Source organism: Salvia splendens, chromosome 18 (assembly GCF_004379255.2).
Source record: "Salvia splendens isolate huo1 chromosome 18, SspV2, whole genome shotgun sequence".
Classification (NCBI taxonomy): Eukaryota; Viridiplantae; Streptophyta; class Magnoliopsida; order Lamiales; family Lamiaceae; genus Salvia; species Salvia splendens.
The window spans coordinates 689,356-814,840 of NC_056049.1; the positions used below are offsets into that span (position 1 = coordinate 689,356).

Below are 125,485 nucleotides of genomic sequence, written 5' to 3' on the forward strand. Positions count from 1 at the left end.
ATTGACTAATTTAATGATATAGATAACTAAAAAAAATAACATTCAATTTTATATTAAATATGCAAATTATATATTGAATTTTTATTAATATTATAATTGATAAATAAATTAAACACTGAAAAAAGATTTTCTAAAACATGGATTAAAATTTCACGAAATATCTCAAATATTAGTATTTCATCATGTTTATGATTGAGTTTAAGCATATATCTCAAATTTATTATAATTTATTTTATAAATATAACTAATTTTCATAATGATTTATTGGATTGTTCATATCTTAATCTTATCGGTAGAAACCCGATTAACCCGCTGGGCTAGCCCAAAACCCGAACTTTTAGGGTTAGGGTTGAACTTTTACAACCCGAAAGAAATCACAACCCGGTTAGCCCGCACCCGATTGACCCGCAACCCGAGTAGCGTTGGCCTGAAACCCGATGGACTGGCCCGATTGACATCCCTAGTCCCTATCCATATCTAGTATAACAAGTTAACACTAGAATATCTAGATAACTTCATATCAAAGTCGATTTTTACATTATTGAAATTAAATTAATTGTTAATATTTGATTTCCAACATCCATTTTGCACATATATACTTAGTATATTAACTCACAATACAAAAAATAACGAACGGTGGGTGGGATGTGTTTGTCATTTTGATTCTTCCCAACCTGAAAATGATATATATCAGTTTTATTATAAAACGCTTCTTCAATATTATGGGACGTGATTTATGCTGGTACGCCCCTTTGTCGATTGATGCTACAATTATATATACATATACAATATGATGGATGGAGGATAAAAGAAACATATCAATTCGTGTGGTCGGATACAGTAAAAAAGGTCGCATCTGCTCCGGAAGGCACATGTGGTGTGATAGCTTCGTTCATATGGATGACAGACAAAGAACATAAGCGAAATTCAACCTGGGCAGACCCATATGCAAAAAATTGTTTTGGTCGAAGCTATATACTCTATACTTTGAGTTTGGATTTTGAGACCGCAATTTTCCTATATATCGTTGTTAAGATATAGACTTTTGCTTAACAGTTTACACGAAATTTAAAAAGCGGACGATTATATATGAATAAAAAATTATTTTATCACTCTGGTAGGTGCTTAAGCCCTTCAATTCGTACATATGTGCGTCCGCCATTGCTCGAAAGGTTGGGTCACATATGCCGCAGTGTGGTCAATGGCAACTCCAGATGCCAAATTTAATAGAGTTTTTCAGCCCTCATGGGTCCGAGACAATAAACTTTCTATGTTTGTTGCAACTATAGTGACTCTAGCATTTGTATTCACACGAAATATTAAAAATTAAACGATAGTATACGAAACTGAAAAAAAAATAAATTTTAAAAAACTTGGCGGGTGCTTAAGCCCCTTATTTTTTACATCGTGTGCGCTCTATTATTAGAAGAGACGGGGCGGATTTGCCGCACCGTGGAGTAAAAGGAATCTCAGACGCCGAATTTAGTGGAGTTTTCCGACCCTCATGAGCTGGCGGTGGGGCCGTCAATCGACCCCAATCCGCCCTAATATATATACATATGTTATATGCATGTGTGTTTGGTTGTATAAAATAATTGAAGTGCTAAAGAACAAAAGCGACGAAGCTACATGGAAACTGTGTTGTTCGAACTTATTTGAGAATAATATCAGATTGGCAAATCATTTCGATGCCCTACGAAATTAAGTTTCCTATATTTGCCCTTTCTCCCTTTCAAACGCATCACTTGTATCACAGCAAATCAAGAAAGATTGGCCTTCTTCATAGATTTCGACAAACTAAATTATCGGATAAGGAAGAGGATAAATTACTATATTGCGGCTATGATTCCACATATATTAATTTTGATTGATTTATAAGATCATTAATTAATAAATTTCATGGGAAATTCATGTGAGGCATATAAAGGAACACAAGATATACGAACATCTATTAACCCTTGAATTGCGAAGATCTACAATAGATATGTTTGAAGAATTAATTTACAAAATCTCAAAACTTCATATTGAAATACGAATAGAGATTTATGAGAAACGAGACAACTCAACGAGAATTCTTTAAATTCGAAAGTGAAGGCGCAAGTGGTACATTTATATTTATAGATCGAGTACAATTTAAAAAACATTTAATGGTGTCACACATTAATAATTAAAATTATCCTTCTTGACTTGAATTTTTGTGTACAACTAGTATATCTCACTATTACAGCAGATGAAATCCAATGTCCCATAATTTTAGTGCAACACTAAAATATTTATTATTAATAATTATAAAATTACAAACTCCCAGCTTTAAAAATAATTACATCATAAGATTATACTAACGCATAGAAATCGTTCAAACTGAGAAAAAAGATGAAAGATAAGTTAAATTGGAACCCAAAATGTGTTACACTATAACTCAAGAATGATATCACATGGCACTATGCATCTACACATGATGATGTTTGATTGCTCAAGATGAACTTGTACATATATTGCTTGAATTACTCGAGAATATCCTAGATTAAATATCAATTTTTAGAACAACATTTATACATAAACTCAATCATGTATGTATCAATCTGAACACAAATAAAAATGTTCAATTAGACTAAAACATCTTTTAATTTATTATAGTAACACCTAACTCAACCTATGTACAATTAAAAGAAAATGGACATATTACTTTCCTACTGTCAGATTTCCAAAAAACATAAGTAGCAAGTAAATACAAACGTCACATACATCATACATCAATTTTGACACAACTAAATTTAAAAAAAAAATACTATTATTATAAGAATATCCTCCACCATAAAATAAAACCTCAACCTGAAAAAAAACAAAACACCAAATAACTCCAAAACAAAGCCGTGAAATCGACGTATAACCACAGGGCCATTTCCGTAATTCCACACCCATCTCCTCCTTCCCATATCTGCAATCAAAATTCCTTCATCTCAGCCTTCACCAACCTCGTATTCCCCCCTCTCCCCACCAGATTCAAAATCCAATCCCTAATTCACCACCAATAAACTGAATCAACCATGCCGAATCGCCAAGAGCAGCAAGGCCTCGGCTACAATTACGCCACCAGCTCCGATTCCGACGATCCAGAAGAATTGGAAGAAGAGGAAGCTATCAATTCGGAAATCTGCAGCGGCAATTGTGGATTCCTCCGCCTCGAGCGGCGGCTCTGGGGGCGAGTCCTCGACCCCAGGGCCGCGTGGGTGCAGGAGTGGAACCGCCTCTTCCTCCTCGTGTGCGCGGTGGGGCTGTTTGTGGACCCGCTATTCTTCTACACGCTGTCGATAAGCGAGAGCTGCATGTGCCTCTTCGTCGACGGGTGGTTCGCCGTCACCGTCACCGTCCTGCGCTGCATGATCGACGCGCTGCACCTCTGGAACGTGTGGCTGCAGTTCAACATGAACCGCAGCCCGGACGACCGGAGAGTGCATGACCGCGCCTCGGTCGCCTTCAAGTACCTCAAGTCGCGCAAGGGCTTCTCGTTCGACCTCTTCGTCATCCTCCCCTTGCCCCAGGTCAGTCATTCGATCGCAAAGATTTACGATATTTTACTAAAGGAAATGTGGACTGAAAATTGTCATAGCCGCATATCGTATCGAAAATGTCGTCATGAGTAAATATGATACTGTTGCCTTATCCAACTTTTTCAGTGTACGGAAATTTTGGTATGGTCAACTTTTTTTATATTGATATCGATTTTAGAGCACCCACAACAGTGAGCACTCACCATCCGTCCGTCCTTGTCGCTGGCAAGGACACTCCTATCCGCCGCTGCGCTCTTGCCGCTGGCACGGACGTGCTCTTAGCATAGAGCACGGCCGTGCCAGCGAGCAGGGCGACGTGACGTGTTTCTATTGGCAGTTGACATTTTTTTTTAAATCGAAAATAATACAAAAAAAAAATTCGAATTCTAAAAAATATAGCCGTTTTATTACCATTTTTTTGAATTTTTTTTAAATTTAAAAAAAATTAATCTCAAAATCATCTATAAATACACACATTCATCATCCATTTGGACGAAATTCGGCCACTTATGAATTTAATTATGTAATTTTTATTTTTTAGGAGTTTAATTGTGTAATTTTTAATTTTTATGATTTTAATTATGTAATTTTTAATTTTTATGATTTTAATTATGTAATTTTTATTTTTTTTATAATTTGTAATATTATTCCGGGTATTTTTAATGCATTTTACTTTTGCGGAAATATTTTTATTTAAATTGAATAATAGAATGGTGGGACCCTTGTGCTCGTACTTGCGGAAGAGAAAGCTATGGGTGTTGTGCTCTTGCCTAAGAGCAAGCAGAAAAAAGTGGGGTCGGGTCCACAACCGTGCTAGTTGGCAAGAGCACGGTTGTGGATGCTCTTAGTGCGCGTACTGAAATACCGTTAAAACTACATTAGCTTATACATTCAAAACAGTAAATTGTACACGTTGTGCGTAATTTAATTTCGTGGGGTGGGGCCGGCCGGCACCCCATCAATTTTGAAACTTTGTAGGGATATTTTAGTAATTCTATGTTAAAATTATAGTTACTGAAAATATTACTACTACTATTATTTAATTAAATTTGAAATTTTTATTTGGATTTCAAAATAATTTTTGCTTAGAACCTAGAAAATGTCTTCTTAGGTCCAACGTGAAAAATTTTACTCCTATAATATTTGGCTTATGTCATTAATCGAGTAGCACAATTTATTGCACTGAACGTATAAAGTCACAGTATATTGTTCTTATTTGAACTAGACCGCATATTGTGCAATGTAGTTTTTATGAAGCAACAAGACAAAATATGATGTTGAAATTGTGTTTGTGTATTAATATGATAGCTTCACACCGATTGTTTCTCACAAGCTCATATGATTGTTTATGTCCTCTTGTGTTTGTTTGTGTTGACTCGTGTCACAACATCGTCTCCTCACCATGCAATAAGTTACTCTATTTATCTAGTTTTATTTTTAATATTACAACTATAGTCCTCACCATTTTTCCACAACGGTTAACGTAGTAGTATATTTCAATAGTGGGGTGGAGATATATGTGATGCATGCATAGTATTAAAATCTTAAAATAACTAATAATATAATTATTTACCTCAGATTACCAAATCATTTTATCAGAAGAGTTAGTAAAAAAATGGTTTTAGTTCGTATGAAATTGATGTCTAGAAATCATAAAAATAGTTGAGCCACAGAACATAATTTAAGCGTGTGATGAAAGTGATAAAATTGTTATATGTTTGATGAATTTGTAAGATTGTACTAGAATTGATATGAGATATATTTGGTGCAGATAGTAATCTGGGTGATCATCCCGAAGCTTCTAGAAAGAGGATGGACGACGGTGGTGATGACGGTGTTGTTGGTAATGTTCGTGTTCCAATACTTGCCCAAAATCTACCACTCGGTGTGCCTGCTCCGCCGCATGCAAAATTTCTCCGGCACCTACATTTTCAGCTCCGTTTGGTGGGGCATTGCTCTCAACATGATCGCCTACTTTGTGGCGTCCCACGTAAGTACTCTGACAACGTTCCTTTGTTCTAGCTAAACGAATAACTGCAACTTAATTGGTAAGATGTTTTTTGTTTTCTCGTTCGTTCACTCCATGCTGCAAACCAGGCTGTAGGGGCGTGCTGGTACTTGCTAGGCATCCAGCGAGGTGCGAGATGCTTGAGGGATCAATGCACGACGACCAAAGGCTGCGACATAAAAATGATGGCATGTCAACATTCAATTTACTATGGGAATAAAGATCTCATTAGTGATAGAACGAGATTCATATGGGGAGAGAATAGGCATGCGAGGTCTTCATGCCTTCAAAATTACGACAATTTTGACTATGGCGTTTATAAGTGGACCGTGCAGCTCGTCACCAATAATAACCGTCTCGAGAAAGTACTGTTTCCCATATTTTGGGGACTGATGACTCTCAGGTATGACATACCATTATTTTGGTCCTCAGATAGCCGTTATAGATAGTGAAAATTTAAAATATTGCATCTTGTTAACAAGTTGTGGTGTGCAACATCCTAGTACAACCGGTACAATTCGTACTGGGTGTAATAGGATGAATGGGCAAGTCATGGCGCGCAACTTGAACGGTAACATTTGGTTTCTACTATCCGATTTGCATATCTTGCACCATTAACTATTTTTGATTTAGGAAATGATGATATTGTAAATGGAACAGTACTTTTGGGAACCTAGAGAGCACGACTGACTGGTTAGAAGTGGTGTTCATTATTATTGTCCTCACCACCGGACTGTTGCTCGTCACAATGTTAATCGGTAACATCAAGGTACGTAAATTAAATCTTTCGAGTAGTTGAAATCAATTCAATGAAATATTTAGGGGGACGACCAGACTGCCATGAGCACCTAATTTTTCTTTAGGGTCGACCAGACACGAATTGCCCGCCCCCCCTTGTTACAATTTTACCTCTTAAAAAGACATGTGTCGTTGTTGTACATGACTAGGTTTTCTTGCACGCGACTACGTCGAAGAAGCAAGCGATGCAGTTGAAGATGCGGAATATAGAATGGTGGATGAGAAAGAGGCGGCTGCCGCAGGCATTCAAGCAGAGGGTGCGCAACTACGAGAGGCAACGGTGGGCGGCGATGCGCGGGGTCGATGAATGTGAGATGACTCGGAATCTTCCAGAAGGCCTCAGGAGAGACATCAAGTATCATCTGTGTTTGGACTTGGTGAGACAGGTGCCATTGTTCCAGCACATGGACAATCTCGTGCTCGAGAACATATGTGACCGAGTCAAATCTCTCATTTTCACAAAGGGAGAAACGGTACGTCAAAATTCACTTGCTTTTATTCATTTATTTGAAGCTCAACAAATCAAACTTTGAATTCTAAGTACTACTATATAGAATTAACGACGTCAATAATAGTAACTCCTAAGGTATTGGAAATTGGAATAAGAATAAACATATAAAACAAAACAAATAACAATAGTACATAATTAAAACAAAAGTTATGATAATAACGCTAAACGTGAATCAAACGTGACGTTTCTTTCAGATATCAAGAGAAGGCGATCCGGTGCAAAGAATGCTCTTCATCGTGCGAGGCCATCTCCAAAGCAGCCAATTCCTCCGCGACGGCGTGAAGAGCTGCTGCATGCTCGGCCCGGGGAACTTCTCGGGAGACGAGCTCCTGTCGTGGTGCCTGAGGAGGCCATTCGTGGAGAGGCTCCCGCCGTCCTCCTCGTCCCTGGTGACCCTGGAGACGACGGAGGCCTTCGGGCTCGAGGCGGAGGACGTGAAGTACGTGACGCAGCACTTCCGGTACACGTTCGTGAGCGAGAAGGTGAAGAGGAGCGCGAGGTACTACTCGCCCGGGTGGCGGACGTGGGCGGCCGTGGCGATCCAGCTGGCGTGGAGGCGGTACCGGCACCGCCTCACGCTCACTTCGCTCTCTTTTATAAGGCCTCGGCGGCCGCTGTCGAGGTGCTCGTCGCTTGGGGAGGATAGGCTTAGGCTTTACACGGCTTTGCTCACTTCTCCTAAGCCTAATCATGATGATTTTGATTTTTGAATTTTGATTTTGTTTTTGGTGTGTGTTGATTTGTGGGGTTTTGTCATGTCTTCATTCTTGTAGGCGTTGTTTATTATTGGGAAAAGTGATGATAATTAATTTGAACTCGAATAATCAATTTCCGTGACCTCCGGGTTCTGTTTTGGGATCTTATTCTGATCCTTTCGGCGAGAGAAATAGGGAGTGAGAGAGTGCAGGGATTTTGGTGTGTGTCTCTGAAATCTTCCTTTTGAGTGCTGAAACTTTTGGGTGTTCTAAGTTGAGAGGATACAGTAGAAGGAGAGAGAGAAGTCGATGGTTTTGGGTGGAGGTTTTTGATTCATTCTTCTGTTATCATTTTAATCAATCAATGAATGAAATAGTATTTTGATCCTAATTCTGACACCCCACGTTTTGGTTCTGAAGTCGCTGCTCGACGGGAAGCTTCCGCGCACAGCCGCCCAGATCTTATCTCCGTCGACCCTCACGGGCGCCTTATCATCTTCGCCGACCCTCATGTGCGCCGGATTCACTTTATCTTGCTATTTTCCGTTTTATCGATTCATTAAGGATTTAGGTCCTTAACAACTGGTGCTTTCATCCCGTGCTCATCCTCCATCTTCGTTCATCCATATCCCCCAAATAAGTCACCAATATAAAAATAATAATTAAATTTCAGTCGCCACACCACCATCACAGCCACACCTAATCCTCCATATTCTTTCATCAGTAACCCAAACACTCAGTCATCAAAACAAAAATTCCCACTTACGTATTCCCTATTTTCCACCTCCATCTTCTTTCATATATTATTTCATGGCCGCTCTCCGAACCTGCTGGGACTCGCCATATCGGTCCCACCACCAGTGATTGGGGCAGCCCAGATAGGCACCGTGGGACCTGCCAGGACAGAGACGATCGAGGGGAGTCTGAACTTATGACCAGCCTCAGCCACCACATCTCCGAGGGATGCCTTCTCGCCTCGAGAGGCCAAACCAGCAAACCTACAGGCAGACACCGCACTAAACTGGAATGGGGCGTTATGAACAACTAATCAATCTATTGGATGCAGCTACCTCCAAGCTGGAATCACGATGTGAAGAAATCAATCGTCGTGTGAAAAGTTTGCAAGCGTCAAAAGCAGTGTATGGACGGCAACCCTATGCAGATTTTGATTTGGGAGCGCCTAGGCGTCGTCCAACTTGCTGGGATCCGCCCTTCCAAACTTCTAGTTGCCGTGTTGGAGAAACTCGTGCTCCTCCGCTGATGGAACCACCACTATACCGGCAGTCGCCCTTCACCGACTTGAATTCTTCATACGAGCAGTCGAGGCAATACACGACCTCGACTTGTAGGCACCCGCCTATTAGTTGGACGTGCCCCCACAAAATCCCCATGTCGAGTAGCACTAATGGCTGCACAAATACAAACCTTTGCGGTCTATACAACCACCGCCGCTCGGCAGCGCCACTGCCTACTGCGGCTGCACCGCCGCCGCCAAGGCAATCAGATCGTCTGCTACAGCAGTCAAGTCCGGCATCATCTTTAGAGCTGCCGCCCTACGCCTCACCAGGGGCTTACCGGCCCTTGCAACCACTGCCCGTGACAGCTCCGTTATTGGTCGCTAATCCACATCCACAAGTTGTTGTCCCGAGCTCATTGAAAAAGGAGAAGGAAGAATTGTTAGACAATTTGCCATCTCCACCAGCCGTGTTCTCTCCGTCGTGCAACCCCAATTTTAGTAGAAAAAAGAGTTTTTGTTGGAAGATGGTATTGCGAGAGAAAGGATAACCGTAGAGGAAGAGAAGTCGACTTCAATCATGAAGGAAACAAATCTACACAGTGGTGTTGAGAATGGGTTGATGGAGAAGGTTGTGAATCGCCTTCACCAAGTAACGTATCCATCCGTCATGGTCTATGCACTTACCTATGGTAGACCGTGTGCCAGCGTACGGGTTGGCCAGTCTAGTGACTTGGTTTGTGGCCACATTCCATGTCATGTATGTGCAGATATGGTTAACGTCTATGAGAAAATGACTGATCAGTCGACTTTTTACAATGGGAATGATTTTAGTGCCTCGGGCCTTTCTAAAGCTAAAACCCCGATGGTTACTTATTGATGGCATGAAAAATATTCTTTTGATAACTTATTTTCGGCATAAGTCCACTGAGTATTTTTATAGTACTCAGCCTTGCATGTGTTTTCCTTATGTGCAGGTTGAGCGGCGACAAGCATCTGCTGGTGTTGAGCACAAATAAAATTGGAGCCCTTTTTGGTTGTCTTTAAACTTTGGGTGTCGTTGTGTCTTCATACATGACGACACTCCTTCTCTTGAACGCTTCCGCTGGGATATTATTTTTACTCATTATTCGATTGACTTTGAACCTACTTATTTTCGAAGAATTTAAGACTTGATGTGTTTTGGATAATGTTAAACCCTTGTCGTTTTTGAATAATAAGTGTTGGTCAAACTCTCTTTAATGAAACCCTAGTCTTTTTCTTCGCCTGGTTTAAATTTCTTTAAGTCGCGACCACCCGTATTTATTAACCCTAAAGGGCGGTCGTGACACAATTACTCTCATGGAGGATAAAAAATTGGAACCAAACCATGGAAATAAAGTTGATGTAGAATATAAAATCGTAGAGAAGATTTATTTTATGTGGAAAACCCATATCGAGAAAAGCTACTACAAGATTGAATTTTAGATATTTTTCAACAAGGGTAGGCATAGTAAGGGTCAAAAGGGGCCTAAGACCCTAATAAGTTATTCTTTTTCTTTCTATAAATATAATCAGGTTAAATCTCCACACTAAGCATCGGTTTCTATCTGAACCACCAGATTCAAAGGGCAGGAGGGGTTATGGAGAAATTAAAAAAGGAATAGAAGAGTGAAAATGACGACTAACAGATTTGTACAAAATTATTTATCTTTTTCACCATTATTGTCGATATATTATATGTAGCCTCCACCAAATAAAAAATTATGTGTTCATCCATGTCCCTTAGACCTTTACTTGTACTACAGCAGGTTTGCATAATTCTCCCTATATTAGGTGTCCAATCATATAACGAACAAGCAAACAAACATCAACAAAGACTCTGTGGCCCAATGGATAAGGCGCTGGTCTACGGAACCAGAGATTCTGGGTTCGATCCCCAGCAGAGTCGTTGTTGAACTTTATATTAAAATGTTTTTGCTTTATTTTCATAAAAATAAATGGTGCTTCTTCCCCTAAAGTTGTTTCATTTTTTTGTATCATTATAATGCTACTGCAATTGCCACAAATAGGAGATATTTATGGAGTGATTTGGTCTCATCTCATGTCAAAGTTTGGGAGTGATTCAAAACCGAAAAATCATTCAAATGGTATTCAAAATCTTGAATTTTGATGTATACAAAATACTCTCGTTTTGAATGGATTGTGATGTAGAGAGATTAAGAGCATAGATTATTGAGCCAAAGCGTGGACCAAATGCCCATTACGGCCCATTACGAAGACCAAAAGGGTTAAAAGGAATTATATTTGATTTTTTTATAGACGATTAGTCGGTTTAGGATTAACCAATTTGGATAATAGTTAGCCGATTAATTGAACAAAATAGTCTTTCGAGTACGTGAAGACTTGGGAGAATGTTGGCCATTGCGAAACGTGAGCAAATAATGGAGAAGCCGTCAGACTGAAGAGAACGAAACACAGCTCCGGCAGCCAATTATGCACCCCGTTCCAAGTGACGACGAGCCTTGGCAATTAGACAAAGGACGTCTAACCCAATGTGAAGGGGAAGGCGACGACCACAAGCAGGGCAACATCTAACGACCTCAATAGTATGAAAGATACATGGACTAGACTAGGGTATTGGACTTTAATAAATCAGAGTTGAACTTTAATTAATTAATTAATTAATGCAGATAAGAGGAAACAAATCCATTAGCCTAAAGCATGTGGTGTAATTAGTATATACATATTTCTATTGTAGAGAAATAGTATCATCAGATCATTTAAAATATGGATTTATTTTTTTTTTATCAAAAAGTGGGTTCAATCAAAGATTGTCTAGCTTTCACAAATGAGCGAACACATCTAAAGATTATATAATCATTCATTTCATTTGTATAACTTTGTTAATATATCTTTTGGTAATGCTAACTTTGTTAATATTAATAACATGAAAAAGTGCTGAATTGTAAAATAATCCCAACAAAACCACATCCAATCATTGTGCTTTTTGGTCATTAGATTAACAAAATACAAAAACTTGAACGCACATAAATGAGCAATAAATAATTGTAAAAAGAGTGACAAAAAAATCCAGTGAGAAAGTAGTAGACTAGTAATTAGCGAACACGTCATCCAACGGGGCCCACTTTCCCGAACCGGCTTCCACGCCTAGTACAAATCCACAGACGATCCTCAACCCAAACAGCTAACGGTAAGAATCATTTTTTTACTTGATATGGCATGGGTGGTCCCCCTAAGCCCAACCCCTCTCTCTTCATATCATTGGTCTATTCCGCTGTGGGCGCGGTGTAGGGGATCTTTCCTCGGCCAAGCGAAGGCGGCTCTAGCTGGCACGTGCCGGGAGACACGTGTTTGGTTGTTCGATTTTGGAGAGACACGACGGATTTTGGGGCTCTTCCACCAACACCAACCTCTGCATAGAATTCCAATTTTCGGGCTATGCGCCCAAACACTACCCTGCATTTTTCAAAAGAAAATTCAGTCACATTTATTTTCATCATTATACGAGATTATTTACTTGATTTGTGAAAACTATCCATCCTACAAGACATATAAAAATAGTAAAAAAAAACTGTAAAACTTTATTTCCCACTGTTTTCTATTATAAAGGTTTGACCAGATTCTGATTTTATGCATACAAATAAACAAATAAAGGTTATGGAGTACTCTCTCCGTCCCGAGCTACTCGCTCATTTCCTTTTCGGCTCGGAGATTAAGGAATGAGTGTATAGGAAAGTCAAAAATGACGGCTGTAGGTGAAATTTTTTACTAAAAATGGAAAGAGTGCAAGTAACTTGGGACGTCCAAAAAGGAAATAAGTGCGAGTAGTGCGGGACGGAGGGAGTACTATATAGCAGGAATATATCCTTTTGGAATGTCGCATTATAAATAACCTATTATAAAAAAAAAGATGTTTTTATACACACAAAGTTACTTAATTTAGTAGAACTGTCACTTTACACACCAAACAAAACTTGTTTAAACTACATGTCCAAACCAAATTAAATAGACTACTTACAATGAGACGAAGAGATCACTACATTTATTCAATTGATTATTAGTTAAATAAATACTAGCACTCACCAAATCATTCATTTGAAAACATTGTCACAGCTTTAAAAAAAACAATGTACAAAAATGAATTTCATCCTATATCACTATAAATGGAACTGCTAGTAATCAAATACTAGTAATTAGTAGTCACAAAAATAGTTAATTTGAAAATATTATTACAACTTTGGGAAAAAAACATTCTCTAAATTATTGTCATCTTATATCACTATAAATGGAACTACTAAAATCATCCATAGAAATTGAAATTAAGTGACAATGTCACATCCATATAAGCTATAGCAATATACATCAAACTTTATTAGAAACAAACTTTTATAATAGTAATAAAATAGCAACCAGCTTTTGTAGAGAAAGAGAAAGCATAGGATAATTATGAGGAAATGCAGAGGAGGAAAGGTGAGGCAAATCTGAGTGTGTATGAGTGCTGGAAATGGTGACACATCCTATTCCTAACACTCAAAACATGAACAACCAAAACAAGTAAGCCTGTGGTTCATATCTTGCAGCCCTACGTTCTCATCTTCATGCTTTTCGCCTCGACAGTATGCTATTTTAGGGAATCAATTCATGTATGTATATATCTATGTATGTATGCATGTATGTGTGTGTGTGTGTGTGTGTGTTCAATAATCAAATACACAATGTTTGTGTGAGTATGGATTTCAAACTGATCTTATTATGGTATTATTTCAAAAGCATAGGTTTTGACTACTGCTAGGTGTTGGGGATCATGATTGCTTTTTTTAAGAGTACTTACAACATGTGAGAGTAATAAAGTAATATCTTTATGTTTAGACATTTATTCTTAATTTGGAACAAAAATCTAGGATGATCTTATGTTCGAATTCTTAACTTAAATAGGCCAATAGTTTTGTTAAAACACACACACACACACACAGTAGCTTATAAGTACTCATGTTACACTAAACGATATCACTATAAATGGATCTTATGTTCGTTTTGCATATAATACTTACACTCGGATGCAACTTTGTTTAAGGTAATTAATGTGTTTAGTTTAATTGAGTAAAATAAGACACTTTAGATCTTACTAGGACTTGTGGCACTATACTGAAGCACTTCACAAACATTATTCATAAATTTGGTAGCTATTTTTACATTTTGTGTTCCTACATGCCCCAACAACTTAGAAGCACTTCACGGAAACTATTTATTTTTCCCGTTTCTTATTTTTAAAATAAAAGCATCACAATCTAAACCAGTCCAGATGGGCGCGTGACATGCACGTCCACACCTTTACACGTACAATTGACCTGCGACGTAGCAATTTTTACACGACGTTGCACGTATCCTTAATGAGTTGCTTTTATTTTGACCATGATTAAATAGAATTATAAAGTAAAATTCTTAAAAACTTATATTGGGTGATATATTAGGGTTTTGGAAATAAATGGCTGGATATATTTGTTTTCACAGTACTGAATCACTTAAATCAAATTGGGAATCTCAAACAAAATTCTCTTAAATCTGATCTAGACAAATGAAATCAATCCCAGCCATTGAAACTAAAACCCATGATTTTTTTTTAAAAAAAAGAGCTGAAAATGACTAAAGACAAATTCCCAAAAACTCTACATAAATCTCCATGTTTGCTCATTATGGACACATTTCGCGTTTCTCAGCTGTACTTCTCCGCTTCCTCTCTCCTCTCTCTCCCTCTCTCCCTCTCTCTCTGCAATTTCCCTTTCCACACACCGCTACTGTTCCATTAATCCCCACTCCTCAACGCAATGGACCACGAAACCACCGATCACCAGCCACCGCGCCGCAGCTCGGGGCGGAGAAAGTTCAAATGCGGCGGAGGAAACGGAGGCGACGCGAAGAAGCACAAGCAGCCGCGGCGCGGGATGGGCGTCGCGAAGCTGGAGCGCCTCCGGGAGCAAGGCGAGGTCGTCACGGAGCCCGATCGAGCTGGATCCGGCTTCCCGCTCCCGTTTCCGGAGATGAATCACCTCCGTTTCCAGCAACATCAGCTCCAATCGTGTGGACCGAGCTGGAATCCGGTCGGTTTCCCCGGCCTCGATTGCCGGATTCTGCAGAGCCACGGCGAGGAGAAGTGTTTTTCTCTCCAGTGCAATGCTTGCCACAAGGTATTCAGCTCGGAAAATGAGAAACCCCTATTTTTCATCAATGTAGACCTAGAAATCGGATTTGAGCTGGTTTTGATCTGATTTTGTGCAGAAGAAGAAGATCAATGGCGCTGCGGTGTATAAATGTGGCGATCATCGCCGATTTCTAGGCCTCGATTTCGGAGATGCGTTGATTCATCATAATCTAGAACCGCCGCAGGTTTTTTCGTCTTCTTCATCTCACTTTTACTTTGAAGATTTATCTTTTTCATTATATTTAAAATTTTGCAGGTGGATGTTGTGGCGGTGCACAGAAAAGGAGCCGGCGGTTTGGAAGGGGGAAACAACGTGGTGATGGAGTACGATTTCTTCCCGCCGGCGGCGAGATCGGGGAGGAGAAACGACGTGGTGGAGGGGGAAATGAGGAATTCGGGATCATTTGATGGCGTTGATCTGTCGCTGAAGCTCTCTTACTAGCGGGAGAAGAGAATGAATGCATATCTCTGCGCACTTCCGAAATCACAGCGTTTTTGCTTACTTTTTTGGTTGTAACACTACTTTCATCTCCACAATCGGCGATACATTTTCTGAAATTCTAGGCTCCACCATCGCTCTCTCTCATTAATACTGGCTTTCGCCCATGCATTAATTTACTCACTCGTTTTATCTATTTAATTATGAAATGATAATCAATTAAATTACTACTACCATTGTTCCACAAGAGTAATTAATTAATTAATTATAAAGTGATATGAGGTATAATTAATTAAGAAGGGTGGGGGGTGTACGGAAACCCTAGCTAGAGAGGGTTGAGAGTGTCAGAGGCGATTTAAGAGAGGCATTTCCTCAGCGCAGTTTATTCTGCATCGGGAGAGCTGAAACACAGGGATTATCTCTGAGAACTTACTCTAACTGGGAGTAAACAAACAAACAAACACCTCAATGAGAAGAGAGAGAGAGAGAGTGTGTGTGTATATACATACATTGTATAGATAGATCCATACGGGCAAAGGGGCTGCAAGAACAAGTACAAGATGTGTAATGAGTATAGATTTGTACAGCAACTGTGAGTAAAACCAATAAAGCTGTGGGAAAAAGACTCTTTTTAGCCTATTTCTTATTGGCCATTCAACTGTGGTATCTGCATACCCTAAACTACTTTTATATGTGCATAAATTATGTAAATATGAAGGAAATTGCAATCTGAGTAAGGTATGTTTCATGATATATAGAGATGTTATGTTATAACTTATGCGAGCGATGTTCGCAAGTATCGTTTTCACTTAGTCAGCATTTTTTTATTAAGAGAAATAAGCGGTCAAGAGCCATATTGCAAAAACGCCCAAATAAAGAAAAAGATAGTAGTGGAATCTCATCCATACCACAAAATACAAAACAAAGAAGACAAGAAAATCGAACTCCATGGCACCCGACACTACATAAACAATAGTCGAGGTTAGAAAAGCACGGTTGTGGACTGAGGACAAAAAACCTAGTATCAATCTTTACTTCAATATTTGGTATCACTCACTTGATCGATAGTCAGATTGACATTGCTTGTTTAGTTTTCAACGTTTTAGAATCGAAACTCGATTTCTTCTTTTATTTATTAATTTGAAGTTATAAGGAAAATGAACAGCATTTGATTGTTATATAGTAATTGGTAAAGTTAATATTATTGATAATTGTTGAGCTAGAACCAAAATGTATGTATAAAACAAAACAAATGAGACTAACTTTACCTAAACGAGAGCAGTGCTCACGAATAAAGCTCAATTTGCATAGCATTTCGCTATATATGTACCAACCAAATGTTAATAGGATACAAATAGATCTTCTTTTTTTAAGGAAAATGAAATGGGAGTATATATTAGTGATCTTGGAGTTTAGGTAGTTATTTCAGTTACTCGGTACGTAACTACAATATGATAATAAAAAACATTAGGAGATACTTTAGGCTCGTTTAGGGCGTATATTAAATTCATTAACTCACATTAACATTGTCGGTTCAATTTAGGTGTTCCACTTACAAATCTTTATAAATTATGCCATCCATTTCTATTTAAATATGTTGTGTTTGTGTATAAATTTAGATGATTAACTTGGGCTAGCTCGTTAATTTTGATTAAGTACTATGATTAATTTTATATTTTATATTTTTTAAAAAATGGATCCTCTGTAGAGTGACAAATTGACAATAGAGAATAAAATAAAAGTTTGTGTGGCAATAAGTTCATACACCAAAATTTACAAGGAATAGTAACGTTTATGAATGCAAAGTAAGTATCTTTCAAAGAAAATTTCCAAAGAATTTAATATTATTATTTTAAATTTATTATTATTCTTATTAATTTGTAACTACTCAATTTAGGAATAAAATAATTTTTGGCTTCAAATTGAATCGAACACATTCTCCCTCACTCCATTGACTGTCTCGGTCTATTTCTTGTCCGTATGCAATAATTAAGGTGGTTTTTTTAATTTGCCTGAAAATTTTGGATGATATTGCTAAGCTAAAGTTTGATTTGATTTCACAACCGATGAACATTCCGATCAAATCCACCATCATCATTCACTAAAACGTTACAATTTCAATAACAAAAATGGGCCAAAACACTATTAAACTAACAACTAAAAATATAGAGAATGAGCGCTTATCAAGTATTAGTGATTCGATGCCCCAAGTTAACCTAGGGTTTAACTTAAGTTACTTAAGAACTTTGTGTGTCAACCATCCCGATACTTAATCTCGAAACAATACCACGTAGGATTGGCCTTGGTTTGAGTCTTAATTATCTCGGACGAATACCACATAGAATTGACCTTGTTTCAGTCTTAATTGTTGTTAAATAAGATTGAGTCTTATGATTATTGTTCGATTGAATCTCTTAGCAATGCCACATAGAATCGGTCTTGGCTTGAGTCTAGGTCTTGTTGACCAATAAATGAGTAGTTTTGTTAAAGATTTGATTGGTGTGGATTGTGGGTAGAGAGAGAAGCAAATCTCAGTTGGGATTCATAGCTGCAATCTCTCTCTCATACAAACAGAAACAGTGCATTACAGTTTTGGGTGAAATCAGATGTGGTAAGTAAATAGGCTTGAAAGAAAGATTTAAGGCTTAAATCTGGGCCATATGTATACACATCACAATATCAAATGTGTGCTTGTACTGTAAATCAACTCAAAACGTACATCTTTTCAACACCCCTTTTTTCATGCAAAACAAACTATGTTTGCTCTGCCTGTCTCCTGTTAGTTGTGCTTGTACCTTGACACAGACAGTAAATTAACAAAACCCAATAAAAACCCACTGTACCATGTGTATGTGGTCCTCAACCAACCTACTTTCTCACCTCTACAAATATTCACCAAAGAAAATTAATTATATGAAGAATAATTCAAAGTTTACAAGTCGTCTTCATGGATTTTAACCTCTTCTACAGTATACCACTCTTTCTGGCACGACAAACGATGCACACAGCATCCATTTTCCGGGGGCGACGAGGCGGACCCTGTGCATCTGTACATCGAAAGCCACCTCTGACAGTGCAATTCTAATTCTCTGAAGATGGGTAGAGCAGATAGTATTATGATCAAACAACTTCAGTCTAAACAACCAATTCAACCTTGTGTGCATGATGCACGAATAAGATTGTACCTCGTGAAAATCGAATTCGGGATCTTGAGCTTTTGAGAAACCGTAAACATGAATTCTTGGCAAAGTACAACCTTTACCAAGGTTGAGTCCATGGAAAAGTCCCTTGAAGGAATCTGCACCGAGAGAGAACTTAGATTTTGTATGAACTTGAAATTGCAAATACTAGCTAGCCCCGACTGATTTAGCGGATTTTCAGAGGCAACCATAGAGTTATAATTTATAAGACCAAATGTGATGGAAAACATTATACTAAGGTAGAGTTATGAAGAGAATAATATGCCCATTGTAAAAAGAGTAACAAATACATAGACATGAACCAACATAAGGGTGCATAGATGAAACACTTGGAAGAAGAAAAGTAAGGCATGTGGCTTTGTATACCAAGAAATTCAGCTGCATCCTGTGGCAAATTCATGACGACTTGAGTGATGGGTTGAGCTTTCTGGCAAGCAAAAACAGTTTCAATAAATCTCCTCCCGTCCATGTTAAATACCTACAAATAGGCAGAACATGAAGTTGATAAAATTATCCTCGACATATCCAAAATTCCATTTAATTCCCCACACTTCGGACTTATAGATTGTAAAAGGAACAGTCAGGCATTGACAGAACAATCTGTCGAATAGCGCTCGAGTTTGAAAGGGGAACTGGTTAAAAAAAACAGGACTCCACAGCTTTCATGGAATGTGGAAGCTAGTAAGGAAAATTAAATTTTCATCATTCAAAATGTGACGACTTGCCGTGATTATCTGGAATATACTTGTTGTGTCAGAATAGAACAATTATGTAATCAAGACAAACAAAAACGTAAAGAGACACAAAATTTACGTCGTTCACCAACGTTGTGTTGGCTACGTCCACGAGCAGAAAACGGAGAACCGATTGTTTTCAGATTACAGAATTATATGCCCTACTATATAAATAGGCACACAAACGACGGGCTAGGCCTAATATAACAATTAGGGCCTAGCGGCAAACTGTACAGATTCAAGGCATACTAACAATACTAGAACTAAAAAATGGCACGAGGATGACACTCCATACCTGAATTTTCCTTTCAAGTTTATTGAGGACACAGTTCTTCTCAAGATAGTCAACAGCACAAGGGTTGAGATCATTAGCATACACATATTTGACCTTCTTTGCAGCAGAGATGGCAATTGGACCAACCCCAGCAAAAACATCACCTGTATTCAGGGAGAGAGATTGCTGAAGGTTAACCAAATTTATCATTTATAAGTGGAATGCGATAAAAGTGTTCAAGGTGACAAAGAACTCCATCTTCATTAACACATTTAAAAGAAAATGTCAGCTAGTATAGGATGTCAAACTATCGATGCTCAACACTAAATGGGCCAGCGTATAATTCGCATTTCAACAGTTTGACATGAGATCATTAAATCAACATAAGTTTTTATACAAAAAACGGATGTCATGGACCAGCTTCAAGCAACTCAAGTGCAAATCTACATTTTTGTCACCTTATGCTGATTTAACCATTTGGTGCTTCAGGTTAGGGCAATGCCAGAATGTCAGTTTGTAACTATGAAACACATTAAGACATAACAATTCATTAGACTAGCACAAGTTGATTCTGAAATTTTAGGGAACTTTAAGTTATGATTGATTCAGGTAATGTACACTAACATACACACAACATCGCTCTTGGTGAAGCAACTTAGCAGCCGCTGCCTTTCAGTTGCAAGCCTCGAGTTCCAATATCTACAAATAGGAAAATAGATTTAAGATTAAACTATGACTTCATGGTGGAACAAAAGTTACATATCGCCTGTTTTGGACTTACACTGCTGCTAAATCAACATGGAATTGGATTCCATTCTCCACTAATGTCGTCACAAGAGAATTGTTTCCTGCCAAAACTTCGAGCTGCATTGTTCTGTAGTCATTTTGAATTGAATCGACTTTGTTTACGACTGTTTGTATCTTTGGCTTATTCTTATCCAATACCGCCTGATGTCAACATAAGTAGAAAGAAAATAAACCCGATGAAAATGATAGATAAGTATCTTAAAGCAATTTATAATTCCACTCGAATTCAAAAGCTATCTGTACTAACAAGGAGATACCTTAGCAATGAGGTGTTTATAATGAAGATGCTCGTCTTTAAGATTCAGGTGCGCAATGTGTCCAACTGTTTCAAAAGATGAAGGAACGATCATTCCTTTCGGAAGCAAAGCCTCCAGAATCTGCAAATTTATGTTTTCGCAATGGAAAATATGAAATTTATGGTAACACAAAGCAATTAATGTTGAGAGTTTCACGTCATAAATCCTATCCACAAAATCTAACTAAAATAAAGTCATGATTCTAAATGAGGAAGCTACAAGAAAAAACTAAGAGATCCTCCCTCTTCCCATCGAGCGCCATATGAAATTGAAAGGGAAGATAAGGACAACAACCAAAAAAAACAAAGTAAAACAAACACCAACAGATGATACTGGTCAAGAGAAATACCTCGTTCAGTTGCCAATAATCATAAAACAGAGTCAATTTGCATTTCACGAGTTCAAAAGCTGATCTTGCGTGCTGCCTATCATACTCTTCGAAAACAACCTGAACCACACAACTATAACATCAGTAAAATAGTAAGAGTCGCATCAATAAATCATCGCATCGGATGAAAGTCGCGCACAAAGTAAATTTCACTGCCCGGAAATTTAGTAGCGTCTGGACATGTTTAGTTCATAACTAATCATCTTAAAGCTTTCTCCTTTAGAGCCTAATAAGGCTCCAACTCCCACTACTCGAATGCTTATCTTTAACAATATGTTAAAAGCTTCCTAAGCTAACTGACAGCTGAATTTCATTAAAAACCAAATACAAATAAACTTATCAGCTCAATTTGCCACAAACATGAGTTCACAAAGTAAACTTTCATAACGAAACACTAAAGGAAAACAAGTCAACACAAATACCTTGATTGCCTGAGGCAATTCCTCAATGCTTTTATCAAAATACCGCTCATCCAAAAGCAGCAGCCTCGTCGGCCCCCGCCACTTCTGCTGCCGTGGAGCATCCTCCCCCAGCAAACCCCTCAAGTCTTCACCATCACTCAACTCAACAACCTCAACCAACGCCGCGCCACCCCTCCTAACACCCTTCACCACCCTCTTCTCACCACCATCCCTCAATTTCCCCTTCTTCGGTCTCGACATCTTCGCCAGATTCCTAAACCTAGCATACCCTATCGAATTGAAAGTCCTGGCCAGCTTATCCCGATACAGAACCGCATTCAGTTGCTCTCCATCCCCCTCCGCCCTCCCATACACCCTACGGTTGAGCGCCACAAGCGATTCATCTTCTAATTCATCGGCTTGGGGCAAAATTGACCTAATTTCGTCGTCAATTTCGTCGCCTGGGACTCTGGCGATGTTCCTGACTCGGGGCCAGTTGAGGAGGTGGCCGCGCAGGCGGTTTTCGAGAGTGGAGCAGATGGCGGAAGGGACGCGGAGGGCGGAGATGTCGAAGACTCGGGTGAAGGCGGCTTCGTCGAGGGAGGGGGAGGTGGGAATTGGTGATTCGAGAGGGAGAGGGGAGTGGCCTTTGTGGAGGGAGGGGCCATATGAGAAGGAGAGAGGGGAGTTTGCGCTGAAGGAGAGGGCGGCGATGAGGCGGGGCTTGGCGGCGAAATGCGGCGGGGGATAGAGTGTGATTGGTCGGAAGAGGGGAAGCTTAGTCGCCATTGTTGCGCCCACGGCAACTTGAGACTGATGCTCAATTCATAAGTAGTAATCAAATTATAAATTTTTAAACTAGTAGTAGTAGTATTATAATGAAATTGGTGACACTTATAAATGTATAGATTTAGTAATATATTGAGTCGGAGCGGATCTCCTACGAAGAAGTATAATTGAAGATTATCCCTACCAAACATACCAATATCAATACCAATACCAATACCAATTCCAATTTCAATTCCAATTCCAATAATAAGAAAAGATGCCATATTATGTAGATGCGCCTAGAAACTTCTAGGCATATTCCTAATTATTTTAGTAAATTAAAAATAAAAAACCACCTAACCTCGTAATTTTTAAACCTCGAAAAATTGAAGAACTTTCACTCATCAAATCCAGTCAACAAAAATCCAACTGAAAGTCAAACCCAAATCGCACCCCCAAACTCAAACCCTAGCGCCACCGCAATGCAGCCGGACTCCGATCTCCCTCCCCTCGCCGCCATCAAGGTCCGCTCCTCCCCCCCCCGCTTCCCTCCCCCCACCACCCCCCTCTCCACCGAAACCCCCACCGCCAACGCCCAGCGCAAGATCGGCATCGCCGTCGACCTCAGCGACGAGTCCGCCTTCGCCGTCAAGTGGGCGGTCAGCCACTACATCCGCCCCGGAGACGCCGTCATCCTCGTCCACGTCCGTCCCACCTCCGTCCTCTACGGCGCCGACTGGGGCTCCGTCGACCTCTCCATCGTCGACGCCGACAACGAGGAGTCGCAGCGCAAGCTCGAGGACGATTTCGACACCTTCACCACCACCAAAGCTTCCGATCTCTCGCAGCCGCTTGTCGACGCGCAGATCCCGTTTAAAATCCACATTGTGAAGGATCACGACATGAAGGAGCGCCTCTGCTTGGAGGTGGAGCGCCTAGGGCTTTCCGCCTTGATCATGGGGAGCAGGGGATTTGGGGCTACGAAGAGGGGGAGCGATGGGAGGCTCGGGAGCGTGAGCGATTACTGCGTGAGGCACTGCGTCTGTCCTGTTGTTGTTGTGAGATATCCTGATGAGAAGGATAGCGCTGAAGGGACTGTCGTTTCCGTGGCGTCTGCGGCCGAGGATGAGGATGAGCCTGAGTATCATGATGCGTCTGATGGTAGAAAAGGTTTGCCCTCTCGTCAATGTTAGGTTTGCTTTTTTTTTTTCTATTTTTGCGCATTCATTGTAAATTTGAGCTGTTTTTGATCGATGAACTTGATGAATCATATCCAATTTAGATGGAATTACGTAGAATTGTGTGATTGTTGATGATAGATGCCATGGATGTCAAATTAAATGCTTGAATTGGCGTATGATATGGTTATACCGATTGGTGCCCTAATTCCTTGTAGTTTTAGTGGGATGAGTGTGGCAATCTATATTTGGTATGTATTTATGTTCATTTGTTTTATCCTTGCTCACATAGGGCAAGCTAGTCCATTTATGTATTGCTCATAATGTCTGTTTTCTTTAATTTCTTGATCTTCCCCTTGGTTGCGGCACACTTTAAATACACGTATTTCACTTGTAGATACTTCGGGATTAATCCGCTTAAGATTACTTATAAGAAAATCTTATTTGCCATGCTTCTTACCTGGACACTGCAATATAATTATATAAATGACGTCAAAGTTCTCGATTGGCATTAGCCTCTTTGCGAACAGAAAAATTTAGTTCTTTTACTCATTTTAAGTAGTGACAGGCACTAAAGATCAAACTTGCAACTTAGTGCATCATTTTCTTGTGTAGATTATGTGTTTTTGCCAGAAAGGATGTTGCATTTGCGTGTTTGTTACACTAATAATGATGAGTTTTATGTACTGAATGGTCACTCGGCTGTGGAATTTAAAGTTTGTCGAAGAAGAGCAAAAGCTTAGATCTTCCAAATTAAACAAATTTTAGAGAAATGAGGAATCTTTTCTGTTTTCCCGTTTAATGTACTTTACAAGTAGGCTTGTTAGTCGGTTTGGGTATTGACATGGAACCCGTATGCTCAAGCCTCACCATGACTTGGATTGACAAAACTTTGATGCTGAATTGAAAGACTGAGATGTTGGCTTGGTTTATTGAAGGTTTGGAATGTCTAGATTTAAGTCCTTCAGGGGAGGATGTTCCTTGAACTGCATTTTCATGCACTTTTGACATGTTATAAGACATGGGTTGTTCAGCTGAGCTGTTTTTGTTGACGTGTTTGTAAATTGATTATTGCTTATAAGATCATGAAACAAGAAGATGAGTTCAAAAAACTACTTGAAGGCTTATAAGCTGTCGGGGCTTATTCTTAGATCTTATAAGCTAGTAGTAGTATTTAGGAACTTTTTTTGCTGAACACTTTTTAAGAGGTTCTATGATTCAGAGTGTCCTTTCCTAATCACTATGCATTTCTATAATTGATGCCGAACACCTTTTAAGTTCAGCAAAACACCCCCTAAACATCTGCGTTTTTAATCACTATGGGTTAATGGTTTTGCAGATTCCTAATTACAACCTGGCTTCGAAGCTCATTTCATGGACACCGGTCTGTATTTACTTTCCTCTGAGTTTTTGTTGTCAATATTACCATATACTGCCTAATGGTTATAGAAGTTCGCTTTTCTTGAAGAGTGTATTTCTTTGTGCTGTCGAATTCTGATGATTATTCCTTGTTTTTTTGCAGCACAATAGAAGGCATCTCTGTGAGCAGTATTTCGTTCCATCATTATTACTGCATCCCATCCTTATGTAACATTTTCACTTGTATCCTATCGGTATCTTATGTGCTGAGTGTTCGAAACCATGTCATTGTCTTTTGTGATATGTAAATCGCTGTTAGTTTCTGTATACCTCATGATTTCTTCTCCTTTCCTTTGTATCAGTTTGAATGATATTTGAGTTACATTTGGTTAATTTCGTGACTTTGGTTTTTCATCTTCTTAATGCTTCTCTTTAAGGCTATTTTCTACTACTGATTGTAGAACCATATATGTATGTCTATATCACCAGGCAAATCTCTTGTTTGCAAATACTAGTTTTTGATCTCTTCATGAAAAATAATCTCATTTTGCATTTTGGTATATCCACGAAAATAGTCTTATTTCTTAAAATGGAAAGTTTATTTCTCCTACTTTTCCTACTTTTTCTTGCTATCTCATTTTACACACTTTTTCTTCTCATCTCTTTTGTTTTACCAATTTCTCATTAAAATTTGTGTCGTTCACAAATAAGACTATTTTTTTTTACGTAGAGAATATAAGAATTTGAGAGGAGAACTGTAGACATAGGAAGTTTGTGAGTCATTGCTACTTGCGATTGTTGAACAAAGTGTGTACCTTAAACCCTAGCTTTCACAGACCGCATAAAATACTTTCATTTTTTGTCCGTCTCTTAAAAATAGAAGACGGAGGGAGTATGATGAGAGAGAGAGAGAGAGAGAGAGTTGGTGATTTTTTAGGCTCTAGATTACTCTTCGTTATGAATTACTAGTTTTTGGCTATGATTCTCAAATCCGTTTATTCTTAGGTGTCGGTTTTGTTGTTATGACTCATTATCGTATGATTATTCATCTATGAAGAAATTTGATTATTTTAGTTGAAAGAGGTGACTATCATTTATTATCGTATGATTATTCATCTTGGATAAAATTTGTGATTATTTTAGTTGAAAAAGATGAGTATGAATGAGTAGTATCTAGTAATTAACCAATTTGAAGTAATAAAAGAGAGACAATTAGAATTCATATGATCAGAAATATTAGTAAAACACATGGAGTTTTATTAATTCAAAACGAAAAACTAACTCAAAATAATTATAATTTTTTTTTTTTTGATGTAGATCAGAGTTGCAGAATTCAATCTCTAGTGAGATTGCAAAGACCTAATATCATGGCATCACTTCTCTCTTCCCTCACGATTTCCTGCTCGAACCTCCGCAGCTTCTCCACAATCGCCGCCGTCCCCGACGACGCACCACCACCGCCCTCTCTCCTCATCTTCAATGGTCTCAGCATTCCCGACGATGACGAGCTACAATTCTCATAGGATTCGATTTCATAACTCATTTCCCCATTCCTCCCTGACGAGCATCCATCCTCATCCTAATCACCAGCCCTAATTAATCAAATTGAATGTGTATGCGAAACAATTTGACGGAAGAAGAATCAAAATTACCTCAGAAGACGGAAAAGGATCGTCACGCGCTCTTTTAGATGAAGAGAGAGAAACATTCTCCTCCTCCAACTCGCCGCCGCTGGTCGAAACCGCCGGCGGAGAATCGGAGGCGGAGGCCGACCACGGCACCACCTGATTCTCATCCACGTCACCTTCCTCCTCCTCCTCTTCATCGCCGTGCTCGTAATCGTCGTCGTCTTCGCTCGAATCGTCGCTCTCGGCGGTGGAATACTCCCGATCCTCTCCGTCGCTGTCGCTTTCGCCGCTGCTGCGAGATCGGTCTTCGGCGGTTTGAGATCGGAGACTGCAGGCGTGGCAGACGGAGACGGTGGGGCCGAGCTTGGGGCCGGCGGCCTTCCACGGCGTCGGGGAGTGGCAGACGTGGCAGAGGAGCGTGCGCGAGTGCTTCGCCACCAGGAAATTGGCGGCGTGGACCTTCTCGTCGCAGTCCCAGCATAAACTCGCTTGATCGGAATCGCAGAACATCCTCGCCGGATTGCTGCACAGCTCACACCTGCTTGTCGCCATTGATTCAATCTCTCTCTCTCTCTCTCTCTCCCTCTCTCTCCCTCTCTCCCTCCCTCTCCCTCTCCCTCTCCCTCTCTCCTCTTTATCCTTCTCTATCTATATATGCTCTGTTTTTATGTATGGATAGATTTTTGTAGACATGTTTGTCTGTTTTTGGATAAATTTTGGAGAGCAATAGAAATGGGGGGTTTGAATGTGGGCTTGATATTTATAAAAGTGGACTAGTAGTCTATTTCATATTTTCAATATTCACTAGTATATTTTATAAAAATGTCATTACTTTTTCTGTTTTCACTTTCCAATTTTTTAACATTTTTATAAAATGTCTTCAAGTACAAAAATTCACTCAAAAGTTGATTATTGAGACACAAAACAATACTAGTATAAATTATTTTTATACTTTTATTGAACGATGTTGAGTTATGTGCTAGAACATAAAACAAGTTTAATATCGAATCGTGATGAAATGGATCAATTTTTCATCAACGATCTTTGCAAGATTCTGGCAACATGGTTCAACTTTTCTATCACTGAATATAATTCTAACGAAATAGATCGACATTTAATCATTGGAATTTATGTAGCATGACATTTAAATGAAAAGGTCCTAATTTGAGATATAAAATACTAGTAGTACTATTACTTTTTATATTAGTATACAACTCCTTCCGTCACATATTTTTCTTTTTAGTTTATTTCAATTAAGATGATACATTTCTTTTTTTTGGAAACTTATTCTCTTCAATTAATACACCAAACCACTTTTTTTCACCCCTATTAAAATATCCATCTTTCTTTCTCTCTCTATTTTAATACTTCCACGAACCTTTTATCTCTCCAATTAAACACATTAATCAATAACTCCTAAATTCCCGTATCGGCTAAGGAATGTGTCATCTTAGCCTGGAGTGGTCGGAGGGAGTATTTAGTTACTAGTGCTGATAATTATTAGCATTAAGAAAGGAAGAAATTAGTCATAATCAAGGAAAGTGCAAGTTGCATCTACTTATGGAAATCTAACTGTTCCAAAACCATGAAGCCGCCCCCAGTATTCATTCCTGTTTTGGTTTTTTAATATATTTAGTGATTGATTAATAGTTTGATCATACCCAAAAGTAGAATTGTTTATTTAATTTGTGTGGTCAATTAGATGCTTACATAAAAACAGTGGGATTCGTGGACAAATAAAGAATAAAGATTTATTCACTTAACAATTCTAGTTTATTTTACCCAAAATATATAATTTATTCCCTATAATGGCACAAAATAGGCTAAAGGACATCTATAACTTTTTAGTACTCCTCCTAGTTATCTAATCTCAAAGACTTACTCTAAATGTACCATTTTAGTAATTTTGTAAATTACTCTCATATAATTATAACTTATAATCCTTACTCTCAAATTATTCTTTTGACTTTGTCCAGTAAGCTTAAATTGTGAATGACTAATTACTAATATGAACAAGATATTTAACAATTTTTACAGCAAACTAAAAAAAAATTAATATCTCAAGTGATAATAATGATATTTGTGTGGTTCCACGACTCCAAATGATGAGATTTGAGCTTTTATCTTGTTGGATGACGTGGCACATTAAAGAAACTAAATTAGATTCTCGGTGAGATGGCGGATTGAGGCACGTGAAAATCAGGTGGTCCATTTCATTATTCTGACTAGGATTCCGGGGCCCACTTGTATGGAAGGGGACAGCAGTATGTATGGGGTGTTGTATTCGGATTCAATCCAATCATAGCTTGTGAAGCCCATGTGATCTTGTCCTTTTATATGTATCCCAACCTCATTTGACTTCCTCTCATACTAATAACAATTTCCTTTTAATCATCGTTTTAATTTGCATATCGTAGTACTAACACGTCAGCTTTTTAACTTAAATCATGTCAACTTTAGTTTGAAAAGAAGTACTCCCCCTGTCCTAGCAAGAGGATCCGTTTCTTGGTCGGCATGAGAATGCGAGAATTTAGGAGTTATTGGGTAATATGTTTAATTGGAAAGAGAAAAAGTGAGTGTAAATATTAAAATAGAGAGAAAGAGAGAGGAATTGGAATAAGGAAAAAAAGTGGTTGACGGGATTAATTGGAGAGAGAAAGTTTTTTTAAAAAAGTAAATGTATCACCTTATTTGGGATAAACTAAAAAGGAAAACGTGTTATCTTAAGTGGGACGGAGAGAATAACTTTAAGGGAAAAATCGTAAAATCCCGATTAAACGAATAACGTTTGAGAAAAATGAATCTTCCTTTGAGGAGGGAGAGTATTATTGTAATTGTATGTGATTAATTGTCTTAGTTTGACTCGACTCGAGTTTAAGAAACGTAAAAGAAAGTTAACTTAAAAAATTAGTAGAATATGAAACATATATTTATATGTTAATTTTATGATAAAATGTGAGCGAGAGAAGTTTGTAAATTATGAGGTACAATTACTAAAAGTAGTGATGAGATGAGTATTTGCGAACGGACGAAAAAGAAAATATGAGATAATTATTTACCAAATTCTCTACTGGTGAATCCACCATAATTCAATAATTTTCTCAAAATTAAAACACGTATTCGACAGTTCTACTCGCAACATATTCTACCAACTTAATCGACCAAATTATTAAAATATTTGTCAATTAAAACATGAAAAATAAATAACGGACATAGAAACTAGTACTCCATCAGTTCCAATATACTTGAAATACTTGCTGTATTTATCTTTTAGAGACATTCCACTTAACTAAAACATTTCATAAAATGAAATACTGCTCTATTATTTTATTCTCTGTAACATAAAACATAAAATTACACTACTCAAAAATTAATGAACATAAAGTATAAAAGAAAAGGGATGATAAAGAACTAAATTTTATATAACCAAATAAGATTATATTAGTAATTTGATGTACTCCCTCTGTCCCTGAAGAGTACGCACTATTTCCTTTTTCGTCCATACCTAAAGAGTATGAACATTCCAATTTTGGAAACTCTCTTCTCTAATGAGGTGAGATCCATTCTCCACTAACAATACTTAAAAAATTTTCTTTATATATCTCTTACTTTACCAATAATGTATTAAAACTTGTGTCAAACTCAAAGTTTATACTGTTTGGGGACTGAGGGAGTATTAATTATATATTAACATAATAAATATAGTTAGTGGACAAGTTAAAAGGACTTGATTAGCCTTCAGCCTCATTTTCAATTTTATTTTTAATATATTTGAATTGTCTCTCTGTTACTTTTCAAATTTGAATTATAGTATGCATTAATTACATTTTATGGTTCCAAAAAAGTAAAAAATTCATATACAAATCATTAATATATTACCAAAATATTATGCACGTTCCATGTACTATACATATGCCCAGATGTTTTAATTAAATTCATAAATAAATTAACTTTTTCTCAAGTAAACTAATACTCCATCCATCCCCGAGTAATTGTCACTATTTTTCATTTCGGTCCGTCCCTTAATAATTGCCACACTTCATTTTTACCATAAATGGTAAGTAGGTCTCACATTCCACTAACTTTTTCAATCAACTTTTCTTTACATTTCTTAAAACTCGTGTCCGGTCAAAGAGTGTCAATTAATTGGGGACGAAGGGAGTAATTGATCTTACCAAATTTGGTGAGATAGATTTATGGAGTTTGGGAATGATCACGATGGGAAATGAAATGATTGGGTGTTGTGGAATTTTGATAGATGACATGTCTAAATAACAACCCGTTATTTGATTCGGGGTGGGAAAGCAAAGTGGACTGCTTTCTTCATACTTTATTAAAAATGTGTGGATGCTAGAGAGATAGGCTTTTGATGCTCTGAATTGGGACTGGAATCCAATTTGTGATGCATGTTCCCTTTTTCGGAAATGTATTTGTATTTCTATCATCTACCAACTACCTCTACCAAGTTCCAATATCCATTACATCCTAAGTGGACCTCATCAATTCCATTGCTGCTTAGTGACTAATTTCCTCGTTGATTTTTAGCATTTTGAAGGATGAAACAGCTGGCCTAAAGATTCAAGGCTGATCCATACCTTCCACTAAACTAACTATACCTTGGGTTAATTGGTCCTCTATTTTGATCTTGATCTAACGCATACAAATGTTTAGATGTGTTGTTGCCATCTCAAGTGGATTTGTACACATTATACCAAGTGGATTATGCAAAAGATAGTTTGACTTTTGAACTAGTCCACCTAGTTTCGAGATAGGGTTCATTCGAATTCAATGCATTCATATATGTAAGCAGGTTCATAAATTTTTTCTATAAAGTATATAGGTTCTAGTGCATAGAATGCTATATAATGTGACACTTGCATTACAACTTTATTTCTTTACTTACTACACCTCACCTATACAGTAGGAATATTTGATTATCATCTTCAAAGCATAAGGTTTTAGCATCATATTAAAGAAAGGGAGACACCGTGTGAACGCCTGAACACAGTGAACGAGGATCAAACCCGGCCAGTAAGAAGGATGAAGGGGGAGGCAACGAAAACAAACAAGGACGAGGAAATCATCTGGCGGATGAGGCTGCCGCGGAGATGAGCAACGGCTAAAAGAAGAGAACCTGCTCGGCGTTGGTGGAGAACGGGATAATAGAATTTGTCTCAAAGAAACCATACATAATTAGAGGCAAAGCAAAAAATATGAGAGAGAGAAGTTATGTTAATATTACTTTCAATTGGCATCTCCGATTACATCAAAAAAACTCGAGCGTATATATATAATATATATATATATATATTCGCATTATGCTAAAGAGTATTGTGAAACAGCAATCTCCTGAGATGACAATTCACAGAAAGACTGGAGCCATTACAAGAGTGATCGTAGCCAACATTTTGATGAGAACATGAAGAGAAGGTCCTGCTGTGTCTTTAAATGGGTCACCCACTCTGCATATATACACAACAGTTTTGTAATTCGTTACGATTCTTTACTAGTCTCGCGATTTCAACTCAGACCTATGAAACATTGCAATAGCGTGCTGCCAACTAGTGAGCTGACGTGACATGCCTCACTAGAGTCGGCCAGACACAACCACCTCGGTGACCGAAACAGATTGATGGTGAAATTATTGCAAGTTTCAAAGGTCCGTGTGAAAATTACGAGGGCAAATTGCTTGAAACGCCATGAAGTTTGGTTGAATTCTGGTTCATCGTGGGATGATTACAAACAAAATCCAAACTTCATGGTTTTTTACTGCAGATTTTTCAAGTTGCGGGAAAGACCAGAATTTTAATGATGAACATGGTTTTTCCAACAATTTGACCAAGTTACGAAACGGGTGAAAGTGCGATACTTGAAACATGAATGCGAGCAACTTACGTATCACCAGTGACAGCTGCCTTATGGCACTCACTCCCTTTGCCTCCCAGAGCTCCTGTCTCTATGTACTTCTTTGCATTATCCCAGGCACCTCCAGCAGTGTTGAGGAAAAGGGCCATAAGGATGCCAGAAACTGTGGCAAACATCAACATCGATGCCACGACTTTTGCCCCGAGGAGTGGCTGGCCTGTGTAATAGCCTAGCACCCGGAACACGATACCTACAAGGAAGAAAATTTCTAATGGTTTATCTATTGAACGCTTAGACTATCACCTCTCAACTAGACACAAGGTTTTTGACACCAGTAGCGGATTTTCAGTTGAAAGCCACTTTTTTTTAACAAAGTAGAAATTGAATAAAATATGCTAATCTCCCATGTAATGCAAACAAATACAGAAAATAAAAGATGGTAACCTCATGAATTATATACATATATAACAAAAATAGATAAAGTGCCAAAATTTTATGGACTTATAGATTCCAAGAAGAGTAAAGAAGGAAGCAAGAAGTTACCAACGACTATGGGTGATATGATGGCCAGCACTCCAGGTTTAATCATCTCCCTTAAAGAAGCAGAGGCAACTATAGATACACACCGACCATAATCAGGTTTCTCCTTGTAATCCTGACATAGATGTAAGGTATTGAGCACCGTAGTGATGGAAAAAACTGTACAAGCTATTTTGAGAGATCAAATTACTGTACGAACCATGATCCCGGGCCTCTCAATGAACTGTCTTCTTACTTCATTCACAACCTCCTGAGCACTTCGACCAACCGCTGCACAAGCCCAAGCACTAAATAGAAATATAAGCATAGAGCCCAGAAGTCCACCAATAAACACTTCAGGAATGGCAATATCAACCTGTAATAGTTCGAGACGAATGAAACTAATAGATCCTAACAAGAGTTCTTCAATTCAAACTTACCCTATTTCATAGGTATAAGAAGAATTAGCAAGACTTAGAATGCTTACCTGATGAAATTTTACATGTGCGAATGAACCTACTTCATCCATGTATGCACTAAACAGAAGAAAAGATGCTAATGCTGCAGAACCAATTGCAAATCCCTTGGTCGTGGCCTTTGTAGTATTCCCAACCGCATCAAGCACATCAGTAATTTGACGTACACTTTCAGGCTGTGACATTTGTTTGCACATAACATTAGACTTGCTTGAAAAGTAATCTAAAGGATTGTAAACATCTTAAGATCATTTCAAGTACCTGCTGACTCATTTCAACAATTCCACCAGCATTATCAGCTATTGGACCAAACATATCCATCGTCAGGACATAAGCTGCGGTGCTGAGCATTCCCATTGTGGCAACAGCTGTCCCAAACAATCCACCAGTTGGACTTCCAGACTCATCAACCAAACCCGAAGTCTGGCCCAGCCAATATGCTGAAACTATGGATACGCTTATAACAAGAACGGGAAGAGCTGTTGATTCGAGACCTAAACTAACTCCTGCAATAATATTAGTTCCATGACCAGTGGAGCTAGCAAGAGCTAATGTGCGAACAGGCTCATGCTTGTAGTCGGTGTAATACTTTGTGATGCAGACGAAGAGGTAAGCTGTAATGATCCCAACCAAACCACACAAGGCAAAGTTAAGCCATGCAGAAGGTGCTTGTTCCGTGTATAACATCCAGCGTGTGGACTGCAAAATATGTGCCATGACCAGATTGAACAAGTAAAAGTGTGCACCAGAAAATAAACATGCACAGAAGCACAAATTAATTCTACAGGCAACAAAACCAGAATTAATATTGTTACAGAATTAATTCTTACCAAACCGAAAGTCACAACTGCTAACAATATTGTTACAGAATATCCGTTTTGCAGAATTGCCATTGGATCCTCTAAAACACCAATCGCTCCAGATCCACGTGTATTGCGAATAGAAAAGATTCCAACTGATGATATCACCAGATCGAATGAGTGAACAACCAGAGGAAACAGAATAAAACCAGATGGATCTGCGAGTGAATAACATCAAGAATCAGTTATTATGGTTTAGCAAGAAAAACATATAAAACGGTAAGGTGGTTAAATCATTACTAGATATCTAGATAAATGAATTGATCACATACCTTCAATTTTGCAGCGCTGTGCCATTGTACCCCCAAGTATCATTGCACTAATTATTTCTGCAGCAATACTTTCAAACAGATCAGCACCTCGAGCAGCACAGTCACCAACATTGTCTCCAACCTTTAATTTGTCAACGATAAGAAATAAATATCAATCAATATGTATTAAGGCGGATAAGGTAATCCGGTAAATATATATTATCACATATGATAAAGTAAACACCAAAAATGTTGTGCAATGAGGGTCAAACTATTTTTTTGGACCATGTTTTTGTGCTGCTCACAACAACAGCCACAATTTCCAAATACTTTTTATGATGAGAGAATAAAGAGAGGAATCCTCCATACCAAATCAGCAATGACAGCAGGATTTCTTGGATCATCTTCAGGAATACCCTGCTCCACCTTTCCAACAAGATCGGCTCCAACATCAGCCGCTTTGGTATATATACCACCACCCAACTGCGCAAAAAGTGCGACAAAAGAGGCTCCAAAACCATATCCAACAAGAAGAAGAGGCACTGAAAGAGAAAAAATAATGGTTGACTGATGCAACTAAAATTTGTGTTAGAGCAGGAAAAGATCACAAAATGCACAGAGAATAACAGCATTTTAGAGTCCATTAAGGTAGGAAGCTCAGGAGTGGGAAACTTACAGTCAGTGATCTTCATGGAACCTGTTGAATCTACACCCAGCCAAACATAAAAGGTGGAATAAAGAATAGCAATACCAAGGACAGCCATTCCGACAACCACCAAAGCAGAAAACCCACCAGCACGAACAGCTATCTGAAAAAAATTCATGCCACTTATGAAATTCAAATGCATTGTAACTAACATGAAGTACACATGTCCAACAAAATATGAGAGTAATGCCAAAGAAAAGAAAAACAAAAATCAGACACCTGCAATGCTTCTCTTGCAGATCGTCTTGCTGCACTTGAGACTCGAACATTTGCACGTACAGAGACCCACATCCCTACGTAGCCAGCAATACCAGAACAAATAGCCCCGAGAAGGAAGGAAGCAACAGTAATATAAGCAGTTGCTGCCCTGCATCACCACAGGAGAGCAGATAATTCATTATTAGAAATTTTGTAGCAAATGAGGGGTAAAGTACAGTTATTGTGTGTTTCTGGGTGACTGGAGTTTCGGGTGCTGGGTAACTAACCTCCCTAAACCAGAAGATTCTTGTTGTGGGCTTGTACTCCGCAATAGGTATATGATCAGGATTACTAATCCTAGTAAAACAGCCATTTTTGAGATGGTTCCATACTGAGTCCTAAAGAAACCTTCAGCACCATCACGTATAGCCTCTGATATCTAGCATGTAAAGCAATAAGATCATGGAAATCAAGAAAAAGAAATCTTCAAAGCTCAACAGGAGAGAATACAGAGAGTCATGCTGGCTGATAAAGCCTGGATGGAAAATATTTAGGCTAAAAGGCAGCATGTTATTGCCAGCCAAGTATAATTAACATTATATAATTTCTTCTGGAAATTAGTTGTACATGAATTATAGGTCAGTGCAAATCACGGAGGCATGTGTCATAACCAATATTTCGGTATGCATCTAGGTGAAATAGGTATAAAATGGTACAAAAGAGCCAAAATAACAAAACTAAAAAATACCTGAACCATTTCAGGAGGCCCCTCATCCTTAGAGAGCACCCATTTTGTAAGGTATATGGACACGAAAAAACTGACAATGCAAACTGCGTATACAAACACAATAATTGGCGAGGTAATTGCACCAATATAAAAGAGAACTCCCAGTCCAAGAATCAAAAGCACCAAAAGAACACGGCTGTTTATTCTCATCAGTAGACGAAATATCTGAAGAAAGAACTTACAGTCAGCACTTAAGCAGAGGCAAGTGAGGAAAAAAAACATGCAATGATAAAATGTAAAAAACTAGTGCAATAAAAATAAAAGTAAAAACAAAAAAAATAAAGCTTCATTCTTCATACTTTTGACACATGTAAACATCACCTGTTTATCAGAATAAAAGGACATTCTAAGAGGTTCTAGTTAGTTCGAGAGAAGAGCAAGTTCCTTGAAGAAATAGATATGAGCCAACTATAGTTTTTAAAACCATTTATAATGGTTTTAGCTTTAGTTCATCCCCAAATAGAGATTCATTTCTTGTAACTGTAAATTATGCCATGCAACATTATAACACAATACTAAAAGGGACACGTTCCGGTCATGAGTATGATTTATTCGGCTACACAAATAATATCAAACTAAAGTTTATTTTGAATGTGCAACCTATTACAAGTTCAAAGTTTCTTTTGCATCCATATGGCCATTAAATCATTAGTCACATCTCAAAGAATGTGCAGCTGACCCCATAAAGCAAGATTATTTTCTCAGAGAGGTATAAATTAAGATAATTAGAGCGCAGACAGATACAGTTTCATGATATGTTCTGCTCACAAGATATGTAAGTTGAATAGATGCACTTACCAGTGGAGTGTAGGGTTTAGTACGCATGTTTGGGAATGTCCTTGGCCTTTCCTGGTAAGGCCCCAAGCTCCCACCCTCCACATCATCATCCATGGCAACACTTTGGAAGGAATTCACCCTCCGTGCTACGGGGAAAGGGATAAACTCTCCACTCTGGGGCAACTCGCCCCCTGAACCTGGTTGCGGTATCTTGAATGTTTTTACTACAGCAGAGAAATGTAGAAATGCGGCTTGTGTATTACAGAATCAAGAATAGCTTCTCTCTTTTATCCCACCACTTCACTTGTCACCACGTGCTCTCCTCTGATGATTCCCTTTCCTAGAAAGCATTTCGAGTAAATATCAGCCCTTTTCTAAATCCCAAAATAAATTTTCAGCAAGATAACATACTACTCTATAAAAAGGATTGCATCAGAAACTCCCCGTTTTGAATTTAAGCAACCAACCATCCAAATGCACGTATAAACTAAACCTATGAGAAAAAACAAAATCATGCCCAAAAAGGAATGCTTGCAAATAATCCAAAATAGAATATGCATAAATACGGCTCTGGATCGAAACGGCATAAACAAGCCACAAATTTGTAGCGTTGAGCACAAATCAGATGGCTTACAATTGAACGAAAACTGAAACACTAAATTATGAAACGAGGACCTTCTTAATTGAAGAGAATCAACTAAGTTTATGAGCAATTACTGAATAAGAGAGAATAGATCAGGAGAATACGAGTGATGCGTGATTGGGCGGTAGGGCTCCGGCGACTGAATTCGGGAATCAACGGCCGAATCAGTGTGGTTTCAGGCGTTGAACGGTGGTTTTGTGAGTGTTGGGTTTTACTTTTACCATTTCCGCTGCGACCCGACCAGTATACACACTACCTGTCACGACTGGCGACAAAGCCAATTACGTTTCGCCACGTCGTATCATCTGCCACGTCATCGGTTATTTTTGTTTTGGTCAGCGGTCGGTTCATTATTGTGTTGTAACAAAGTTCTCGTATAAAGCATTCACAAAATACAAAAAAAATGGATTTAGTATGTAAGCTTTGGCAGATTGTCTATACTGGAGTGTTATCGCATCGACACGATCAGATTAAATTAATTTGATCATGTAAATGAATTAAGTAGTAAATAAGTTTCGGCAAATTGTATAGATCAGGTTATTATTGTAGTCAATTTGATCGTGTTCGCAATTGATTACATATCATTATGTTGTTATCGTGACTTTAAACAAAACTAGTATATTAATTAGGAAACAATTATTTGAATTGTAAGTGTGGCATCAAAATGTTACTGACATTAGATGTTGCCCAAAGATAATTTTTCATTTATCTTGTGATGACTCGAATATTAATCACTTAATCATCTATTTGACTGAGTAATGGAATGGAAATCTACTAGTATTTCATTCAACTAATTGACAACTACTTAATTTATTGATAATTGTTTAAGGTTATTAACGGTTGGTTCTCAGCTAAGGTCTAAGGACATGTCTTTAGCTGTCATATTTGATTTCTAGGTACTTATGATTTAATCTTCTTGTGTATAAGTTACAGAGCCATATGTTATTGTACTCTCTCTCTATCTAACCCAACTTAGTTGGGTCTATTTATGTTTGAGATTTTTAGTTGGACCATTTTCTCTCTGATTCGTGATAAAAATAAAATATTTAATCACTCATATTTTATTCTCTCTTTTAATTTATTATTTATCTTATTTTATTTTATTTTATTTTATTATTCGTTTATAATGTAATCTCTTAATCTCTATGCCCAACTAAAATGCATCGATTTAGTAGTGTCGAGGGAGTTTTAAGAGTCACACTTTGATCGGACACGAGTTTTAACAAATGTAAAGAAAAGTTGGTGGAATGTGAGACCTACTTTTTTATATTGATTTTATAATAAAATGTGAGTGAAGTGAGTTAGTGAAATGTGAGACATACTTACCATTTATGGTAAAAATGAAATGTGACTCTTAAATGAGGACGGACCGAAATGGAAAAGCGTGACTGTTAATCGGGGACGGAGGGAGTACGACTTTACTCAAATAACAAAAAGAAAATTATAAAGGTAGTACTAAAAAGTGTAAATATCCTAATTTTGAAATCAGGTTGTATTAGTGTTTTTGCTTTTACTACCTATAAAAATCCCAACTTTATGAAACACTCTCTCTATATCTCTGGTTTAAATTGGCATAAAATTCGTGAAAAAACCTGCCAAATTCCACAATTTGGGCATCCCAAATCCCACACTCACCATTTTTTTCCTCCAATTCAAGATCGTGTTTTTATCAAACACATTCTTCATCCGAAAATGGAGAATGACGAATTCTTAAAAGAGTTAAATGTGGCGGTGAGGGTGGTTCACATGGCTTGCTCGCTCTGCGAAAAGGTGCAAAAGCAGCTGATTTCGACCAACTCCGATCAAGTTAGGTCCAAGGATGATCACTCCCTCGTCACTGTCGCAGGTGCAAAATCATTGATTCTTAAATTGGGTATTCCTAATTCTTAATTTCGTTCCCATTTTAATAATAATATTAAAAAAATCAATGAATACATATAGATGTATTGTGGGTTGGTGGCGTGATTATTTGACCAAGTTAAAGATTCTTCTGAGAAATGGATGAATGTGGAGAATAGAAAAAGGAGAAACTATGTTTTTTTCAAGGTGGGAGAAGTTAATGTAGGCCTCTGTTGTTGTGTTCTTTAATTTATCGTGTTTCTTTGGTTAACTTAATTTTGGACTCTGAGGAGCTTGATATTGGGAAATAAAGTAATCACGAATATAAACGAATAAACACGGAAATTGCTTATGTAGTTCGATACTACGTTTGTGAGTGATGCACTATAATTTTTGGATGCAACTTAATACAAGTTTCGTCCTCATTCTCTAAGATGCTATCGTGATCAATTTGTGAATATGGAGCCGGAAAGGAAGTGAATCACTCCACGATCATGGCGTGCATTTTTTAGGCACAATGTGATTCCTATTGTTACTAGGATTATGGGATGCTATATTGCATGTATAAAGTTCTCTCTCTTTGTTAGTTGTTTCCAAAAATTATTGTGAAATCTGGGTAAACAATTCTCGTGTTTATCTCATTTATATTCGTGATTACTTGTGCTTAGTTTCCTACATTTTGTCCCAAATACTTTTTCTAACAGACTGGAGCGTGCAAGCAACGGTAAGTTGGATGCTCTCCAAAGCTATTGGTAGCCACATTTCCATTGTTGCTGAAGAAGATACTAAAAGTTTATCCAGGCCTGAATCATCATCTCTCTTGGCAAGGGTTGTCGATGTTGTAAATGAATGCTTGGGTGAGGCAACTAGGTTTGGTCTTCAGGGTCCCGATAACGTACTCAGTGCTTCTCAAGTTCTAGATGCAATCAGCCGATGTAGCTCCATTGGAGGGCATACAGGCCGGCATTGGGTGCTTGATCCAGTTGATGGGACACTAGGATTTGTTCGTGGAGATCAGTATGCTATTGCCCTTGCTATGATTGATGGTGGGGACGTCAAAATTGGAGTGCTCGGCTGCCCAAATTACCCTGTGAAGGACGATGGCTTAAAAAAGTATAGTCAGCAAAACCTTATCTTGTCGAATAAACCATCTGGGGAAGTAGGATGTGTGATGTACACAAGGAAAGGCAGCAGAAAAGCTTGGATGCAACCCTTAATTCATCGTGACGAGACTCTCGAGTGGCCAAATTCTGCAAAGCTTATTCGGGTTTCTTCCATTAGCAATCCTGCACTAGCAACATTCTGCGAACCGGTAGAAAAATCTAATTCGGATCACTTATTTGCTGCAGGAGTTGCCTGCAACGTTGGGCTGAGGTGTGCAAATGATTCTCTTAACTAATTGTAAATATTATATATACGCACACTATTGCTTGCTAGCTCTGGAATATGCATTTTGCTTCGAACGTGCTTGAAGTTTCCCAGCGAAGCTTGATCAGCTAGCCCCAAGCATGAAGTTTTAATACATTAATCTATTTCTGATGTGTAAATATTTTAAAATTATGCTGCTATATATAGGAGTTTCGTTTAAAATCTCACGTATTCTGTCAGAATTATAGTTCAATGTTTTTCGTTAAAATGATATCTCTATGTTCTTGTTCATTCTTGTTTTGTCTCCATTTTTGCAATCAAATTAGATTTGTTTTGAAGGATGATGCTAAACGGATGTCTCTTTTAATCGCAGAAAGAAGCCCTTGCGTGTTTACAGCATGGTTAAGTACGCTGCCATAGCTCGAGGAGAAGCTGAAATTTACATGAGATTTGCAAGCTCAACATATAAGGAGAAAATATGGGATCACGCAGCAGGTGTTCTCCTCGTGCAAGAAGCTGGTGGTGTGGTCACTGACGCAGGAGGACACCCTCTCGATTTCTCCAAAGGAATATACCTGGAAGGGCTCGACAGAGGCATAATTGCTTGCTCGGGGCATCAATTGCATGAGAAATTAATCGGAGCTGTTTATGCTAGCTGGGAATCATCTAACTTGTAACCTCTCTTCGAAAAAGAAACCAAACTGGATCTTGAGACTTAATGGAAGGTATGGCCAACCTTTCATAACTTTTGGTTTCGAAATTACTCGTATATAGTAATATATTTCATGTTAATTGTGTTACTCCGTTTGCTTTGGTGATGATTTGGCCTCTTTTACGTAAGTGTCGGCTTCTTTCAGGGTGACGAAGTCGGTTGATGGAGTTGTTTGGTTCACTCCACCCAAGAGGTGAGTGACTGCAATTTCTTCAGAAAAACTCCGTCATTGTAGCTGCCGGAGTTTTAAGGATATTCAGTAGTTCTATGGTCATTTTGTTGGAGAACTTATGCTTTAACATTGCTATATACTCCCTCAGTCCACCATTAAATATCTCATTTTGCCATTTTGGTATTTCCGTGGTTAAGCATGTCTCATTTCACTTGCATATAATCATAAAACTATATAAAATTGAGCCTCACATTACATTCACCTTTTCCACATACATTCCTTCACATTTATAAAATCTGCGCGTGCCGATCTCAAACGGGACAATTAGTGGCGGGCGAATGAGTATATCATCTAAAGAGTTTGGTAAAAGGAGAAAAAGATTTACAAGTTGTGCTAAATACATCGAGTTGCTACTAATGTGAAGGGAAGGGAGAGAGATATTGTAGTATGTAATGTTTTAGGAAGACCGGATGGAGAAACGGGTGGGCGTTGGCGTGAAGTTACGCCACCTCCACCCAGGCCTCTGGCTGGGCGGCGGCGTCAACGCTCTCCTCGCCATCTCTTTGCACCCTTCCCTTCCCCTAAACCTATTTTCCGGGCCTGCAGGCTGTGTCGTTGAAGCGCATCTCGAGATGCGACGAGAGCCGTTTTGAAGATGGAGCCTATTGTCGACGGCGGAGACCCGTGGCCTTGCTGGTGGCGGAAGACTTTTATCCATATTTTGTAGCAGATTTTCGAGGTGGTGGAATTGTGGGCAGAATGTGTAATGAATTTCATATATATAGTCTGGTTTGGGAGAAAGAATGCATTGAGTCGTAGGAAAGAAAGAATCGGACGCGACGAAAACACGGTTTCTAGTTGAACGTGTCAAACACCACAAGTTGGATTTGTTAAAAGCGCACTTTGGTATCTTTCTATATTATTCAACATGGGAATATTAATATCTAAAACTATTTATATTTTTTTCAATTTTTTTTAAAAAGTTGGATTGGATTTTAGCAAAAGAAATTGCAAATGAGTAGGCACCAAAGCGACGTTGTTTTTGACATTAAGATTAGGTGTCGGGCCTAGGATTTGGGTTTGAGCAGCTACCAGTGGGCCTGAAATGGGTGGATTGGGCCTTAGAAGTCTATTACAGTTGAAAATGCACACATACCAAACAGGAAAGGGGGTTGGGTCGAATCGGGACAATAAGTGACATAGTAGAATCAGAGGTGTTCGGTTTCTAAGATTGTATCCCAAGATTAAATATGTAGCGTGTTTGGTTTGTGAGATTAAAATCACACAACTCAGTCCTAGATGAATAATAATGGGATAATTAGTCATAGCTAATCCCCTACGACTAAAATAATCTCACAACTCAATTCTAGATTATATCTTGATACTATTTTGTCTAGGAAACCGAACACCAAGATATTGAAGCTTATTATGTCGTACAAAAGATAGTGATTTAATTATTTTTACAAACAATCAACAATAGATTATTACATTTTAATACAAAGAAAAGGAGGTTTGGTGCTCAAGAAAGCAACAAAAAAGCATGTAAGAGAATGAAGCAAAAGGCAGGATTAAAGTGGAAAGACAGAGATACATTTCACATATAATATGGCCCCAATGGTTATGCCAGTTGGGGAACATCACTTGCCACAGATGTTTCCATCATTAGATAAACTAAGTACTTTCTAATTTAGGTTATTTTACTTTGTTGTAACTAGGATCAAGCCGATCCTCCATAGTCGACCCAAGGAGATAAAATGTAGGACTGGTGCTATGAGATTCAAAACCCATCATTATTCTTGGTCTTAAAATTTAGTCTTTTTAATTAGGATATCAGCCGATCAAGAATTCCACTTATCCAGTCCTAGTCAAACTAGCCATTAAATTAATTTGACAATCAATTATATTGAGATTTTATATCTTCTTTTTTAGTTGGAAGTGGAACCATTCATTTGATCAATGCTAAGAAATAAATAGTGGCAAGATTGAATCATTGAGTTAACTTTTATTTAGATTGCGGAGATCGCCAGCAATAAAGAAAATAAAAGAATAAATGATGAAAAAGAAAGACACAAGAGTTGGCAAGATTGCCTATACCTATTAAACTTGTGTCGGAACCAACACCATAATTTAAAAACATATCACACGAATGAGTATATATGTATAGACAATTATCATGCGAAAGAGTGTAACACGTGAAATTAACTGCATTCGAAAAAAAATCATTTATGAAATTCAAATCTCAATAAAAAGATGCATTATCTATAGTAAATCTTCATGATCGAAGGGCTGATGATGGTGTTCCATTCTTAATAGTTAGGGGATTTCATTTGGACCATCTTCATATTCCATAGGTCGATTATCCGCTATCCTGAACGAAAAATATAGAAGAAGAAAGAATTTGACATAAAAAATGAGAGAAACGAAATTAAAGAACAAAACAATTGATGACACGAAGCCATAAATCTTTTTTATCTAAGCAGTAAAAAACAATTCCTAAATCATCTTTTTTCTTTTTATATAAACCATATAGTAGTATGTGTGTGTACAGGGGCGGACACACGTGAGAAGAGGGTGGGGCTTAAGCCCTTACCCAATAAATTTTTTTTATGTTTTTATTTTGTAATTTTTTTGAAATTTTTGAATATTATCTACTTAGCCCTTACAAAACCAGTACCTATGAAGACTAAATCATTGGAAATTGTTGATGAGTGGGGCTGAATCTGAAATTCTGAAAATAGGTGAAGAAAGCAACAATGGTGGTAATGGTCTGAGGAGAAGGAAGAAGAAGAAAAGTAAATAGGTATTAAATAATATAATAATGATTAACAGATACGGACTTAAATGCCATGCCCCTTTTATTGTGCATTACTGTTTGTTAGATTAAAATATTGAGAATTTCATGTAAGAGTGCCTATAGATATGCATAGGTGTAGGAGAATTACTAGCTTATAGTATAAAATTGATTTGAGTAAAACTATAATCAAAACAAATTCTTCTTTAATTTAAAATTTTCATATACTATAACTAAGAAAATACTCCAAAATTAGTTACTATTAAGTTATTGGGCTTATCGGTGGCTGCCTTTGCTTGGTAATATTAATTTTTTTGTCTATTTTTTAAATTTGATTATAAAAGATTTGTATTTCTAAAATTATTCATATTTATTTTATTAGGTGAAATTAATAATAAGAAAGTTTAATATACAAGATTTTTTTATGAAAATTATTTATTTGAGTTTGAATGGTTTACCTTGAATGTTTTTCATGTAATGATACCTAACAAATTTAGAGTATTTAGTTGTTATAATTTAATAGATGGAATATATTTTTTGTTCGCAAACTTTGCCAAACTAATATTTTTGGTTTGTAAACTTTGAAAACATCTTTTGAGACCGGTCCACTTTAACTTAATACTCATTTAAGCTACTTTTTTTTTACTATTTCAAATTTTTTTGGTATAAAAATACCCTCAGGACCATGAAAAATAGAGCGAGTATCATTTACAACATAGCCCTTACTGAAAAAAAATTCTGCGTCCGCCCCTGTGTGTGTAAAGTAACAATTGATGATTACATGGATGAACAATTAGATGACATACAATATGTGATTATGCACTCATCAAGTCAGCCGCACGACCACGCTCCATGTATCATTAACAACCATGTTAATCCATATCCCAATTAAACTAACTAATTAATTAACCCCACAACATAATTATGCACACCACCCAACCCTAATTCTCATCCCTGGACAAGTGGGGTGACCCCATTGGACCCAAAAAGACACAACCTTCCCACCCTTTCTTCACATTAACAACGCCTATCTATTCATATAAATACACATCCATCTTGTCATGAACATAAAACTATACCAAACTCTCGTCTTATCTCATATTGTATCTCACTAATCAGATTGATGGAGACTAATCGCCGGGCAAAACGTATCCCGTCCGGCGACATGTTCTCGTTCCTGGTCATAAACCAGGACGAGTTCGAATTCGGGAGCGTGGCATCCCCCGCCTCCCCGAACTCCCCAGCCGACCGCCTCTTCGCCAATGGGAAGCTTCTCCCGCATGCGTTCCCCGTGCAGGCGGGAAACGCCTTCTCCTACTACTCGTACTCGCGGTCGACCAGCCGCGCGAGTAGCAAGGACTACTCGTCGTTGATGTCGTCGCGGAGCAACAGCACCAACAGCAGGACCAGCACCAGCAGCAGCGCCCGCACGAGCACGAGCGACGCCTCGGAGAGGCGGCCGCTGCGGGCTCGTGACCATCACTACTACGGCGCCGGGAGGAGAGAGAGGGCTGTTAGGTCGCCGGTGGTGATGAGCTGTCAGTATCAGTATGGGGCGTCGCGGCGGTGGCAGCTGATCGCGGCGGAGCCGGCGCTGAAGCAGCGGGGATCGCCGTCGTCCTCTGCGGCGAGTGATCAGAACGGCGCCGTTGCTGATCGGAAAGGGGCGAATAAATCGAAATCTAACTGGTTTAAGCGGGTTGTGACTGCATGCCAAGAGTGCCATGCGATTAAGACATGAGGGTTTGGTCGGCGATTTGGGATTGTGAGGTTTTATGGAAATGGTGGAATTAAGGTTTGAGAATTTCAATGGTGATTGAGTAAAGAGTATTTTGCTGATATGCATAAAGTTTGCGGACTTAACAAGTTTAAAAAAAAAAGAGTTTGAAGAAACGGTTCGATCCTCTAGAGATTCATGAATCGGGAACATGAAGTGTATAGATACAAATGGTCCAATGGGAGCAAGATTTTCGGGGAACATTTGGTTTCTGAGCAGAAGAATCGTTTTTAAATAGTATTCGGTCAATTATGTATTAATCAGAATTCGATTGATACGAGTTTGCCAACATAAAATGATATATATTTAAGCCACTTTGTTTGTTTTTGTCTGAGTCCGACGTAGATCCATTCACTCAGAGCGAATGAAGCTTATGTCGGGACGGAGTGCATTTCAAAAGGATTGGTCCGATGCAGATCCATTGACTCTAACGAGTCAAGCCTACATCGGGGGCCAAATAGGACTGGTTCAATTGATAACTCTTGATATTCGGGATTTAGGTGCTACTCTGCACTTTCTTTTGCTTTGATTTTGTAACATCAGACTTCTTTGAGAGCACCAATAATGATTCACTATTCTATTTATTATAACTTGCATTTCATTGTGTTCGAACGGTCAATTATTCATGACAAACCGACACATGAGTCATTTAATTCAACGTGTCAAAAAATAGTCATCCCTAGTCATACTACATCAAACTACTCTGCGTAGCTACACAAACTGATTCATCATAACATAAAGAAGTAAAAAATGATTTATTGTGCGATTTTTTTAACACATTTGGGAAGACAATGAATGACAAACCCCTCGCTATACACGGCTCGAGTTTTCTGCGATACTACTGCAAGAGAATCGACGGCAGCAGAGGAAACCGTACCACTACCACATGAAGCATCCAATTATTTAGCCATCGTCCTTTGTCCACCTCTTTGATCGGGTTGCTTTGCCGGAGTCAATTTCCTAAATGAAGCATGCAGAAGCATGACTGCAGACGTATGAGTTAGTAAACAAGATCGTATGAATCACGAGAAGCCCGGGGAAGGACCAGCAGCGAGATAGCGAAGCAATGATTGTGAGTACATATATACCTGCAAAACTGACACCAGCAGCGCAGAATACGGCGAACTGGACATTGGAAATAAACAGAATTACTGCTGCCACTGCAAGAAGTGAGCTCAGTCAATACTCCTATGGCGCATAATAGCAGACAAAGTTCGTTCTCGAACGAAAAAGAGATTATCAAAACATTCTCTCCAAATAGCAGACGACAAAAAACTATGTAACCTTATATTTAAAACAAAAAAGAACTGGCAAGATGAATAATCATTAATACTCGCTCTGTCTCACGATAATTGACTAGTAAGTATTCCTTTTCTTGATGTCCCGAGGTTCCTCATTTGGCAAATAATCCTTGTCTCTCTTCATTTATTTACTTTAATATCTCTTCACCCGACTCACTAAACACCACTTTTTTAATTCTCGTGCACAAAAGATGTCTCGCTTTATTGTGGGACCGGAGGGGGGATTGGTTCAACAATGCTTACAAAGAAAATATTCGTCTCTAGAGGGTGTCGATACTCAATAGCAAAGAATTTGATGAGGAAGAGCACTATACTTTGGAGAAATTAAGGTGTAATGTGACTCAAATTAGCTATGTTCATTCACTAAGTTCTCCTAAGCTAGATAAACAATTCAAGATTTTACAATCCAAAAGGAAAGTCACGAATAGATGAAGATGATCAATATATGATTGGAATGGACACACTCGTGTACCAACTCAGGTTGTAACGCGTATTGGCTATCGAGAATCGAGTATGGTGACCATTTCCCGAGCCTATAATCCTCTCGGCAGCCTGAAAGACACGTTTGGCGGCCTCCCACAGCTTGATGCCGATGAAGTAAAATGTTTGATTTTGCAAAACATAAGCATGATAATATACTCAAACAGCTTCTTGTTCATGTATCCCAGTACTAAAAAAATACGAAAGCGGCAAAATCAACTAACTCACAGCATTGAGCAATACGAATTAGAGCTTCTCTCAAGAGAGGGTATCCATCCGATCTCCATCGATCACCACTGAACCTAAATGCATCCCAAAGCGCCAAGCACGAAAGAAGACCAAAAAGAGCTAAAGGCAGCTGATACCTGCATTATATCAAACACTATGAGTGCAATTTGTGGTTTAACTCTCTCTAACCTATAATTCATGTTTCAATTGTTCAAATTCTTAAGCTTCAATTAGGAAAAAACGGTATTGCACAAATCTCCCCCAATTTAATTAGCTCAACAAATCCAGAAAATACACAACGAGAGAGACAAATTACTCACAGAGAGCAAGCGAAGAAGAGGAAGAAGAGGGTGGAGTAGTTGCGAGCGAACCGCTTGACGTTCTCGTGGACACGGAGGCGCGCCTGGGAGCGAGAGGACGGGAACGAGTACGATTCGGAGGAGCCGAAGAAAGCCACAGTCCAGGGCGGCGTGTCACCGGAGAAATCGGTGGCGGCGAGCTTCGAGAAAGGGTTGAAGGTGAGCAGCGACAGCAGAGTCCAGACGCGGGAGAGGAATCGCGAGACGAGGAATGCTCCGCTGCTGCTAATTTTAGCTGTGGCTGATTCCGCGGCGGAATCAGATGGCTTCGCGGCTGTGGAGAGGCGATGGAGGTCGGTGGAGCGCTGGTCGACGATTTCGAGGTAGCCGGAGTCGCGGAGCCATGATTCGAATTCGGATTCGGGTACGCTTAGAGATAGCGGGTTCGGGTCGAACATCTGTTTCGGGTTCGGTGACTTCTGTTTTTTTTTTGGGGAAGAAAGACTCTAGTTTTATTTACAGAAAATAAATATTTTGATTCATTTCTATTTAAATTAAGTCGATATTTATCCCTCCAATCCCTATTCTCACTTCTCTCTCTGCAAACGACTATAACCGCCGATGTCACTTTCACTCTCTTCTCTTCGCAGTCATTTCTTCAAACACTTTAAGTTCAACGGTCGAGCCTCCAATTTCTCCTCCTTGCGCCGCCGCATTCACCGGAATCCTCCTCCCCTAAGCTTCTTTTCGCTCTTCCCCCCAATCGGAGCACGACAGCTGCAGCAACAACGGTCTGCCGCTGCCAGTTATTCCACACTTCCATTCAACAATGGCGATAGCCACAATTCATTCACTTCGCCTTACCTTTCCGTTCACATTTGCTGCCCAAAACACATCTCTGTAAAGTTTCTCGATTTCTTCTCTCTATTTCTTGTGTTTTTGTGTATGTGGTGCGTTGTTTGAGAGATGAATTTTGATGGTAGGACGCGCTGTCGGAGTCTCTCATGTGTTTTGGAGCGAGTTCTACCACTATTGACGAACAAAACGGCTCCGATTCCGATGAGGTATAACTTAACATTGTGAAATTTTAATTTCTGTGATGAAAGAGGAAAATGCCCAAATTGATAACAAAACTTTGATTATCTTTTGGATTAGGACTATATGGAAACAACACTATCCCTTTTAGCTCAATCTAGCTGTGGATCACTGTGATTTTCTCCAGTGATAGCTAAGTTATGATTATTTGGTTTTGATAGATATGGATCGGTTCTACGTTCGATGTAGAACAGGATGTTAACGAGTGCATTGCACTAGCTGCGGACTCAGTTGGATTGAAAGATATACCTAAATACAAAGTTGAACAGCAAGATCACATGGATTGGATTAAACAAACTCAGGTATTTTGAACAAACTGATATTTTAGTTTCTGTGTCCAAATCTATAGGTTGGGAACTTGAGATATGAGCTTTGTTGGTTTTGAAACATGGGTAGAAAGTGGATATTTGGTATGATATTTAGATCCAACTGATCTATGGCTGCTACTGGAATCTTCAGTACTGTTCAGTTTGTTAAAACTAGACCAAGTGCTCAGTCAATCTTATGTATAGTATGGTTTCCATTAAAAAACAAGGCAAATTGCCAGAAAAAATCACCAAGTTTGGTCAATCCCGCGACTTTACAAATGACTGATTATATCTTACTTTGACATTTTTCCCTAAACCCAACCTCAGGGGAAAATCTAGTGTGCTATGGTGAATCATAATGATGTTTCTGGCTCTGTTTTTTCTTTGCAAATTGCAGGAATCTTTTCATCCCGTGGAAATAACTGAGGGCCTGTGGATTGTGCCTGAATGGAGAAAACCCCCAGTGAGATTCCAAGTCTTACATGTGTTTAAATTCCACAAGTAATGATCTTGCAATGCTGGAAATTATTTGAGGGTACAAATTTATGCCAAATTGAACAAACAGGATCCTCAAGCAACGAACATAATTTTGAATCCCGGTTTGGCATTTGGAACTGGGGAACATCCTACGACAAAGCTGTGTCTACTGCTGCTGCGTCGGCTAATAAAAGGAGGAGAGTGCTTTCTTGATTATGGTACAGGATCTGGAGTTCTTGCAATAGCGGCACTCAAGGTACTATTTAAATCGAATGTGTTTCTATTCAACTTTCAAAAAAATGAGCTGAAATCCAAATGAGTACTACCATGTTTACTGGCCTTTGATTTGAAAAAATACATGTATGATCGTGTATATATCTTGTTCTTCTGGCTTACTTTGCCATAGTAGTGTAGTTTGGAGCGCATCTTTCAGTTGGATTTGACATAGAGGCACAGGCGATCACATCAGCATGCTACAACGCCGCTTTGAACAAGATAGGATCGCAGGAGTTGAAGCTGAGTCTCGTTCCTAGCAAGGATGGGGATCAATTTGAGAGCAACGACATCGGTGTTGACGAGCCATATGACTCGAAGATCATTGCTGAGAAAGACAAGTATGATGTGGTTATTGCTAACATACTGCTGTATCCACTGCTGGACTTGGCAGACCGGATCGTCTCGTATGCGAAGCCTGGTGCCACAGTCGCCATCTCCGGGATCATAGCTGAGCAGGTGAAAACTTGTTCTTTTGTAGTTGCTGATATCATGGTTGAGGACACAAGCAATTGCTTCCAACTTTCACCAAACAAATTGAACATCAATATTGTTGGGTAATTGTTGCTACTCCTTGTGCAGGTCCCTGTGGTGATGGAGCGTTATTCTCAGTTGTTGGAAGACATCAATATATCAATGATGGATGATTGGGCATGCATTAGTGGCCTCAAGAAAGCATAACCGAGTTGTGGTCTAGTCCTTTTATTTCTATCTCACTTCGTACACATTTAAATTCTTCAAAACTAACGACTAGTTTAACTTATGGCTTTGGTTTAGTTCTTCATTTTCATGAGTTGTCCGTTTCATGCTATTTGTGGTTATCAGATCTCTATTTGGTTGCTTGATTTGAAAGGGTCGCCTTTTTTGCTTTGCTTGTGTTTATTGTGTGGGCGCTGCAAAATAGACTCGTCTGATATTAGTTGATTTTTGTTCTTTTTAAACACCAATATATTTTTTTAAAAGGAAATAGGCTTTACCGATTTCAGTAAAAAATATAAAGAAGTTAGTCTCAGGCGTGATTGCCATATACAACTCAGTTGGTAAGACGTTTCTCTTTTCTTTTATGTGATATTTCAGCAGTTGGTAAGACGTTTCTCTTTTCTTTTACGTGATATTTAAGCAGATACAATTATACAACAAACTTTGAGAAAATAATAAATGAAGTCAATTTCAATTAAGACAATTAGGTAGCTTGACCAATAAAAATAGTGGTAGTAGTAATTTATCAATTATTTCCTATATCAAATTTGAAGAATTTCGGGGTAAATACATAACGAATATAAAATGTATCACCTTTGTTTCATAATAGTACAAAAAGTTTGAAGTTGACATAAATCATACAAAAAAATTCTTTGTCTATGTGAAATACAAAATGTTTCATCATTGTTTCATATTGGTATAAAAAGTTTTTTGATTGTTTCATATTGGTACAAAATTTTTTATCATTGTTTCATGGTTTGTACGTCTTATAAGTAAAAAGTTAACATCGTTTAAACACATATAATGGAATGTACTAAATTGAAACACGAAAGAAATTTTTTGTATGATTTATGTCCAACTTCAAACTTTTTATACTATTACAAAACAAAGGTGATACATTTTGTACGAGTTTTGTATTTACCTGAGAATTTCAAGTAATTCAATCAATGCCATGTAAATAATTATAAGTAAGAAAAAAGTGCGAGTGAGACGATTCTATTCATCTCTGAAGAGACATTTCATCGAATAGGTACAGTGCTCCTCTATCACCTCCCCAGCTCAACTCCCCTCCGCCGCTCACCTCCAAAAAATGCATGGCCTCAACTCCTCTCTCCGCCTCATTACATCCAAATTCTTCTCCACGCAGCCCAATCTCCATTCCACCAGCCCCACGGCGTGTCTCTTAAAAAACCGGTCCATAATCCGGTTCAGCGGACCCGAAACCATCAAATTCCTCCAGGGTCTGCTCACCAACGACGTCCGGAGCTTCGAAGATCCGCAAACTGCGGCGTCGCCGGTGTACGCCGCGATGCTGACTCCTCAAGGGAGGTTTCTCTACGATTTTTTCTTATACAGACCGCCCCGACCCGACCCAGGTGAGCTGGAGGTTTATGCGGATGTGGACGGATCTGTCGTCGACGAGCTCTTGGCAGCCTTGAAAAAGTGAGGAATTTCGTTTTTGATTAACATTTATATTGCTTGACTTGAAAATTTGCAGAGTTTTGTTATAATGTGCTTATTGAATGGTTATGTTTGAGATTGTGTTGATTTCAAGGAGAGCGCCTTAGTCCATCTTATGGAGATATGAAATTATTCGAACCTACTCTTTATGATGTGAGACGAGCCTTTATTTTTAATAAGTAGACCGAATGAATGTTTTAAGCTTCAGCATCTTTGTGATGATAGGGTTTACTATTTAATGTTTGCTATGATCTTGATTTAACAGATACCGTTTGAGGTCTAAGGTCGATATTGAGAATGTCGGGGAGGAATTTTCCTGCTGGCAACGGTTTGGTCGGGGCCTTGAACTTGATTCTGTTGGCTGGGGTGGTATAGTTGATCAGTCGGGTGTATCCTCTTCACAAGGAACTAACATTGGTTGGAATTGGCATAACGATCCACGACTGGCTTGTCTAGGATACAGGGGCATCTTTCCGTCTAATGCAACGCGTATGCTTCTTGTTTTAGCCCCTTTATCGACCACTATATTTTCAATTGTTCCGAACTTGCAAATTGGCACATTTATTTCGATTCACTTGCAGCCTGCGTGCGACTTTATATCCGGTTTGTATTCATCTGGTACATGTATGCATTTGCTGTAGCGCCTCTAGTCGAGGAGGACAAGGAAACGGATGAACGGAACTTTCTTCTTTGGAGATTAGAGAAGGGAGTTGCAGAAGGCTCTTCTGAGATTCCAAAGGGTGATTTCACACTTACTTATTTTACGCTGTTTGAGTATCTCTAACTGCTTTTGGGTTTCAGTTTAAGCTAAAAAAAGAAAGTCGGTGTCATTTTTTTTAGGTGAGGCAATACCACTCGAGTACAATCTTGTTGGTCTAAATGCTATAAGCTTTGACAAAGGATGTTATGTTGGCCAAGAACTTGTTGCTCGTACACATCACCGTGGAGTAATCCGAAAACGTTTGATTCCTGTTCGATTCTTGAGTGGTAGCGGAAAAGGTAAGCCGTTTAAAGCGTTTCTTGGTTATTCACTGAGATAATTTCTGCTTTGATTTAATTTCAGAGGTGGAGCAACAAGTATCTCCTGGTTCGGAAGTGATAAGCAATGCGTCTAAAAAGAAAGCCGGGACAGTCACGGCTGCACTTGGGTCCCGTGGTCTGGCACTCATCCGCTTGGAGGAAGCTTTCAAAGAGACGGGCGCCTTGACCATCAACGGCCGGGAAGATATCAAAGTCGAGACTATTAGGCCAAAATGGTGGCTGCCGGAGTGGTTTCTTCATCAGCAACAGCTGACATAGGATTTGTATGTGACTTCGCAGCCGGGAACTTTTGCACTATGAATCAGAAGCTCAAGGTAAGCATTGCTTCCGTTTTTGTTTTACACATCGTTTATTTTTCTCATGTACTAGTTTGCTACTTGAAACTTTGGCTTCGTCACTGGATTTTGCTGACGATACAATTGTAACCCGATAAAAATTTGATGAATAATACACTACCTAGAACTCCAAGACAAGAATGATTAATCGTCAGATCATTATCCAATTCATCAAGTGATCACGGATCTACAAAATAGAACTCGTGGGGTTGGACACAGGGAAAAGGAAGGTTGCCACTAATGTTGGCGACAATGGATGGAGGATGAAGCACAGAAGTGAACCCCGGTAAGGGTAACATGTGTTCGGCTTCAGCTCCAAAGGCCGAATTGATTAGAGTTTTTTGTGGACCCGACCCCACCTAGATCCGCCATTGTTAGTTATATTGCTGAAACAGCGTGCTTGCAATCCGTTGATGTAATTGAGAGTGGTAGCCATCTTCGTCATTTGTAACTGATGCCAACCCCACGATGTGGCAGTTCTGCGCCAACCTTCTGAGGTTGTGGTTCACTTTTGTTATTCGTTTGTCAGGAGCTTCGAACACTCCAACAGCCCAAAAGTAGCTTTCCACCACCATATCCCTCACAAATGGGAGTTTCTCAGCTAGGCCTGAATTCTTCCACCACCTAAACATATATGTTTGAAATTAAATAAGATTTTTCTTCTTTTTTTTTGGCGCAAAAGAAATACTCCACCGGTCCCTCATTATGTATCTCATTAGAAGTCTCATGTTACTACTTTAGGAAGTCTCCCAATAAAAGTGGGATCTACATTCCACTCAATTATTCAACTCATGACACGGTTAATTAAGACGTGCTAAAAGCAAATAGGATTTCTAAAGAGCGACAGAGGGAGTAGTGATCACCTTGAGATATCTTTGAGTTCTTCTAATTGTGTTGCTTGAACAATGTTGAAATGTAGTTTGGCAAGCTCAAAGGTGGTTGGATTCATGTCGGGTCTCGACGCGTATGCATCCAAGAACCATCTTGCCTCTAGATTTGGTGTTCTCCAGTGAATGGCGAATCCATGATGAAAGATCGTCGTCAATTTCATCATCTTCAAGTTTTTTTTGGAGACAATGAGTAGAAAATTGTCTTGCAAGCTCTAGTGTCTCCTCACCTTTTATCAAAAGGAAAGCTGCTTCGTAAAGTTGCAACATTCCTTTTGGTATTTCGAGCAAGGCTTGCCTTGAAATCACTACCATTCTCGTTCTTGAAACAATGAAACCCCTCTGCAATTGTAAACCATCAGATTAATGGTTCGCTGAAGGGCATGCCTACGTGAAGGGAAATCGATAAACTTGACAATTCGTTGATGTAATTGAGCGTGGTTGCCATCTCTGTTGAGATACATAAACTGCGCCACTCTTCCGGTATTAGCTACGTCCACAGGCCCACAACCAAATCATCCTCACTTGGATAGTTGGTCATGCGCGTGTTTATTACTCCCTCAGTCCCCAAAGAATATGCACTTTGAGTTCGGTACAAATTTTGATGCAAAATTGGTAAAATAAGAGAGATGTAGAGAGAAAAAGTAGTCAAAGTATTGTTAGTGGAGAATGAGTATCACCTCATTAAAGAGAATAGTTTCTAAAATTGGAAAATGCATATTCTCGTGTGACAGACTAAAAAGAAAAGAACGCATATTCTTATGAGACACAGAGAGTATATAATACTAGTAACTAATATATATAAAAGTATAATCCACATTTCACTAACGTTTACAACATAAAGAAAATATTCACATCTCCTGAACCGTAGAATTACAAACTAGTTTTAACATAAAGAAAATATTCAACATAAAAGGAATTCCTACAAACAAAGCAACAATTGTTCTTCATGGGAAAGTCGCAAAGGAATTTTTTCCAAAGTAATGTACCCATGAAATTCTTCACTTGCCGCTGGCAGATAGCAGGGCTGCCCACTGCCCAGTGTCGGCTAGGCTTCAGTGGCCGTTGGAGGTCGCGATGTCCATTCTGGACTCGGCCGCCAAGCCTGGCTCGGGTACTTGTTCTTCTCCATTCAATTCCTTAAAACATTTGTCCCTCAATAATAATGCCTTTTTTTACTTCAGTTTCAAAGATGTCCTACAAAACCAAGATAGTAAAATTATACTGTACAACAAATTTACTCAAATTGAACCAATCAAAAATATTTGAGCTCAAAATCAACATAAATATGCATGAAATGAGTACACCACAAGACTGAAAAAGATCATTCCTCAAAGAAACATTTCATAGTCAATGGCGAGTTTCCTTCCTTACCATTTTCTACGAACTTTGTTACCATCGGCCTCCCCTGGCTTTTGTGACTTTGCATTCGCATCCTTTGACCGGCCCTTGAAACCCGTTTTCCATGCAGATAACCTATTTTTTAGATTGTTCAGTTCATCTCTGGGACTTAACCAAGGTATATTCAATGACTTTAACCTAATTATTGCCCGGGCTTCGTCTTCATACTTATGATTTTTCTGCTCATTCGCGAGAGGAACAGCTAACTCTAAGCCACCCATGTCCCCACATGTAGAAGCTGTAGTACTCTTGCTGGGATATTTGGCGAGAGAATCCGAACTAGAAATTATAGAAGAGGCATCCTCGCAATCATAAAACCGAGGCGATTCAGTATCGGATGATTTATCAGATAGAGTGCTACTTTTCTCAGAACAGGTACTTTTTCTTGCGGCAACCAAATTCATCTGCAACAATAAGTCCTTGTCTAGTTGTCAACCATTTCTCGCACCAATAATGGTGGTTTCGTACATATAGTCGAGTTAAGGCATATTAAGACGCATAGAAAAACCATGAATTTTAGCCAAATTCTGTCTATCCTGCAACTTAGAAAATCAGTTGTAACAACGAATAACTCACTTGTAACGATGCCACCTGGTTGCGCCACATCTCATCCGCCAATTTCATATCAGATTCATATTCCATTAACTTCGCCTCATACTGTTGCAGTTGCTCTCTCAAGACAATGATTTGTCTTTCCTTTTTTGCAAGATTCGTTTCTGCTATCACTAGGCGCTTTTGCAGTTCGTTCCCAGAAAGTGACGGTTCTGTTTGAACCTCCTGCTCAACAAATACAAGCTTTGAAATTTGGCAGTGGACAACATAAGTTTTATAGCATAGTTAGTAAAAGTATATATAGAAAAAATGATTTTGAAAAAATAAGACTATTTTCAGTAGGCGAAGATAGTACAAAAGTCTTGGCTACTAATTAGAGCACAATAAAGTACCTGCATTTGAGAAATCATCATCTCTGGTTCTTCACTGGTATTAGATTCTTCCTGTTCTCGCCAGTCGATAAATTGTCTCCGTATCACCCATCCACGAATTACTACACGAGAAAATACTTTCAAACCGAAAAAAGTTCATTGGAAGTCATACTCTACTCCTAAAAGATTGAAGCTTTACCAGATTGTAGTTGCACAACTGCCTCATCCAGCCTTTGGCTATCAACCTTCTTCTTCAATAATGCAACATACTCTCTTCTCGCGATTTCACCGCGAACATCTGCAGTCACGTATTTTTCACTCTACACGAAACTTCATTTGCATATTGCATGCATCGAACAGGCTTAGACTAAGAAATGGAGACTTTTTTCTCTTTTCCTATGCATCGAAAACAGGATGATCCAGAAAGAGATGGCTTACATGACTGCAATGTGATACTTCCACCCTTAAGTTCGTGAAAATTCTGACATAAAAGATGACTGCGGAAGCATTTCTGTATCTCAACAGCACCAATCTGTAGCCAACGTCGATAATTATAAGACAAAACATCGCCGGATTTTAACATACTCCCTCCGTCCACAGCATAATGACTCATTTTTCCATGTCCGCAATTTAAAGACCTATTTATTGTTTTTCCATTTCTGCTAAGTGGACCCCACACTACTACACACACTCACATTCTATTATAAATCATTAGTACATAAAAGTGGGCTCACGTTCCACTGTTTCCCCCCCCCCCCACTTCCTTTGACAAAGTTAAACAACAAGCAAAAATGTCAAAACCCAAACCACGAAAAAAGCATTAGAAAACAATTCTATGTGTCTATTTTGTGTACGTTCGTGATTGTATGTGTTTATTTCCTAACAGCATAAGAGAAACAGAGTTATACCTCTTCGATAAAACATTCTGTATCTTGTTGCAGCTCGGACTCTGTAAAGCTCGACCCCTCCTTTTCCGGGGGAGGGCTAGCAAGCTTCTCTTCCGACTTGGACTCATCCGAAGCAGCCGCGATGCACGATAATTCCCCTAGTTTCACTTGTCTAACCGTTTTCGCCCCGGCGCTCTTCCACCTAGATCCTTTGGAGTTCCCACTATGATTCAACGAGCTCAGCTCCATCACCGCTTCGACGATATCAGGCAGCGCCGCGCGCCTGCTGGACGGAAGGCGCGTGCGGGAGGTCGGCCGTGCCGGGAGAGCCGGAGGCAAGTCCTTGGGCTTTTGAGGGTTTCTTCGCCCCAGATTCTCCAGCATTTCCTCCAACGAACCTGGCGCAGCTGACGACATTTTTCCCCCTTTCCTGTCACCCTAATTCCGGGAGGGAATTCGCCGAAACTCATCCAATTCGAGTCACAATTCTTTAAACGACGCCATTCATTTCAAATTAGGAACACAAAATCACCTATTTGGGAGAAAAAAAAGTAGACAACGAATAACCAGAATTTCGACGATGAAGAAGCAGAATTCAAAATCAGAATTCGTCTTCCCGCGCGAATGCGTGTTGCAGAAATTCAATTACGCATCGGAAACCGAGGAGATTGATCGGTGGCGATCTGCAGCAACAGAGAAATCCATGCCCCAATAAACGCGGCAGATATTTTGTGGAGATATTGGTTTCTTTTTCAGATGAGATTAGGAGATTTTAGGGGCTTTTTTTGGGAAATTCATGAGGAATCACATGAGGAAACAGAATTGAAACGGGGAGAGAGAGAGAGTTTGCGAGGGAAATGAAAGCGGTTAATCTCATCTGAAAAAGAAAGAGATTAATGTTAGCGAGAGAGAGAGAGATTAATGTGGGTGCCCATTTGCCACTTTGTGCATTATAATTGTAGATTTTCAGATAGCGTAGTTTTTCATTTTATGATAATATAGTGGTCTCACCTCACCTGCATGTTTAATAACAATATTTATTTCTCAAATTATGATGATATAGTGGACTCATGTGCAATGTAGTGATGCACACGTGCGGTGTACTGTCGGTTTCCCACGATATGAGAATGAAGTATGAGTTTTAGTGATTCCTTTTTTTTCTTCATTTATAATTGATAAATTGTCATTAGAGCTAGATTAATCATTCTTAATTAGTTTGGTTAATAATTAGACTCGAACGCACAGAAGTCCAGTCCATTTAATCATAGAAGCCCAAGCCCATTTACAGCAAACATTGGGAGCCCAATCAACACACAATAAAAATCCATTTTTCTCAAAGGGCATCTTCTTCTAGGGTTTTCGATTTCTGATTGCCAAAAGCAAACCGAATTCAGCAACAGACGACAACAATGGCGAAGAACAGAAACAAGAAGAAGAATAGTTCGACTGCTATGGCCGTCGATTCTTCTACCGCCAACAATTCGGTAGCGGAAGAACCTCAAGGTCGCAGCTCTCTCTCTTTCTGTATGTATGTGTTAGTATTAACACCTTAATCGGGGATTGATTCTGTTTCTGTTTCTGCAATTCGTAATTTTTCAGCCATGGACGTGTCTGAGACCGTAGCTAAAAGAGATTATGTTGGCGGAGGACTTCTCAGGTTAGCTCAGCTTCTGCTTCTAATTCCCCTCTCTCTGAATTTTATTCATTGTTATCCTGTTTATTTTATTAATTAGTTTCTACTAGGTCTGATTGAGGGGATCATTACAATACTTCCTTGAGCTAACACCTTTAATCAAGTGCTAAGTTATTCAAATTTATGCATATTCTAATGATGTTTAATGATTGAGCTGCTACACTAACTTTTCTACCTCTAGTTTGTCACACTGAGGCATACGTCTAATTTCGGCGTGATAGGATAGGATAGGATAGATGGATACAAGTAATAGGGAAATTATCAGATTAAATCCTAAACTATTTGCCTAATCCCAAAAATGTGATCATTGTACCAAGAATGTGCTCACTAGCAGTTTTGGTTGACAAGATGGTTGGCTATAGAGATGTCGTTTCTACAAGAATATCCATTGGATTTGAGTCTGGTGTTTCTAGTTGGGGTGAAAACCACTTGAAGCATATTTGAGGCTTATTGATGCTGCTGAAAAGTTCTCGAATGAAGTGAATGATGAAGCCAAGGAACTAATCGTCTCTGTCCTCTCATAAGGTGCTCATGTTGCTCTTTATATTGAGCCCGTGGTCACTTGCTATGCTGGATATCGGAGGGAAAAAATTAATGTTCAGAAATGCAAAATTAATTTGGAGAGAGAAGTAGAGCATTTGATTTAAAAGAAGCAAGTGATTGGATTTCAAAGCTGCTACCTTTGCTTGTCAATAGAAACTCCCCCTCGTTCAAATCTCTACCTTTTCCGTAATTCAGATCATTTTCGGCGAATCTTTGGTCATACTGGATAGTGGCAGTTTTAAATTTTTAATGGATCACTGCCTCCACTGCTTATGAGATTGGCCACGACTTATATATGTGACGTAAGTTTTGCTCAAGTAGAAAATTAGAAATAACTATTAGCATCCGGTCGATAAAAAAGGACAATCTAAATAGTTTGTGCCTAAGGGTCTTTTATTGACATATTCTAAAGTTGGGATATTTTTAGGAGTAGACAAATAGTTTTGGATTATAGGATTTAATTTGATCATTTACCAAAATACAAAGCCTTGTCTACCATCCATCTTTATGGATTGATTGATTAATTTCTTGTTTGATCGTCTAATCCAAATCAAATACTACTATGGTTTATTTATATCTATCTATTCTTGACTAATAGTTGCATTACTTGTATTCTCTATTCTCTAACAGCTAAAATTTTCTAATTTTTCACCCTATTGCTATAAGAGAGTAATTTCAAAATAAATCATGAAATTATGTCCAATTTGCTATTTCAACCCTTGGTCTTAGGTTCAAATTTTGAAATTGATGCTGCAATTACAAAATGGAGAGTATAAGTTGATGATATATTCTGCAATTACACATTATAGAAAACTCAATTTAGCCATAATTCTTGCAAGTGGCAAAAGATGATTGTATCTTGGTGTTGGGTTGGAAATAATCGTGTTGCTGCCATCAGTTCGAATGTCCCTACATTTGAGTAATCATATTTATCGTGCAGGAAAGTGAAGGCCGGGAGACCCATGAAGAGATCGAAGAATGTTAGGAAGACGAAGGCAGTAGCCAAAGCTCTGTCGAAAAGTGAGAAGTCAGTGGAGAAAATTTCAAAAAGTGAGAGCAAGGTATTGAGGACTAAATCAGCCAAAAATCTCTACCAATAGTGTGTAGTATTAGTATTACTGTTTATGGTTTTCATGTTTAGTTAGTCATGGCTAATTAATTAGTCACTATGTTCAATTTTGCAAAAGGTGGGGTGTTACTTTGTGGACAAATTTCTTGATAAGAGTGTAATTTGCAAATCCATTATTCATTTACATGTTACTTACATTGCTTAATAGCTGATGAACCCAAAATTGCATCCAAATTTAAGCTCTCAAATACATTAATGTCGATATAATTTCAAACGTAAATCAATGCTCACTTTGAGTTTATTCAGTTCGATTTTTCGTCTGTTTGTATTAATGTTGTTTTTCTTGTGTTTGGATATTTGATAGAATTTAATTTGTGTAGGAAATCCGTACACGATGCGAACATGTTAGTGGTACAATGATGATATTTCACACTATATGATAACCATAAAAGTCTAAATTATCTAAGATTAACAATTAAAGTAAAATAAACCAGCTAACTAAATTTTTTTTATTAGGTTATATTTGAAACAACTATTTTTATCATAACTATAACCATAACAAACGAACAAAAAAATTCAAAGTCTTTACTAACCGCATTTCCCACCCTTTTCTTCCCAACTTGCATCAATCTAATAAAAGGATGATTATCAATTAATCATTTCAGTATACTGATTAAGAGACTCCTGCCGCTGCAGCCTCATATCCTCATTGAACTTCTTGATGAACGCCTCGACCCGCCGGTGTAGCTCATCCTGGCTCAGCGAAGCCTTGCCCGATCCACCGTTGCTCATGGGGGACCGCTCCTTGAAGGTCTCGGCTTTCCTCATCGTCTTCAATGTCAGAGGAGGAGTGTTCTCCTGCTCGCGCTCCGTCCATGTCTCCGATTTCTTCAAGTGTCTCGAGATCGGGATCGCCCGCCCCTCCGTTATCGTCTTCCATGTGTTCTCCAATGTGTCTTGCTTCTTCGGCTTCGAAACTCCCAGCACTGTTCTCCCACCTAATCATCAATTCGTTGTGTCAATCAACAACAGTAACCAACGGATCCAAACGCTTCATATATTAACTATCCGACCACTAGATATGGAGCATACACCGTCTTTATTATGTTTGGAGAAATAAATATGAATTTTTACCCGATTTCCATGGATTTATTTTTCCGAATGATTAAATTAGTATGCCGATTTCCATGGATTTATTTGCATTTATGGAGTACTCCATAATATAACTTCCTTTCTTTAATAAGCAAATCATTAAATGTAATAATAAATTCATAATTAATCTCAATACAGATAATCTATGGGGTGTAGCTTAAGTCGTGTGGACCGACACACACCAGATTAAACCTAGCCTCACCAACGGTCGAATTTCAAAATAAACTTCATTTAATTTAATTTAATTTATTTTATTTTCTTTTTTTCCAACTAAAATAAAATACTAAAAAAATAAATTGTATTACCTTCGTTGCTAGCTTTCAAATTCCTCCGGTGACCGAACCTCGCAGACGCCGGCGGCTTCACAAAATTCGCTCCATCATTAATCTCAGCGGCACTCCACATCGATTTCGCCGCCGCTACGCACTCGTTCTCCTTATTACACATCGCATCCTCGGCGCCGCTGACAATCTCCGGCGCCGAATAGTCACTCACGCCTCCGATTCCGCCTGAATCGAGCTCATCAGACTCCAATCCTCTCTCCACGACTTCGAATTTGTACTCCGCCGCCTGACTCATCGGAAATTCGGTTTCACCGATCTCGATAGGCAGCTGCTGTACAGTCTGAACGGAGTTCAGATTCAGCAGCGGCGCTATATGCGGAAGCTCATGTGCGCCGTCGTCGCTCTCCGATTGGAGCTTGGAGGAGGCGACAATGGTGATGATGATGCAGTTGATGACGAGGTACAGATACGGCGGCCGCAGCCACGAAACGATGCCGTTGTAGATCCAAGGAGCGTAATCGGCGATATCGGTGGTAGTTAGCATAATTGCAGCTGATAAAACGCTCGTGGATATCATAAACACGAATTTTGCGGAGAATATATTGCTTGTTGTTATAGACATGTTTATTCTTCTGAGTTATATTCACCGGAGAAATTGAAATTCCGGTAACTTTTGGTTGTGCTCGTGTGTGAGTGTGTGTGTATGAGTGAGAGAGAAGAGTGAAATTGGGAAGGGGTGGCTAGTTTATAAAGGTGGTGGAGATGGGAATTTGATATGAATTTGATATGAATTGAAGGGTGAAATTGGTAAATTCCGAGAGTGTAGTGTGAGTAAGAGCATCCACAATGGTGGCTAGCGGATAGGCTAGCCGATCGCGGGCGCTAGCCGATCGGCGAGCTCTAGCCTATTCGCGGGTGCTAGCCGATCCGCTAGCCGCCATTGCGGGCTCATCGGTTACCCGATGTTTTTTTTAAATATGTAATTTTTTTTATAATTTACTTTTTTAATTTAAATAAAATTATTGCATTTTCCCGTATCTGTGTCGTAAATTTCCGTATTTGCGTGATTGTAATTTTTAATTAAGTAATTTCGTAATTCGTGTGTGGAAGATGAGTTTTTTTAAATTAATGTAAATTTTTTTAATTAATTTATTTTTTTTTAATTTTAATATTATTATTGAATTTTCCCGTATTTGTGTCGTAAATTTAATTCCGTATTTTGCGTGATTGTAATTTTTAATTATGTAATTTCGTAATTTGTGTGTGGAAGATGAGTTTTTTTTAAAAAAATTAATGTAATTTTTTTTAATTAATGTACTTTTTTAATTTTAATATTATTATTGAATTTTTCTGTATCTGTGTCGTAAATTTAATTCCGTATTTTGTGTGATTGTTAATTATTTGTTTTTATAATTTTGTTTATCGTGGCTAGACTATGGCTGGACTATTGCATGTCCAGTTGTTTGTCTTGATGATGTGCCAGGATGAGTTTTTAAGACTGCTAATGTGGCAGAAGGAGTTTATAGCTAGGTTATGACTGAGCTATTTATAGCTAGGTTATGACTGGGCTATTGCTTCTCAAAAATTATCGTGAATGCTCTAAAAGCTTAAACCTGACCTGGAGACAAGTGGCATGCACACGTCAGCCGTATCGGACCATCTCTATCGGTTTAGTGCTTTCCTAATTATCCATTGGAAAAATTATAATCATTCTAGATTTTTTAATTTTTAGTTTGAAAATTTTCTAATTGTTTCTAATTTGGCATATGTTCGAATTTTTTGTTAGACAATATACATTTTAGAGTTTCACAACTTGGAAATTGTGATTTGATTAGTAATATTTCTCTAATAAACTTGGTTAAAGAATTGATTTAATCTAATATGATATGTGACTTAATTTGTAGTCAGATATTTTCTTAAATCAAAGCAAATAAATAAGTATTATTATTATTATTATTATCATAAAACTGGCTAAAATTATTGCACTTAACTAAAAAAAATATCGACAAGGGCATGGATTGGAAGGTTCGGCGCAAGTGAAAGAATTGTGGCTAAGGCTGGACCTCAGACCGCGCTTGTGGCATGAGACCAATGCCGGACACACTAAGCCCCAACCCAATTTTCGTTTTCTCCATCTTTCTTCTAATGCACTGTTTTAAATCTTTCTCTTTTGTGTTTTAAAATCTTCTGATAAATAAATATTTTATCTTTACTATTTCAAAGTAATAAGGCCATTTCCAACCATACTCCAAAAATGAGTCTACAATCTACTCTATTTTTCTCACCCATTTTCATTTATGTTTTTCAAAATTCATACAAAACTCAACTGAGACTCCTAATTTATTGTTCAGAGAAAATACACTAGAGTCCCTATCAAATAAAATTTCTGCGTCCGCCTCTGCATAGTGCAATTTGGCCCCGAACGCAGTTATGTTTCAAGGGTCTGGCGGGACCACAATTAATTGTCTAATTATTTAACAGGGAATTGATTTTTTAAATAATGAATATAACACGGAACAATTCAAAATTTATCTATACATTGATATGGTGCACAGGTTATTTATATGGGGGGCTTTTTCCAACGGATATTTACATGTGACCGTTATATGTGTGAGCATCCATTTTATTATGGATTGCCATAGCATGATACAACCAGGCCAAGCCACATCCCCACCGCTCACTTCCTAATTCTTCCACCGAAATTTTAAATTAATGGAGTAATAATAATGATAAACAAATACTACTACTATAGCAGAAGGCTAAAAATAGAGGCTTCTTGGTTTTAGAAAATACAATAGCTAACTCAGTCAAAAATTTCATCTCATTAATTTTCATTTTCATCCATCCCACAAAAATGAGTGTATTTCATTTTTAAAAAATTGTACTCCCTCCGTCCCATGCTACTCGCACTTTTCATTTTAGGCCGTAAATTTGGAATTGATTTTTTTATGTAATTAAAAAATAATTTTAGGTGTAATGAGACATAACTTAATAAAAGAGCTCTTAACTTAAACTAACATATTAATTAAATGCATTAATTCTAACTTAAATTATAAATAGTGTAAGGACTTTGTGACGAGCCGAAAAGCAAACGTGCGAGTAGCACGGGACGGAGGGAGTATCAATTTAATAATATAGGTCTCACTGTCCACTAATATTACTTTAACTATCATTCTCCTTATATCTCTTACTTAACTTTATTAATTTTATCTTAATTCTCATGTCATATTTATTATATATTTTTATGGAAGAAGTACTATTTTAAAATATGTGGATGTCGATGGGAGGGTAGTAGTAAAACAGTAGAAAGGATGCTCCTCCTTTAGATGTCTTTTTGTAATCGTTAATTGATTAATCGCATTCTGTTAAATAATTTAAAGTCATTCAGAAATGAAGTATTCCAATCATTTGAAAACATTTTTTTGTCACTAGAGCAATAATGACTGGAAGTTGGGTAGAATGACCCATGCGAAAAGATTACATTTTCCTCCATTTTCATTAAAGTTACTCCCTCCGTTTATTTATAGTTGAATCATTTTTCCATTTTAGAAAGTTCCCTTATAATTGAGTCATTTCCCTATATAGTAATTTTTTTTTCTTTCTTACTTTACTCTCTCTTATTTTATTTTCTCTACTTTATTCACATTCTACTTAATTCTCTCTCCCTTTTTCCCTCTCTTACTTTTTTATTTATTTATTTAACACATTCAACATCCATTTCTTAAACTCCGTGCCGAAAATTTTTGCCTCAACTATGAAGAAACGGAGGGAGTACTATCTTGCAAAAAGTTCGAATTAAATTGTTCATAAAAAAGTTCGAATTAAATTGTTCTGAGCATCCACAGTGGTCGGCGGACAAGCAATAGCCCAGCCATGCCACATCAACAGCACTAAATTCCTCCTGCCACATCAGCTGGACAAGCAACTAGACAGGCAACTGGACAAGCCACAGCCATGCCACAGCCATGCCACATCATCAGCACTAAAAACAAATAATTAACAATCACACAAAATACGGAATTAAATTCACGCCACATATACGGGAAAATTCAATAATTTCATTTAAATTAAAAAAGGTACATAATTTAACAAAATTACATAATTAAAAAAAATTACATAATTTAACAAAATTACATAATTAAAAAAAACTTATCTTCGTGCAGTCCTCCGCGCCCACAACTCTTCAATTAAATCCTTTTGGAGTCGAATATGAGCATCCACTTGGCGCATGTCGGCATGTGCCTGGAGGCGGCCGGCTTCATCGTGAGGTACCCCGCTTCGTACATTGGGGGCGGCCGCGCCGTGGCTTGGACCGGCTTCATTATCGTCGTTGGCCCAACTAGTCAGTTGTACACCTTCATCTTCGACAATCATGTTGTGCATGATAATACAAGCGTACATTATATCAGCAATGCAGTCGACATGCCACAAACGCGTTGGACCCCTAACTGCCGCCCATCGAGACTGGAGCACACCAAATGCGCGCTCCACGTCCTTGCGCGCCGACTCCTGTCGTGCCGCAAAGTAGGCCTTCCTCTCATCTGATGCGCATCGGATCGTCTTCACAAAGACGGGCCATCTAGGGTATATCTCATCCGCCAAGTAGTAACTCATATCATGTTGGTTGCCGTTGGCGACAAAACTGATGGCCGAACCGACGCCTTGGCATTGCTCGTTGAAAGGGGGCGACGAGTTGAGGACGTTGAGGTTGTTGTTCGAACCGGCTACCCCAAAATATGCATGCCAAATCCACAACCGGTAATCAGCTACGGCCTCGAGGATCATCGTGGGATTCTTTCCCTTGTAGCCGGTCGTGTAGAACCCTTTTCAGGCAGCAGGGCAGTTCTTCCACTCCTAATGCAAACAATCTATGCTGCCTAACATACCCGGGAACCCATGCTTCTCCCCGTGCATCTGCATCAGCTCCTCGCAGTCTTCGGGGGTTGGGCTTCGAAGGTACTGCTCACCGAATATTTCAACCACGCCCTGACAAAAATATTTCATACATTCAAGGGCAGTCGTCTCGCCGATGTGGAGGTACTCATCCCACATGTCTGTCGCGCCTCCGTAGGCCAGCTGCCTGATTGCCGCAGTGCACTTTTAAATAGGTGTGTGCCCGGGTCTACCAGCCGCATCGTGCCTGAAGCGGAAGCACAGATATCGACGCTCCAAAGCGTCGACAATACGCATAAACAGGGCTCTGCCCATCCTAAAACGCCGCCTGAAAAGGTTGGCGTTAAACCGCGGCTCCGGTGCGAAGTAGTCTTCGTATAGCCGCTGATGTGCAGCTACGTGATCCCGGTCAATCACTGCTCGGCGGTGGACAACGGGTCGAGGTTGAGGAACCGCCGGCTGCGAGGCCCGTTGTAGCAGTCGGTCTATCTCTCGGGACGTATATGCATCCAAATGTTCGTTCAAACGCCGTTCGTACTCCTCAGCATCCCCACCACTACCGCTACTACTACCACCCGCGTTACTCATTTCACGTTGTTGATCTTGTACAGAAATTAAGATAGAGAGAGTACTCGTAAAACAAGTGGTGCAAATGAAAATGTCGCGCAAATCGCGTATATATAGTGTTTCGAAAAATAAAAAATAAAAATAAAAAAAATTTGGCTCGCCGGTTCCTCGCCGATCGGGAGGCTGCAATAGCGGCGAGCCGATCGGCGAGAGAATCGGCGAGCGCCAGGGAATCGGCGAGCGCCAAAATTCTCGCCGATTTGGCGCTCGCCGGCGGCAATAGTTCGGAAAGCCAAAAATCGGCGAGCCGCTCGCTAGCCGACCACTGGAGATGCTCTCATAAAACTCGAAAGAGACATTAAAATACTCTCATGCAATTTGGTCTAAAAATAGTTTTGCAGAAAATCGTTAAGTCGAGATTAAAACAATGTGTACATTTTATAATAAAAAATATTAATTTATTTATATGCATAATAATCTAAATTTATAATAGTATTGGATTGAATATTTGAATCAGTTCTATTTAGTGATATAATTTCAGGACTAACTTATCTATGTAATTAAAAAAAATTAATTAATTTTGTGACTTAATATAGTACTATATGTTTTAAAATAAATTTTCATTTAATCATTTTATAGTTTAATCTCTAATTTTTTCTTTGTCTTTTGTATTATTAATCAATAGCTTATTTCTTTCTTTAGTTAACTTTTTAAAAACAAATAATCATAAGGTATAAATCATTAATGCGGCAGCAATGAAATTACTCAATATATGAAAAATATAAAAGATCAAGTTCATTCCTTATTAAACTGGAATTACATAATAAAATAATATTACCATATTACTATAACGGTTAAACATTTTTCTTTTATCTTGTGTTAATTTTCTTTTGTATTATTATTCCTTAGCTTATTATTTTCATTAATATTTCAAAAACAAATCACTGTAAATATTTTTATTTTAATTTGATTTTGGAGATAAATATTTAATAGTTAATCTGTTTTAATCAACATGAAGAGTGATTAAATAGATTGGAAAATTCAATTAAAATAGATAAATCTCTTGTTCAAGTAATTTACTAAAATGAGCGTTCAATCCATTTGTGATATCATTCGAGTTTTTGAACCTCGTTTAGCGGCAGCGTTTGAGTGTTTGAGATGAATCCGGAGCAAGCTGGATCCGGGTTGGATCCCGTGGGAGGGAGGTGGAAGCAGATGGGGAATGATGAGAAGAAGGCGCGGTTGAATGAGGAGATGAAGAAGATGCAGCGCCTGCCGCCCAATAGCTCTTACGCCTCCCACCGCTTGCGCGTCCTCAACAAAATCCATCAGCTTCTCTCCCTTCAGGTTGCTCTCAACCTCAATTATGCTTATCACCAAATTTATAATGATTAATTACTTTTTCAAATTTAGGGTTTCAGTTTGATGCTTATGTGTGCTGCTACCGTCTTCAATTTATGTAGGTTTGGAGCAGGTGTTTGTAGATTTTCAATCTGCTGATTGTGATGGTAGTAATTAGTTTAGAAAATTTGGGGACTCAGGTTGATTTTTGTGAGATGTGTGTTATTTCTGGAGTAGTTAGCACTATTTTCTTCAAACAAAACTTTGAATTGAATGGATATTGAAAGAGAAGAAAGACGAACTTGTCTCGAGTGCCTCCCGGCCGAGCAGAGAGTCTGCCTACTCGTCTTTCTGATACACAGCTATACAATCTCTGAAGTTAAAATAATTAGAGCAAGACTCGGAATTAGGGCTCGATAACAAAGCTCTACCCGATCCATCATAGTCCGATTACAACTATAACTCCGAGGGTGCGTTTACTATTGAGGATTAGGAGTAGCATGGATAGATAAAAAACGGTGTAGGCTAAAAATCCATTGTTTACTAAGGTGGATTGAAAGGATTGGAGATATTTAATCATGTATATTAGCAATCATGAAAGTAAATGCTACTTATTGACAGTTTACTTTTGAGCATTAGTCTAGGTAGATCAAAATAGTACCCCTATAAGCTAATTCCTTGTTTACTAAGACGGATTGGGCCTTTGGGATACCCCAAGACTCTTGTGAATTTCCATCATTTGAGCTAATTTGATTTGTTCATATCCCATTGAAAAGGTGGGATTGGAGAAATCCTATTAATGAGGACACAAATATTTCATTGAAAGTAAACACCCCAAGTTGATTAGGTAAAAGAAGTAAGATAACTATGGGAACAAGATCTAGAGATCCCCACTATCATCTCTGACTAAGTGAGTCTACACTCACTTATAACTGGAATAATGAACTCCTTGAGTTGTTCAGTAGTTCATATTTGCTTTTTTTATGGAGTTCAAAAGTTTCTCATGCTGCTATAGATCTTGGCATAGGGGTGCGATATTGTGAACCAGAAGTGCTATGTATCTGTGCTTCTTGTTTTATTCATTTATGTCGTAGGATATGGGACATACTGAATTTATGATATACCGTCTCTGATGATTGTCCAATCCAAATATGCAATTTCCATGTGAATCCATCTTTTTGTTGAATACAAAGTTTTCTCTTGGAAACATGAAATCCAATCTATGCTGACCATATATCAACAGATCTTATCCTACTTTAATATAAGCCTTCTTGAAAGTATCCATAATTATGATACCGCTACTTAAGGACACGTGCTTTAAACAGACAGTCATAATAATTAACTTGAAAGTTTGTTATTCATTTGCATTATGGTACTAGTAGCATTGCCAAAATTGTAAGGTGATTGCTCATATTTGATTCAGTTAATTTCAGTATATCCTAATTAGACATGGTTTATTTTCTACTGTTTCCATGTGTATATGACAATCTTACTGGTAGTCTGGTACATATGCATTTTTGATGCGCTCATCTTTGTGTTTCTTATTTATGGAGCATGTCTCTTGAAATTCATTCTAATTGAAGTGGTCATGCTTTTCTTCGTTTGTCTTGGCAGAGGACTTCATCACAGGATGAGGAGTTGGAGTTGCTTTTCTCTGGCCTACATATATGAAAAGTTCCGTTGATCTTCTAGAACTACTCACCAAGTGATTTAAGTTACAGTGTCTGGGCAAGTGGAAGCTGAACTATGTAGGTTGCTTCGAAGTGGCGAATTGGTGTGAATAGTTGGGGTATACCTCTCCTTTATGTAAAAAGCAAGCGCGCCTCGTTGTTGTAATCTTGAACCTTTGATATTAGATGTGTTCACATGTAAAGGTGAATCGCTCCGTTATAGCTATCAGGGAGCAGATTCTCTACTGTGGATCAGGGTGTTGAGCACGAAACGACAGCATTTTTGTAAGAAACACAGCATTCTTCAACAAAATCACACTTGAAGAATAACAACTTCGAATCAAGTTCTGTTTGGAAATCATTAAATTAAAAACACTCTTAACATTATTCGACTCATTTTTGTGTCATGTTTCCCCTTTTATTAATTTAAGAGGATCAATAGTTCCTCCATTATCTTACAGATATATATCAACTAAGTCGCACTTCATCATCGAATGAACCTAATTGATGTACATTCATACTAGAAATCTAGAGTTACTGCAGATAATCTAGAGTTACTGCAGAGTTCCCACAGTTCACAATAAGCTATCTGTAAACTTCGTGTTTCATTTTAATACATGTCGTCAATTGTGTAGAGGCCAACCTTGTAGTTCTCACAATAAGCTACCTAGAGACGGGAACGAATAAAAATCTTCCTCTTATCTTCTGTCTTAGGCGGTGCCGCCTTCTCCAGGGGCTCGTCAAATAAGCGTTTGAGACGCTCTTCCTCGTCCTCGTGTCTAAATGCTGGAGCTCTACTTTGCTGCCGCCGGTCATTCATCTCTTCCACCATCACAAGATTCTTCTTCGGCTGTCCCTTAACAATATCATATAACTGCAAACCCACTGCAATCACACCACCATTTTTACATCACAAAACAAAGGTTAATCTATAAAATTAAACCAACAAATTAACAAATATCGCAGCATTTAGCCCTTTTGTGGTTTCAGCTATATTTAATAACTTAATCCTCACTGATTTTTGGCTTATGTAAGGAGTAATCAAATATGGAGAAATAACATCGAAATCAATCCCTATAAATTCAGATTAATAAGCTTAATTTCGATATTCAACATCAAATCGCAAAATTAGCTAAATAACCATAAGATGCAGCTCAACATTCAGTGCACAGATCCAATTAAATAAACCGTAGAAATGATAATAGTGAATTAATTTAACCAAAGATAAACATTCGACATCATAAAATAGGAGAATAACAGCTAACTAACTGAAGAGAAGCACGAGAATTTGATTATTAACACATCGTTTACAGCGATGCGTATGAGTGTTTGAAGACGAATATAAAATCGGTGAAAGGAAATATGAAACCTTGGCTTAAGGCGGATTCAACGGCGAATTTGCCGGCGTTTATTAGTTTCGCGGCGGAGAATCGGCGGCCCTCCGATGGTCCCATCGCTCTCCTTGCTGCACAGCCAAATTATAAAATATCTGTGTGTTTCCTTACGGTACTACTAATAGCCTAATATATTGGGATTTGATGATAAAAAATTACAGATAATATCATTTTCGATCGTTATTTTTTCCCCCCATTTTGAGTTATAAAATATTGATTTTAAATTTGAAAAAAATGATTTGCTTCCAATTCTCACATGTCCATTGGATATTGCTTCTAAATTAATCAAATTTCACTCTTATTTGTGTTTTTATACAATTATTGATGATTGATTCATTTGACATTTCATGTGGTTATTGCTTCAGTTAATATTAAAGTCTTGCTACAAACCCGTGCTAAGTCAAAAATATGTTATTAAATGGCGAATAGAGAGAGTAGTTCAAATCAAACTACTACACATCTTCATGTTAATCAATTCTCACATCGTCACACCAATCTTGAGCCATCCAAAAATCTAAAAAATCGGGATGATAAATTTCTTATAGCATCATCAAATTTTCGGTATTTTGTCTAAATCAGTATGCAAAAGCACTTATCATAACAACATAACATAGAAAATTATTGCCTAGAAAATTTAGAATATATATCTCCTACCAAAACAAATTTATGCATCCGTCCTTGGATATAATCGATTACACATCTATATAATAATTAAAGTACTAACCATAACCGTAAACACATCAAGCCGGAAAGGTGCCATGCTATTATTAAACGTACAATACAAGTAGAGCCGGAGCATTAATACACCATGGTGCTGCCATATAAAAGGAACAGCAGCCTAAGACGTTCGCACGAACGAGCATCTCTCGTTATTCTTTTTTCTTCTCTTCAGCCTTGACCGAAACCGACCCGGTGCGGTAGGGTTCAGCGCTATATGCGTATTGCATGAGGAGGGAGAAGAAAACCATCTCCACAATCACCAATGCATTCTGAAGCGCTTCCTGAAGATGCTCGACGTCCAGCCAGAAGTGGTTCGATTTTATTACCCCAATTGCTACAAGAATATCAAGCATGATTCCCTGCAAATAGACAGACAAACATTACAGAGATATAGCCAAGAAAAAAGATGTAAGAACTTTAGCTTCCAACTTGAATCTTTGAATTGAAAAGTAAGACTCATTTCACATACTAATTTTTTCCACTCACAATTCTTAAAACCGGAGCCTCCAAAAATTAAGATGTCTATAGGTGGACCAAGGGAGCAATACGTAGTACTCCCTCTGTCCAGTGATAGTAATGAGTCTTACTTTTTTCGACACAAGTTTTAAGAAATGTGGAATAAAATGAGTAGAAAAAGTTAGTGGAACTTAGGTCTCACTTTTATGTACTTCATCCATCCGTCAATAAACGCTCATTTTGGGATGTTAACTTAAATTTCCCATTTCACTTGTTTTTTGGTAATATTGAATTCTCATTCCGTTAACACATTACACATTAATTCATGGACGTAGAGAGTATAATTTTATAATGAAATCTGAGGGAAATGAGTTAATGAAATATAAGGCCTACTTCCCATTTATAATAAAAGTGAAATGAAACTTTTATTGATGGACAAACCAAACTAGCATAATAAGACTTTTATTAGCAGACGAAGGGGAGTAATAGTTTTGATTTGAAAGACAATCACAATGGTCATATCTCACACAAACACATAAGCACTCGTTCACTTCACTTTTCCTTAGCATAATAAATTGGTTTGTGAGAAACATACCTGCCAGAAACAGAAGAAGACAATGCCTTTGACACACAGGAATTTTGCAAGAGGTTTGTGAGGTGCCAACTCCTTTGCGAAAACGTGGTAAAACACAACAAGAGAGTACAGGGCCAGTGAAACAGACACATTCAAGATGATGGTGAATGTCCAGCTCAGCCAGCTAGGATACATATCGAGAAGCTGAAACGTTATCATCAAGACAGAGCAAACAGGACGGATCACAACAAATTGCAACGTCCAGTCCTTGAGAAGTTTAAGGTTTTTGTGGTCCAAACGAACAGTATGAGGCTGCATTCAAAATAGGCATACATTTAGACTTTAGTCATGTAGAGACATTCCTTTCATGAATTCAGATTGACGAAAAAAGAGAAAAGAAACAATCTCAAACAAAAATATTGAAATCTATCAGTTGATCCTTGTTTGCTGCATTAGCATATGCTTCATCAAGAACAAGGCAAAAGGGGCATTACTCTATAACCATAGCAGAGCCTTACAATCCTAGGACTTCCTCATCTGTTCCGGTAATAAACGTATGAATCCTCATTTTGGGCTCTCAATTCAGCCATAACACAATTGAGTCCTTTATTACATAAAAAGCCTTCCATTTTCACATTTATGTTCTTCTGTACCAAGTAAATTTCGAATGATGTACCTGGAAAAGAGTCATTGGGAACGAGTGATGAATTTCTCGTCCTTTGATTTCATCCGGAACTATGTTTTTGCTGATGGATATGTTCAAGTAGGTGTACATCAAACTCAAAAACTTTGCCATGACCTACCAGTGAAGATAAAGTTAACATAAATTCTTAAGACAGCAACTGAATCTCAAATGTTGACAAACCTACCAGAGCCTCATAACATTCTTTAACAGAATCCAAGAAAGTGAAGAATGTCTCACTTCCTTTGATGTCCAACAGGCCAACATAAGAGTCAATAGCATATAACGGAGCCATGAGGACGATTATGATGATCGCCTTTTGCTCCTTGGGCTTCTTCCATGCGAGGTAGTGTTGGGACACTAGCTGTATCGAGAAGTGCAAACTGAGCATGACACACACGGTCGAGCCCATCAGTGTAAACTTTCCCCGATCCATGGTGTGGAGGTATCTCTAGCTGGCTGACAGAATGTTACTACTATCAACTCTGTGCATAGGTTTAATATCGAAAGCAATGAAATAAAAATGTGTTAGATGTTACAATCATTAAGAAATTCACAAAATTGACATGACAAACCTCAAATGTCATTATAGATTATTTGGTATTTAGCTTCTCAATACTTCAATATCCACAACTTATTGTTCTGAGGCACGCTTATTCATATAAGAAGACATATATAGGCTTTATAACTCAGCAGATTGCGTAGAAAAGAGAATGTATAGTAAAATTCTTAAACATGAAACATAACTTGGTTCTTTCCCTGTTTTTCAATAAGTAGAGCATCTGCTAATGCTATAACTAGTATTGAATTCAAGGGCAAATTGCAGGAAAAACCACCTAATCTCTGATCACACCCACAACTTACCAAACTAGCGATTATATCATAACTTTGACATTTTCTCAATTGCCCCGTGATCTTGGATTTGGGAGAAATTATGTATTATGTGTTAGACAAAGAATACTGATGACAAAATGTTCGGATTTGAGAAAAATGTGAAAGTTATTAGAAATTCAGCCCTTTTTTTTTGAAGTCTTGGGATTGACCAAAAATTTGCAGATTCAAGGTAGCTGAAGGAGCTCAAAAAGGGAAATAGCATAATTGATTCACAAATTTCTTGCAATTTATCAAACAATCTAATAACAATCAACATACTAATTTCAGGATTTAATTATTTGTGAGTTCTTATTTCTATATCCAAAAAGCACCTCAATCCAAACAATCCCCGGCAAAATGGAAAGCAGTAAAAAACCTCAGAAATAAACTGAAAATCCTACGAATCCAATCAAACAACATAATCTTACTTTACGAGTCCGGGAAATTGCTACAGATCCTCTCTAACTTTGTAATTATAATTTGGATTGAGCATAATCAATTCAAATCTAAGATGAGAAAAATTGCTTAGCTAACATCCACACAGATAACGCCTTCAACCTCAAGTCAGAATAAAAAACAACATAAATTCAATGAAGTAGAAATCAGAATCCAGAAATAGAAAAAACTAGAGAGAGAGAGAGAGAGAAAGTAAGAGAAGGCTTACATTAAAAACGTGGTGAATGGTGAAGGTGGAGAAATCGAGAAGAAATTTAGTTTACTTTCAAATTCAACAATGAAGCTAGTGATTGCTAAATCATGACTATAGTGCCATTTGGCACTATTGATTCATTTTTAATTTACTGTAGTCTGTAGTGTAGTCCCTTGCTTCACCAAACTTTGAGTTTGAGTCGTATTTTTCATTTCAATCCCAGTAAATTTTAATCATTTTTTATTTTACCAAAAAATAAAATATTTGATCATTTTTATTTTATTTAATTAACTATTTTATTCTTTTTTATCTCTCTTACTCCCTCTATATTCGAAAAATAGAAACATTTGTAACAGCGAATTGATAAAGTAAGAGAGAGGAAAAGAAAAAAAATGAGTAAAGTAAGAGAGATAAAGAAAAAAAGTAGTGAAAGTAGAGTTAGTGGATTGAGGAAGTAGTATTTCGTACTCCCTTCGTTCCACTTTCGGAGTCCCACTTTACTATTTTTATGTGTCCTACTTAGGAGTCCATGTTGAAATATTTCATTAATGATAATTTGTATTACATTCCACTAACTTTTTTCACGCATATTTTATTATAAAACTAATATATAAAAGTATGACTCACATTTCACTATCTTTTTTGACCAAGTGTTATTTGCAGTTCTTAAAGCTCGTGCCGAACTCAAATAAGACTCCTAAAGTGGGGATGGAGGGAGTATTACTTTTAAATTTATGTTCACATATCAATAAAAATATACATTCACAAATAATTATATTAAAATTCATAAAAAGCAACATAATAAATATCCTAAAAATTGAAGGTTAAAATCTTATATTACTTCCTCAATAATTCGTCCTAGAGATTAGCGAGAGCTTTATATATGCATTTGACGATTAACCTTGGACATCAACTTGTATATACTTAAACTCATGCATTTATTTTAATACCCCCAACAATATTCTAGGAATAATTATAAGCATAACTAATTTTAATACCCCAAATAATATTTTATCTTGGGGTACAACAGTTTTTAGGAACTAAATATGTATATTGATATATACAAAATGTATTATTGATTCACATATGTTGGGGTTGTGTGTAAAAATGAGAGATAGTTACAATTTATATTGCTATGTTTTGATATTGAATTATATCCATGTTTTAATGTGTTTCATTAATGTCCCATGTCTTTTAATTTATAGTAGTATATCAAATCTCAATCATTCATGTGCGAGTTTGGAGTTGAGATGTAAGCACCCATAAATTGTTTAAGATGTGAATCGACTATCATTTCATGCTGTCATTTTTATCGTTGAATGTGTTAAATCACCATTAAGCTCTAGCTATGTCGCGTCATTTTTAAACGCAAATTTTCTGCGTGACGCCATGATCTAATAATTAACCTAAATTTTATGCATAAGGTTTTAAAATTATCTTTTGCGGAGTATATAGTGTATAATTGAAAAATAAATAAAATTAGAGGATAAAAATTAAATTAAAAAGAATATTTTGAAGTACTAATTAATGGTGAATACGAATTTGGGCAAGCATGGGTTTAGCTTAGAATAATACCTGGCTATTCTCATGCCATGTCAGGGATATATTTAACCTAACTCAACTAATTTAATTAAGAGAATATATAGATCATCTAGAAGCATACAATTTTTTTTCAAAACTTACTTAATTTAAATCAATGAATTTGGCATACATAGTATATTTTTTAGTCATTATTTTGCATATATAATTACTACTGGTATCACACTAGTTTCGATAAATGTTTAATAGAATATTTTGTAAATGGAGAGTGTACAGTCTCCTTTTTATTGTTTTGTACGCCCTCCATTCCATGTTAAAATCATTTTTCTATTTTGAGAAGTTTTAAGTTAATTGTGTCATTTCAATTTTTGGCAAAAAGTATTTCAATTTTTTACTTTATTCTTCCTTCATCTCTCCTACTTTATTCTCTCTTACTGAATTTATTCAGCATCTATTTTACACACTATTTTTAAACTCCGTAACGAAAAGAAATGTCTCTATTAACAAGGAACGGATGGAATACTATACTAGTTCACGGAAATAATAATGGGTCATGTTTGTCTTTTTGAACAGGCCAAATTGCCAAAAAAATCATGAAATTTAGTCAAATTCCCACGATTTTAATAATCATTTGAAAAGGTCTTGATGTTTGAATTAGTTCTCAATGATCCTACGGCTAAGAAACCAAGTCTATAATATATTGTTGATATTTTTCAATCAAACAGAGATTGTATTCTATATATCGTTTAACTCAAAGGCTCAATGATCCTATGATTTTTTTGCTACCGTATCAGTCACAATTCCAAAAAAAAATGTCTAGGAAATAATTGCGAACAAATAAAACTTTATGATTTTCCGGCTATTCCCTTTGCCTCAAGTTAATCTTTTCAGTTAACTCATTAAACACTATACTTTCTTATATCACGCAAAAGCAATGCATCGATTAACTTTGGTAAAGAGGGAATGATTCGAAATGAAGGGTGTGTACTAAATAAAGAAGTCTTCAAATAAGAAACGAAAATATCTCGATAGCTTCAATAATAACGACATCCGTACACACCATATTTTAACTTCTTCTTTCCAAAAACAAAACCATCGAGATTCACAAACCAAAAAAGAGCCCTTAAATTAAATTCTCCTATGTATATAAAGCTATAAATACATACATGATGATGAATTAATTCATCGGTACGATTTGAGAATACGCCCACAAAAACTGCACATGATCGCCTTCCATGACTTGATATAAAAGGGGATGTAACAAAACCTAGTCGACGTCTTCATCTCCGCCACCGTCGCCCCGTGCCGACACCTCGAGCACGTCCCCGCCGCCGGCTTGCTCCGCCGCACCACGCTCTTTTGATCCACCAAGAAACAAAAACACACCATCAAGTCTAGGTCTTCAACTTTGTGAATATGAGGATATATACATGTAAGTTTTTTCTCAAATGAGCAAAATAGCCTTTATATATAGTATTGTTACATTTTATATTTGGGTTAATTATAGTCGACGATGTTATTGGTCTACACATTTTGCTGGCCGACTTCAAGAAAATAAAAGAAGAATTAATGGAATGTAAATTAAATTAAACTATAGAGTCCTGTATTTATCTAAGTATCTAACAATTAACAACCGAACTTTAATTAATGCAGCTTGTGTATAAAACGTTTTTTGGCACGTACACGTGTAGTAGTGTGTGGATGGAGAGAGAGAAGTATGAAATTGGATTAAGAAGAATATAGATGAGATATGGGATGACTGCCACATGTAATTTTAATTATGTATTGAGGAAACAGTCAACATATTTATAATAAATTGGATCAAAAGAATAGTTGACTACTCTTAGCCCTAATCTTTTGTGAGACCTCATTAAAATGGACTATAGCTAGGTAGATATAAACTATATTCAATTCATGTTAGGGATCAAAGTGACCTGTTAACGTATTAGCAATATTTAGAATTCACTATTTAAAAATCCATATAATCATGCACTATCAATAGTACAATTGGTAGGGTATTGAAAGTGTGATGTCACTTGTCATATAATTATTATAAAATTGACAAAATAAGAATGAATAAAAATAATTAAAGTGTTATTAGAGTGTCTGAGGTGGACACTCCAATAGCTCCGCCCCTTTTTTTTACAGCCCCAAATTTTTTGTCCACAACCCCAATTTTTTGTTTCCGCTACTATGGTAGACACTTCCAATAGCCCCCAAATTTTATAATCAATTTTTATTTTAAAATATTTTTAGTTTCAATCAAGTATAATTAAAATCATCGCAATGTAAATAATTAGAAAACGAGCTAATTGGGACCGAATATTCATTGTATTGAAAATTTTAAAATTATACAATGAATATTTAAAATAAAATACAAATAAAAACTCCGTCACTGTCTACTCGGTGTCGGAGTCGGCTTCCTCATCTTCTTCTTCGCCTCCCTCGCTGCTGCCGGCCGCCGTTGCCCCAGGAGCCTCATCAGCCAACCCTACACGACGCTGAATCCGAGTTATGAGCTTCTGGTATATATTCTTGATGTACGGGTCGTCGGTGGCAAGGTATTTGCTGCAAACGTCCTGCAGTTGTTGCATCAACTGCACATCTAGGTTCTCCCTCAAGACCTCGTGGGGACCAGGAACCATGGGATGCGGGATTGGGGCAGGCTGCGGGATGCGCGATCCAGACGAGGCGTACGAGTGGCAAGAGGAACTTCTAGCCCCTCTGGCGTTGCGGATAGAGGCCAGTTGTCCCGGGGGCCGTCCTCGTCTAGTGTGTGTTGGGGCGGGCTCTTCGACTTGCTCGTCGTTCTGCTTGAACGATTGCGAGCCGCTTCCGCTGCAGTAGTCCCCGGCAATGTTGTGTCTTGTACGCTTCGGCCCAGGAGCTCCATCGACCTCTTGCGAGCAGATGGCCTTGAATTTCAGACAATGCTCGAGAATTAGATACTCCTCCCACATTGTGAACTTCGGCCAGCCCTCCGTGTTGTATTGGCCCATCGACAGTGCCTTCACATCTGCTTCGCTTCGGCCACTCTCAGCGTGGAGCAAGTTGTTCTGGTATATGCTCGCGAACCGCTTGGTAGCCGGCAGAATCCTAGACCACTTTTTTGCGGATCTGTTCCGGGTCGCGCTCTCGGGCGCCGCGAGGTTTGAACTCGTTGTATGCCATCAGGACGCGCCTCCAAAAGCTCCCCTTGGTCTGATCGGTGCCCACTATGGGGCCTGATGTGATGGCATCCCACGCCCTCGCCACGGCAATGGACTCCCCTTTAGTGTAGAGCGTGCCCCGTTTGGAGCGCGAGCCATCGCCACTGCCGACGCCGCTGCCCTCGCCACCGCCACTGCCCGAGCCGCCACCGTCGCTGCCCTCGCCACCGCCACCGCCGCCCCTACCGCCACCGCCACCTGCACTGCTTCGGGTCGGAACAGGCATTTCCACCCGTGCTGCAGGCATATCCGAGACGCCGGAACTGAGCAGACCCATCATGGTATCCAGTGCGTCTTGAGCTGCTTCGGTGTAAGAAGATTGGCTGGATAGAAAAGGGGACTCCGGACGCGGCTAGTTAAGTGCGTCGAGGTTGGGTCTGTAATCTCCAAACGCCGAGCGACTCAGATTCCGCTGAAAAGGTTGGGGCGTGAGAGAAGACCTCCACGACTAAGATGGAGGAAGGTGTGGACTCGATGCCCACGGCGGGGGAGATTGACTCCAAATCTACGGCTGGGACGGAGACCCGCCATATTCCGACGGGTGAGAAGGATAGCCGCCATATCCCGACGACTGTGAAGGATTGCCGCCATAGCCTGATTCCTGCGAGCCGGGTGATTCGTCGTCTCCACCGTGGATTTTTTTAGAGTGAAAGTGCAGATAGTGAATGAAGGAAGAGTGTGTGAAAATAGTGAAAAAATGGGTGGTGGAGGAGTGGTATTTATAGAGTTAATTTTTTTAAAAAAAAATTAAATAAAATCGAGGGGGCGCTGGCTCGCCTATCGCCGGCGCACTATAGGCCGGCGCGCCGAAAGGCCGACCGGCTCGTCCTCGCCCCTCCCTCGCCGCATGACCATCCGCCCCCTCTTTTTTCGTCCGCCACGGGGTGGACGTCGCCTCCACTATAAGGTGCCCCGAGATCGCCCCCACTGGGGCTATAGCCGCGGCGGTCCCATAGTGGACACCCTTAGTAGTATGATAATTTCAAAGAGCGGAAAAAAATATGATAGAAGAAAAAAACGTGTCAAATTATGTTATAGAAAAAATGGAAATAGAATAATTTTCATCAAAATGAAAATTTAATAGACTATTAGTTGGACGGATATTTAATATGACTCATATTTTCCTTTTTCTGAAAATATTCTAATGAACTATTCTTTTTTTAATCGAACTTATGATATTATCTCTAAAATCATGAACTTTGCATAAAATTTGGTATTTCCCATGAACTTTGAAATTAGTCTAAAATATCAAAAACTTTGCATTTTGTGTAGTATTTCCCAAACTCACTCAAATAAGATATTTTCATCAAAATTTTATTTTACGTAGGCAACCGTGATACGATTTATGATATTTTAAACCACTTTTTAAGTTCATAACATGTAGGATAAAAAGTCACGTTGAAAACCACATTGATTTAATTGTGTCAAGTATGATAAAAAAAGGCCTAGTAAGTTAGTCAAATATAGTAATAGACATGCCGTGAGAAATACCAAATAAAGTGCAAAGTTTGTGGTATTAAATACTAATTTTAAAGTTCATGATAAATACCAAATTTTAGACAAAGTTCATGGTTTAATAGACCACTTTCCCATCGAACTTCATATGAAGTTGTAATTTTAGTAGATGATCGGAAACGCAATTTCAGTTAATAGAATAACATAAAATGATGTGATGATGATCACACAATTTAAATTATACTACCAAACTATTAATTGAAAGAGAAGTGTCGTACTATTTTTTTTAATAAATCAAAAATCTCGCCTTTTAGGTGGTTTGAGAATTTTGATTTATAAAAAAAATTTAGTACGACACTTCTCTTTCAATTAATAGTTCAAATGGTATTATGATTTAGTATAATATATAACACAAGATAAATAAGAAATCAATGTTTAATAGATGCAAAAAATTAGCGAAGCGATTTGACTTTATGCAAAATTCTAATTATTCTTTCGGTGGGATAAATATTGGTGGAATTTATTAATTTATTTATTGAATAATCTACCTAGATATGTTGAGCAAGTTTATATATGAAGTGAGCAAGGCGAAATATTTGACAATAAGGTTTTATATATAGGTTTTAAAACCTATATCTATGATTTTTATAAAATTTTATATGTATGTTATAAATGTTAATCATGATATTATGATAGTACTATGTAAAAAATATTTTAAAAAAAAATATTTATTACTCCTATTAGCTAATATTAATGGTGTATTTATAAGGGCAAACTGCCTTAAAAGTAATGAACTTTTGCAAAATTCCGGTTTTTCCCACGAACTAAAAAATTGGCGTATAATGTCACGAACTTTACCGGGTTGGTAGTATTTCCCATTTGAGCCGACCCTGTAGTTTTCCGGTTGAAATCTTGAGTACGTGGCAAGCCTAAAATGGCGTGGAGAACGCCGGAAATTCATGGATGTCATTTTCCATAGTCAAAACGACGTTGTTTCAAGAAATATCCATAGACGTCACTGATGACGAGTTGCTCTCTCTGTTGGAAGCTCATTCTCCGTCGACGGCACAAAGGAGGAGGAGGAGGTGGAGGTCGACGGTGCGGAGGAGGAGGTTGACTATTCGGAGGGTTTGGTGATGAAATTGAAGGGATTCTGCCGCAGAATGGCGACGAAGGAATTCTGGATCTTGATGACCTCGTTGAAGAAGGAGCTCGAGCTATTCCAGTCGGAGTTGCCGAAATCCCTCTCCGGCTGCGTGGATCCTGCGAATAGTGCTGGAGGCGATCTTTGAGGTATTCCCGGTGGCGAGCAGCGCGAGCAATAGCATGATTTGGGGTGGGCGTGCGTGTTGTCGATCTCTTTCTCCGGCGACGACGCGGAGGTCGACAATGCCGAGGGTTTGCTGATGAAATTGAGGGGATTCTGCCACAGAATGGCGGTGAAGGAATACTGGATCTTCGTGACCTCGCAGAAAAAGGAGCTCAAGCTTTTCCGGTTGGAGTTGCCGAGCTCGAGCTGTTCCTGTCGGAGTTGCCGAAAGTAGTGCTGCCCACGGTTCGGAACCGGACGGTTCCGGTTCGGAACCGCCGGTTCCGGTTTGGTCGAAGGCGGAACCGGAACCGGACCGTGAGGCTATTTCACGGTTCCGGTTCCGGTTCGAAAACCGGCGGTTCCGGTTCCGGTTCGGAACCGCCGGTTTAGGCGGTTTCGGTTCGGAACCGGCGGTTTCGCGGTTCGATTTTTTTTTTAATTTGAAATTTGGATTTATACAACAATTTGAAACAAGAGTACAAGACAATGTATAATTCAAATAGAAATACGACGAATAAGGAGAAAATGATATCAATTTTATTGAGTTTGAGTTGTAACGGACAACGATACATTACAATTTACAATACATATACATCTACAACTACAACTACAAGTATACAACATACAACAATGTAATATAATTTACAAGTGTCGTCGGACTCGGGAACGTAAATAAAAAAACATGAAATGGGGGGGATTTGAAAAGGGCTTGAGCTCAACTTAAACTTTCAAAGTTAAACTTTTCAAATTTAAGTTGAGTTGCCTACGTATCCACAATTTTATTGAGGAATCAAAGCCCACGTAGTTCTCGGGATGATGACATATTGCTATGTAGAAATGTAGAAATATGGAATAATATATATTTTTTTGTTTTAGCAATTGAGAAAGAAAGACAACTTATAGAACTACAGGAACAAGTATAAGTGTATAACAATGCGTAATAAGAGTAGCGCTTGCGTAATTAAATGGAAGCACGATAGCACAAATGAGAAATTGGAGACAAAGAGAGAGAATTGGGAGATTGAAGAGAGAAACTCTTATGGAAGAATTTGAATTTGAAAAAAAAATTTGAATTTTCGGAAAACCGGCGGTTTTGCCAGAACCGCCGGTTTCCGGGCAAAACCGCCGGTTTTCACGGTTAACCGCCAAAAAACCGCCGAAACCGGCCGGTTTTGCAGCTGAAAAGCTGCCGCCGTCGGCCCCATCCCCGATGCCTTGATATACGCGCCCGAACCGGCGGTTCCGCCGGTTCCAAACCGTCCCGAACCGCCGGTTCGGTGACGGTTCCGGTTCGGAATATGTTGAACCTGAACCGGACCGCGACCCGAATTGCGACGGTTCCGGTTCGGGAAAATTGCCACGGTTCCGGTTCGGAACCGAACCGGAACCGGTGGGCATCTCTAGCCGAAAGTTCTCTCCAGCTGCGTCGATCCTGCGATTCATGCGTGTTGCTGGAGTAGCTAATGCGTGCATTCTATGCAGTCGGGGCCGGGATTTGTTGTGCTGGGCGTTGGTGGTGGCGGCGACGGATGTGAGGAAGATGAGGAAGATAGTAGGGAGGAGGAATGGTGGTGGAGGCATGATAAAGACATGTTAGCTTAATTTGTGATCCACGTCATCCAGTCAACACACACTCAGCAGCCACATCAACTTAAAAAGACACGTCAGCTGCCTTCGTAGCCGGAAAACCCACCATGGAGAAACGACGACTGATTACAAAGTTTGTGACATTATACTCCAATGTTTTTGTTCATAGGAAAAACCGGAATTTGACAAAAGTTCATGACTTTTAAGGCAGTTTGCCCTATTTATAATTATACCCGCCTTGCTTGATCTCTTTTCTTAATTCCAAATAAATAGCATTTGCCATACTACCAACCTTTTTATTCAGTGTAGATATTAATTCAATTAAATGGTTTGTTTCATATTTATGTCAAAAGTCCATATTTAGGCATCTTTTTTAATATAAAAATTCCTACTATTTCAAGCTCTAATTAATGAGACTAGAGCCACTGGCCAATGATCATCCTTTTCAATCATGAAGTAAAAAAATATTTATATAAAAATAATCATGGCCTTTTTTATTGCATTGGAGAAAGCACTGAATATAGAAATTAGTACTCTTAACAACATTAAATAGTAAAAATGAATAAAAGAAGTTCATATACAATGTTGGATTTAGATGAGATCGGATATGATTGATCTCACCAACAACTCATGAGAGTAAAAAGAAAAAAAATTGATGATAATTGATGCACCACAGTATTTCACTATTTTGGCATGACTTTGTTCACTGTATTTAACTCCGCATGTTTTGTTTTGAAAAAAATTATATACTTCCTATAAACAATTATATAAGACCATAAAATATCATAAGAAACTAGCTTTTTAGGATGTATGTGTATGAGATCAAAGTTAACACAATTAAGAATATATGTTCAAATTGGAAATATCATAAGAAACTAGCTTCTTATAAACAATTTATTGCAAATTGGAAAATTTAATTGTCTTAGATACGTGCTAAAATCTAATTCGGGGTTGCCCAAAGGCCCAAACATGTATCCAACATCTATGTTTAAACTTATATTCATTAGGCCCAAAAAAATGTTCTACAAAACTTACATGTTACTACATCCTTATATATAAGCTACATTTTCACTCATTACACCCATTTAATTAGTATAATAATAAAATTAAATGTTAGTAAATATTTATGACCAGCTAATATATACTCATTATACAAATCAAGGTCTTGAATATGAATTATACAACTATAAGAATTGGTTTAAAAACATTGTTGTATACATGTATGGTTCTTAGTGACATAACAACATGTCCAAATGGGGTTGGACTCTACCCCGCCCATATGGGCCGAAAAGCTCTATTAAATTAGGAATTTGGAGTTGTCACTGATTCAAAGGTGCGACAGCTCCACCCCGACCTTTCGGGATTGAAGTTCAATTTCATTCTTCATTCTTCGGGGTGATCATCATGTCGCCTATGCCTTCTGACACTGTCAATGACTTTCTTCACTGTATTCGATCCAACGAGTTTCATTTCCTGAATCCGCAGTCGTCGTGGCGACAACATGTGCCTAAACCAGTTGACGGAGGACTTGGGAATCCTTGTGAGGTTGTTGTTGAAGTCAACATAGTAAAGCCCAAACCTCTTTGTGTAGCCCATGTTCCATTCCCAGTTATCCAGCAGTGACCACGCGAAATAGCCTCGAATGTCACACTTATCTTGCCTATATTCATTCATGCTCGAATCGTTAGCCCAACGTCTCGTTTTCGACTAAAATTGATTGAAATTTTGGCTAGAATCAAGCTAGCCTCTTTATGAAAATTGGATTGAAAGTTCAATGATTGTAAAATCAGAATTTGATTGACGTTCAATAATTTATAAATATGGTCTCAAATTAGTACTCGTACCTTATTGCAGCAGAGAGGTTTAAGAGATAGTCCCTATGATAATTTACTCTCTTATCATCTTGTAAGGCCTTCTCTAATGATACTAAAAAATTATTGGGATCATCCATTCCTGCAAAATCATAAGATGCTTAAATTTCGTAACTGCAGAGATAATTATCCAATTATATATAGACCATCACAAACACCTTACTATTCTTATTTAATTTATTTATGTATTTACCATTTTCAGTAATTATTACTGGTGGATTCCCATATTTGTCTTTGATGTAGTTTGCAAGACTACGTATACCCCATGGAACGATATATAGCCAACTCGACGCTGCCTGAAAACAAGAAAATCATAAATTAAAAAATATTGTTGCGTTGGTCTAGTGGTATATTGGTCAATGTCTGAACGCAAAAGTTTTAGTTCGCGTATGATGCGACCTTCAAAGTTTAGGATATGGGTTCTCTTACCCGATCTCCAATTTTAACTCCGTGCTTCGAATCTGAATTGGACACAAACAAATAAGATTAGTTCCCGTGTCAACAAGTAGCAAATTAAGAGTAAAAACGACGTCGTTTAGCATCTCACGAGATGTAATGATGGCTGAATCCGTGGACGCGTCCTGCAAAATGAGCTTAGCAAGCCGCATCCTATCATTGCGCACATACAACGTTGTGTAGTGATTTATACCAATGAAATCAAGGGTCCCCTTAAGGAATTGGGACACCTTGGGTCCGATTTTAGGTAGCCTCTCACCCACCAACTTCTGCATTGAAAGAGGATATTTCCCAAGTAGAAGTGGATCAAGGAACCTGATTTAGATTTCCCAACTTTAATTTAATTATGTCACACCAATTTATTAAAATTACCATCAAATTTTTAATGTTCTTCTTATTAAAGTCCCAAGTTGGTCAAGATATTTTTTCAGCACGAGTTTGAAAAAATAGTGTTTTATGAGTTAAAGTAGAAAGAGAATAAGGTAAGTCTGAGAATAAAATGAATAAATGACATGAATGAGGAAATGACTCATTTAACTTTGGAATTTTGAAAAGAAATATGAATCGATTAACTTGGGAAGGAGGGATCACGAGTGGTGAATTTGTTACCATCCAAGTCCGAAATCTAAGGCTCTTTTGGCAGCATCTACATCTTCTTCACTCTCGGAAATTGGCTCGTACCACTTGGAATCCAATACTATCCCCACCATACCTTTTTGATTTTTCTGGAGGAAAAATCACATTTATTAAAATGGTTAAGGTCCAAAATTAAAATCCTATCTGTCCATGAAATAAAAATGTATGTCTTAATTTCCGTGCTCAAAAGAAATGCTTCAACGCTAATGGGATGGAGGAGTTTTGATCGAAGATGCAAGTGAAAGTACCTTGAAATTGGTGTGATAGGTGCGATAAGCCGCGGCATGAGAAAGCAGAACATTATGCGCTACAACGTAGGGTTCAACAGAAGATTCTCCGGCTTTGCAGATTAGATGTCCAAGAATGGAGCATCTTCCTGGTGCTTGAACACCAAAATTATAACCTTGCATTGCAATGCCATGAGGCTCATTGAAAGTCATCCAATGCTTCACTCTATCACCAAATTCTTTGAAACATATATATGCATACTTCTCAAAATCATGTCTGCACCAAAATTTATGGATGATGCTAAGGTACGCACTAAAACAGTTTTATACGTATGTGTAAAATATAATTATTCGAGAAAAGGTGACATACACTACTAGATTGCTTAGTAGTCCCCCATATGCATCTTCTAGCATTTGTGGAAGATCCCAATGGTACAAAGTCGCATAAGGCTGGATTCCTTACATCAAAAATTGTTTTATTTAGATCTAAGTATGCATGTAAGAAAATTTAGAAATTAATTAAATTTTAATTGAACCTTTTTTTATCAATGAATCGATGAGATTGTTGTAATAAGCTATCCCTTGAGGATTTGGTTCACCTGTTCCATCTGCGAATTTATTGTTAGGTGGGAAAATAATGTTTTTACTATCAAAAAGTGATTTTGAGATTAGATTCTTACTAGGCAAGATTCTAGACCAAGATATGGAGAATCTATAAGCATCCATTCCTAAATCCGCCATCAAATCTATGTCACTCTGTCACATATACGAGGTTGATGCATCATCCAAACCAAATTCAAGATCATTAATTGACTAAATTCTTTAGTATAGTATTGTATTGTATACATCCACAAAAAGTAAGAGTCATATTTTCCTATATTTATTTTATTCTTCAAAATTAATCTCTATTTATGTATAATAAATATATCTTTCTATTATTCATGGATGAATGTACTATATTGAATAAAAAAATATTTCCATTAGTTTAAGAGATAGTGTATACATTTTGTCATTGTGCTGGCATTCTTATCCTCCTCAATATTCTATCTCAACATTTTCGCCCTTGAAACTTATCAAAATCAAAGATTCTTTACATCGTCATCTTCTATCCTATAAACTGATTATTTAAAGGTCAAGTATAACCAAACTTGATTAATTAGTAAATTCTTAATTTTATCTGACTTTGCAAGCGAGTTAGATTGCCTCATTATGCCAACATGCCACTAAAAATCTGGCCTCATTAATAACATCAAACTTGATATGCAAGATCAGAATTTGTTCTTAAAATTAAAATGGCATTAAAACTTATAATAAAAAAAAACTACCTTGAACCGATGATATTGATCAACCGCAGTGTCTGCATTGCTGAAATCCAATATTCTCCCTATTTTTCCGATGAAAACATAATGTTATTATTTGTTAACTCATTCACGAGGGTTCGAAGATATTGTCATGTGTTGTCACCAATCAGTCATAATCACATAAATCGATAAAAAAAGATATACTCCCTCAGTCCCGCACTACTTCACTTATTTTCTTTCTGTGCGTCCCAAGTTATTTGCACTCTTTCCATTTTTAGTAACAATTTATACCTATAGCCGTAATTGTTGACTTTGTCTATCACTTATTCCTTAATCTCCGTGCCCAAAAGGAAAGGTGCGAGTAGTGCGGGACGGAGGGAGTATAATTTTTTACAATTGTAAATTGACTTACTTAACATAACATGTGACATTATGTCCAAACCACTTAACTTTTACTCAGTCAGAGAGAGAGAGAGAGATCACCAACCTGGTTTCCTAGTGAATGTATCCCATATGCTTTCCCCTTTATCCCCTTCATTTGCAGCTCCTTCAAACTAATAAACATCACCATATCCAATCACAAACACAAGAAACTCTCACTTATAATGTTTGGCTTCTATTCATATAACATGGCTGAATTTTTGATATTTTACGTGAATCATTGTACAAAATTGGCCCTCATCTCATCAAAACAAAACATAGGAAAATTTATTATTTCGAAATTTCAAACTCGAAATTCAGAATATACAAGCACCTAATAAAACAAATTTATTTCTCCATTTCTCGCACGCCTTCATCTCATCAAAACAAAACACAGGAAAAATTATTATTTCGAAATTTCAAACTCGAAATTTAGAATATACAAGCACCTAATAAAACAAATTTATTTCTCCATTTCTCGCACAAACATATATGTATATATTGTTAAAACTCTTAAATCTGGTCTCATCTTCCACTCGTGAGATAGTTATAAGATATAAAGAGAAAACCATCATCGACTTGGGTCCGCTCTGATACCATATTAGAAATGGGTCACACCCCCCTTAAAAAGCCTTATACGGGGGAAAGTTATCCACACTTATATAAATTATATGGGATTTTCACCAAGTCGACGTGAGATAGAATTTAGAGAATTTAACATATATCAAACCTGGTAAGCTGAAGAAGCAGTTCCAAAAACAAATCTATCTGGAAAATCATCTCTGCTAATCGACTGAGACTCCACAACCAACACACACAAAAATAATAATGTAAGGATTTCTCCCATTAATTTCGTGATCATGCACAAATTAAATGTGTCACAAAACGAAGTTTTTGGTATCGGTTTATATATAAAGAGAAAAAAGTGGGATTGTGATGAAACAAAGAATATTTTGGAAGCCACGAAAATAGGAAGATGACGAAACGACGACGGATTGTCGCTGTCAAAAAGGCGTAGGGCGATGGGCTTTTCAGTTGGCGGTGTCTTAAGCAATCTCTCCTTTTGCTTACACGTTTTAAAAAATTAGCATACTAAGTAAATTCAGAAGCAACTTATATACAAATACAATTGGTGTGTGGTTATGTAATAAATAATGGTCACTATTTTGAGATAGGACCAACTGCAAAAAAGTGGATATAATTTATTGCAAAGGTCGGTTTTGATCATGGAAAGATAACAATTTTTATGCATAAACATGTTTTTTTAGTGACCCAACAACTCTGATCATGTTCTTTTATGTTATACTAATCCATTCGTCTCAAATAATCGATTTAATGGATCGTTTTATGCATTGGACGAGCTACATCTACATAGTGGAGTGAGGGACTCTAATTTTGAAACTTTTTAGATATATTTTAGTAATTTATGTGAAAATAACAATTTTATAAAATAAATATTAAGTATTTCTTAGTTGGATTTGAGAATCAAGAATTTGTATTAGAGAGCTTTAATTATATTATTGATTCATTAATTTATTATTCCACATTGTTCTAAGATTATAATGATATTTTAAATTTTGGAGATTTATTAAAGTTTAGTAACTTGAGTTTAATTTCTGTAATGATGTTAATAATAACTTTGCTGAGTGTAGGGATCAGACCAGTCCTTTTTCTTTGAATTAGAGTTGTTACCAGATCCACTATTAGATTCATTCCCCCTCTGGATTTAGGTCTATCTCTGACATTCAGAGCCTTATTAAAAGTATTTTTATCAGCCGCCATTTCCCTTAATTCAAGTTCTTTAGATTTTAGGGAGCTAATGATCAAGTCCAAAGGGGCAGAGTCTCTGCAATACTTAATGGCAGCTTTCACATCACTGTAAGAATTAGGTATGACATTCATTAAAGCAATACTAGTGTATTCATCGTTAGTTTTATTACCAGATCTTTTAATATCCTGCACACTTTTCTGAAACCTATCCACATTATCATCAATATCCTTAGCAAGATCAAACTTAAATTTGAACAACTTTTCAAGCAAATACATCCTGGAGGACATAGAAGTCTCAGTGAACAGAGTATCAATATGTTTCCATATTTCAGAAGCAAATTCAATACGATCAATTTTCCTAATCACAGAATCAGACAGATTAAGCACAATAGTAGCTCTAGCCAACTCATTCATCTCATCCAGCTTTTCTTGAGGAGTGTCGTCAGGTAAAGAGCCATCAACAACTTTAAACACTTTTTGCTGAATAAGAATACATTTCAATTTTTGTTTCCAAATCAAAAAAACATTTTTGCCATTGAAATGAATCAAACCAACATGTTGAGCCATTTTTGCAAACAAACAACTTAGCATTTCAACACAAACAGACAGAATAGCTTTCACAGGCAAGCAACACATATACACTGACTGCCAAATCCTGACTGTCACTAGCACACTGGCTAAGGCTATCCCAGTTCGCAATCACTCGCTACTGGAGGGTGCAGGGGGTCACTTAGGCAGCAAAGGTGCTTGGTGGCTAGGAAATTAGAAGCCAGTAAAGAAAACCAGAGCAAGGAGCAGAAGCAAGAAAAAAAACAAAGAAAGCACACGCAAGAAAGATCTTAAATCTTTGCCAGAGACTATCTACCAGCAAACAATAGCCCAAGCCTATGATTGGCACTAAACAGAAACATAAAACGCTAAAAAAGAAGAGGTTACAATCAATTTACCAGAGTGAATCCCCACTCGAAGGAGGATTCCACGTGCCCACCTCCTTAATGTGATGTTGAACAAAAAACTTTGGTAACAAATTTGAATACGCAAATTAGGCCCAAAACATAGGCAATATATGTAAAATAAAAACATGCATTTCCGTATTAATTTTTCAATATGCCCTCTTGAGAAAAACAATATGCCTAATCCATCAATATTGTATGTAACAACGTCTCTTATTTGTCTCACATTAACCGTATCAAATTCATTTTCACTCATAAATGACAACTATGTATAGTATAGAAATCAAAACATAATTGGAAATATCAATTTCTTTCTCCTTTCTTTTTTCGTATTTTAAAAGGCAATATTTATACATTAAGCAGTTTGTTTTATGTTAAAAAAAGCTCAAAATCAACCACCTGGTGAATTGAAGATTCGGCTTAATCAAAAACTAAAAGACCTTTACAATTGCAGCAATTAAAAGGCGATTCTGCCGCCTTGGCGGCCCTCACACTCCGGTCCGACATCATGTGAGGGGGTTAAATCAGGATATGCAGCAGCCCGTTAAAGGAGAGGCCTTAACTCACTGACTGCCAGAAATCCATCTGCCAAAGCCTCATACTTATGCCCAAGAGATGGAAGCAATTACGACAACAATGAGATTAATACCAATATTGACGACAACAGCAACATCAACAAAAATTTACTTTTAGTTTTGAGCACAATAAATTCTCTCATGAAAGACGAACTTTCTCATAGAAATGGCATGTTTTTTATATGTAAACCTAATAAAGTTGAATTTTGTGTGGAAAATGTAGAATTTAGTAAATTGACTTTTAAAAAACACTTTTGAAAACTTGTGCCAATGACGTAGCTCGACATTTCATGTGTCAAGACCCAAAGAAGATACGTAGTAGTATTTCAAAACTTTCTCAGTGTGGGGATCAGACTAGTCCGGATTCACTAATTACCGAGACCTCTTTGTTCTTGTATAAGAGAGCTCAGCCAAACTCTCAACCACGCGGCTGATTTAATCAAGATTACAAGTATGTTTACAAGTAATATAACCTAGCTATTACAAGTCGTGACAGAAACCCTAGCTAGCTCCTAGATTAACAGCAACCTGCACACTCAAGAAACAAGTTAGTAATAACAAGCAAGATCTTGTATTCCATGATAGAACAAAGCATATTGATATAAGGTTTCATTACATTAGAGATATTGTAGAAAAAAAGTGAAGTTTTTTTTCAAAAAGTGCATACTGATAGAAATCCTGTTGACATGGGAACTAAGAGCTTACCTTTTGAAAAACTTCTTTTCTGCATAAAATTTTTACATTTTGACCTAGGATAGGTTGCACTCTTTTCTGTAGTGCCCAACTTCTCCACAATTAAAATACTTCCTGAAAGATTTTTGGTCCTTGCTATTGGACCTTGACCTGTTCATTTGGAAGCTTTGAAGTGGCTTCTGAGATACCTTAAGCTTACTGCTAAGTATGGGTTGTGCTATTCTAAATGTGATGAAGGTGTTACACTAACTGGATTTGTTGATTCTAATTATGCAAATGACAGTGATAAGAGGAAGTCAACCACCTTCTATGTGTTTACTGTCTGCAGGTCTTGCATTAGTTTAAAGTCTCAGTTGCAGCACATAATGGCCATATCAACATGATTTCTATTAGTATGTACTTTTTGAAAAGAAGTTTTTCAAAATGTAAGCTCTTAGTTCCCATATCAGCAGGATTTCTATTAGTATGTACTTTTTGAAGAAAAACTTCACCTTTTTCTACAATATCTCTAATGCAATAAAACCTTACATCAATATGTTTTGTTCTATCATGGAATACATGATTTTTACACAATTGAATAGCAGACTGAGAATCAGAAAACACAGTAGGAGGGGATTTCACAAACTTCAGCTTAGAAAGCACTCCCTTTAACCACACAGCTTCTTTCATTGCCTCTGTTATGGCAATATATTCTGATTCAGTAGTGGATAGGGCCACTATGTGCTGCAACTGAGACTTTAAGCTAATGCAAGACCTGCAGCCAGTAAACACATAGGAGGTGGTTGACTTCATCTTATCCCTGTCATTTGCATAATTAGAATCAACAAATCCAGTTAGTGTAACACCTTCATCACATTTAGAATAACACAACCCATACATAGCAGTAAGCTTAAGGTATCTCAGAAGCCACTTCAAAGCTTCCAAATGAACAGGTCAAGGTCCAATAGCAAGGACCAAAAATATTTCAGGAAGTGTTTTAATTGTGGAGAAGTTGGGCACTACAGAAAAGAGTGCAACCTATCCTAGGTCAAAATGTAAAAATTTTATGCAGAAAAGAAGTTTTTCAAAAGGTAAGCTCTTAGTTCCCATGTCAACAGGATTTCTATCAGTATGCACTTTTTGAAAAAAAACTTCACTTTTTTTCTACAATATCTCTAATGTAATGAAACCTTACATCAATATGCTTTGTTCTATCATGGAATACAAGATCTTGCTTGTTATTACTAACTTGTTTCTTGAGTGTGCAGGTTGCTATTAATCTAGGAGCTAGCTAGGATTTCTGTCAAGACTTGTAATAGCTAGGTTATATTACTTGTAAATATACTTGTAATCTTGATTAAATCAGCCGCGTGGTTGAGAGTTTGGCTGAGCTCTCTTATACAAGAACAAAGAGGTCTCGGTAATTAGTGAATCCGGACTAGTTTGATCCCCACACTGAGAAAGTTTTGAAATACTACTACGTATCTTCTTTGGGTCTTGCCACATGAAATGTCGAGCTACGTCATTGGCACAAGTTTTCAAAAGTTTTTTTTAAGTAATTTACTAAATTCTACATTTTCCACACAAAATTCAACTTTATTAGGTTTACATACAAAAAACATGCCATTTCTATGAGAAAGTTCGTCTTTCATGAGAGAATTTATTGTGCTCAAAACTAAAAGTAGATTTTTGTTGTTGTTGCTGTTGTTGTCAATATTGGTATTAATCTCATTGTTGTCGTGTAATTGCTTCCATCTCTTGGGCATAAGTATGTGGCTTTGGCAGATGGGTTTCTAGCAGTCAGTGGGTTAAGGCCTCCCCTTAACGGGCTGCTGCATATCCTGATTTAACCCCCTCACATGATGTCGGGCCGGAGTGTGGGGGCCGCCAAGGCGACAGAATCGCCTTTTTTTTGCTGCAATTGTAAAGGTCTTTTAGTTTTTGATTAAGCCGAATCTTCAGTTCACCAAGTTGTTGATTTTGAGCTTTTTTTTTAACATAAAACAAACTGCTTAATGTATAAATATCGCCTTTTAAAATACGAAAAAAGAAAGGAGAAAGAAATTGATATTTCCAATTATGTTTTGATTTCTATACTATACATAGTTGTCATATATGAGTGAAAATGAAATTGATACGGTTAATGTGAGACAAATAAGAGACGTTGTTACATACAATATTGATGGATTAGGCATATTGTTTTTCTCAAGAGGGCATGTTGAAAAATTAATACGGAAATGCATGTTTTTATTTTACATATATTGCCTATTTTTTTGGCCTAATCTTGCGTATTCAAATTTGTTACCAAAGTTTTTGTTCAACATCACATTGAGAATGTGATTTGTATGGAAAGAGAGAATGGTGATATAGATTAAATTACACTTAATATGATTGGTATGTTAATGAAATAAGATATACCTTGTCGATTTGAACTATAATTTCAAACTGTTTTCAATATCTTATATATTCCCAAAGGATGTTGATTTAAATTAATGAACAGAATATCATAAATTGATTTGTTAATGATCGAATTATCCTAATATTTTAAATTTATCAATTCAATACATAACAATTGTTCAACGAATTACAAAGTGAGTTATGTCATAACATTTTCTTATTCTCATATTTTTAAAAATAAAATATTAATATCCTTGTATACAACTTACTTCTGGAACAAAATAATAAGGTTATCTTTGAAAGGTGATGTTGAAGGTTAGCCAGTGCGAAGGGAGAGGAATGTAGAGAGTAAATTCTTACTATAGCATGAGCCCAATTGAAACCAAAAACTGGGCTAAACCCAAATATGACCATCTCATTCAATATCCCACTAAAGGTATATTCTTACTATAGAGCCCAATTGACAAAATATGGGCTAAGCCCAAATATGACTATCTCCCAAAACGAAGCAGTTGGGAAACCCTAATTTCACCCAAACCTTAAATCCCTAAATCTATATCCACCACTCCTCCCTCCACATTTCTACCGCCGCCGCTGCTGCTGCTCTCCTCCCCCCTCACACACTCACACACCAGCACAATGGGACGTGTGATCAGAGCTCAGCGTAAGGGAGCTGGCTCCGTCTTCAAATCCCACACCCACCACCGCAAGGGCCCGGCGCGCTTCCGCTCCCTCGACTTCGGCGAGCGCAACGGCTACCTCAAGGGCGTCGTCACCGAAATCATCCACGATCCCGGCCGCGGCGCGCCCCTTGCTCGCGTGACCTTCCGCCACCCCTTCCGATTTCAGCACCAGAAGGAGCTCTTTGTCGCCGCCGAGGGCATGTACACCGGTCAATTTGTGTACTGCGGGAAGAAGGCAAACCTCGTCGTCGGAAACGTGTTGCCTCTCAGATCCATTCCCGAGGGAGCTGTCGTTTGCAACGTGGAGCATCACGTTGGAGATCGCGGCGTTTTCGCTAGGGCTTCTGGAGATTATGCGATTGTCATCTCTCACAACCTCGATAACGGAACCACAAGGTAAATTTCTCGCTGGTTGTTTGATTTGGCTCAGCTATTGACAAGTATGAGTATGGTGCCCTTTGAAACATAATTTATTTTCTATTTTCCAACGATTCAATCCGTGGTTGTGAAGATTTCTCTATGTTTTTTTGTTTATATATCTGTTTACTGCTATTATTGATTTTGCTGTAATTTGATACTTGGATATGATGTTGCTGTGCAATTGTTATGAATTTAACTTGCTACTATTATTCATTGCTTTAGCTGTAATTGGATACTTAGCTATGATGTAAGTTTAGAATTGAAGTATTGTTTGTGGAAATGACAAAATTTTAGTACTACTAATTTTCATGAATCCCAGAATTATATCAATTTTTTTCTCACAAAGTTATTATATGGCTTCATAGTTCAGTGTAGCTAATCTATGCCTCTTAATTTAAAACTGAATTATATCTTCAAGTGGTTATGTCATCATCAGTTTGAGATTTTGAAGGTTTTGACATTTTGATTTCATGAGATTTGTTAATGTTAATTTAATACTATGAATTAGATGCTGTAACAATCAAGTTTCATTTGTACTCTACAAAATTCTATATTATGGTTGGTGTCTATATCTTTGGCTGAATTGATAATTTGGCTGCTTATTTTAGTTTATACTTTATACTCAATTATTGTTCCTGTTCTGTTCATTTCTTATGCGTCTGATCTGTTATGATCATATGATGGTATTGAATATTGTTCTTGCTTTGTAATCATCATTTGTCACCCAATTCTCCTAATGTGTTGTTGGTGCTCGCATTTAAAGATACACTACATTGAGAAATCTGTTATTCCTGCAGGGTGAAGCTCCCATCCGGTGCAAAGAAGATTGTGCCAAGTGGCTGCCGTGCCATGGTTGGGCAGGTTGCCGGAGGTGGGAGAACTGAGAAGCCGATGTTGAAGGCTGGAAACGCTTATCACAAGTTCAGAGTGAAGAGGAACTCATGGCCCAAGGTTCGTGGTGTTGCTATGAATCCCGTGGAGCATCCTCATGGTGGTGGTAACCATCAACACATTGGTCATGCCAGTACTGTTCGTCGTGATGCACCACCTGGCCAAAAGGTTGGTCTTATTGCTGCCAGAAGAACTGGTCGTCTCAGAGGACAAGCTGCTGCTACAGCTGCTAAGGCTGACAAGTCTTAAGTATTTTAAGCTTGTTATCTTTTTTATCTATATCGAATTTGAATTGGATTTGGTTTTTGAAATGCAACGTTTTGTTTATGGCATACTAAATTTTGTTTGGATTATTGAATTCTATTGTTCTAATAATTGCTCCTTTATTTTGTTTGATTTCATTTATTCTGTTACACTTTGTTGGGATTATTCAGTTCTGTACTTCTTATCTGTTTAACTAGAACTAGTATTTATAATTTATGTCAAAGAATTATGTATATTGATTGTGAGAATCTTTTTGGTTGATTGTTAGAATAATTTATTCTCCCAATCATTTTTTTCGGTGGAATCCAACTGATCCTGCTCGACCGGGCTTGCGGATTAAGGCCGAGAGTCTCTCGGCGGGTGATCGGGCTTGCGGATGGCAGGGTTTGAACCCGTAACCTCAAGGTCACCACAGCTCCGTGCTGCCAATTGCGCTGCGACCCGTTGAATAGAATCAGAATCAGTAGCAATGGAATTTATACAATTAAACTTTCTAGTATATTTATATTTATCTTGATGATCAATTAATTCCAATAAGTATAGTCTTCAAAATAAATCAATGTCAATATTAAAGCTATAGCTTGTAAAGAAGGGAACTTTTTTTTACGCAAAAATCTTCATTCCCAAAATGTATACTTGAAATTAAATATAATCCAAAACATATATTTAAACAAAATCAACGCAATTGAGCAGCACCTTCTCCCTCTTCCATCCCAGCCATGGTATCATACAACGGCCGATTCAAAGTCTCCGGCAACAAAAACGCCAGCGTCCCTCCTGCCAACCCGCACACTCCGAACACGAGAAACGGCACCCTCTCCCCCATCACCACCACGAACGGCGCCAGTATCGCCCCCATCTGTGCCGCCTGCGTTGCGCACCCCAGCGCCGCGTTCCTCACCACCGTCGGAAACAGCTCCACCGTGTAGATAAACAGCAAGTTATACGTCCCCGCCATCCCGAATATCCCGAGAATCCCACAAACCATCCTCACCGTCTTCCACGCGCCATATGCCTTCATCATCCCCCCCGCGAGGCAGAACGCGCTGCTGGACCACTGCGTCCCGATGCTCAGCGGCTTCCGGCCGAAAGTGTCGAGTAGCAACGCCGTGAGGAGGAACGCCGGCATCTCTGCCACCGCATTGAGGAACACGTTGAGGTGGAGGTTGGTGCCGAGGTTCACCACGTTGAGGCTCAGCCCGTAGTACACGACGGAGCAGAAGAAGTTGATCGCTACGGCGAGGAAGAGGCGGACCCGCGTCAGTGGGGTCCGCACCACGTCCACTAAGGATCCTGTGATTATGGCAGCTTCCTTAGTGGACGTGCACTTATGTTGACCGGTCTCCTCGTCTAGTGCGAGGAGGGCCGTCTCGGGCAAGTCCTGCCCGTTGGACCGCGCGATGGAGCGCATGGTCCGCATGGCAGACCCCACATCGGCCCGGACAAGGTGCCAGCGCGGGGACTCAGTGACAAAGGGGAGGACGAGGACGAGGAAGAGGATGGAAGGGACGGATGTGGCGATGTAGAGGGCCCGCCACGACGGGAAGATGTAGGCAATGCCGGTGAGGGCCGCGATCCCGCCCGAGAAGAAGTAGAAGGTGGACATGCCAGCTGCACCACGGCGGGTGGGGCCTATGGGCTCGGTGGCGAGGACGAAGGCACAGAGGCCGACCCCGCCCGTGCTGAACCCCGTGAGGAGGCGGAGGGCCGCGTAGACGGGGTAGGTCGGGGAGAGGGCGGTCAGGCAACCGAAGATGGCATTCAGTATGCAAACAATTACTAGGGAGCCTTTCCTTCCCAATCTAGAGTCCGAGAGGTGTCCAAATACTCCAGCACCTGACCAAATCATATTCAATTTGTGATTAATACACTATAGTTCAAAAATGATACTCTACTACTAGTAAATTCTAATTACATTTAGTTATGGTGGAGGTATACACAAGTTCTCTCCAAAAATGAATTTTGAGATTATTTAATTGATTATAAATACGTTTCATATACGGAGTATATTTCTCCTATACTCACCACTACTTTCCACATCCATATACTTCCTCCGTCCATGAAATGTTGTATAGTTTTTCTATTTTAGTCCGTCCGTGAAAAGTTATTAACTTCACTTCTTCTTTTTCTATTTTTGGTAAATGAACTCTATTTTCCACCAACTATTTTTACTCACATTATATTATAAAACTAATATATAAATGTGGGACCGTCATTCAACTAACTTTTTCAATTTATTTTCTTCACATTTCTTAAAATATATGTTGAATCAAACTTGAACAATATTTCATGGATAGAGGGAGAGTATTAAAATAGTAAAGTTAGGTATATCCTATGTAAGAAAAGCAATAGTTAGAATATAGCAATAGTAGTAGTAGTAGTAAAAAGTGAGAAACTTTAATGATGAACACTACTAAAGCAGCTATTCAGTTTCTACACGCCGCTAGCTATAATTTAGATTTAAATTAAAATATGCATATATTTGAGTATGGAATTTATTGCATAGATATGTTTCACGGGAAAAAAGCATATAATCTGATCTAACTTTGCTACATGAATTCACTTAAACAGACCCGTCGAATTTTATTTTTCGATAATATGATAGGTGTCACAATTTCGAAAATTGGGTCCAATAAAATGAAGACAGGTGCTACAGGGATATGCGTGCTTTCACCACGCCTTTATTTACTTTTTCATTTATTTTACTGCTATATAATGAGATTAATATGCAAATTGATTTATTATTTATTGAAAGATTAATACTCCTATGAAAATTATCTAAACTAAGTCAAACTATTATGGGTATCTCTTCTAATTGTTCAACAATATCTATACTATCAGTAAATTGATTACATAAAATGTCAAAATATGATACATATCTCTAGATTCCTACCGTTCACACATTTATTTTACTCAATTAAGCATTATCTATCCTATTTTATACATTTATCTTGAATCTATTAAATTACTAAATAAGCAGCCGGAAAAGCATACCGATCATACATCCGGCGAAGAACAAGGCCTGAACCAAGCCCACCTTATACTTGTCGCCGCAAATCAATCCAAACTCCGCCACCGTCGAGCTCCCCTTCCCCTCCACCCACTCCCACGTGCCAGCATCCATCCCGCACGTGTCGCAATCCCCGCCGCCGCCGACGCACCGCCACGCTGGCTCGCGGTCGGCGAATATCACAACCATGGTGTGGAACGCCTCCAGCGCCAACGCCATGCTGGTTAAGACAAAGTGGCGCAGCTGCCACCGACCGAACTCGCCGCAGTACTTTTTCAGCATATCGTCCATGCATAATCTCTCCGTCTCCGCCGCCAGCAGCGGCGACTGAAGCCCCGCCTCCGGTCGCGAGTTTTTTGACATTTAATTTTATTTTTTATTTTTTTTTTGGTTGGATTTTTAGTTTAGAAGTGGTGGCTGAGGATAGGGATTGAGATTTGAATGTGGGAATAAATTAAGAAGATACTAAGGACGCGTTTTGTAGTGGGGATGGGAAATCATCTGTTAGGACAATAAATTAGATTATGGAAGTGGATTAGGCATAGATACTATCATATCACCATGCCCTTTTGTAGCATTGATAACTCAGCACATTATCATGCCCCACGTTTGGTAGCTCGTCCCAAAATTTTGGATAAACTTTATTTGGTCATTTTTGTCCCCATTTATAACTGTGAAACCACTTTTGCCCCTTCTAGAAACCTACTGCAACTTGCACCAAATAAACCCGCGCCAATCCCCCTTTTGGCTCTACGATGAAATTTTCCAAATATGCCGGCGGGAAATGAAATTCACAGATCTAAGAATCTTAACTTTGATATATAGTAGGGTCCCATTTGTACAAGGATTACACCCACCACATTAATTGAAAGCCATTCAATGGGGGATTCAATGCGCAACGAGCACCTGCGTGGAGGAGGCGATGGCAGTCAGGCTACGCCCTATTTTCATTCATCCGTCGTAAATGGTGTTGGGCTTTCGTTATTTTTGAATCTTATTCGTCTTATTTTTGTTTCAGCTATGGGACGAGGGCGTTCCTCGCGGAAACAGAGCCATTGTGACCGCTCTAGGAGAGCGTGGAGCGACAGGGAGGAGATGCACTTCATAGCTTCCCTGAAGGAGTTGGTTGCGACTGGATGGAAGTCCGACAATGGCTTCAGATCGGGATATCTTTTCAAGTTGGAAGAATCGATGCGCCGCGAGTTCCCGACCACTGATTTGAGGGTCAGCCCGCATATCTCATCAAAGCTTCACACTTGGAAAAAGTTTTACTCTGCTGTGTCCTCAATACTGGAAAGGAGTGGTGTTGGGTTCAACAACCACGACGACTACAAGATCGACTGTGACGAGCATCAATGGACTGAAATAATCAAGGTTGTATGCAACTATTATCATTAGCAATCACTTATTAGTTAGCATTTATTTACTGATTCATACATTTGTTTGGGTTAATTTGTTATGCTATCATTGATTTCCCAACTGAATGGCTTTGTTCGTATGTCTCAGGCTGACAGTGCTGCTCGTTTTCTTCGTTACAAGTCGTGGCCGTATTACAATGACTGGAAGATTGTCTTCGGCAAGGATCGGGCTACAGGCAACAGCTCACAGGATACTGATCGGGCTAATCAAATGTACGCCTCAGGATCACGTGAGGCGTACAGTGGAGGAGCGAATGCCAACCAACCAGGATCGGATGATCTGCTCGATGGAGAGGGATTGAATGATCAGGGAACACCTGACGACCGGACCGACAGTGTCTATAGCAACGCCGTTGAAAGTGAACGCACTGGTGCAAAGAAACGTAAACGGGGTGATGCACTTGATGGGCTTATCGATGTGATTGGCAAACTGCACGAAGACACCAATGCAAGGCTGGACCGACTATCAGCTCGCATTGGATACGAGTTTGATGTTACCAAGGCAAGGAAGGAGGTGTTCCATATGATGGGTCTTATTCCGGGCCTCACCCTATCCCAAGTGTTCATCGCTTCGGACGCTATACTTGCTAGGGTTGAATGCCTCGACTACTTCATGAGTCTGCCGGAGGGTGCACGTCAACCGTATGTGTGGCATGCTCTTGAGCATTACACGGGTAACTAGTATGGGCTGGGTTGTGATATGTGTGGGTCCTTAGGATGGGATGTACTAGTCTTTTGTGAACATCGTAGGCCACAAGCAATGGACACATTATATAGTGTCTTCCTATTTTGTAATGTGAATATCGTATGCAATCTAGGCCACTACTAATGAATTATGCTTTGCTTAATGCTTGGTACTTCCTGATGTCTACTGCATACAAGTGCAGCTTATATACATGTCAACATGGTGCACTAACTAGACCCAATCCATTTGATAGATGCATAAATAATATAGCACCAAAGAAAATGAAATACCCAAGTTTTTTGTTGTTTAGATAGCAAAATAACTAGTTTCAGGGATGCAAATGATCAGCATTCAACATGTGTACAACAAGTAAAATTAGCACACGATGCAGATGAACATGGATTTCAAAATAGAGGTAGTTCGGATTGTAATACCTCCATTTTGCCAATGTTGGTTATGGCTGAATTATGACATAGAAGTGAACCTCCTCTGTGTCCACTAGATAGAAAGAGCAAGTCATCCCTTTCTGGAGTCTGTTAGCTTGTTTGAAGTGGCTCCAACCACGCTTCACCCGGATTCTACCATTCCGCTTTGCTATGCGCATTTCCCACGTTCTTCCACCAACTGTGAAATAGGTCTCATTTTCGATAGCACATTCACAAATGATTTTTTTCCAAAACCTGATTGGTATCTCCTACAAAAAGGAAATGAAATCGGCTTAATTGTGTATATGGTAAAAAAAGAAGTTAATAAGACTAACAAACATCTAACCAATGTTTTAGTAATTGTTGTTTCATCGAACATAATTGTGAACGAAGGGTGTTCATCGGCGGCATATTCTATAGGCAATATGCTGTCCTCTTCATCGCTAGAAGCAACAGAGTCGGCTTCAGATGAGTCATAGTCGTCACTTGTATCTAGATCCGGCACTACATCGCTCTCGGGTAATCAGATAATCGAGACGACGATACCGACCATCGCTCTCGGTTTTGAAACTGTATACCCTGACCTCCAATGGTTGAACTTCACTACTCGAACCTTCTTGTGATGGGCCAAGATTCCTAAAAACATGGCAACTTGTTCCTCCACGGTGACATACCGACCATCGACTACATCACCTGTTTGCCGAAGCATGATACACAGCCTCCCAAAAGCGTTTCTATCCATTCGCAAATTTTCAAGACAAGACACATCACTCACACCAGTGAGTCTGTTCATGTGTCGAACCTGTTGTGGCATCCGCCGGATATACGAATAGCTCTTTCTAAGATCGAGAGGAGAGAAACGTCGTCCCCGTCTAATGCTTCGAAGGTAGATGAGGATAACACAAATGATGTCGAACTGATGGTCCCGAATTATGTCGGTCATAACCTGGATAATCATTTCGTTCATTGCCCTTCTACTTGCCATAATTTTCCCAGAAGAACTGCACAGTCGGAGTAAAACGGGGACGATGATTGGCATCGAAATCAAACAAGACAACAAGTTCAACGGAATTTAGTTGTGCACTTTGACAAATAATCAGGAAATCTGAGTACATGGGAAATTAATTGACTAACAAAATCCAACTTCCCCAAGCTCAACAATGGGGGAAGCAAGTCGTGACCCATGTATTTAACAAGAATATTAACCCAATTTGGAGTCCTAAACAAAATATCACTACACATTATGGATCAGGTTCTAACAGAACCAAAAGTACCCAAGCACAAGTCATACCACATATTTGAGTGAATCTCTGCTCGATGTAAAAATTGACATTGAGATGCATATATAAAGAGTACCTTCGCTACACCAATGTCTAATGGCGTATGAGATTCGGACAACGTCTGCGCCGGTATCGTCGTCTCGATTATCTGATTACCACGACAATTTTGGGCTCAGATTTGGTGATGAACCCTACTTTCGAAATGAAGAGAGAAGAAGCACCTTTGTTATTTGCAGAAAGAAAATTGGGATGTCTTAATTTTAGATGATGCAAAAGGGTAGTGGAGGAATTTGTGCTGAGTTGGACGCCCCATACTCCAAAGCAGGATGATAAACCCTGAAAAATGTCCCAGACACTAAACCTGCTCTTTTCCTCAAAATCCAGCTAAAAGTTGCGGGTCACGTGGGTTAGTCCCGGGTCAAGCGGACTGTTGTCAAACCCACCAAACGTTTGGAAAAAGTAGGATTAACCTACCAAAATTGTCGTGGTAATCAGATAATCGAGACGACGATACCGGCGCAGACGTTGTCCGAATCTCATACGCCATTAGACATTGGTGTAGCGAAGGTACTCTTTATATATGCATCTCAATGTCAATTTTTACATCGAGCAGAGATTCACTCAAATATGTGGTATGACTTGTGCTTGGGTACTTTTGGTTCTGTTAGAACCTGATCCATAATGTGTAGTGATATTTTGTTTAGGACTCCAAATTGGGTTAATATTCTTGTTAAATACATGGGTCACGACTTGCTTCCCCCATTGTTGAGCTTGGGGAAGTTGGATTTTGTTAGTCAATTAATTTCCCATGTACTCAGATTTCCTGATTATTTGTCAAAGTGCACAACTAAATTCCGTTGAACTTGTTGTCTTGTTTGATTTCGATGCCAATCATCGTCCCCGTTTTACTCCGACTGTGCAGTTCTTCTGGGAAAATTATGGCAAGTAGAAGGGCAATGAACGAAATGATTATCCAGGTTATGACCGACATAATTCGGGACCATCAGTTCGACATCATTTGTGTTATCCTCATCTACCTTCGAAGCATTAGATGGGGACGACGTTTCTCTCCTCTCGATCTTAGAAAGAGCTATTCGTATATCCGGCGGATGCCACAACAGGTTCGACACATGAACAGACTCACTGGTGTGAGTGATGTGTCTTGTCTTGAAAATTTGCGAATGGATAGAAACGCTTTTGGGAGGCTGTGTATCATGCTTCGGCAAACAGGTGATGTAGTCGATGGTCGGTATGTCACCGTGGAGGAACAAGTTGCCATGTTTTTAGGAATCTTGGCCCATCACAAGAAGGTTCGAGTAGTGAAGTTCAACCATTGGAGGTCAGGGTATACAGTTTCAAAATCTGTCCATGTTGTCCTGAGGGCCGTGATTAAGCTTCATCGTACCTTTTGGGTTGTTCCTGAAGCCGTGGATGACGATTGTGAGGATCACAAATGGAAATGGTTCAAGGTACATTACATATTACAAATTTGAACTGTTGCATCTTTGATGGTATGAAATGGAATTGCTTTGTGCAGGGGTGCCTAGGAGCTCTCGACGGCACATACATCAACATACAAGTACCAAGTGTTGACAAGCCTCGATACCGCTCTCGAAAGGGGCAGATTTGCACTAATACCCTAGCCGCTTGTGATCGCAGTATGCGGTTCGTTTACGTTCTGGCCGGATGGGAAGGCTCTGCCGGGGATGCTCGTGTGCTAAGGGATGCCGTTAATCGCGAAAATGGCTTCAAAGTCCCAAGAGGTATGAAACCATATCTTCTTGTACTAACTACATTCCGAATATGACTTTCCATTGTTTACGCTTTGGTAGGAAAGTACTATCTTTGTGATAATGGATATGCAAATTGCGAAGGATTCCTAACACCATTTAAAAGTGTCCGATATCATCTCAAAGAATGGGGCCCGGCCGCCGGGGCCCCTCAGAATCCACGTGAAATCTTCAATATGAGACACACACGGGCTCGCAACGTCATTGAACGTGCATTTGCCGTTTTGAAAATGCGATGGGGGATATTAAGGAGTGCTTGTTACTACCCGGTGAAAATTCAAACGCAACTCATTTTAGCATGTTTTCTTCTACATAACTATGCTAGAACAGCAATGCCAGTGGATCCACTCGACCAACTCTCCGACGTAAATGATGACCAAATAGTCGCTGAATCTGATGACCCCAATGTCGAAGGAGAGTATATCGATTCTGTGGACCCATCTAATGCTTGGACACAAATGCGAGATGACTTAGCGGGATCCATGTGGGAGGAGGTACTTAAAATTTTTTGTCAAAACGTTGTCCAAGTTTTATTTTGTTTTCATTAATGTGCTAACCTCTCGTACGTATTAACAACTTATGCAGTATGTGAATCGCCATATATGAAGACCACAAACCACCTTTTCTGAAACCATATCTTTGGCTGAGGACAAGGGACCACGTGCTGCGACCGATTGCACCTTTTGCGTAGCAATATATGATCCATGTTGTTGAAGAACTAAAACACAATAGAGTTGTAGTTTAACTAATTGGTGTCACATTGCTTGTTGAACTTAATTATGATGTAGTATTTCAATGTTTTTATCTATCCCGCTGTTGCTGCTCTTCATATGCAAAATTAATGTGAATCTTGTTGATTCAAGCATGGCAGTTGTTGCCCATATTTGTTATTGCAAATATATCCAATAACCCAACATTGGCAAAAACGATAATAAAAAGATGGAAAATAAGAATAAGATGCTAGGTGTTCTGATTTATATTAAAGGCCAAGTTTGGTTGGCGGGAAAGTAAAGTTTGCAAGGAAAATGATTCCTGGGAAAATGAATCCCGAGAATATGATTACTAATAACTTTACTTTCTCGTGTTTGGAAAACATCAAGATTTTAAAGCTTATATTTGAGTTAAACACTAAACTAAAAATATACGTATCAATTTTTATTTAAAAAAATTGATAATATGTGATATTTAATAAATTATTAATTACAAATGATAATAATTATATTATTTCATTTATTATTACAATGGATAGGTTAAATATGGATTATACATCATAACATTGGTTATATTTACTACAAATTTATTGTTAAATATGGATTATACATCATAATAATAAATAAGATTATTATTATTATTATTATTATTATTATGACTACGATGGTATGAGTTGATATATACACTCTACTCAGTTTTTCCCTTCCCTTTTTTATATATCACGCACAATTTATGATGCAGGGGCATTGTGGCCCATACCCGAGAGCGATGTAGTGCCGGATCTAGATACAAGTGACGACTATGACTCATCTGAAGCCGACTCTGTTGCTTCTAGCGATGAAGAGGACAGCATATTGCCTATAGAATCTGCCGCCGATAAACACCCTTCGTTCACAATTATGTTCGATGAAACAACAATTACTAAAACATTGGTTAGATGTTTGTTAGTCTTATTAACTTCTTTTTTTACCATATACACAATTAAGCCGATTTCATTTCCTTTTTGTAGAAGATACCAATCAGGTTTTGGAAAAAAATCATTTGTGAATGTGCTATCGAAAATGAGACCTATTTCACAGTTGGTGGAAGAACGTGGGAAATGCGCATAGCAAAGCGGAATGGTAGAATCCGGGTGAAGCGTGGTTGGAGCCACTTCAAACAAGCTAACAGACTCCAGAAAGGGATGACTTGCTCTTTCTATCTAGTGGACACAGAGGAGGTTCACTTCTATGTCATAATTCAGCCATAACCAACATTGGCAAAATGGAGGTATTACAATCCGAACTACCTCTATTTTGAAATCCATGTTCATCTGCATCGTGTGCTAATTTTACTTGTTGTACACATGTTGAATGCTGATCATTTGCATCCCTGAAACTAGTTATTTGGCTATCTAAACAACAAAAAACTTAGGTATTTCATTTTCTTTGGTGCTATATTATTTATGCATCTATCAAATGGATTGGGTCTAGTTAGTGCACCATGTTGACATGTATATAAGCTGCACTTGTATGCAGTAGACATCAGGAATTACCAAGCATTAAGCAAAGCATAATTCATTAGTAGTGGCCTAGATTGCATACGATATTCACATTACAAAATAGGAAGACACTATATAATGTGTCCATTGCTTGCGGCCTACGATGTTCACAAAAGACTAGTACATCCCATCCTAAGGACCCACACATATCACAACCCAGCCCATACTAGTTACACGTGTAATGCTCAAGAGCATGCCACACATACGGTTGACGTGCACCCTCCGGCAGACTCATGAAGTAGTCGAGGCGTTCAACCCTAGCAAGTATAGCGTCCGAAGGGATGAACACTTGGGATAGGGTGAGGCCCGGAATAAGACCCATCATATGGAACACCTCCTTCCTTGCCTTGGTAACATCAAACTCGTATCCAATGCGAGCTGATAGTCGGTCCAGCCTTGCATTGGTGTCTTCGTGCAGTTTGCCAATCACATCGATAAGCCCATCAAGTGCATCACCCCGTTTACGTTTCTTTGCACCAGTGCGTTCACTTTCAACGGCGTTGCTATAGACACTGTCGGTCCGGTCGTCAGGTGTTCCCTGATCATTCAATCCCTCTCCATCGAGCAGATCATCCGATCCTGGTTGGTTGGCATTCGCTCCTCCACTGTACGCCTCACGTGATCCTGAGGCGTACATTTGATTAGCCCGATCAGTATCCTGTGAGCTGTTGCCTGTAGCCCGATCCTTGCCGAAGACAATCTTCCAGTCATTGTAATACGGCCACGACTTGTAACGAAGAAAACGAGCAGCACTGTCAGCCTGAGACATACGAACAAAGCCATTCAGTTGGGAAATCAATGATAGCATAACAAATTAACCCAAACAAATGTATGAATCAGTAAATAAATGCTAACTAATAAGTGATTGCTAATGATAATAGTTGCATACAACCTTGATTATTTCAGTCCATTGATGCTCGTCACAGTCGATCTTGTAGTCGTCGTGGTTGTTGAACCCAACACCACTCCTTTCCAGTATTGAGGACACAGCAGAGTAAAACTTTTTCCAAGTGTGAAGCTTTGATGAGATATGCGGGCTGACCCTCAAATCAGTGGTCGGGAACTCGCGGCGCATCGATTCTTCCAACTTGAAAAGATATCCCGATCTGAAGCCATTGTCGGACTTCCATCCAGTCGCAACCAACTCCTTCAGGGAAGCTATGAAGTGCATCTCCTCCCTGTCGCTCCACGCTCTCCTAGAGCGGTCACAATGGCTCTGTTTCCGCGAGGAACGCCCTCGTCCCATAGCTGAAACAAAAATAAGACGAATAAGATTCAAAAATAACGAAAGCCCAACACCATTTACGACGGATGAATGAAAATAGGGCGTAGCCTGACTGCCATCGCCTCCTCCACGCAGGTGCTCGTTGCGCATTGAATCCCCCATTGAATGGCTTTCAATTAATGTGGTGGGTGTAATCCTTGTACAAATGGGACCCTACTATATATCAAAGTTAAGATTCTTAGATCTGTGAATTTCATTTCCCGCCGGCATATTTGGAAAATTTCATCGTAGAGCCAAAAGGGGGATTGGCGCGGGTTTATTTGGTGCAAGTTGCAGTAGGTTTCTAGAAGGGGCAAAAGTGGTTTCACAGTTATAAATGGGGACAAAAATGACCAAATAAAGTTTATCCAAAATTTTGGGACGAGCTACCAAACGTGGGGCATGATAATGTGCTGAGTTATCAATGCTACAAAAGGGCATGGTGATATGATAGTATCTATGCCTAATCCACTTCCATAATCTAATTTATTGTCCTAACAGATGATTTCCCATCCCCACTACAAAACGCGTCCTTATAGGATTCGACTTGGAATTAAAATTTAGTAGTCACGATGTGCATTTAGTTAGTCATAATAAACAAAATCTTATATGATCGGATTATTAAATTTTTTTATATATATAGGACTGTGACTATCTGATTGTAATCTTACATGGTGGGTGGGATTACTAAATTTTTAGGAATGGTTTTATAGAAAAATAAACAAACAAAATATTATAAGAATACACATATTTAATGTCATTTTTATTCATACAACTTCAAAGCAAAATTTGAACTATATCTTGAAATAAAAAAAAATATTTGGAACGCATTACTTTGACTGTGTTTGTTACATAATTGCAGAAATCTCTATTTCTTTTTATTTTTTTTTATCATTTTCTGTTTTTAAAATTAGCTAAACACAATAGTAATGCGGATTATCAAATTTTACCAATCAAATAAAAATTAGGTGATTCAGACGTAATATCAAGTGGTAAATTAAATCAATCACGCATATTTTCTTTTTCTTCACTTTTTTTTCACCCATGGGTTGTCATTTGTTGAATGTAGTTGGACTATTATGGACACGTGGAGAGATCACAGCGATTCGATTTGGTAATTTTGTTTAGAGAAAATTTGCACTGCTTATTTTTACTTGTCATGGATATGAAGAAACTCAATGGAAGTCAAAATTGGTTACTTGATAAAAACAAATTGGTGTAAAATTGGGATGAAGGTTTAAACTTGATACCGAATATTCCGGATTCGATTGGGAAAATTGATCTATCAATTTGATATTTAGTTTGTCATTCGGCAAGTGGGGAGTTTCATTATAGTTCACAAATTATATTTGTAGATCATATTATAAGACATTAAAAGATGTCAAAAACAAACTATCCAAAATATACTATTTTTACTCCCTTCATTTCATAAAAATATTAGTACGTTCTTTGTTCGGCACATATTTTTGTAATATTTATACGTGCATATTAGCTTCTAGCTTTATGGTGTATAAATTTATGAAGTTCGAATTTCAAATAATCACCAAATACTTATTTAACTACTGTTCCCTCAGTCCCATAAGAATATGCACTCTTTCCTTTTTAGTCCGTCCCATAAGAATATGCACTTTCTAATTTTGGAAAGTCTTTTATCTCTAATAAGGTGGGACTCATTCTTCACTAACAATACTTTAATTACTTTTTCTCTCTAAATCTCTCTTACTTTATCAATTTTACATTAAAACACGTGTCATTCCTGAAGTGCATATTCTTTGGGGCGGAATGAGTATTAAAGTATCACAAAAAACACCACTACACTTCGAATGTTGGATAATGACAAATGCTTAACTATAAAGCATAAAAAACTCCACTTCATCATTAAATAGTTGTAAAGATAATTATTGTATAATTGTGTTTGAGTCTACAAGTTTCATTTCGAAAATTTAACACTGTCCAAAAAGAAACCATTCAGGTTCTTAGTTTATTGCACAATCTAGTTTTGAGCTATGTATGGTTGTAGTATCATTTTAAAAACTACCCTTATCACTTTTTTGAAATTTCACATACAAGTAGTGTTGGGTAGTGATGATGCCTCCGATCTCACACTCACTCAATACGAGAAAATAAAGCACACAACGATGTAACGTGGTTCGGTGATAAACCACCTACGTCCACGGAGAAGATGACCGGAATCTTATTGATGAACAACTCTCAAATACAATGAACTCACACGCACAATTCAATCACTCCAAACTAATCGCAAGCTAGAGCAATAATCTCCTAATTGTGTATGTGTATTGTGTATTCTCCCTCTGCTTTACAACTGAACACCTATCGAGCTATATATGTGAGATAAAGAAGAAAACAACTTAACTAACTTCATTTCCCAAAGTTAGTTATAACCGCCAATTTCCAACGGCTAGTTCCAGCTCCCAAAAACCGAGCTTCCTCTGCTTCCTTTCTTGATCCCTTCCTTGAGCTTCAACGGCTCTATCACTCGATCAAATCTCCACCTTGCTGTGAAAGCTGAGTTATGCAAGAATGATAGTTTGATGATACAAGAATGATAGTTTGATTATGCAAGAATGATAGTTTGCATGGACACACATTCACAAATCTCCACCTTGTCCTTGCAAAGCTCCATCAATATCTAGATTCCCTTCTCAATCCTTGTTACAAGTCTCAACACTCCACAATCTCAACCAACTTCAAACAATGTTTGAACTTCGAAGTTGGCAGAGATTTTGTCAACATATCTGATGCATTCTCCTCAGTAGGAACCTTCACCACATTGATCTTCCCACTTTGAATCTTATCCCTGATAAAGTGTCTCCTCACATCAATATGCTTCGACCTCTCATGAAACATTTGGTGTTTGGCTAGGCAAATCGCAGAATTGCTGTCACAGTTTATCTTTACTGCCCCCAGCTTCATTCCCAGATCTTCCAAGATTCCTTGCAACCATTTCCCTTCTTTTGCAGCCTCTGTCAGAGCAATATATTCAGCCTCGGTTGTGGATAAAGCAACCACTGGCTGTAGGTTGGATTTCCAACTGACTGCTGTGCCAAATAAGGTGAAAATGTAGCCACTTTGTGATTTTCTGTTATCCAAGTTGGCTGCATAATTCGAATCACAATACCCTTCAAGGACTTCATTCTTTTCAGACCATGCTTCACCACCAAACCTTAAACCAGTCACAACAGATCCCCTCAGATACTTCAAGATCCATTTCAGAGCAGCCCAATGCTCTCTACTCGGATCAGCCATGTATCTACTAGCCACACTTATGGCATGAGCAACATCCGGTCTTGTACATATCATCAAGTACATTACACTTCCTATTATATTTGCATAGGGTATCATGCTCATCTCCTTCCTGATTTCATCTGTCCTTGGCACTTGCTCTCTGCTCAACTTGAAATGGCCCGCTAATGGAGTAGAGACTGATCTTGCATTCATCACCTGATATTTTTTCATCACCTTTTTGATGTATTCAGCTATGATGGAGATGAAATACTTACCTCCACCTATGGATTCGGTTGGGGATGGCCCCCACAGGTCACTGTGGGCATACAAAAATGGGGCTGATGAAGTGTGTTTCCCACCAGAAAATGGCAGCTTCTTTGCCTTTCCAAGAATACAAGATTCACATTTCTTTAATCTGTCTGAGGCACCTAACTTCATCACTCCTCGTTTAGCCAGTTCTCTTATGCCTTTCTCTCCCACATGTCCAAGCCTAGCACGCCATAGATATAGGTCTTCTGTCTGAGCCACATTCACAGCATCAACCATAGTTTCACCCAGCAAATAATACAGGCTATTCTTTCTTTGAGCCTCCAATACAGTTCTGGAGTCCTTTGTTACTCTGAGGATCCCATTACCAGAATCAAACTTGTATCCCTTTGATTCCAACATTCCAAGAGATATGAGATTTCTCTTGATTTGAGGTATGAACCTGACCTCTGTGAGAGTCTTCACACTCCCATCCCTCACCCTCAATCTGATATTCCCAATTCCCTTGACATTACATATTTGGTCATTACCTAGCATCACTGAACCTTCCCAAGCTGATAATTCTTGAAACCAAGACTTGTGGGAACAAATGTGGAAGGAGCAGCCTGAGTCCATGATCCAGCACTCCTCAATCTTGGCTCCCGAGTGTATATTCAAAGCCTCATTATTTTCCACTTCTTGAGCCAAATCAGCAGTCTCTGCATTCCCAGCCTTTTCTTGTTCTTGTTTTTTCTTCCAAGCAAAACAATGCTTCTTCAAATGGCCCGGTTTCTTGCAGTAGTGACAGCTTCTTTTCTCCTTCCATCCCCCACCTTCTTCCTTTTTCTGGAACTTCTTTTTGGAGCCCTTCTTGATCTGATTATTCTTCAAGTACATGCTCTCAGCCACTGGGTCAGATTGCTTAATGTCAGCCCTCTGCGATTCTTTCAGCTTTAATGCAGAGTGTATTTCCTCATAGGTAACTTTAGCCTCTCTCCCAAGAAGCACTGCATCCTTGAAGTGCTCATAACTCTTGGGCAGGGAATTGAGCAACATTAAGGCCTTATCTTCATCCTTAATCACCTCATCAATGTTTTCGAGATCATCGATGCATTTCCCAAACTCCTCAAGCTGTTCAGTAATGCTCTTTCTATCTGAAAACTTGAAGGCAAGAAGCTTCTGCTTCAAATGTAGCCGATTCACTAGAGACTTAGTCATATACAATGACTCAAGTTTTGTCCAAACCCCTGCAGCCGTCTCTTCTTTGGATACTTCCCTCAGCACCCTGTCTGTAAGATTTAAGATCAGGGTGCTATAGGCCTTGTATTGCATGTCTTGAAGTCTCCCCTTCTCCTTTTCATCGGCCTCAGGTTTTTCTTTGGCATCATTGCCATCTTTCAAGACATCCCATAGACCTTGCTGCATCAAGATAGCCTTCATCTTCAACCTCCATAGCCCAAAGTCGTTTCTGCCGGTGAACTTCTCCACCTCGAACTTGGCCGTGGACATTTCTCGAACAAATGGTGGGCAATCGCCAAGACCGGCTCAAATAACAAATCTCCCGGACTTCTACTCGCCCAGAAAACTAACCAAGAAAACGTCTTCAACGTTTCCCACAGACGGCGCCACTTGTTGGGTCGTGATGCCTCCGATCTCACACTCACTCAATACGAGAAAATAAAGCACACAACGATGTAACGTGGTTCGGTGATAAACCACCTACGTCCACGGAGAAGATGACCGGAATCTTATTGATGAACAACTCTCAAATACAATGAACTCACACGCACAATTCAATCACTCCAAACTAATCGCAAGCTAGAGCAATAATCTCCTAATTGTGTATGTGTATTGTGTATTCTCCCTCTGCTTTACAACTGAACACCTATCGAGCTATATATGTGAGATAAAGAAGAAAACAACTTAACTAACTTCATTTCCCAAAGTTAGGTATAACCGCCAATTTCCAACGGCTAGTTCCAGCTCCCAAAAACCGAGCTTCCTCTGCTTCCTTTCTTGATCCCTTCCTTGAGCTTCAACGGCTCTATCACTCGATCAAATCTCCACCTTGCTGTGAAAGCTGAGTTATGCAAGAATGATAGTTTGATGATACAAGAATGATAGTTTGATTATGCAAGAATGATAGTTTACATGGACACACATTCACAAGTAGAAGTTTTTCTCCTCATAATTTTGTTGACGTTTGGTTGTGTTAAGATCCAAACTTTGACAAATATATATACCTAAAATGAGACGGACAAGAATCTTAAAAAGAATGAACTCACTATTAGAATTGAAAAAATATTACAAGTAGTACATCGTAATTATTGTTGTATCAATAACTAGAACCACAACATCATCATCCAAATCCTAGAAAATGAGAGCAATTTCCTACAACTACTTATTATATTTTTTTAAAAGAGGATCAATAATGATTCCCCATTTACTCGTTCATTCTCAGTGCCAAGCCGACGCGGACACTAAATTCCGGTCTTTCCAGCCCAGCAACATCGCTCCATCCGTCTCCACCAAGGTATAATGCTCCGAGTAGCATCTCAACAATCCCCTAATCACAGAATTCACATAAGAGCTCAAGGGATACTGCCGGAATCCAGCCATCGTAAACCGCAGCCTCCACTTCCCGAACAGCTCGTGGCGCTCCACCCGCTCCCTTCCCTCGCACGCCACGATGTTCACAATGTCCCTCGCCAGGCACTGCTGCTCCACGTTGATCCGCTCCCTCCTGTCCCTCGGCATCGTCACGTCTATCGACTCGAACATGGCCGAGTAGTAGTCGAGCGTCTCCTTGAACCTCGTCGGGAACGAGGCCGTGTTCGTGTTCGACTCCTGCTCCACCAGAGTCACCACCTTCGGGTTCAGCGACCTCACCATCCTCAGCAGCCCGTCCCTCGGGTTGGACACATCGACGCTCTCGTCGGGAGTGTGGTGGAGCTGTAGCGGGAAGTTCACCGCGAGGCCCTCCCCGGGCCGGACGTCCAGCATCTCTTTCGTGATGTCTGGGGCGAAAACCGGGACCGCGTGGAACTCGACCGGGATGTTGAATTTCTCCGAGATCGCGGCGAGGCGCCTCTCCACCGCGGATAGACCATCCCCACGGGCGTGCTTCGAGACCGGATCGTCTATCCCAGTGATACGGACGTGCGGAGGGCCGCTAGGCCGGGCAGCGAGCGCTTGCAAGAGAGTCATCCACTGCGTGCCTTGTGAGATCTGGAAATCGATAATGTGGATACGATCCTCGTTCTTACACGCCTCGGCTATCGCCCCGTTCGCGGCCATGTACCCGAATTTCAGATACGGGCATATCTCATAAAGAATGTGCATATACGAGAGCAAGTCCTTGCTCTCCGGCTCGTTGCACTTGAGGGCGCGGTAGATGTTCGTGCCAGACGACTCTCTCCGTGCGACCAGCCCTTCCACCAAGTACGCGCCTAGGCGCTGTATCGGCTCTCCACTGATCGACACAGCGCCACGAGCACGTTCCACGAGCTTCTCAAACTCCTCTAATCTGTTCTCATGGAGTGCTCTGGCACAGGCCATCAACAGCCCTTTCAGATCATTCGGGGGAAACCCTTGCAACGCGAAATCCTCCATCCCTCCCCCCGTCCGATTCTCAGCGTAAACACCATCATTCACCGAGGCAGTCATATAAGAATCATGAGGCGATCCAGACGCATACGAACGAGACCCTTGAGCCTCCTCATGCCATGATCCCGCCCTCTGTTCGGGCGTCTGCGACTGCCGGTTACTGTTTCCCCCCAAAAACGGCTCCGATTTCATAACTTCCTCGTCCATAAGAGCGCTCTCCAGTTCCAGCAACGCGTGTTCTATGCTGCGATTGCTACTTGCATTAGAGTGGAAAGCAGAGGCAACAGACGGGCCCTCCTGGTGGCCGGTGGGAAAGGGCCTCGAGTGATGCAAGTTGACGCTGTAATCAACTGAAGAGTCGGACGAATGAGTGGCCTCAGAGAGGTAACCGGACGGACTAAACCGCTCCTGAGTATCACTATACACGGTGGCAACAGAGTCGGCCTCGAAGAGAGATGCGAAAGGCGAGTTGGGCGAGCTTCGTGAGTCGAACTTCAGAGATTCGAACAGCCTTGTTGGTATGGAGGAAACAGTGGGATATGAAGAGTGGGATGATAAGTCTGCTTCACTATATCCATGATAGCCAGAGCCCATTCTCAGTAACAAGCATTTGCTTCTTAAATCTTAAGCAGAATTTTAACTCTTCACCAAAAATACAACTTTAAAAGGCAATTAATTTCCTCAAATTATCCACCTGAAAAAGCAGAGAAACCATAAATATCATTCAAATGAAAAAGGAAATGACTTAAATCCCAATTTTACTACACAAAATCCCAACAAAATTTCTCTTCATAAATCAACCCAAGATTCAAACTTTCTACTAATTGAGTAAAAAAATAGAGACCTCATATCAAGAAAAACACCAAACCCCAAATCAAAAACATCATTAATTTCTTACACAAAACATGTAATTGAAGATCTAGAAAAGCTCCAATCAAATAAAAAACACAATATCCCTTCTTATTTTCGTCCTCCTCAAGCAAACGACAGCATAAAAAAACGAAACGTAAACTTAAAAACACTACATATTGATGATGAAATTGAATCAAACAGCAAGAAAACGAAACAACAAATGCGAGAAAATGTGTGAAGGTTACCTGATATCGTGTGTGGAAATGGGATTTTTAAATTTTTGAGTTGATGGGATTTTGAAGAAGAGAGAAAATGTTTCAAGATTGAGTCGAAAGAATGAGCTGATGGAAGGGGGAGAGTATATATATAGGAATATGAGAGATGGTGAGCGGAAACAATGAAGATGTTAACGGTGACGGTAACGGTTGGCTGACTGGGAGTGACGGGCATGGCTGACGAATTATGGATGGCGTTCTCGCCGTCCACACGTTCAACGTTAGTCACCAACGTGTTCTTCCACTCGCCTTTGCATACAGCTATGTTATTTATTACTCCTAATGTTTTTTTAATTGGTAAGTAGTACTATTATTATTTTAAATGCAAGATATATGTATTTAATATATCAAGAATAAAGAATAAGAATTCATAGTATGCATATTTTTGTTGCAATAGTTGTAATTCAACAGTTGCCTGGGAAGTCCTGTTTTCGAGTTTGGTGAGAAGTTATGAATTTTCAGTTTTCTGCCTTCTATTTGATTTCATGACTATTTTGATGGCTGATTTATCTTCCAAAACATGGAATTATAGTGAAATATTGAAAAGAAACTTATTCTTTGGAGATTGAATTTGTGGATGAAAGAATGGTGCTCAATTTTTTTCACTGAAATAGTGCGTGAATAATTAGTCAGAGTTAGAGAGTGGTGAAGAAGTAATAGAAGAATTTGTCAGTCGGTGCACATGTGATCATATTCTCACAACTTATGTGATCTCTTAAAGTGTTGTGTTGTGATTCTCCGAGGAACTGTTGATTGTTATTTCTCTAATTTGTTTTTCTTTCTGTATTTGGCTTTGATGCTCAGAGTGTTTTTATTTTTTATTATCTTTTATTTTTCTTTTGCTAGTTTTTACCATACTTGTGTTTTGGAACCTCAAATTTATAGCGAAAACTAATTAATTCACGAATATGGAAATGGAAGTTATACGGTCTAATTTAGATGATAGAAGATATATAGATTGCATTACTATATAACGAGAACTTAGTTAGATAATGAAATTTCGTGATTTGCAAAATAAATTTGATATATTTAAACGAAAAATATTTACAGCAAAGCCGAGGGAAATGACGGTAACGTGACGGTTGGATGTTGTATAACTCACGAAACAGTTGACGGGTGTACCCGACAGTTTTGACACGTCAGCCTTAAATATCTTCAACGTTGACCATTTTGACCTGACGTGGCAACGCGGTTATGACTGGTCTTTCTCTCTCCTCCTTGTGGGTCCCACAAAGCCTGAACCCTACGTCGAAACCATTTGACCCCTCAACGTGATATTATTCTTCTAAATCCAAATCCAGACAGAGAAAAGTTGATTTGTAATTTCCTCCTTCATATATATATGATATAAATATATGAAGTTAATTTAAAAAAAAAAAAAAAAAAAAAGTTGCTTTTGATTATATAACACTATTATCATCAGTATTTTTTTGAATAATTTAGTGTACAAGTATACCAACCACTCAGGAGTTTGGACCTAATATATTCATATTAATATACATTAATTTAAATGGATCACCTTAAAAGTAATGAGAATATCGCTTTTTTGTCTAATTTTGAGATCTGGAACATGGAATTTTATTAGTAGAAGATGTGAGAAAATTAGACAAATAAGTGTTCACACTGTTGCCAGCATATATGATACGAGCATATTTCTAAAAATTATCCCCATATCTATATTATTTAGTTAGTTATTGATTTACCATATCTTTTCATATTTATTAGGATTATTTTCTTGTTCGTTAAGTTAGGGTATCCACTATTATAAATAGTGGACATTGTTATTCATTTGAATCATTGGAGAAATATTAAATCAATTTATCTTTTACCGTTCTTTTATCTTTTCGTACTTTATTTTTCCGCAAGTTCATCTCGTCAAACCTTAATTGACCGAGAACCCTAGGCTGCTCGACGGGAGGATCCCGCGAACGAACCTAACCCTTCTCCGGCAACCTCGCGCTGCCGGGACCGATACGAGTACCCTCGTATCAATATAGATCAAACCGCCTAACTTTATTAAAATCGGATAAGGGTTGTTTAATTTTTATATTAAGTGTGTCTAGTTGTATGATAATTAGGATTTTTGAAGTGTGACCTAAAAAAACTCGCTTGTCCATGAAAAATATATGCATGTGTGTTGCGCGGTGCGGAATTGCTGGTGTCATGGTGGAGTGGCCATCGTCGAGTCGACAGTGGTGCGACGCGAGTGTCGATTCACTTTTTTTCTTATGCACCTCTACTTTTAACAGAGTTGTAGGTAAATATAAATAAATAATTTATCTGGAGTATGAAAATCGTATTAACGGCTATGGATAATAAACTTTAAAATTAAAGTTAAGAGTATAAAATTTAACTCATTCTCTTTTGTTGGCTAAATAAAAAAAATACAGTCATACAAATACAAAAAAAACATTATATAGAAGTTCCATAATTAGAGTTGGTGATAATTTAATCCTTGTTACGAGATATGCTGTCATAAAATATACGTACCGTTTTATAGAACAATTAAATGATTAAATGTTGTTAAAGCATCCATTGATAATGGTGATAATTATTAATGTTGGTTGAGTAGATAACAATCAAATATGATTGAGAAAATGAGTATTCATAGAAAAGTGAACATTAACATTTAGATTATAATTTTTTTGTTGATGTTTAAGCCAATCATATAAACTTCAAATTAAAAATTACAGTTATAAATTTTTTATTTTTCTCAAATTTCTCATAATAGTAAAAATAAAACTAATGTAGCAAAACCAAAACGACATTGTTTCGGATATATCGCATCTTTTAATTAACATTTGAAAATTAAAATATAATGACGTCATTTTGTCAAAAATAATGTCGTTTTTTTGTCATGTCATATTTCATATTGTCGTGTTAGTTTCAATTGTTGACCATTATATGACAATTGAGAAAAAAAATTAAAAAAAAAAGGAAATTAATCAGAGGTTAATCAAAATTAATTTAAATGATGATTAACCCAAAAAGAAATTGCAATGTATGATTTCATGATATTCATCATATAATATGTCTATTTCAACAAAAGAAAAGAATAAATGGAGAAAATGTAGTTTCTTGATAAAGACAAAAGTAATTGACATTCTGTAGAGTAACCTAACTAACTAAATATGTACAAATTGCACTTACATGAATCTGTGGGCATATATTAATTATGCTTTATTGTCTTAGCTGTAAGTGTATATAAATCCATAATTTCAAACACAAAATGGTGTATATTTGGGGCAAGTGTAAATCCATCATTTCAAACACAACAAAAAGGTGTTAAGTCATACATCAGTACCTAAGTATTCCAATATTTTTTCTTCAATTCATCATTCTTTCCCTTTTTCATGTTCTTATTAGCTAAAAATCATATAAAATGCGTAACATGATATGTAACACAACGCTCAGACTTATATAGTGTAAATTAAATAAGTTTTTGTGTTTATTAGTTAGAGCATCCGCAGCGGTGGCGACTTTGTTTTTGTGTTTATTAGTTAGAGCATCCGCAGCGGTGGCGACTGCTAGACGTTTGGTAATTTCTCCTCCAACCAGAATAAAAGATCCCATTGACGCGGCAGTTAGCTATAGATCATTTTCTGCAGGCATAACAGCTCCGGGAAAAGCCATCTTTTTCTTAACAATGTCTTTGTCATTTGATCCAATAGCGTTCCAATTGAACACTTTCCATTTTTGATTATTCTCTTTACCATACACTTTCATATATGTAACACAACGCTCAGACTTATATAGTGTAAATTAAATAAGTTTTTGTGTTTATTAGTTAGAGCATCCGCAGCGGTGGCGACTTTGTTTTTGTGTTTATTAGTTAGAGCATCCGCAGCGGTGGCGAAAGTCGCCACCGCCGTCCGCGCCGTTGGCAAGGCGAAGGACCGCCGCCGCTGCAGCCGCGCCGCTGGCACGGCGCTGCTCGATGTATCGAGCACGTCCGTGCCAGTGGACGCACACGTGTCGCCCTCCCATTCGTCAACGGCATAGCCGTTGAGTTTTAAAAATTTTTATTTTTTTAAAAAAAATTGGTTTTTTAATTAAAAAACCGATAAAAATAAAAAAAAAATCACTTCCCCAAAAAAATATATCCGTTTATAACCGTTTTTTACACCTTTTAATTTTTTTTTCATTTTTTTTACCCCAAAAATACACACTTTCATCTATAAATATCCTCAATTTCACTCCCAAAAATTCACACTTTCACTACACAATTCTCATCATCATTCTCTCATCTCCATTCTCATCTTCAACTATGACCCCCACGCAACTTCAAACGCACGAGTCCATGATATTGGGTCTCCAAAAACAATTGGGGTTGGTGCCGCCGGATGCGTAGTCTTCCTCGGGTAATATTAGCCAATAATTATGTAATTTTTAATTTTTAGGAGTTTAATTATGTAATTTTTAATTTTTTGTATTTTAATTATGTAATTTTTAATTTTTAGGATTTTAATTATGTCTTTTTATTTTATTTGTAATTTGTAATTTTTATTGTGGTTTTTTTAATGAATTTTAGTATTATGAAAATGTTTTTGTGTAATTGAATTTTATATTAATTGTGCTCGTCCTTGCGGAAGAGCACAGTTGTGGGTGTTGTGCTCTTGCCAGAGAGCAGGCATGAATAGTATAGACCGGGCCCACAACCGTGCCGCTGGCAAGAGCACGGTTGTGGGTGCTCTTATGTTTGGACTTGTAGAGAGATGCTGATCATAATTTTATCTGGCACCTTTCGCTTCGTGCAATTGATGAGACATATTCTTCAATTTCTTATTAAGAATAAATGTCATATCTATCACACTATGCCTTTTAATTTGAGGCAAATTTGATCCTGAAATTATCCAAATTAAATTACATATATATTTGATCAAAGCTAGAGCATTTAATCTTTTTTTTTTGTGATACGCTTTTCCATTTTATTATAAAAAGATATTTTGGGTTAAGTCAGTTGTCACATTAGTTCTCCTATGCAAAGTTTGAAATGTTTTAGTAGTTCTATTACTATAGTGATGGAGTACGTACTAAACAAGCCCAACAGCAGTAAAGCCCATCAGCCTAAAGTCCAAGAAAGAGTATCAGTTCGGCATGACTAAAGAGTATCAGTCCGGCATGACTAAAGAGTTCAGTTCGGCACAACCAAAGAGTTCGGCCCCAGCCTACAGCTCGGTAAAAGCCAACCAATCAAACTCTGCTCTCAGGTCGGCATCAAGCTCTACTCTCAGATCGGCAAAAGCTGCTCGGCAATAATTCAGCAGTTCGGTCTCAGTATTCGACCGAACTAGGAGATAGTGGACTCATGCAGGATTTCCACCTCCACTACACCCACGATCTATTTAGTGGTGTCAAGCAGTCATTAACTCATGCAGGATAGTGGACCCATGCAAGATCGTCACGATCTCCACGACATCCACTACCTAGTAAATGGCTGCATGCCACGATCTTGGTCCTTTGTATAAATAGAACCTAGATCAGATAGATAGGAGGTTCTGTTAGACTCTCTCGCTTTCTAGAGATAAAATACAAAATAGCAAGTCTGTATTGTAAGCTGTAAGAAAACAGATCAAGCAATACAACTCTGCCCTCATTTCTTCCCGTGGACGTAGATTTACCTCAGTAAATC

At 38.5% G+C, this 125,485-nt stretch overlaps 23 protein-coding genes and 1 non-coding gene across 38 annotated transcripts; 12 read left to right on the top strand and 12 right to left on the bottom strand.

The window, feature by feature from the left end:
* The first annotated feature begins 2,835 nt into the window (after nucleotides 1-2,835).
* On the top strand, nucleotides 2,836-7,705 carry LOC121777991 (cyclic nucleotide-gated ion channel 4-like). Its single transcript, XM_042175346.1, has 6 exons — nucleotides 2,836-3,542; nucleotides 5,323-5,541; nucleotides 5,649-5,962; nucleotides 6,220-6,328; nucleotides 6,507-6,830; nucleotides 7,063-7,705. Exons 1-6 carry the CDS (start codon nucleotides 3,048-3,050, stop codon nucleotides 7,576-7,578), a joined length of 1,977 nt encoding a protein of 658 aa, XP_042031280.1. The 5' UTR covers nucleotides 2,836-3,047; the 3' UTR covers nucleotides 7,579-7,705.
* A 2,949-nt stretch (nucleotides 7,706-10,654) lies between these two features.
* Nucleotides 10,655-10,727, top strand: TRNAR-ACG. The gene has a single exon. It is a non-coding gene; the product is annotated as a tRNA-Arg (tRNA).
* A 3,793-nt stretch (nucleotides 10,728-14,520) lies between these two features.
* Nucleotides 14,521-15,634, top strand: LOC121776549. The gene is made up of 3 exons (XM_042173732.1): nucleotides 14,521-14,985; nucleotides 15,077-15,184; nucleotides 15,256-15,634. The coding sequence occupies exons 1-3, from the start codon at nucleotides 14,626-14,628 to the stop codon at nucleotides 15,439-15,441; spliced, it is 654 nt and encodes a 217-aa protein (XP_042029666.1). The 5' UTR covers nucleotides 14,521-14,625; the 3' UTR covers nucleotides 15,442-15,634.
* Nucleotides 15,635-18,251: 2,617 nt separating this feature from the next.
* On the bottom strand, nucleotides 18,252-22,505 carry LOC121776046 (tRNA (guanine(37)-N1)-methyltransferase 1). Its single transcript, XM_042173163.1, has 9 exons — nucleotides 21,560-22,505; nucleotides 21,099-21,197; nucleotides 20,711-20,830; nucleotides 20,428-20,594; nucleotides 20,275-20,345; nucleotides 19,668-19,810; nucleotides 19,005-19,116; nucleotides 18,624-18,736; nucleotides 18,252-18,527 (listed from the first exon to the last, which is right to left on the bottom strand). The coding sequence occupies exons 1-9, from the start codon at nucleotides 22,325-22,327 to the stop codon at nucleotides 18,393-18,395; spliced, it is 1,728 nt and encodes a 575-aa protein (XP_042029097.1). The 5' UTR covers nucleotides 22,328-22,505; the 3' UTR covers nucleotides 18,252-18,392.
* A 172-nt stretch (nucleotides 22,506-22,677) lies between these two features.
* On the top strand, nucleotides 22,678-25,257 carry LOC121776049 (universal stress protein PHOS32-like). Of its 2 annotated transcripts, none has more exons than XM_042173165.1 (3): nucleotides 22,678-23,499; nucleotides 24,824-24,868; nucleotides 25,007-25,257. In XM_042173165.1, exon 1 carries the CDS (start codon nucleotides 22,789-22,791, stop codon nucleotides 23,497-23,499), a length of 711 nt encoding a protein of 236 aa, XP_042029099.1. In that variant the 5' UTR covers nucleotides 22,678-22,788; the 3' UTR covers nucleotides 24,824-24,868; nucleotides 25,007-25,257. The 2 variants fall into 2 exon arrangements, with proteins under 2 accessions (XP_042029099.1, XP_042029100.1); XM_042173166.1 differs by having other exon boundaries at nucleotides 22,682-23,476.
* A 781-nt stretch (nucleotides 25,258-26,038) lies between these two features.
* On the bottom strand, nucleotides 26,039-27,181 carry LOC121776048 (zinc finger protein CONSTANS-like). The gene is made up of 2 exons (XM_042173164.1): nucleotides 26,496-27,181; nucleotides 26,039-26,422 (listed from the first exon to the last, which is right to left on the bottom strand). Exons 1-2 carry the CDS (start codon nucleotides 27,021-27,023, stop codon nucleotides 26,177-26,179), a joined length of 774 nt encoding a protein of 257 aa, XP_042029098.1. The 5' UTR covers nucleotides 27,024-27,181; the 3' UTR covers nucleotides 26,039-26,176.
* A 4,504-nt stretch (nucleotides 27,182-31,685) lies between these two features.
* Nucleotides 31,686-37,807, bottom strand: LOC121777618 (pyrophosphate-energized membrane proton pump 2-like). Of its 3 annotated transcripts, none has more exons than XM_042174928.1 (15): nucleotides 37,658-37,807; nucleotides 36,932-37,250; nucleotides 36,095-36,298; nucleotides 35,634-35,785; nucleotides 35,368-35,515; nucleotides 35,119-35,251; nucleotides 34,812-34,984; nucleotides 34,464-34,584; nucleotides 34,162-34,349; nucleotides 33,593-34,030; nucleotides 33,343-33,507; nucleotides 33,076-33,231; nucleotides 32,880-32,991; nucleotides 32,367-32,586; nucleotides 31,686-31,933 (listed from the first exon to the last, which is right to left on the bottom strand). In XM_042174928.1, the coding sequence occupies exons 2-15, from the start codon at nucleotides 37,022-37,024 to the stop codon at nucleotides 31,834-31,836; spliced, it is 2,403 nt and encodes an 800-aa protein (XP_042030862.1). In that variant the 5' UTR covers nucleotides 37,025-37,250; nucleotides 37,658-37,807; the 3' UTR covers nucleotides 31,686-31,833. The 3 variants fall into 3 exon arrangements, with proteins under 3 accessions (XP_042030862.1, XP_042030863.1, XP_042030864.1); XM_042174929.1 differs by having other exon boundaries at nucleotides 37,628-37,769; XM_042174930.1 differs by lacking the exon at nucleotides 37,658-37,807 and adding an exon at nucleotides 37,586-37,601.
* A 1,252-nt stretch (nucleotides 37,808-39,059) lies between these two features.
* On the top strand, nucleotides 39,060-41,831 carry LOC121776292 (PAP-specific phosphatase HAL2-like). The gene is made up of 4 exons (XM_042173461.1): nucleotides 39,060-39,399; nucleotides 40,097-40,766; nucleotides 41,134-41,485; nucleotides 41,618-41,831. Exons 1-3 carry the CDS (start codon nucleotides 39,090-39,092, stop codon nucleotides 41,435-41,437), a joined length of 1,284 nt encoding a protein of 427 aa, XP_042029395.1. The 5' UTR covers nucleotides 39,060-39,089; the 3' UTR covers nucleotides 41,438-41,485; nucleotides 41,618-41,831.
* A 3,727-nt stretch (nucleotides 41,832-45,558) lies between these two features.
* Nucleotides 45,559-46,176, top strand: LOC121777810. Its single transcript, XM_042175164.1, has one exon. It carries the CDS (start codon nucleotides 45,559-45,561, stop codon nucleotides 46,174-46,176), a length of 618 nt encoding a protein of 205 aa, XP_042031098.1.
* Nucleotides 46,177-46,948: 772 nt separating this feature from the next.
* Nucleotides 46,949-49,047, bottom strand: LOC121776158 (PRA1 family protein H-like). The gene is made up of 4 exons (XM_042173302.1): nucleotides 48,542-49,047; nucleotides 48,222-48,358; nucleotides 47,301-47,372; nucleotides 46,949-47,197 (listed from the first exon to the last, which is right to left on the bottom strand). The coding sequence occupies exons 1-4, from the start codon at nucleotides 48,976-48,978 to the stop codon at nucleotides 47,112-47,114; spliced, it is 732 nt and encodes a 243-aa protein (XP_042029236.1). The 5' UTR covers nucleotides 48,979-49,047; the 3' UTR covers nucleotides 46,949-47,111.
* Nucleotides 49,048-49,064: 17 nt separating this feature from the next.
* On the top strand, nucleotides 49,065-51,463 carry LOC121776157 (ribosomal protein L11 methyltransferase-like). The gene is made up of 7 exons (XM_042173301.1): nucleotides 49,065-49,420; nucleotides 49,504-49,584; nucleotides 49,777-49,917; nucleotides 50,321-50,386; nucleotides 50,489-50,656; nucleotides 50,815-51,132; nucleotides 51,256-51,463. The coding sequence occupies exons 1-7, from the start codon at nucleotides 49,142-49,144 to the stop codon at nucleotides 51,352-51,354; spliced, it is 1,152 nt and encodes a 383-aa protein (XP_042029235.1). The 5' UTR covers nucleotides 49,065-49,141; the 3' UTR covers nucleotides 51,355-51,463.
* Nucleotides 51,464-52,325: 862 nt separating this feature from the next.
* LOC121777209 (putative transferase At4g12130, mitochondrial) lies at nucleotides 52,326-61,796 on the top strand. 8 transcript variants are annotated; one of them, XM_042174394.1, is made up of 8 exons: nucleotides 52,326-52,815; nucleotides 53,099-53,322; nucleotides 53,415-53,573; nucleotides 53,674-53,832; nucleotides 53,897-54,188; nucleotides 59,523-59,810; nucleotides 59,907-59,964; nucleotides 61,484-61,796. In XM_042174394.1, exons 1-5 carry the CDS (start codon nucleotides 52,463-52,465, stop codon nucleotides 54,130-54,132), a joined length of 1,131 nt encoding a protein of 376 aa, XP_042030328.1. In that variant the 5' UTR covers nucleotides 52,326-52,462; the 3' UTR covers nucleotides 54,133-54,188; nucleotides 59,523-59,810; nucleotides 59,907-59,964; nucleotides 61,484-61,796. The 8 variants fall into 8 exon arrangements, with proteins under 8 accessions (XP_042030328.1, XP_042030330.1, XP_042030329.1 ...); XM_042174396.1 differs by having other exon boundaries at nucleotides 59,539-59,810; XM_042174395.1 differs by having other exon boundaries at nucleotides 59,553-59,810.
* Nucleotides 55,875-59,428, bottom strand: LOC121777208 (myosin-1-like). Its single transcript, XM_042174393.1, has 7 exons — nucleotides 58,329-59,428; nucleotides 57,859-57,952; nucleotides 57,620-57,718; nucleotides 57,442-57,542; nucleotides 57,074-57,274; nucleotides 56,471-56,901; nucleotides 55,875-56,293 (listed from the first exon to the last, which is right to left on the bottom strand). The coding sequence occupies exons 1-7, from the start codon at nucleotides 58,722-58,724 to the stop codon at nucleotides 56,272-56,274; spliced, it is 1,344 nt and encodes a 447-aa protein (XP_042030327.1). The 5' UTR covers nucleotides 58,725-59,428; the 3' UTR covers nucleotides 55,875-56,271.
* A 291-nt stretch (nucleotides 61,797-62,087) lies between the features above and the next one.
* Nucleotides 62,088-63,789, bottom strand: LOC121776229. The gene is made up of 2 exons (XM_042173388.1): nucleotides 63,070-63,789; nucleotides 62,088-62,610 (listed from the first exon to the last, which is right to left on the bottom strand). The coding sequence occupies exons 1-2, from the start codon at nucleotides 63,668-63,670 to the stop codon at nucleotides 62,261-62,263; spliced, it is 951 nt and encodes a 316-aa protein (XP_042029322.1). The 5' UTR covers nucleotides 63,671-63,789; the 3' UTR covers nucleotides 62,088-62,260.
* Nucleotides 63,790-69,587: 5,798 nt separating this feature from the next.
* LOC121776551 lies at nucleotides 69,588-71,915 on the top strand. The gene is made up of 2 exons (XM_042173734.1): nucleotides 69,588-69,855; nucleotides 71,464-71,915. The coding sequence occupies exons 1-2, from the start codon at nucleotides 69,667-69,669 to the stop codon at nucleotides 71,518-71,520; spliced, it is 246 nt and encodes an 81-aa protein (XP_042029668.1). The 5' UTR covers nucleotides 69,588-69,666; the 3' UTR covers nucleotides 71,521-71,915.
* Nucleotides 71,916-73,021, bottom strand: LOC121776550. The gene is made up of 2 exons (XM_042173733.1): nucleotides 72,889-73,021; nucleotides 71,916-72,404 (listed from the first exon to the last, which is right to left on the bottom strand). Exons 1-2 carry the CDS (start codon nucleotides 72,971-72,973, stop codon nucleotides 72,187-72,189), a joined length of 303 nt encoding a protein of 100 aa, XP_042029667.1. The 5' UTR covers nucleotides 72,974-73,021; the 3' UTR covers nucleotides 71,916-72,186.
* A 503-nt stretch (nucleotides 73,022-73,524) lies between these two features.
* Nucleotides 73,525-77,020, bottom strand: LOC121777986 (transmembrane protein 184C-like). 5 transcript variants are annotated; one of them, XM_042175334.1, is made up of 5 exons: nucleotides 76,883-77,020; nucleotides 75,533-75,830; nucleotides 75,340-75,462; nucleotides 74,685-74,975; nucleotides 73,525-73,992 (listed from the first exon to the last, which is right to left on the bottom strand). In XM_042175334.1, the coding sequence occupies exons 2-5, from the start codon at nucleotides 75,779-75,781 to the stop codon at nucleotides 73,783-73,785; spliced, it is 873 nt and encodes a 290-aa protein (XP_042031268.1). In that variant the 5' UTR covers nucleotides 75,782-75,830; nucleotides 76,883-77,020; the 3' UTR covers nucleotides 73,525-73,782. The 5 variants fall into 5 exon arrangements, with proteins under 5 accessions (XP_042031268.1, XP_042031271.1, XP_042031272.1 ...); XM_042175337.1 differs by having other exon boundaries at nucleotides 75,533-75,804; nucleotides 76,883-76,958; XM_042175338.1 differs by lacking the exon at nucleotides 76,883-77,020 and adding an exon at nucleotides 76,647-76,864 and having other exon boundaries at nucleotides 75,533-75,804.
* Nucleotides 77,021-87,080: 10,060 nt separating this feature from the next.
* LOC121776121 (putative beta-glucosidase 41) lies at nucleotides 87,081-91,787 on the bottom strand. Its single transcript, XM_042173264.1, has 13 exons — nucleotides 91,611-91,787; nucleotides 90,948-91,014; nucleotides 90,485-90,543; nucleotides 89,840-89,915; nucleotides 89,696-89,767; nucleotides 89,530-89,617; nucleotides 89,181-89,436; nucleotides 88,906-89,021; nucleotides 88,388-88,611; nucleotides 88,270-88,301; nucleotides 88,034-88,136; nucleotides 87,814-87,922; nucleotides 87,081-87,629 (listed from the first exon to the last, which is right to left on the bottom strand). Exons 1-13 carry the CDS (start codon nucleotides 91,740-91,742, stop codon nucleotides 87,353-87,355), a joined length of 1,611 nt encoding a protein of 536 aa, XP_042029198.1. The 5' UTR covers nucleotides 91,743-91,787; the 3' UTR covers nucleotides 87,081-87,352.
* Nucleotides 91,788-97,786: 5,999 nt separating this feature from the next.
* LOC121777905 (60S ribosomal protein L8-like) lies at nucleotides 97,787-99,642 on the top strand. The gene is made up of 2 exons (XM_042175239.1): nucleotides 97,787-98,326; nucleotides 99,148-99,642. Exons 1-2 carry the CDS (start codon nucleotides 97,887-97,889, stop codon nucleotides 99,488-99,490), a joined length of 783 nt encoding a protein of 260 aa, XP_042031173.1. The 5' UTR covers nucleotides 97,787-97,886; the 3' UTR covers nucleotides 99,491-99,642.
* A 61-nt stretch (nucleotides 99,643-99,703) lies between these two features.
* On the bottom strand, nucleotides 99,704-103,111 carry LOC121777902 (organic cation/carnitine transporter 4-like). The gene is made up of 3 exons (XM_042175236.1): nucleotides 102,500-103,111; nucleotides 100,202-101,341; nucleotides 99,704-99,939 (listed from the first exon to the last, which is right to left on the bottom strand). The coding sequence occupies exons 1-3, from the start codon at nucleotides 102,876-102,878 to the stop codon at nucleotides 99,842-99,844; spliced, it is 1,617 nt and encodes a 538-aa protein (XP_042031170.1). The 5' UTR covers nucleotides 102,879-103,111; the 3' UTR covers nucleotides 99,704-99,841.
* Nucleotides 103,112-103,247: 136 nt separating this feature from the next.
* LOC121777904 lies at nucleotides 103,248-104,781 on the top strand. The gene is made up of 3 exons (XM_042175238.1): nucleotides 103,248-103,443; nucleotides 103,534-103,889; nucleotides 104,022-104,781. The coding sequence occupies exons 1-3, from the start codon at nucleotides 103,395-103,397 to the stop codon at nucleotides 104,613-104,615; spliced, it is 999 nt and encodes a 332-aa protein (XP_042031172.1). The 5' UTR covers nucleotides 103,248-103,394; the 3' UTR covers nucleotides 104,616-104,781.
* A 1,619-nt stretch (nucleotides 104,782-106,400) lies between these two features.
* LOC121777903 lies at nucleotides 106,401-108,877 on the top strand. Its single transcript, XM_042175237.1, has 5 exons — nucleotides 106,401-106,890; nucleotides 107,246-107,792; nucleotides 107,861-108,086; nucleotides 108,156-108,607; nucleotides 108,699-108,877. Exons 2-5 carry the CDS (start codon nucleotides 107,262-107,264, stop codon nucleotides 108,717-108,719), a joined length of 1,230 nt encoding a protein of 409 aa, XP_042031171.1. The 5' UTR covers nucleotides 106,401-106,890; nucleotides 107,246-107,261; the 3' UTR covers nucleotides 108,720-108,877.
* Nucleotides 108,878-110,364: 1,487 nt separating this feature from the next.
* On the bottom strand, nucleotides 110,365-112,114 carry LOC121775790. The gene is made up of 3 exons (XM_042172843.1): nucleotides 111,703-112,114; nucleotides 111,257-111,612; nucleotides 110,365-111,124 (listed from the first exon to the last, which is right to left on the bottom strand). Exons 1-3 carry the CDS (start codon nucleotides 111,749-111,751, stop codon nucleotides 110,531-110,533), a joined length of 999 nt encoding a protein of 332 aa, XP_042028777.1. The 5' UTR covers nucleotides 111,752-112,114; the 3' UTR covers nucleotides 110,365-110,530.
* Nucleotides 112,115-117,386: 5,272 nt separating this feature from the next.
* On the bottom strand, nucleotides 117,387-119,928 carry LOC121775945 (scarecrow-like protein 21). Its single transcript, XM_042173051.1, has 2 exons — nucleotides 119,824-119,928; nucleotides 117,387-119,420 (listed from the first exon to the last, which is right to left on the bottom strand). Exon 2 carries the CDS (start codon nucleotides 119,318-119,320, stop codon nucleotides 117,578-117,580), a length of 1,743 nt encoding a protein of 580 aa, XP_042028985.1. The 5' UTR covers nucleotides 119,321-119,420; nucleotides 119,824-119,928; the 3' UTR covers nucleotides 117,387-117,577.
* Between the last annotated feature and the right edge of the window lie 5,557 nt (nucleotides 119,929-125,485).

Excerpts from the sequence above, each read along its gene's own strand:
- LOC121777991 (XM_042175346.1), top strand. The coding sequence starts at position 3,048 with ATGCCGAATCGCCAAGAGCAGCAAGGCCTCGGCTACAATTACGCCACC. Across the intron at positions 6,329-6,506 it reads TGTTAATCGGTAACATCAAG|GTTTTCTTGCACGCGACTAC; the intron begins GTACGTAAATTA and ends GTACATGACTAG. Across the intron at positions 6,831-7,062 it reads TTTTCACAAAGGGAGAAACG|ATATCAAGAGAAGGCGATCC; the intron begins GTACGTCAAAAT and ends CGTTTCTTTCAG.
- LOC121776549 (XM_042173732.1), top strand. The coding sequence starts at position 14,626 with ATGGACCACGAAACCACCGATCACCAGCCACCGCGCCGCAGCTCGGGG. Across the intron at positions 14,986-15,076 it reads AGTGCAATGCTTGCCACAAG|AAGAAGAAGATCAATGGCGC; the intron begins GTATTCAGCTCG and ends GATTTTGTGCAG. Across the intron at positions 15,185-15,255 it reads ATAATCTAGAACCGCCGCAG|GTGGATGTTGTGGCGGTGCA; the intron begins GTTTTTTCGTCT and ends AAAATTTTGCAG.
- LOC121776046 (XM_042173163.1), bottom strand. The coding sequence starts at position 22,327 with ATGGCGACTAAGCTTCCCCTCTTCCGACCAATCACACTCTATCCCCCG. Across the intron at positions 21,198-21,559 it reads AATTGCCTCAGGCAATCAAG|GTTGTTTTCGAAGAGTATGA; the intron begins GTATTTGTGTTG and ends TGTGTGGTTCAG. Across the intron at positions 20,346-20,427 it reads CATGTTGATTTAGCAGCAGT|ATATTGGAACTCGAGGCTTG; the intron begins GTAAGTCCAAAA and ends TCCTATTTGTAG.
- LOC121776049 (XM_042173165.1), top strand. The coding sequence starts at position 22,789 with ATGCAGCCGGACTCCGATCTCCCTCCCCTCGCCGCCATCAAGGTCCGC.
- LOC121776048 (XM_042173164.1), bottom strand. The coding sequence starts at position 27,023 with ATGGCGACAAGCAGGTGTGAGCTGTGCAGCAATCCGGCGAGGATGTTC. Across the intron at positions 26,423-26,495 it reads ATCCTTTTCCGTCTTCTGAG|GATGAGGATGGATGCTCGTC; the intron begins GTAATTTTGATT and ends GCTGGTGATTAG.
- LOC121777618 (XM_042174928.1), bottom strand. The coding sequence starts at position 37,024 with ATGGATGATGATGTGGAGGGTGGGAGCTTGGGGCCTTACCAGGAAAGG. Across the intron at positions 35,516-35,633 it reads GAATCTTCTGGTTTAGGGAG|GGCAGCAACTGCTTATATTA; the intron begins GTTAGTTACCCA and ends GTGGTGATGCAG. Across the intron at positions 33,232-33,342 it reads CACATGTAAAATTTCATCAG|GTTGATATTGCCATTCCTGA; the intron begins GTAAGCATTCTA and ends GAACTATTACAG.
- LOC121776292 (XM_042173461.1), top strand. The coding sequence starts at position 39,090 with ATGAAACACTCTCTCTATATCTCTGGTTTAAATTGGCATAAAATTCGT. Across the intron at positions 39,400-40,096 it reads CTCCCTCGTCACTGTCGCAG|ACTGGAGCGTGCAAGCAACG; the intron begins GTGCAAAATCAT and ends TTTTTCTAACAG. Across the intron at positions 40,767-41,133 it reads GCCTGCAACGTTGGGCTGAG|AAAGAAGCCCTTGCGTGTTT; the intron begins GTGTGCAAATGA and ends TTTTAATCGCAG.
- LOC121777810 (XM_042175164.1), top strand. The coding sequence starts at position 45,559 with ATGGAGACTAATCGCCGGGCAAAACGTATCCCGTCCGGCGACATGTTC.
- LOC121776158 (XM_042173302.1), bottom strand. The coding sequence starts at position 48,978 with ATGTTCGACCCGAACCCGCTATCTCTAAGCGTACCCGAATCCGAATTC. Across the intron at positions 47,373-48,221 it reads AATTCGTATTGCTCAATGCT|TGGCAGCAGTAATTCTGTTT; the intron begins GTGAGTTAGTTG and ends CACTTCTTGCAG. Across the intron at positions 47,198-47,300 it reads TGCTGGTGTCAGTTTTGCAG|TCATGCTTCTGCATGCTTCA; the intron begins GTATATATGTAC and ends ATACGTCTGCAG.
- LOC121776157 (XM_042173301.1), top strand. The coding sequence starts at position 49,142 with ATGTCACTTTCACTCTCTTCTCTTCGCAGTCATTTCTTCAAACACTTT. Across the intron at positions 49,585-49,776 it reads ACGGCTCCGATTCCGATGAG|ATATGGATCGGTTCTACGTT; the intron begins GTATAACTTAAC and ends TGGTTTTGATAG. Across the intron at positions 50,387-50,488 it reads CTGAATGGAGAAAACCCCCA|GATCCTCAAGCAACGAACAT; the intron begins GTGAGATTCCAA and ends TTGAACAAACAG.
- LOC121777209 (XM_042174394.1), top strand. The coding sequence starts at position 52,463 with ATGCATGGCCTCAACTCCTCTCTCCGCCTCATTACATCCAAATTCTTC. Across the intron at positions 53,323-53,414 it reads CTTTCCGTCTAATGCAACGC|CCTGCGTGCGACTTTATATC; the intron begins GTATGCTTCTTG and ends ATTCACTTGCAG. Across the intron at positions 53,833-53,896 it reads CTTGAGTGGTAGCGGAAAAG|AGGTGGAGCAACAAGTATCT; the intron begins GTAAGCCGTTTA and ends ATTTAATTTCAG.
- LOC121777208 (XM_042174393.1), bottom strand. The coding sequence starts at position 58,724 with ATGTCGTCAGCTGCGCCAGGTTCGTTGGAGGAAATGCTGGAGAATCTG. Across the intron at positions 56,902-57,073 it reads ACCAGGTGGCATCGTTACAA|ATGAATTTGGTTGCCGCAAG; the intron begins GTGAGTTATTCG and ends TTATTGTTGCAG. Across the intron at positions 56,294-56,470 it reads AACAAAGTTCGTAGAAAATG|GACATCTTTGAAACTGAAGT; the intron begins GTAAGGAAGGAA and ends TTGGTTTTGTAG.
- LOC121776229 (XM_042173388.1), bottom strand. The coding sequence starts at position 63,670 with ATGTCTATAACAACAAGCAATATATTCTCCGCAAAATTCGTGTTTATG. Across the intron at positions 62,611-63,069 it reads TTTGAAAGCTAGCAACGAAG|GTGGGAGAACAGTGCTGGGA; the intron begins GTAATACAATTT and ends ATTGATGATTAG.
- LOC121776551 (XM_042173734.1), top strand. The coding sequence starts at position 69,667 with ATGAATCCGGAGCAAGCTGGATCCGGGTTGGATCCCGTGGGAGGGAGG. Across the intron at positions 69,856-71,463 it reads ATCAGCTTCTCTCCCTTCAG|AGGACTTCATCACAGGATGA; the intron begins GTTGCTCTCAAC and ends TTGTCTTGGCAG.
- LOC121776550 (XM_042173733.1), bottom strand. The coding sequence starts at position 72,973 with ATGGGACCATCGGAGGGCCGCCGATTCTCCGCCGCGAAACTAATAAAC. Across the intron at positions 72,405-72,888 it reads TGAATCCGCCTTAAGCCAAG|TGGGTTTGCAGTTATATGAT; the intron begins GTTTCATATTTC and ends GTGTGATTGCAG.
- LOC121777986 (XM_042175334.1), bottom strand. The coding sequence starts at position 75,781 with ATGGATCGGGGAAAGTTTACACTGATGGGCTCGACCGTGTGTGTCATG. Across the intron at positions 74,976-75,339 it reads TCCCAATGACTCTTTTCCAG|CCTCATACTGTTCGTTTGGA; the intron begins GTACATCATTCG and ends TTTTGAATGCAG. Across the intron at positions 73,993-74,684 it reads TCTTCTTCTGTTTCTGGCAG|GGAATCATGCTTGATATTCT; the intron begins GTATGTTTCTCA and ends GTCTATTTGCAG.
- LOC121776121 (XM_042173264.1), bottom strand. The coding sequence starts at position 91,742 with ATGATCACGAAATTAATGGGAGAAATCCTTACATTATTATTTTTGTGT. Across the intron at positions 88,612-88,905 it reads TTAGATTTCGGACTTGGATG|GTTCCTTGATCCACTTCTAC; the intron begins GTAACAAATTCA and ends AATCTAAATCAG. Across the intron at positions 88,302-88,387 it reads TTCAGCCATCATTACATCTC|ATTCGAAGCACGGAGTTAAA; the intron begins GTGAGATGCTAA and ends TGTCCAATTCAG.
- LOC121777905 (XM_042175239.1), top strand. The coding sequence starts at position 97,887 with ATGGGACGTGTGATCAGAGCTCAGCGTAAGGGAGCTGGCTCCGTCTTC. Across the intron at positions 98,327-99,147 it reads CTCGATAACGGAACCACAAG|GGTGAAGCTCCCATCCGGTG; the intron begins GTAAATTTCTCG and ends TTATTCCTGCAG.
- LOC121777902 (XM_042175236.1), bottom strand. The coding sequence starts at position 102,878 with ATGTCAAAAAACTCGCGACCGGAGGCGGGGCTTCAGTCGCCGCTGCTG. Across the intron at positions 101,342-102,499 it reads CTTCGCCGGATGTATGATCG|GTGCTGGAGTATTTGGACAC; the intron begins GTATGCTTTTCC and ends TGATTTGGTCAG. Across the intron at positions 99,940-100,201 it reads TGGGATGGAAGAGGGAGAAG|CGCAATTGGCAGCACGGAGC; the intron begins GTGCTGCTCAAT and ends AACGGGTCGCAG.
- LOC121777904 (XM_042175238.1), top strand. The coding sequence starts at position 103,395 with ATGGGGGATTCAATGCGCAACGAGCACCTGCGTGGAGGAGGCGATGGC. Across the intron at positions 103,444-103,533 it reads GCGTGGAGGAGGCGATGGCA|CTATGGGACGAGGGCGTTCC; the intron begins GTCAGGCTACGC and ends TTTTTGTTTCAG. Across the intron at positions 103,890-104,021 it reads AATGGACTGAAATAATCAAG|GCTGACAGTGCTGCTCGTTT; the intron begins GTTGTATGCAAC and ends CGTATGTCTCAG.
- LOC121777903 (XM_042175237.1), top strand. The coding sequence starts at position 107,262 with ATGGCAAGTAGAAGGGCAATGAACGAAATGATTATCCAGGTTATGACC. Across the intron at positions 107,793-107,860 it reads ACAAATGGAAATGGTTCAAG|GGGTGCCTAGGAGCTCTCGA; the intron begins GTACATTACATA and ends TGCTTTGTGCAG. Across the intron at positions 108,608-108,698 it reads CGGGATCCATGTGGGAGGAG|TATGTGAATCGCCATATATG; the intron begins GTACTTAAAATT and ends CAACTTATGCAG.
- LOC121775790 (XM_042172843.1), bottom strand. The coding sequence starts at position 111,751 with ATGGGGGATTCAATGCGCAACGAGCACCTGCGTGGAGGAGGCGATGGC. Across the intron at positions 111,613-111,702 it reads GCGTGGAGGAGGCGATGGCA|CTATGGGACGAGGGCGTTCC; the intron begins GTCAGGCTACGC and ends TTTTTGTTTCAG. Across the intron at positions 111,125-111,256 it reads AATGGACTGAAATAATCAAG|GCTGACAGTGCTGCTCGTTT; the intron begins GTTGTATGCAAC and ends CGTATGTCTCAG.
- LOC121775945 (XM_042173051.1), bottom strand. The coding sequence starts at position 119,320 with ATGGGCTCTGGCTATCATGGATATAGTGAAGCAGACTTATCATCCCAC.